General features: G+C 41.0%; 1 long non-coding RNA gene across 1 annotated transcript; it reads right to left on the bottom strand.

Annotated features, from left to right (window-relative positions):
* Nucleotides 1-41,661: 41,661 nt before the first annotated feature.
* LOC136855156 (uncharacterized) lies at nt 41,662-95,855 on the bottom strand. Its single transcript, XR_010857929.1, has 2 exons — nt 95,709-95,855; nt 41,662-43,268 (listed from the first exon to the last, which is right to left on the bottom strand). It is a non-coding gene; the product is annotated as an uncharacterized lncRNA (long non-coding RNA).
* Nucleotides 95,856-104,352: the final 8,497 nt, after the last annotated feature.

Genomic DNA, 104,352 nt, shown 5'->3' with positions numbered 1-104,352 from the left:
ATGTTTTGACTAGTAACTATATTTCTCTTAAGTCAGCCCTGAACGATGGAATTCTCAATTAACGCTTGAGTTCACTTGGAGCTTTGGATAAAATTGTGCTTTCATTATAATGACTTACCAAAACACTGTAAAAGCTTTTATCACTTTAAAATCGACACGTCCGAGATATAAATTTTCAAACTTTGTTGGGCAGCTGATATAATTGGCGAGGAGACCCCCTTCGGATGCCGGTGGGGATGAATTATGTTGGGCGACATACCCATGAACCCAGGTCAGTTTCATTCTCGGGCATATTGGGGCATGCATCTACGGCGAGTCGGAAGTGCTTGCCTCAAACTATTTGGTTTCCTTGTCTCCTTGCGGCAGATTGTGGCATCTCTCCTTGGTAGAGTATAATTTCCTGTTTGTGTCTAGCTAGCTCTGTGAATTAGTAGCTATGTACGAGTTTCAGTTTCTCAGGATCCAGGGTTTGCGCAGAATTTTTTGTGCTCCGCCAAACTAGTTAAGGAAAGCAAATCGACCGCCATTCTTTGTGTACAGCATGTAGGGTCAAGAGTGTTCCCAGGAGAACTTGTGTGCAGTGAATGTATGGGATGGAGTCAGGAGTTTTGGCAAATGTACAGTTCCCATCAACAGACCCAAAGCTGGATAGGGATAGGAAAGCCTTTAAGCGTAAAGGAAGCTAGGCTATCTTCTTCTTGGTGGTGCTCGGCGTCATCTCCTCTACCGGCTGTTCCGCTCTCCCCTCTCCTCCCCCTCCTCTACACGCTGCTCTTTCCCGCTCTCATATTCCCCCCTCTTCTTCCACCAGCTTCCCAGTATATTTTCCCCTGAAGCCCCAAAAGCGGCCTACAGGCTGATAAATCAGAAATTCGTTCTTTTCAGAAATCAAATGGGCACTTAAATGAGCGGTTTTCTGGTCGTCTTAAGTTTGAGTGTAGCTGCGCACGTAGTCGGCGTTAGTGGTGATGGCGTCAGTGTTGGTGTTGGCCAACAGTGTGGTTGTTCGCGATCGTGTTTCGTGAGTCTGCTCGTTTTCTGAATCTTTTGTGAGCAAAGGCAACTGTCAGGCGACGCTACTTCTACGAGGCTAGAAGACAGTCGAGCGGCGCTGAAAGGTCAAGAAATTGTGCCCGCGAGCAGGCTCGTCACTCTGAAACACCAGGAAAGCCTTGGTCACAGTGTGAAAGTAATGAAGCTTGTTTCGCCTTGAAGCGTCCGAAAGCTTCAGAGATGTAGAAGTGATTCGCAAGGCGGAGTTGGTAGCGTAGCTCGCGTGATGTTTCCTCCCGCATCGGCCGGCGCGTCGTCTTCCTGCGCCATCGCCGACATCGCAGGATCGTTGACCTCCAGAAGCACTTCGTCAAAGCGTTATGATGCAGAGAAGCGGCACTACCTGAGTTAAAAGTTCTTCAGGTGAGAGTGAAGCAGTTCATCTTCAGTCTCTCTTCATATTCCAGCTCTTGGATCCCCCTCCTCGTCATCACTTAAATTGGGATCAGACCTCTACCGACCACTTAAAGAGGCAATCTTGGATGATTCACACCACTAAGCGTTACTAAACTCTTCAAGAAAAGGACAGCCAGCCCTATACCTGGTTGCTCGCGTGGGGATCCGATCAGAAGATACATTTTTTCAGTAGCTTCCTCCCAGTCACCTAGAGGCGAGTCAGAGGCTGGCTTTCTCAGGAAGTTCATGCAGGGTGCCCAGGTATCTCTTGCTCCTCTCTCACACGAAGTGTCTATCACCTTTATTCCACAAATACTCCCTTCTCAGGTCTATTCTGTTGGAAGAAGAAGCTAGAAAAGGTAGTCATAAAGTCCTTGTATTCCTGGGGATAAAGTCTGTTTCTCCCACTCCAACTCCTGAATGGATCTGGGCACGGAACGGATTCTTTCTGGTGAGGAGAGAGCCCAGGTGGTCCTGGGCCTTCCTTTCCCCATTTCAAGCTTCTCTACTCAACTCTGCTGCAGTCGTGCCTTCAACATTTCCAGCAGACAGCCCCTCTTCTCTGACTTCGTTGCGTCTGGGAAAGCAATGTCCTGCACCACTTCCTTCCCAGTTGGTACTCTCCCACCACCTCCAGAAAGCATTAAAGGTAGCGGTAGTTTAAGGCTTCCCAGGGTCTCGGGTAGTCGTTTGTTTGCATTGCCTCGCTTCAAAGCTGTTGAAAAGAGGCAAAATTGTGCAACACAGTGGCTTCTCATACCGCTTGGGATCTGCAATTTCAGCCTGGGGACTGGCTCCCTTGTGGCTCCTTTGGCTCCTCAAGACGCTTTTCATTCAGAGGCAGCCAAGACATGCTTTCTGCCTAGATGTAGAACATTTTTCAAGAACCTCTTCAAACTCCTGAGAGATTTGTCAGCTTTATCGATTGGTCATTGGGAGCTATTTTTAAACAGGTGGAGCAGGCTACAAATATGCATGAAGGCGTCTTGAAGAATCACGCAGGGTTCCTTTCCTGCACCGGTATTGCTTTATCCATGATGCGGCAGGCGAAATTTCCTCCTCTTCACCATGGCCACTCTGAAGAAACTTGGTGCTGCGCCTTTCTTATCTAAGGCTGTGACTTCTTATGAAGAGCGGCGTTGATGTTGCAAATTTGACAAGGAGAGCCTTTTCCCAAACAGTAGTGAAAAGATGTCCTGTCAATCATGGATAAGAGGGCGTCGTCACACATCCTGTCTATGTCTTCACCAAACCGAGGCCTGCTCCCACTCGACCAAGATGGTATCTCCTCTTAACAGGCATCCGTTCCCGTAACTCCAGGTCCAAACCTTACTCGAGTCCCGCTCTCCAACTCAGGGGCTGGAAGTTCTCCTCACGAAGCCACAAGGTCGTCATGCCAGTAAGTAGGAGCACCATCCTCCATGCGCCGGTGGGGCAGACTCAGCCTCTTTTTGGAATCGAGGGAACAGAGGTGCAGATCAGTGGGTGCAAGTGCTCAGCTGAGCTACGCCTTCCGATTAAGCCCAACCTCCTCCTGCCCATCAATTCTCCCATTTCCTTGACAGCATGCTCAGGAAGCTCAGCCAAGTTTTCGGCCCTAGAACCAGAAGTCCAGTCTCTCTTGGGAAAAGCGGTCATCGAAGAAGTACAGGGCGTGTCTTGAGTTTCTACAACCGCCTGTTTGTAGTCCCCAAGTCATCAGGGTTGGAGGCCAGTTCTCAAACGTAAGTCGCTCTCAATCTGTGGTAGAAACCAAGTTTTCCATGAAACAGGCAGCTCCAGTTCTTCAGGCACTAACTCGAAGGGAGTTGGATGGTGACCCTTGACATGGAAGATGCCTATTTCCATTCCATGCATCAGGACTCCAGGAGGTATCTTGGCTTTGTTTCCAGGGACAGAGTTTGCAAGTTTCAGGGCCCTCTGCTTCGGCCTGTCCGACAGCCCTTGAAGTGTTCACCAGGATTCTCACCCGATAGGTCGGTGGCTCCACCTGGAGAATTTCGGATCTCCTTGTACCACCGGCGACTGGCTACTCTGTTCATCATCAAGGGACTGGCCGCTGCATGGAGGACCTTCACAGAACCCTAAGGTTGGCTCGAGACTTAGAGATTCACAGTAAACCTGAAGAGTCAGGAGCTTAGTTCCTTCACAGAGGATTCTTTATTTGGGGATGACTCTGGACAGTCTGGCTTTTCAGGCTTTTCTGTCTCCCAAAGATTCCTACCTTCAGACAGTCAGAGAAGTTTCTCCTCCTGGACAGTTGCTCCGCCCGTCGGTACGGATGGCTCTCTGGGAACTCTGCTTCGTCAGCGGGCAATTTGTAAAGATGAGCCGTCTGCACAGAGACCCTTACAGTTTCCTCAGGGGCTCTTGGACAGAGAAGGACCCAAGCGGACTCCGGTCTTCAACATTCCCCCCAACGTCAAGGGGCATCTTCTCTGGTGGAAATCGCCGGAAAGGCAACCATCTCTGCAGATGTTCTCAGACGCGTCCAATGTTGGGTGGGGAGCACATCTAGCCAACCTCAGGACGTCAGGAGTTTGGTCGGACGAACAGAAGAAGCTCCACATCAACGTCAAGGAACTGTTGGCCATTCACCTCGCTCTCCAGGACTTTCGACCCGTCTCAGGCAAGCAGTCGGCTGTTCACGCCGACAACTCGGCGGCTCTGGCTAGATCCGAAACAGGGGAGGTACCCATTTCATTCTCCTGTTCAAAGCTGCTGAGGACCTTCTTCTGTGTTGGACAGCAACAGGGTAGCCCTGTTCCCTTGGTTTGTGCAGAGAAGCCCCCTGAGCGTCCTGGCGGACCAGCTCAGCCGTCAGACCAGACTCTCCTACAAGTGGACCCTGCACCCGCAGGGTGTGCCTAGATCTATGGAATCTGTGGGGCACTCCCATAATAGATCTCTTACGCTACCTCAGAACATCGTCTCCCAGTGTTCTGCTCACCAGTTCAGACCCACTGACTCACTTGTTGGACGCCATGCTCCTGGACACAGACGAACCTGTTTACACCTATGCCTTCCCTCCTTTCGGGCTCATCAGGCAAGTGATAAACAAAGTGAAATTCCATCAGAATGTCGAACTGATCCTCGTTGCCCCGTTCTGGCCAAGGAAGGAGTGGTTCCCGGACCTGCTAGATCTCCTGATAGACTTCCCAAGGCTTCTCCCTCAAAGGAAGTCGCTTCTCAGACAACCCCACCTAATGAAGTTCCACCAGGGATTGTCCTCTCGGCTCTGACAGGCACAGACTTGTCGGAGCTCATCAGGCGCGAGGTTTTCAAGCAAGGCTACGGAGGCTAATGCAGTGCAGAAGGATTCCTCTAGCAAATTATACCAATCCAAGTGGACAGTCTTCAAAACTGGTGTAGAAAAATAAGTATCTCCTGCCTCTTCTTCAAACTCTATAACTCAACTTGCCGATTTTTTCATTTACTTGAGGGATTCAAGAAAATTGATGCCATCAACCATCAAGGGTTACAGAGCTATGCTGTCCTCCGTCTTCTACCATAGGGGGTAGACCTATCAAATAACCGAGACTTGTCAGACCTCCTCAAGTCCTTAGACACAGCTAAGACTAAAACCTGCCCTTGCCTGGAATTTAGATGTAGTTTTGAGGTGGTTGATGTCTCCAAAGGTACAGGCAACTGAAGATCTTTCTCTTAGAGACCTCACTAAGAAATCCCTTTTTCAGTTACTTTAGCAGCGGCAAGAGAGATTAGTGAAATACAGGCCATTGACAGGAAGTGGGTTTCACAGGAAGTATTGCTGTTTTACTCGTTCATGAATTTTCTGGCCAGTTTCGTCTCCTTCCAACCCGTGGCCTCGGTCCTTAACCATTCAGAACCTCTCCGAAGTGGCTGACCCTCTCCAGAATTGGGCTTCTTTTTTGTGCCTATTGAAATTATCAACACTTATAGCCAGAACGGCCAGCATCGGAGAGGATGTTCCTCTAACCTGTGGTGTTCAGTGAAGATCAGCAAACCTTTGTGAAGAATGCCTGGCTTTCTTGCGTCAGGGAACTCATTTTAGAGGCGCGCAGGCACATCAACGAGAGGGCATGCGCTAGATCCCGAGTCTCCCGCATTCACGAAATTAAGCTCAATAACAGCTTCAGTGGCTTTCCGTCATAATAAGTCACTTTGCAGATCACAGAGCACCTTCTGGAGGTCGAAGTCAGTGTTTGCGTCTCACTTACCTTAGGGAGGTCGATTGCGTATCCAGGACCTGTTTCGATTAGATCCGTATCGATAGCTGGCTTGGTTTTTAGAACACACTATGGGGTGGAGTTCTTTATCTTAACTTCCCCTGTGGTTTTTATGGTTGCTGAGTTAATGGGAAGCTGAGGTGCTCAGTTCACCTGGTGCCCTCCTTTCTAGTTGAGCTGCTGAGGGTATGGGAAGGGGATGTATTTAACTATTTTTAGGTTAGGTGTTGAGGCCCGTTTTTTCAGTCTAGTTTGTACCAATTCCTCAGGTAGAGCAAGGAAAGTCACCCCTTGTCTTGAGTCAGCGGTGTACTTCCCTGACTGCGGGTTGATATGGAGCAGAGTAGCTAGCAGTGCTTATGCCCAATGCCTCTGCAGGTAATGGAGCTTCAACCAGCAGCAGTACCTCCCTGCAAAAGCCCATCTACCAGGTAAGGTGACTCCTGCCCTTTTGTTGGTAGGGATCCTTAAGATACTCATGGTTAGAGTTTGATCCTTTTCTTTTTTTTTTTATGTGTGTCTTTCAATAACCCCAGTACCTCATCCCTGCCCTTCCACCTTAAATGTGGAATCAGCTTTACACAGTGTTTTACAGTAGAAGTCATTATAATGAAATGACATTTTATGATAAATGATGTTTTCATTATGCTACCAAACACTGTAACATGAGAGCCTCCTCCTCCCGCGGGAGGGCGTTATCTCAGGTTTCACTAATTGTGTACAGAGAATGAAGCAGCCTGGGTTCATGGGTATCGACCGCCTACCACCACCCCACCGGCATCCGGTGGGGTTGAGTCTCCACCAATTAGATCAGCGTTCCAAACAAAGTTTGAATTTATATCTCGGACGTGTCGATTTTAAAGAGATAAAAGCTTTTACAGTGTTCTGGTAAGTATAATGAAACATCATTTTATCATAAAAATGTCATATTTGTGTAATCATCACGAACAACCATTTAGTTCTTTTGAAAGATTTCTTCTTACTGAATTTAAATGAAAATTTTCCCTCCATAATCAGCTGATCACAGGTATTCTGTAGCATACAGTTCTATGCAGATGAAAGGAAAGAGTTGTTTCTTGGAAAACTAATTTTAGTACTAGTGTTACAGTCTACTTTTGGTCTTGTTGGCGGCACTTTGCATCACCTGTCTATCATATTTGTTTAGTCACCTTTCTATCACATTTTAACACATTCCAAGATTGACTATAGACTTTACTGTCAAGGAAACTAGTGGTTATATTCCAGTGACTTCTTGTTTATACATATATAGTTTTATAGTCAAATCTCACTTGATGTTTATATATAGGTTATAGACCAGAAGTTCACTCAATATTTTTATAAAAGGTTATAGGCCAATTTCACTAGAATCCTACAGTTTATCTTGCCATAACTAACAAATTGGGACAGCCAAACTTTATCCAGATTATTCTTGCCCAAACACCCCTACCTGACTATTTTTCTCCTTTCTAATTAGTCAACTTCCATGAGGTCCTACTATCCAGTCCTAGCTTGGTTCAGGGAAGAAAGGATTCACCATGCACCCTGGATCCCTCATTACATCCCAGGGTCCTTTCACATAGCAAAGTATATCTAAGCTAGATAAGGTATTATTATTAAATAGTTTAACAGACACTTGACTAATCAGCTCTCATAAGACTGGCCCGAAGGATTAGGATGAAATAATATCAGGTCTAGGCCAGGCACAGAACTGGGACAAATGGTCATTCATGATGAATAAATGAAAATGAAGTTTAAAAGAAACAACTGTATAACGAACATGCTTTACTGAAACATGTGTACACAATAAATACATTTGCTCGTTTCCATGCATGAAAAAAAAAAATTAAAGATTAAAAATAAAATAAAATTCCATAAAAATTAAAAATCAAAATTCAAATTACATAATTTTTCCATTAACCCTTAAACGCCGAGCCTCTACAAAAAGTGTCTGCCGCGTGCTGGCAGGGTTTGGGAGTTAGAACTGAAGCGGAAAGAAAGTTTTTTAAAAAAATCACAGCACTCTTAGTTTTTAAGATTAAGAGTTAATTTTTGGCTCCTTTTTTTCTCATTGCCTGAAGTTTAGTATGCAACCATCAGAAATGAAAAAAATATCATTATCATATATAAATATTGGAATATATGACAGCACTTAAAAAAAAATTTAATATATATTTGTATACAAATTGCACTTCAAACAAAACAGTTTAAACTAATGGGCTATTTTTTTCGTTGCATTGTACACTAAATTACGATGATTTTGGTATATAACAAATTGTAAAACGATCAAAGCGACACAGAGAAAATATTATCACAAAATGATGCATGAATTCGTAACGTGCGGACGTAAATTTTCAAAAATTCACCATAAATCTAAATATTGTGCTAGAGACTTCCCGTTTGTTGCCAAATGAAGGTAAATGATTGCATATTACTAGAATGTAAGAGTTTTAGCTTACAATTGCATTTTTCGACCATTTCGGTCGAGTCAAAATGATAAAAGTTTGAAATTTAGCACTTATCGTGATTTCTTATGAGAATATTTTCGGCTTGATAAAGCTACAACCATGAATTATTTTTTTTGTATTCTACATGAAATTGAGCACATTTTAATATATAAAACTTTATGTAACGGCTAATATAAAAAGGTGCAAAAATTACAACAAAGTGACTAAAGAAATTCTGAGATTTTCAGCAGAGTTAGCCCACGCGGAGGTAAGGAAAAAGTTTTTTTTAAAAATTCACCATAAATCGAAATATTGTGCTAGAGACTTCTCGTTTGTTGCAGAATGAAGGTAAATGATTGAATAATGCTACAGTGTAAGGTTTAGCTTTACAATTACATTTTCGACCATTTCGGTCGAAAGTCAAAAGGATTGACGAAGGTTGAAATTTTAGACACCATGATTTATATGAAAATATTTCAAGAACGATAAAGCTACAACCATGAGTTATTTTTTATTTGTATTCTAAATGAAATTGCGCACATTTTCATATATAAAAACGTTATGTAACGGCTAATATAAAACAGTGCAAAAATTATGACAAAGTGACTAAAGAATTTCTGAGATTTTCAACGAGTTAGCGCGCCCGGACGTAAGTAAAAAGTTTTTTTAATCGAAGTATTGTGCTAGAGACTTCTCGTTTGTTGTAAATGAAGGTAAATGATTGAATATTACTAGAATGTAAGAGTTTTAGCTTCACAATTTGCATTTTTTCACGACCATTTCATTGGTCAAAGTTGACAGAAGGTTGAAATTTTGGCATATTATGATTTATGAAAATATGTCAAAATTGGTAAAAGCTACAACCATGAGTTATTTTTTATTTATGTTTTATATGAAATTGCACACATTTTCATATATAAAACTTTATGTAACGGCAATAGAAAACGATTTTAAAATTACGACAGAGTGATTGGGGAATTTCTGAGATTGTTAGAGCCTGACGCCGTCTTTAAACACGTGTGTGTTCGTGTGTTCGTCGTCCATCGGGTGTGAGACGTTTGTGTCTTCACAAACAGAAACATACACACAGTTTGATACAGAGATTTGGAATTTGGAACATTATAGTACATGATTAGAGACTTGCATGGCAGTGCAAGTAGTAGTGATTGTACATACATCAAGACAACAATTATTATTATTATTGTTATTAAAATAGTTTAACCAGACCACTGAGCTGACTATCAGCTCTCATAGGGCTGGCCCGAAGGATTAGGATGGAATGACAAGTCTAGGCTAGAAGCCTAGCACTGGGACCTAATAGGTCACTTGTCAATGATGAATGAACGAAAATGAAAAGGAAATTAAAAGCTGTAAAAAGGCATACGCTTTCATACTGGAACACACTCACACAATAAATACATTTAAACTCATGCTTACATATATAATCACTAAAAAGGTATATTAAAATTCAAAATAAATTAAGTAAAATCATAAAATTTACTTGTTTTAAAATTCATTATACTGATTGATTTTTTATAGTTTACCAATTAACTCGCAGCTTCTCATGAACATTAAAATGGGTACTATCGAGAATGTTGAAGATTCTGGCAAAATTTCTTCTATCAGTCCATTTCCAAAATTTGATAATCGCTGCAGGTTGTTTTGGACATTCACACAGTGTTATAGCACTTAGCAGTACCAGCACATTACCAATTTAGGCATTTGGGAAGAGAGGGGCCACATGGACTGTTCATTAAGTGTGTCCATGTGTCAGACAGTATGGCCCTGTCGAGACAGTAATCAGAATTACTTACGGCCGTGTCTCTCTCTGATATGACGAACTCCATTTTCCAACACTGGATTTTATCTCTTTTAATTTATTATTTCCAGGTTCTTCGTTCCATATATTTTACCATTTTTTACAAGGACTGTTTTTATGTCATCTTGTATAGTCACTGATAGGATGTCTACATTTGTTCTTGTCCTTTGTGGACCCTTCTTTAGCTGCTTTGTCAGCCTCTTCATTTCCCTTAATCCCTACATGGGCAGGGATCAACATATTTCAATATTTTTTCCCTTATTATACAATTTATGGGTGAGAACTTTATATGTTGTACTGTAAGGTATCAAAGAAACGAGCAGGTAAAGTTACTGCTACTTTGTGCAGATCCAGGCAGTTTATATAAGCGGCCGACTGGCCTTGACCGCGAGGAACCAGTAGATTGACTGTGACCTGAGAATTTAGAAACAATAAACAATAATATGCAGTGAACAGTATAAATTACAACACAAACATCTGGAGACACAATATGGACTACAGTCTTGATGCCTGTGAATGAAGAAACATATGATACACAATGTGTGACATTTGTATAAATACTCATAAAGTAAAAATGGTTAAAAATCGTGACCTGGCACATTTTTAGAGTGTGACAGTGAGTTTGAAAATGGAGAGTCACCGAAAACATGTCAGCGGAGACAATTAATGGCGCCGCGAAACACTCACGCTTGACGCCAATGTGGTGACTTTACAATCTCCCAAGATGAGGGCCAGCGTCTGACTAATCCCTGTATCTGCTGGGACGCTGAAGGGTGCGACTTCTTGAGATAACGGAGGGGCTTCCGCCTGGCAGGGCTGCTGATTTGGGCGGTCCCTTCCTGAGGCGGCCACGCTTTTGGGGGTGGCGTGCTGGTGTGCGGTTGGGCGGAAGGGTGCTGCGTCGCTGTCGGGACTCTCCGACAAACGAAGAGGCCACAGGCCTTGGCGATCTGTGAAACCAGTCGTCCTTGCCGGGGAGTGCCAGCTGGAGCGCCTTGCTGTTTCGTTCAACGCGCGGAGCGGTCCCCTGGGGCTTGGTTAGTGGTGGGCCGGACGGCATCGACTCTGGTGCGAGCGTGGGTGGCGGATGACAGCTGTGGCGGCATGAGGTGGTTGCTTTGTCGTAGCAGGCGCCTGAGCGAACTTGACTGCGTCGCGGAGCCTCTGCAGTGATGAGAGTGGCGTTCGCATCAATCCGCGGGTTCTCCGGCACCCGAGGGGTTCACCACGCCAAATTTGTTCGCTGCAGATGGGTGCCGTCGGCTCTGGGGCAGTTCTCAACCCGAGAGGGGACCCACGGCAGCTGATGTTTCCAGTCACTACGGCGGTACGCGGGCCATGAGGGATGACTTTAGGGACCTGTGGAACCGTTGAGCCAGGCCCGTTGGCACGCTGGGTTACTCGCTGTGGTGGTGTGAGTGCGCGTGGTTCCAGCAGTTGAAACCAGGGGCAGACCACAACTTGGAAGGAAGAAGCGGGACCCTAGCCGGTTGTGATGGTCGGGGCGTGACGGCTAACGGTGGAAACGGGCCGGCGCGCGCTGGCGGTGGCTTCTTGCATGGGTGTGGCTTTGGGCCACCTTGTGAGCGATTACCACCACCGTCGGTATCTGGATCGCCTGATGGGAAGGGGCGCCCGACGGCGTCGTGTGGATGTGGCCAAGCGGCGCCTGGCTGTGGGAACATAGCCTACCCCGACTTCGTGTGACGACCCACCTTACTGGTCTGCGCAAGGCACTGCTTTGCCCGTGTCTGCCCACACCCGTGCCAGACAGACTTTTTAGAAAGCAGTTTGGCGTGGTCCTGCGGAGGTGTGAGGCCGTGAATTATGCTTAGGAATACCTGGCGGTGAGGCTGGAACCAGAGGCGGGGCGTGTGCTGATGTCGCCAGGCAGGCTGGGGCCGCCCGGGGCGGAGGTCGCGTCCGCCACTTGAGGGGCAGTGGCGGTGCGGTATGCTGGGGTTTCTGGGTCAGCTGACCTGTTCTCTGGCAAGGTCTGGTAATCTACACCAAGCTGCACTGCGTTCAGCTCGACTCTGGAGAGGGTGTCTGCTACGGTATTTTTCTTGCCAGGGAGGTACCTGACGGAACAGGTAAATTCGGCTATGGCTGAGAGGTGGCGCTGCTGTCTGGAAGACCATGCGTCCCCCTGCTTCGTGAAGGCGTGAACCAGTGGCTGATGGTCTGTGAAGATTGTGAAGGGCGTCCCCTCCAGGAGGAACTTGAAGTGCCGAACTGCGGTATCGCGGGATTCCCCTGTTGAAGGTGCTGTGGCGGATGCGGGATTGAACTTCTTGCTGAAAGGCGATGGGCTGGGCGCGTTGATGATTCCGCTCCCAGAACAGCACACATGGCGGCGTTACTGGCGTCTGTCGTCACCTGGAGGGCCTTGGGATCCTAGTGTGCCAAAAGCGATTTGCCTTGGCGAGGCGGCCGTCAGGAAAAGGCCTGCTGGCTGGGTCCCTAAGACCAGGGACTTGGGATTTTTGGCCTTTCCGGGACTTCCGTCAGGAGGCGTGGTGTGCAGCGATCGGGGGATGAACGCCTGTAGAAGTTTACCATCCCAAGGAACTCCTGGGCGGCCTTGATTTAGGTGGGTGACGGGAACCTGGCTACAGCTGCTACTTTCGATGTAAGAGGGTGGGCGCCTGTCGAGAGCCTGACCAGGAATTCTGCTTTCTGGACGCCCGAAGGTACGCACTTAAAGCGGACGGCACGTTCTCTTGGAGGCGCTGGAGGACTGCTGATGTGTGCTCACGGTGTTCGCTGTGAGACCTGGAAAATATGAGAATGTAGTCGGCGTAGCAGGCCTTGGGAACTAGGTCCCCCAGGATGCTGTCCACGCCAGAGCAGCTGGAAGGTGGCCCAGTTCCTCAGCCGAAGGTGGAGAAGGCGAACACATGGGACCGAAGGCCGTGATGATGGCTGTCTTGTGGTATGTCTCTGGCGCAACAGGTACCTGGAAATAAGATTTAAGAGGTCAATTTGAGTGAACTCTTTTGGCCCGTGAAAGGAGGGGCTGTGAGGTCCTGCATGTTGGGTAGAGGAGGTAGTGGTCGGGCTCTGTTGCGATGTTGAGGCCGCCTGTAGTCGCATAGGGTCTCAGAGCCGTCGGTTTCTGCACCATGTGGAGGGAGGCCCATGGACTGGAGGCTTTCCTGCAGATGCCCATCCGCTCCATCTGTGAATGCTTTTCGCCTCCTGAAGGCGCTGAGGAAGCCTCAGGAACTTACGCATGTGTCGAGGCCTTTGATCGTTATATGGTAATTTCATATGCCGTGCTTGGCTTTTTGAGGCCCGGGGACTTAGCGGCTGGGCTTAAATACCTCAGGAATTCCGACAGTAGGTGTGCATACTGGTGGGGCGGCAGCGCTGATGGTGGGAGTCTGGGTCCTTGATAGGAGAACCGGCGAAGTCGGTATCGGAGCGCTTTAGCCTCACGTCACTAGCAGGCAGTGCGCCAGAAAATCGGCCCCAGGAGTGGGGTTCCTGCGATCGCGACGATGAAGTCCAGGAGTAACTCTGGCCAGGATGGAGATCGACAGGAGGCCTGGTGCGTCAGGGAGAGGATGGGGGTTCACGTTGGCGGCCGTCAGGGCGGCGGGTCTGGTGTCTGAGGAGTGCGGTCCTCTGGATGCTGGGAAGACCGATTTAAAGCCTGGCCATGACCAGCATCATCCTGCCGGAGCTTGATTATCATGAGGGCGTAAAAACCTACTGTTTTTGAAGGCCCTGGGTTCTTCGGCTGCCATGGCCTTCTGTCCTGCTGGCCGCCACCCCGTTTTGAAGCGAGGCGAACGAGCAGAGGCGGCAGGCAGTGCAGGCGTCCTTTCCAAACCCTTGTGTGCGACGAAGCCAGGGGACTTCCATCTGCTGTGGTTGGTGGGCGTCTGTTGGTGATGGCGTTGACGGGCTGCTCTAAAAAATCCTCTTCAGCTGGGCCGAACTGACGGCTGTATGCATTTTCCAACCGCTGTGAAGCCAGTCTGTGAGATGTTAACGTAGCCATCTCCTATGAAGAGGTCCCTCGATAGGCATGGTGTAGGGGTGAGTGATCTGGTTGCGCGTGCCTCCGGGGAGTTGGCGAAAGTAGATTTCCCGTCACGAAGCTTATCTCCTGCCCCTTCTGGCCTCACTCCAAGTCTGGTAGTGACAGGAGATCCACGACCATGCTCAGCGTCTCTTGAATTGAGGTTGTGGCGTGGAGTTTATAGCAGTCGATAGCCTGGAGTGGCCCGCTCAGCGATGGAGCAGGGAGCAAGCAGAGGGAGGAACACAGCTGAGAAGGTGCTTTGTAATGCGGTGTGTGTTTGGTGTGAGAGACCCGAGTTTCTATACACGTCCTCGGAAGGGCGATTGGCTTGCTGTGTCGGCCTGTAGGATTTCGTCCGTCAGGACCGCGATTCTGAAGTGGCTTTCCACCCTGCGCAGCCACATCGATGGGTTCCCCTGCATAAACGGCGGCAGTTTTACGGTGAGGGCGGCCCGTGATTGTGTTGCCCGACGCCCGTCGTGTGTTCGAGCGCTGGTGTGGAGTTGCGGGCGCCGATGCCGGGGCGGTCTTGGTGTGATGGGAGGTAGGTAAACCTCCGAGTCACTTTGAAGGTCGCGTTTAACTGCATGAAGGAGGGATATCGGCGTCCATGCTCGCTCAGCGGCCCCTTACTGGAGTGGGGTACTCGCGTCCTTCAATCACGCGCTACCGTGTGCCGTGTGGTTCCGCTAGTGGCGCTGGTAAGTGCGCGGCGAGGAAGTCATGCGCTCAAGCGCTAATTTACTGGCGCGTGTTTAGGCAGCTAAGGCGTTTAAAATCCCTGGAACCGAGCTAGGTCGCCGTGTCGGTCGTTAATGGCTCGGGATACTCCAGGTCACGCTGTAGGTGTCAAAGCGAGCAGGTAAAGACCTGCTACTTTATTACAGTCAGGCGGTTTATATGGCAGCCGACGACGCCGGCCGCGAGAGACAATGGGGTGGCTGGGCCACCGGGGTCGAAGCAATAAACAATAATATACAGTGAACGAGTATAAATTACAACACAAAAACATGCCAGAACTACAATATGGACATTACAGTGCTGATGCACCTGTGAATGAAGAAACATGTGATACACAATGTGTGACATTTTGTATAAATACGCATAAAGTAAAAATAGTTAAATGCGTACGACCTGGCACGTTTTAAGGCGTGACTAATTGAGTTTGAAGAAAATGGGAAGTCACCAAAAGAAAGCATGCTCAGCGAAGGAGACTTAATTAATGGCGCAGCCAGAGGAACACTACGCCGGCGCCAATGTGGTGACTTTACGAAGTACAATATTGTTTTTATTATAGCTTTGAATATTCCTGCTGCACGCTTCTGAGTCACTATAAATTACAAAGAACCATTATATGAGACTACTCTAATTATTTTTATGGCTGAATACTATTGCACATAATTCAGCTGCTTAAATATTGAGCATTTTCTGGTAGAGAGAGCAGTACATTTTGTCTTGGGATACTGCAGCATATCCACTCCATATTATTGACTTGATCCGTCAGTATATTGCATAATGTGGACCTTTTCAGATTATGTGTTCTACTGCATGTTGTCTATGGTATTCTGGAGTACATGAATGACTTTTTGATAAATATTTCAAGTGTGTGCAAATTCTCATTTTATTCACTGCCCAAGGAGGAGGTAATTTTAATATTAAAGGAAATTGTATATTTATATTTAGCGACTCGAACAATCTCCTAGCTCTAATTGGGAAAAGTGGAGGATGATTATTTATAAGCATGTCTCTTAATCCAAATAAATTTTTGGTTGGAGAATCGTTTGTCTGAATTCTCAGAGCACTCTTCATTGTTATTAGCTGTCCATGGAGAGACAGAGAAGATGTTGGTGATGATCGAAAAGCTCCTGAACATATTCTAAGACCTTCATTATGAACTGGGTCTACCGTTTTCAGCATTGCGTCTGATGCCAGACTTGCATGTTTCACTTCCACTTGTCCCAACGATGAACGGCACTTTGTTGCTTTATACAATAAAGTGAGGTATGTCTATCGGCTCTAAGTAGTGTTCGATAGTTTTTAATTAGGTTTTTAATGCTCTTTTACATTTTGTTCGTATGTTATGTCGGGAAACTTCAGTTTAAGAGAGTGAGTATCAAATACCAAACCCAAAATTTTTACTGTTTGGGCAATTGGTATGGAATGATTTCTGATTTTTCCCAAATCTATTTCTTCACCTTTTTCCTTTTATTTTATAAAACATTACTACTTGAGTCTTTATAGAAATTTTGAAGCCTACAGATGGAAGGCTATTTCATCTAATTTTACTATAGTTTATTAATCGCTCTGCATGTTTTTATGCGAATGCTGAATAATGCTCCATGGCAAAATCATCCCCTATGTACAAAGATTACTTTTAATTCAATAGGTAGATTATTACTAATATCATTTATTGCTAAAGCCCAAACAGTGTGCCATTAAGGAGGACCTTCAGCAACGGAACACCACTTTCAAGTGAAATGTGCTTGACAATACATCATCAATTCTCACTTGAAAAGTGCGATTTATCAAGGATTTTGGATAAACCTAGGTAAATATCCACAGATGTTATTTCATGAAAAGTTTGGATAAACCTACAGGTAAATGTCCACTGGATATTTATTTTTATGTAATGTTTTTAATGCTGCATACCTCCATGTAGTATCATATGCGCACTGGTGTCAAAAAACACGGCTATAGTAATTTGTTTTCGTTCAAATCCTCTTCGTATGTGGTCTTCCAAGTTGAATAGAGAATCCAGTGTCGATCTGTTCATTGTATTAGGTGGTGGGAGTCAAAATTTTGTTTTCTCGGAATCAGTGTCGATCTGTTACATTGGCATTAAATTGAGTGGGAGTCAAAATTTTGTTTTCTCAGAATCAGTGTCAGAGTCTGTTACATTGTGACCCAAATTGGTGGGAGTCAAAATTTTGTTTTCTCAGAATCAGTGTCGATCTGTTACATTGCTGACCCAAATTAATTAGAAGTCAAAATTTTGTTTTCTCGAATCAGTGTCGATCTGTTGTTGTGACCCCAAATTGAGTGGAGTCAAAATTTTGTTTTTCTCGTATGTGCCATATTGGTGACATTTACCATTTTTTCTAGTAATCTGCATAGACAACTAGTTAAAGAAATTGGTCTGTAATTGTTTGATACTGGGATCTTTTCAGGTTTGAGTTGGATTATTATTATTAAAGAGAGAAAGTAGGTTTAACCAGACCACCAGGCGACTTTCTACCGGCTCTCATAAAGACTTCTTGAGATTTGATTAAAATGGAGTCAAGGTCTGAAGTCAAGCGCTAGGACCCAATAGATCATCCGATACAAAGATGAATGGTCAAAATTAAATTAAAACTGCACATAGGTACATCCTCTCATAATGTCACATTTACTCGAGCTTCCTTACATATACAAAACAGTATATTAAATTCAGAATATAAATTAAACAATATTTAAAAATTTTCTCTTTTTATGAAATTCAAATGTTAAAAGGGTTTTCCTTAACTTTTTATTGTACTTATTTTTATATTTTGTTAATTAAATTACAGTTCTTAAAGAACATCAAAATTGTAATGATTGAAAATGTGAAAGATTAATAAAGAATTTCTTTCACTGATCTATTTCAAAAGTAGACATTTGTTGTCCAGATCATACTTTGGACATTCACATAACACAGCCCATCTGACAGGTGTATTACTCTGCATTCTGAGCACTCAGGAGCAGGCCATGTGGGCTTAACTCATTAGGAGTACCCATGTGTCAGACAGTATGGCCTATTCTGGGAGCATGTTAAAATTACTTGTGCGTGTCTCTTTGATATGATGAACTCCATTTTTAACATTAGGTTTTATTTCTTTCAGTTTATTACTTTCAGGTTCTTCATCCCATATATATTGCCATTTATTTATGATACCCATTTTTAAGTGCGTTGCATAATCAGTAACAGGGATATTCACATTTGATCTTGTCATGTGAGTTGCTGCTTTAGCTGCTTTGTCTGCATCTTCATTTCCTCTGATCCCTACATGCGCAGGGATCAACATATTCTACATTTTTTCATTATTATTTATAATTTATGAGAGATATAATTTAATTTGTTGTACTATATTATTATTTGATTTGTAACTTTGAATAACTTCTATGGCCTTTGTGAATCACTGAAAATCACAAAATTATTGAATGATTCTTTAATTATTTTTATAGCTGATGCAATTCCATACAATTCTGCTGTAAATACGAAGCATTATTAGGAAGAGAGAACTGATAAGTTTTGTCTTGGGACACTGCAGCATATCCCACTCCGTGTTCGGTTAGATCCAATTGTATATATTGCGTAATGTGGACCTTTTCCGGTTTATATGTCTCTATTAGCCATGCTGTCATGGTGTTCTGTTGTATATGAGTTACTTTTGGCAATGCTTGAGGTGTGTGCAAATTCTCGTTTTTATTCATTGTCAGGAGGTGATTTTACTATTACAGGCACTTGTATTTATATTCAGCAGCTCAAACAATCTTCTAGCTCTAATTGGGAAGGTGGTGGATGGTTGTTTATAAATTGCATCTCTTAATTCAAATAATTTTTTGGTTGGAGAATACTAGTTTGAATTCTTAAAGCACTTTCATTGTTACTAGCTCTCTATGGAGAGCAAAGGCAGTTCTACATTCACTTGTAACGATGATTTTGGTGATGATCTAAAGAAGCTCTAGGCATATTCTAAGGCCTTCTTGTGAACGAGTTAACATTTTCAGAGCTGCGTCAGATGCCGAGAGCCATATCTTCCTTCCATAATCAATGATAGACAGAACTGTTGCCTTATACAGCACAGTAAGGGTATGTCTATCAGCTCCCCAGGTAGTGTTCGATAGTTTTCTAATTAGATTTAATGCTCTTTTACTTTTAGATTTCCTTGTATTGTGGGCTCTCATTTCAGAAGTGGGTATCAAGTAATCCCAAAAATTTTGCTGTTTGTGAATTGGTATACTATGGTTTGATTTTAAATCTATTTCTTCACCTTTTTCCACTTTTTATTTTATAAAACATAGTTGCTTGAGTTTTATCTATGGAAAATTTAAAGCCTACAGATAGGAGCCCATTCATCTATTTTTACTATGCTTTTATTAATGATTCGTTCTGCATGTTTTATTCGGGATTTCAGATAATATGGCAAGGCATCATCCATGTACAGGTTACTTTTAATGACGGTAAGGTAAAGACTTTTACTGATATCGTGGTGCTAAAGTAAACAGTGTTCATAAGGACCTTCCATATTGGAACATCATTTTTTCAAGTGAAATGTTCTAGACAGATCATCATCAATTCTCACCTGAAAAATTGCAGTTTGTCAAAGTTCTGTATAAACCCAGGTAAATGTCCACGGATATTTGTTGTTTGTAAAGTTTTAATGTAGCATACCTCATGTGGTATCGTATGCCTTTTCAATGTCAAAGGCAGCTACAGTAATTTGTTTTTCGTTCAGAACTATACCATTATATGGTCTTCTAAGTTACAGAAGAGAATCCATTGTGGATCTGTTACACTGTGGCCAAACTGAGTGGGAGTTTAAATTTTTATTTTTCTCAGATGTGCCATGTTAGTCGAGCATTTACCATTTTCTCTAAAATTTGCATAAGCAGCTTGTTTTAGAAGTACTCTGTAATTATTTACATTGGGATCCTTTCAGGGATTTAGGGGATAAGGTATTATAGCTTTACGCCATTCATTTTGGAAATACATTTTCAAGCCATAAATGATTATAAAACTCTAATAAAAGTATGACTTTGCCAAAGGTGCTAAGTGGCTGATGCATCCTCAGGAAAACAAATATTGTCACACTCCAGGGCATATTTATTGCTGTTCAGAGCATATTCCATCTCTGACACTTTTAAATTTTCTATTATAATATCATATCGTCAATTGTTTCAAATTTGTTATTAATTCTATTTTATTTTTTTGTGCGGAAGTGTTCATCTAAATTCTTATCTACTTATATTTATAAATTTTCTCCTGATTATATTACTTATTTCTTTTGGATCAAGTGTTCTTTTCCATCTTTTAATATGTGTAGCTTTTTTCTCTGGTATATTTAGCAATATTTATGCTTAGAAATTCGTGTTAGTATGGAATTTCACCAGGTGATTACAGGGCCGAGCTCAGAAACATACACAGAGTTTGATACAGAAGATTTGTTGGAACATTATGAGTACATGATTAGAAAGCTTGCATGGCAATGCAAGTAGTGGTGATTGTACATACATCAAGACAACAATTATTATTATTATTAAAATAGTTTAACCAGACCACTGAGCTGACTATCAGCTCTCATAGGGCTGGCCCGAAGGATTAGGATGGAATGACAAGTCTAGGCTAGAAGCCTAGCACTGGGACCTAATAGGTCACTTGTCAATGATGAATGAACGAAAATGAAAAGGAAATTAAAAGCTGTAAAAAGGCATACGCTTTCATACTGGAACACACTCACACAATAAATACATTTAAACTCATGCTTACATATATAATCACTAAAAAGGTATATTAAAATTCAAAATAAATTAAGTAAAATCATAAAATTTACTTGTTTTAAAATTCATTATACTGATTGATTTTTTATAGTTTACCAATTAACTCGCAGCTTCTCATGAACATTAAAATGGGTACTATCGAGAATGTTGAAGATTCTGACAAAATTTCTTCTATCAGTCCATTTCCAAAATTTGATAATCGCTGCAGGTTGTTTTGGACATTCACACAGTATATGCTTAACTGTTACCAGCACATTGCAATGTGGGCATTTGGGAAGAGGGCCACATGGACTCTTCATTAAGCGTCCATGTGTCAGACGAGTATGGCCTATTCGAAGACGTGTCAGAATTACTTGTGCGTGTCTCTCTCTCTGATATGACGAACTCCATTTTCCAACACTGGATTTTATCTCTTTTAATTTATTATTTTCAGGTTCTTCGTTCCATATATTTTGCCATTTTTTTTACAAGGACTGTTTTTATATATTTTGTATAGTCACTGATAGGGATGTCTACATTTGTTCTTGTCATGTGGACCGCTTCTTTAGCTGCTTTATCAGCCTCTTCATTTCCCTTAATCCCTACATGGGCAGGGATCCAACATATTTCAATATTTTTTTCCCTTATTATACAATTTATGGAGTGAGAACTTTATATGTTGTACAATATTTTTTTGATTATAGCTTTGAATAGCTTCTATAGCACTTCTGGAGTCGCTATAAATTACAAAATTATTATATGAGACTTCTCTAATTATTTTTATGGCTGATACTGTTGCACATAATTCAGCTGTAAATATTGAGGCGTTTTCTGGTAGAGAGAACTGATACGTTTTGTCTTGGGATACTGCAGCATATCCCACTCCGTATTGTGACTTAGATCCGTCAGTGTATATTGCATAATGTGGACCTTTTCGGATTATGTGTTCTACTGCATGTTGTCTATGGTAGGCTATTCTGGAGTACATGAATGACTTTTTGATAAATATTTCAAGTGTGTGCAAATTCTCATTTTATTCACTGCCCAAGGAGGAGGCAATTTTAATATTAAAGGAAATTGTATATTTATATTTAGCGACTCAAACAATCTCCTAGCTCTAATTGGGAAAAGTGGAGGATGATTATTTATAAGCACGTCTCTTAATCCAAATAAATTTTTGGTTGGAGAATCGTTTGTCTGAATTCTCAGAGCACTCTTCATTGTTATTAGCTGTCCATGGAGAGACAGAGAAGATGTTGGTGATGATCGAAAAGCTCCTGAACATATTCTAAGACCTTCATTATGAACTGGGTCTACCGTTTTCAGCATTGCGTCTGATGCCAAGCCACATATTTCACTTCCATAATCAACGATAGACAGCACTGTTGCTTTATACAATAAAGTAAGCGGGTATGTCTATCGGCTCCCAAATAGTGTTCGATAGTTTTTAATTAGGTTTAATACTCTTTTACATTTTGATTTCATGTATGTTATGTGAGCTTTCCAGTTTTAGAGTATCAAATACCAAACTTCAAAAATTTTACTGTTTGGCCAATATGGAATGATTTCTGATTTTAAATCTATTTCTTCACCCTTTTTTCCACTTTTATTTTTATAAAACATTACTGTTTGAGTCTTTTGCATAGAAATTTTGAAGCCTACCGAGCCCATTCATCTAATTTACTATAGTTTTATTAATGATACACTCTGCATGTTTTATGCGAGATAATAATATATGGCAAAATCATCCATGTACAAGTTACTTTTTAATTCCAATAGGTAGATTATTACTAATATCATTTATTGCTAAAGTAAACAGTGTGCCATTAAGGACGCTTCCTTGTGGAACACCACTTTCAAGTGGAAATGTACTTGACAATACATCATCAATTCTCACTTGAAAAGTGCGATTTGTCAAAGTTTTGGATAAACCTAGGTAAATGTCCACGGATGTTATTTTCATGAAAAGTTTTGGATAAACCTAGGTAAATGTCCACAGATGTTATTTTTATGTAATGTTTTTAATACTGCATACCTCCATGTAGTATCATATGCCTTTTCAGTGTCAAAAAACACGGCTATAATAATTTGTTTTCGTTCAAATCCTCTTCGTATGGGGTCTTCCAAGTTAGATAGAGAATCCAGTGTCGATCTGTTACATTGTGACCCAAATTGAGTGGGAGTCAAAATTTTGTTTTCTCGGAATCCAGTGTCGATCTGTTACATTGTGACCCAAATTGAGTGGGAGTCAAAATTTTGTTTTCTCGGAATCCAGTGTCGATCTGTTACATTGTGACCCAAATTGAGTGGGAGTCAAATTTTGTTTTCTTATATCTGTTACATTGACCAAATTTAGTGGGAGTCAAAATTTTGTTTTCAGAATACAGTGTCTAGTGGGAGTCAAAATTTTTGTTTTTCAGAATCAGTGATCTTACTGCATTGTGACCCAAATTGAGGGAGTCAAAATTTGTTTTCTCGGAATCAGTGTCGATCTGTTACATCTAGTCAAAATTTTGTTTTCTCAGAATCAGTGTCTCTGTTATGACCCCAAATTGAGTGGGAGTCAACATTTGTTTCTCGTATGTGCCATGTTAGTCGAGCATTTACCATTTTTTTCTAGTAATGCATAGACAACTAGTTAAAGAAATTGGTCTGTAAAAATTACTGGGATCTTTTCCAGGTTTAGGGATTGGATTATTATTAAAAGTTTAATCCAGACCACTGAGCTTTGACTTTCAGCTCTCATGGGGCTGGCCGAAGGATTTGATTAAAATACTAGGTCAAGGTCTGAAGTCAAAGGACCCAATAGATCATCCAATACAAAGATGAATTAATTAAAATGAGATTAAAAACTGCACATAGGTACATCCTCTCATACAATAAATACATTTACTCAGACTTCTCTTACATACATACTAAAACGGTATATTAAAATTCAGAATATAAATTAAACAAAATTTTAAAAAATGTTCTCTTTTGTAAAATTCAAATGTTAAAAGGTTTTTCATATTTTTATTATTTACTTATTTTTATATTTTGTTAATTAAATTACAGTTTTTCAAGAACATGAAAATTGGAATGATTGAAAATGTGAAAGATTGACAAAATTTCTTTCACTGATCTATTTCAAAAGTAGACATTTGTTGTCGGTCATACTTTGGACATTCACATAACACATGTCTGACTGTTATTATTACCCTGCATTCTGAGCACTCGGGAGCCGGGCCATGTGGGCTGCTCATTAAAGTGCCCATGTGTGTCAGACAGTATGGCCTGGCCTATTCTGAGGCGTGTTAAAATTACTTGTGCATGTCTCTCTCTCTGATATGATGAACTCCATTTTTTTAACATTAGGTTTTATTTTTTCAGTTTATTACTTTCAGGTTCTTCATCCCATATATATTGCCATTTATTTATGATACCCATTTTTATGTGAGTTACATAATTGTAACAGGGATATTCACATTTGATCTTGTCATGTGAGTTGCTGCTTTAGCTGCTTTGTCTGCATCTTCATTTCCTTTGATCCCTACATGCAGGGATCCAACATATTTCTACATTTTTTCCATTATTATATAATTTATGGAGATATAATTTAATTTGTTGTACTATATTATTTTTTGATTTGTAACTTTGAATAGCTTCTATAGCTTCTTGAATCACTAAAAATCACAAAAATTATTGAATGATGATTCTTTAATTATTTTTATAGCTGATGCAATTCCATACAATTCTGCTGTAAATACAGAAGCATTATTAGGAAGAGAGAACTGATAAGTTTTTGTCTTGGGACACTGCAGCATATCCTCCCGTGTTCTGATTTAGATCCATCTGTATATATTGCGTAATGTGGACCTTTTCGGTTTATATGCTCTATTGTATGCTGTCTATGGTGTTCTGTTGTATATGAGTTACTTTTGATAAATACTTGAGGTGTGTGCAAATTCTCATTTTATTCATTGTCCAGGAGGAGGTGATTTACTATTACAGGCACTTGTATATTTATATTCAGCGACTCAAACAATCTTCTAGCTCTAATTGGGAAAGGTGGTGGATGGTTTGTTTTATAAATACATCTCTTAATTCAAATAATTTTTGGTTGAGAATCACTAGTTTGAATTCTTAAAGCACTTTTCATTGTTACTAGCTCTCTATGGAGAGACAAAGGCAGTTCACCACATTCAACTTGTAACGATGATTTTGGTGATGATCTAAAGGCTCCTGAGCATATTCTAAGGCCTTCATTGTGAACAGGGTCTAACATTTTCAGAACTGCGTCAGATGCCGAGCCATATACTTCCTTCCATAATCAATGATGGACAGAACTGTTTGCCTTATACAGCACAGTAAAGGGTATGTCTATCGGCTCCCCAAGTAGTGTTCGATAGTTTTCTAATTAGATTTAATGCTCTTTTACTTTAGATTTTACATATGTAATGTGGGCTCTCCAGTTCAAGTGGGTATCAAATACTAATCCCAAAAAATTTTGCTGTTTGGCCAATTGGTATACTATGGTTTCTGATTTTTAAATCTATTTCTTCACCTTTTTTCCATTTTTTATTTTTATAAAACATGATTGCTTGAGTTTTATCTATGGAAAATTTAAAGCCTACAGATGAGCCCATTCATCTTTTTACTTGCTTTTATTAATGATTCGTTCTGCATGTTTTATTCGGGATGCTGAATAATATATGGCAAAATCATCCATGTACAGGTTACTTTTAATGCCAGTAGGTAGACTTTTACTGATATCATTAATTGCTAAAGTAAACAGTGTTCCACTAAGGACGCTTCCCTGTGGAACATCATTTTCAAGTGGAAATGTTCTAGACAGATCATCATCAATTCTCACCTGAAAATTGCGGTTTGTCAAAAAGTTCTGTATAAACCTAGGTAAATGTCCATGGATGTTGTTGTTTTGTAAAGTTTTTAATATAGCATACCTCCATGTGGTATCGTATGCCTTTTCAATGTCAAAAAGACAGCTACAGTAATTTTGTTTTTGTTCAAACCTCACGTATATGGTCTTCTAAGTTACAGAGAATCCAATGTGGATCTGTTACACTGTTGACCCAAACTGAGTGGGAGTTAAAATTTATTTTCTCGAATGTGCCATGTTAGTCGAGCATTTGTTTCTCTAAAAATTTTTAAGCAGCTTGTTTAAGAAATTGCTCTGTACTATTTACATTTGCTGGGATCCTTTCAGGTTTCTTATGCTTTTCGCCATTCATTTGGAAATAAATTTCAACCATAAATGATTATAAAATTGTATGACTTTCAAAAGGTGCTAAGGGTTGATCATCTTATGTTCCAGGACATATTTATTTGTTGGCATATTCCATCTCTGTCATACTAAATTTTCTATTAAAGGAGAATGAAAATCTATTTCTGGGAGGGGATGGTGAAATAATCCATTTTATAGGTAATTCCGTTTTACCAGAGAAAAGCTAAATGCAAAGCTGGGGTTACTACCCCAGAGCACTCAGAAATGGAGTCACCTGAGGGTGATTGTCACAATTTATAAAGAATCCCAATGTCAAAAAATGATTATACAAGCCCATGCACTTCTCGCGGACTGTACGCAGAGCAACACCCGCATTCCATGTTGCACCCACCCCACTAGAATGATGTTTACCATGGGAGGGAGAGTGAAAACGGGTGGGTCAGACATGGGCCTCTCAGAAAATTTTTCCTTTGTCAAAATCCTTTTTCTGGTCAGCCAGGAAATAATAACAGAGAAATAAATATCACTCTTATGCTATTAAAGACTTAAAATAGAGCGTTGAAAAGGGGAAATTCACCTGAACATTCAGTCGAATTCAAGATGAATTCATAATGAAAATAATGTATATTAAGAGCATGAGCTTTGGAATTGAACCTGAATGAGGTTTGTATTAAATAAATTTGCTGAATGGTTATTTACGGCTTATCCAGAAATAATATATATCGTCAATTGTTTCAAAATTTATTGTTATTAATTCTATTTTATTTTTTTGTGCGGAAGTGTTCATCTAAATTCTTATCACTACTTATATTTGCTAAATTTTCTCCCATTATATTACTTATTTCTTTTGGATCAAGTGTTCTTTTCCCATCTTTTAATTGGCATGTCTAGGTGGTTTGACATGGCCACTATTTATTTTCCTAGAATTTTCCCATATTTTTTGTATGGTAGTATTATTAGAGAGATCTGATGTATTTCCTCCATGAAATGATTCTCCTTGAATTACTTCTTTTAAATTTTGCAGATATTTTGTTGTATACAGGCTTTAATGTATCAATTTCTAGTAATAATACAGTCATTTTTTGTAAAAGTTCTTTCTAACATCAGTAATTTTTGTTAATTTTATTGAACTTTCTATTTAAATTATCTAATCGTCTCCTATTGAGTGTTTCATATTAATTAATTCTGTTAACTCATCAGACCACCAGGAACTTTTTGTTTTGTTGGATGGGGTTTTGACTTTGTATTGCTTTATCAGCAATTTTAATAAATCAAAAAGAAATTTATTAGTTTCATTATGGTCTTTTAAATTATTCAAATTATGGGATATTTTTAATGCATTCAATGATCGCTCAATCTGCTGTATAAATGTTATAGTAGGGACATGTTTTGCAGGATTATTTGAAAAAAAAATTAATAGTTGGGAAATAATAAGTGTTCAAGTCATCAACTGTATTCCAAGCCAATCTGTCAACTATGCTTGTTGTACATAAAGATAAGTCTACAGAAAAATGTTCCATGTGTTTTGAAAAAATAATGGAACTAATATCTTATCATTTATACAGCACATGTTGTTGGAATCCATGAACTCTTCTATTTTACTACCTATTCTATTTGAGTTTGTACAATGACAGTCCCATATTGGGTTGAAGATCGTTAAAATCACCGATAATCTTGGTTCCAGTAAATCTTTAAGTTTATCAATATCTAATTTTATTAGGTTGGTTATATAAGTTATAAATTATGTAATTATCATTTTTATTCGTATTTTAATACTTGACATTTTTAAGTCATTAAAAACTTCATTTACTCTAGAAGAAGAATACTTAGTTTTTCAACATCAATTCGCTAGCAGCCATCTAAATAATATATTCTTCTCTAGATAATAAATCTGGGTAATTTTTTGTTGATAACTGTTTTGTTGACATGTTGTCTATCATTGGCTCATATTCTTTAGTAATCGTTGTATTTCTCCCAAATGTAATCTGGTCTGTAGACCATTTACGTTCCATTGTATAACTCAATTGAAAGTATTACGTTAGTGTGTTCATGTGTTATTTTCTTTTTTGGATCATCAATTTGCATTTTTCTAAAATCCTATTTACAATTTATTTGTTTTTCTTTTATAAGACATTTTGTCCAATATTATTATTATTATTTTCTGAGTATTAAGCTAGTAGATTCTTTATTCATCTGTAACTTATAAATTTGTATGTGTTTCCAAACTGAATCTTTTGTTATGCTTTCATTTTGTTACAGTTCAATGTGATTCACAAAATCCATAAATGTTAAATCAATGTATCGTTTTTCATTTACTCTTGTAATACAATTATTTGGTGATTAAATTAATCTCTTCTCCCATCACATAATCATTTTTGTCAATGGTTTGATAAATACTATTTCTTTGATGTTAAAGTCTTTTTTCCATTGGTTTTTTATTATTTAAGGAACAAAGGTACATCTTCTTATTTTTTGGTTTATGTTCTTTCTTGGGGGTCTCCAGCCTTTTTATTTTAATGGATGTATCTCTAATAATAGTTGGTTTTGTTGGTCTTGGGTGGAGTTCTCTCTAAAGGTCTCTTTTTTTCTTTAGTTTCTAATTCATCATAGCTATCTTTTAATATTTTAAGTGTAATATTGTCTTCTAGTGATTCTATTTCTAATAAAATCTCTCAAATGAATTTGAGCAAAGATTTGTATACATTTCTTGGTCCTTTGCTATATTAGTTTCTTAAGGAGCAAAGTGGTCATTTTCTCTGAGACAGTACCTATCAGGGTTTTGTTACTCTTATCTATTTCCATCTTTGTTTCACTGTTTGACCTAGTTACAGTATAATAAAAAACAGTCGTTTCTGACATAGCAGGATCATGCATTCCTCTAACTTTCAGTTCTAATTTGGCTTCTTTTATAGGCATTCCTGTCCTTTCCTGAATTAATTCTAATTCTATATTGTACATATAATACACACACTCCTTAGATCTTGCATGGTGATTTTGTCCACAGGTAACACATTTCGGTTCACCACACTTCCACTGTGTGGTATGTTTGTCAGATCTACAATATGCACATGCAGATTTATTACAACAATTTTCCTTGTATGTCCATACGTTACTACAGTATTGGCACTGTTGTGGTTTTTGGAACATATGGTCTCAGTTCTCACTTTGGTTTGAGATTTTAATTTTCAAAAGGTAATTCATGGCCTTCAAATTTTATCTTTGCTATTCTTAGTGTTTTCCATTTACTCCATCTACTGGCTATGTTATATATTTCACAATCTTGTACAATGTTATACCGTTTTTAAGGGAATGCAACAATATTTCTTTTTCTGTTGGTTTTCATCATTATCAAAGTACTATGGTACCCTGTTTACACTATTCATATTGTCATGTTTTTATATGTGGTTTTTATATTGTCAATATTTTTATAGTTAAGTAATTTTCTGATTGATTTCTTGTTGTGGTTTCTATCAACCACATCTGATCTTTTACTTGTCTGAATGACATTTCAGTAGTTGAATGTCGATTCAACAGGAAGTTTTTTAATTTCAATGCCGATATTTTCTTCTCTGTTTCTAAGGTAAGGAATCATGACCAACTTCCACTTCCAAAGAGGGAGTCGAAGTGAGCCAAGGTTGGGTTAAGATATCTGCTTTTTTTGGTTTGCTTTTTATTGGAGCATAGGGCTACAATGTAATTACATTATTTTTTTCTGATTTCTCCAGAGAGGTTGTCAGAGGAGGTTCCAGCAGTCATCAACTGTGCCGAGTCGCTACCATCAAAGGGTCCAGGGGTACTTAAATCTTTAACACTACTAAGCATAAAGACTGAAAAAAAAAAAAATAAATAAACCTGAAAACCTTAAAAATATATCATCAGCCTTTCATGGAGTTTATTCTTCTACCAATGGTACAAGTGAGAACTGACTACCAAATGTCCGCTCCCTACCCTACCCAACAGGGGATGGCACAACATGAATAGAGTGGCCCAAGTGTAAGCCAAACCCGCTTGCTAGGACTGAGAGTATTTCAAGAGTACAATCGTCCCCATCCTAACCATAGCATGGGTAAACCGGATAGAATCCCTAGAGTCCTATCCCTAGAACCAGACCCCCCTGGAATCCGTGGTCTAGCCCTAAAGAATAGTTCCGCCTTTGGGCTATCAATCTGATAACTCTCAGGTCTGAACATTATCGGGCAGCTGATGGTCCTACCACAGTTCTCATTGTTTAGCTTCGGACATAAACCCAATTCCAGCTATGATATCTTTTCCTATTTATCAGGTCCTATAAATTTTAGCAAAAGTGGAAAGTTCCACAAAAATTAATCCAAACAAATATATAATGGCATTTGGGACTCTTAGACTCAAACCTGGGGAACAGATTCCTGGGGTTATATATATATATATATATATATATATATATATATATATATATATATATATATATATATATATATATATATATATATATATATATATATATATATATATATATATATATGTATGACTATATGTATGTGTATGTATGTATACACACACATCTCGTCATAAATTATGCATCTACAAGAATCAAATTGAATGAGTATTCGAGGTGACTTTTCAAGCATAACACAGGATTGAAGCTAGCTTACTTGTTCCTTTAGAATGAACGAGATTCAGTATGTAATTTCCCAGATTGCTTTCATTCAATTTCTTGGAAAGTTAACAATTAAGTAGAACTGTGTTACACGCTTTCTCGGATAGAATTTTGGGATGAGTTTGCTTGCCATAAGTTCATCACCTCCCTACAAACAACTAACTATGGATGACTTTAATAGTCATTACCAAAATGACATAGTCAGAACTTGCTGCCATCTAATCAGTCATTACCAGCTTATGTCCAATATTCAGTATCCAATTTATCATTTTTAATCATTACATAAGAGTGCAAAAAACTTAACACTTTTGTCAAGACACAAAATGAAGAAACTGCTTTTTGTATTTATTATCCCAAAGTAAACTTGACTGACTGATTATTTTCTAAACTATACAATAGATGGTACAGAGCCAGACACTCCATGATCATTTTGATGATCCTCGTGGAATCCTCCAAATCTGCTCAACTGATGTATTTGATATCCAAAATAGTACCACGGCAAGCTGTTCAGAGCCAGGCACTCCTGCATGATGTCACTGATTTCTCTAATAAATGCCTCCTGACTACTTGACTTAATAGTTAAAATAGCGCGACAAAGCTGTACAGAGCCAGGCACCCCATGGTGGCACTGGTATTTCTACTAAACAGAGCAGAGCAGAGCAGAGCAGAGTAGAGCAGAGCAGCACAGAACAGAAATGAGGTCACGTCAGATGTTATACAGACAGAAGGAAGGCCAGACGAAGGAAGGGTTTTGAAGGGAAGTTTCCCGGAGGAGAAATGCTTTCCCACAACAACACTCAGCCCAGGTGTTGCCGGAACAGTTGATGATAATGTCAATGTGTTAGTTTATCTGTTGCTGTCTATTCAATTCCTTTTCATGAGGGTAAACAACGAGGTGTTAATGATATACTTATCCTCAGGAGCTTCCTCAACAAGAATGTCATCTCCCCACTTCCTGTCGCTCGCAAACAGGCTCAACTACTTTCTCTGGATTTTATGGGTTTGTAATAGGTGTGCCAGATAAAAATACTCGCTTGTTAAATGGTAGTTATCACAGCATGCTTACTTATTTGGATGTAATCAGTCGGTAGTTAAGGGGGAGGGGAAAGGTTCAAGAGTACGCCATAGAGCCTCACTGCAAAGATCTTAAGGGAACCCTCATCATAATTTATGTTCGGGTTCAAGGTTTTTTATTTACCATATTTGTAAAAAGAGTCAAGTTCGTACTTCAAATCAAGTACGGATGTGCGCACACAATATTTTGTTTTAATTTTAGAGATTACCTTGGACGAAAAACAATTGTTTGAAAATTCCTAAAAGAAAAGTAACTTCGAAAACCATTCAAGAGTAAGAGTAGTAACTCTGAAAACCATTCAAGAATAAGAGTATTCATATATATATATATATATATATATATATATATATATATATATATATATATATATATATATATATATATATATATATATATATATATTTATATACATATACATATATATAATCTGAAAAATTTTAGTTAGCAGCAGTGAAGTACTCTACAATGAGCCTACTGTCTTGCTACAACACGGTATAAGCCAAATCCAGCTCTAAGTCCCTCAGAACTAAGGGTGAATGTTGGGATTCACGGCCGAAATTTCCTCCCTATAAGGTCTGAGTCTGGCAGCAGAAACACCGCATGGGACAGTCCTAGCCGGCCAATCATGTGCTGCCTCTCACCTGCCATTGTTTACACTTGCTGCGCCAGCCAATCAGGCGTCCCAGCTTAAACTCGGTGTGGCTAGCACGTGTACCCAGTTAAAGATTCCATCATAACACTTGAGAGACGCGCATGTTTTGATTAAGCTCCTTATTTTTGGTGCTTTATTGGTAAATTAGAGCTAATAATGGATTTATCTAGCTCTGACAGTGAAAGTGCCAGGTTCATCCAGCCCCGGAAGAGGTCATGTAAGCCAGAGACATGGAAGCGAAACATTAATAAGCGTAAAAGAGACTCTGGTGACGGATACGTTAGCAGTAGCAAAACTCAGAAACAAGTTGCAGCACGAAAGGTGGGCCCACCGTGTAACTAAGAAAAAGTGTTTTTCAAAGTGTTGGCGCTGATTACGTGAATAGCTTATTTTCTGAGTATCATAAGCTCGATTATAATGGGCAATCTCATTACATCCATTCTCATGCTTCGAATGTTCCTGTGAAAAGGGTGCGAGTGAAAGATAGGGAGAGTAGGCGAAGGTTAAGTTATGAACACAGTGTTACAGTACACAGTGAAAAAGTGCAAGTATGTAAGCAGGTTATTTTAAGCATTCATGGGATTAATGAAGGCAGGGTTCATTAGGTTATGGGAAAAAGTAGCAAGCCATGGCTCCGGAATTCTGGTGGATGACATGAGGGGGACAAAAGAACCCCATAACAAAACTTCTGTGGAGGCCAAGGCGTCTGTTGGTAACTTTATTGATGCCCTACCGACATGCACATCGCTTTATTCGAGGGCCGTGAGTCTTTTCCGACGCTACATGCCACCTGGGATGACGAAAGTCAGTATTTACAGAGCTTATGTAGACCGAATGAAAGAGAAGGGTATGCAACACCTCCTAGTATCTGAGAAAGTTTTTTTTGGTATTCTTAATGTATACAACATCGGTATAGAACCACTTCGTACTGATACCTGCAATATGTGCGACGCCTTCAAAATTAAACTTCAAAAGTTAGTACTAGGCACAGACGGTGATGAAATCACTCACATTACCTTAGAGAAAGTTCCTCATGATACTAATGCGAAGGCTGCACATACTTTTGTTAAGGCATTCAGTAAGGATGAAAATTGTAGTCATTACCATGGACCTACAGCAGACCCTCCCCACCCCCCAGCTGTCCTCTAGTGCTCAATATTGCAAGCATAAAATGTGGACGTATAATTTTTGGTATTCATGACTGTAAAAGCAAGCAAGGCTACTTTTATGTGTGGAATGAGACTGTGGCCAAGCGAGGATCGAATGAAGTATGCAGTTGCATTGACCATTATGTCAATACGTACATCACATGTGAAAAGACTTGTGATTTTCTCCAATAACTGTGCCGGTCAAAACAAAAATATTAATGTTGTTTTGACCTATCTTAGGTTTGTGCAGACTGGCAGGTTTTCGAAAGTTGAACATTATTTTATGGAAAGTGGCCATTCGTATCTGGATAATGACAGGGACTTTGGGAATCTGGAAGTATTCCTGAAAGGGAAGGAAGTCTACACGACGGATCCCTACATCTCCCTTCTGAGAAAGTGCAGACCCAACAAACCCTTCACTGTCACTGAGATGACGTCTCAGGACTTCTTTAAGTATGAGGAGTTGCAGAAGTACTGCACCAAAGCTGGGCAGAAGGGAATTGGTTTTAAGAATGCCAAAAGGTTTGTAGTTCGTGAAGAGGACAAGACAGGTATTAGTGTATGTGCAAGGTTTGATGATAGTGAAATTCCACCAGTACTGATGAAAGTCCAAAAGAGTAGTTCTAAGCAGTATGATGGTGAGGCATTCAACCTTGGAGCAGTACAGCTTCCACTAATTTACCCAAATGGAATTGCCCCAGATAATGATAAGCTCCAAGATCTTAAAGATCTCACGGTCTTCATTCCTGCATCTTACGAAGACTACTACAGTGGTATATTTACGTCCCAGGAAGGGGGGAAAATCATCCGGGGGAGGAGGACGACCCTGATGATGATTTCCTCGAGTACTAAACCCCCCTTCCCCCCACCCTCTTTTCATCCTGATTATTTCTTTATATCATTAATATCAATAATGACATTTATATTATTAGTATTATTCTCTCTTAGTATTAATGCAAGAGAAATAATTTTTTTTTCTTTTCAGTAAGGTTTAAGGTTACTGTTCATTCTTTTCACTATGTTTTTTATTCGTTTCTTAATAGTCATCATATTAATTATTATTATTATTATTATTATAGATTGTTCTGCATTAAGTAGCATTATAATTTTGATGAGTTGTTTGATTTTGCACAATATTGTGGTAGCTACCTTTGTTCGTTATTATTATTATTACTACTACTAACGGTGTGGTGTAGCCTGTCATTATTATTATAATGATGATAATAACACTAGAAATTATTATTATCGATATTTTCTTATTATCATGCAACATAATTTGGATGAATAATGTGTATTTTACACATTACATAAAATTAGCAATTCAGTTGTTGTATATCGATGGTGAAACGGATGCGATTGTCTGTACATTTGCGTGTCTGTACACTTTATTTTTTATCATATCCTTTTTTTTTTTTACAAATAAATAGCCAAGGAGTTAAGGATTTGTTTGGTATACAAATATGTACGATAATCAATATATTTGTGTGGGAGCAATCATTCGCTAACTTGTTTACTCAAAACTTATCGTGGCTCTTACTTTTTTATTATCATATGCATACATACAGATATACATACATAAATATACATATATAAATACATTATATATATATACATACACACATACATATATATAAATACAATATATATTGTAAAGTTGCCAAAATACGCTATGAAACTGTTCTCCTTTTCCTGCTTTGGGTTGGTTTGAACCAGTGAAAGTCCAGGGTACAAGGGCTCAGATATAATAGTTTGGGGACAGTAATCTGGATTTTTCTTTGGTACAGGAAGAAAACCGCGTCGGCGACCTGGGTCAGGACATCGCCCCCCTACCCCTGTCCAGAAGCTGTAGCTCACTTCGCTAGTTTTTTTATCATGCCCTCCGTTTTTTTTTTAGCCCAAATGCCCCGTGTTCCATTATAGAAGTGCAAGGGGATTGCAAGTCTGTTTGGTATTTCATCAATATCCGCCCCAATCTATAATAGAAGAAATATTTGAGAAGGAGGCCCTGTTGTCCACGCAACGTGGTTCGGCAGAAGACGTCGTCATCCCTACGCCCCTACAAATGTGGTTACCCAAAAGTTGCTAGTTACGATTATAGCCCTTTTGCATTTATTAATTTCTGGGCCTATAACTTTGTGTTCCCTGATATTCCTTGGTTCAAGCCAGGCCCACGTGTTCACAGCTCCTTTCCTCTGAGTCACAAGTAACGCCTTTTCAGTAGTAATTCAATCCCCAAATTCCAGCATTAGATGTAACGTGGGTCCAAATATCGTTTCAGAAAGACGCCTGTAGCAGAATTATGGTCCGTGTTCCTGGCATACATACTTCTACGGCAGTAATTTACCGTGTTTTAGTTAATTTCCCTTTGATGTGCTATCAAATATAACTATTTTTGTAAATACATAGTATATCCGTGTACTTCTTTTTGTTTGTGTTTTATACTGGGTATCTTACAAGGCCCTTATAAATAATAATTATAGTCATAAGATCCATATACTAGGAAACATATATATATATATATATATATATATATATATATATATATATATATATATATATATATATATATATATAATACTCTCGAATGGTTTTCGAAGTTACCTTTCTGTTAGGATGTTTTAAACAACTGTTTTTTCCGTCAAAGGCAGTTTCTAATATCCCAATAAAATATTTCTTTTTACTGAATGTAATACTCCCCTGGTACCCAAAAATGACTTTTATGACAGTAACCATACTCTCACAACACCCATTTTAAGGCAAAATTTACATTATTCAAAAACATGTAAGTGCTTTGAACGTTAAACCTGTTCCTGTTAACCCGCCGACCGATCGGCTCTGTTTTCATCAAATGTACAAATGAAAGATGAGCTTTGTGCTGGGGTAGGTAACCTCCGGAGTGGTTTATAAGTAAGTAATTGGTGCCCAAGTGTAACTCGGAGCTGAATGTCAGATACAGACACACTGGGAGACTTCTACAAGTACGGATAGATTCTCACAAGGGAGTAAGTTTTCGCAATGGGGAGAAAATCTCCAGCCCCGAACACTAATATTAGAAAATCACAAAAATTTTGTAAAACTTTTCTATTGGAAACAAACAATGATGCATTACTGGAAGAACTTGAGCCAACTCGAACTACCTACAGCCGAGTCATTATTGACAAAACAACTTGTTTCGAGATGGAACACACAGACTTGGGCTGCTCCTTAGAACCTGTCATCATCATCATGTTTTTTTTCGAAGTCCTCATTTTCTCTATTTTTTCATACTGACTGGTTGTCTCCATACCCTTAACTATTTGTTTATCGTGATCCTAACCTTTAATTGTATAAAATTTGTTTTTATGCATTTTGTTTTAATTGATTTCCGAGTGTTCTGCCTGTTCCTCTGTGTTCAGTGTGTGAAATTTCCCTTTATGGTTGAATGTCATTTTTTCCTGAGAATTTTAGTTTCGATTTTTTTTATTAATTTTTGAACCACTGATAATGTAAAATCTTGGACTGCGATATGCTGGGAATAGATATATATGTGATCGCAAACCATTCAAGAGTATTCTTGTCCGCCTTACTGTTTGTCTGTCTGATGTCTGATGTCTGTTCAGGCATAACTGGTCCTTGCTCACTGGTGTGTGTGTGTGTGTGATTATATATATAAATGTATGTATAAGCCCTTCTCGGCCATTGTAAGAATGCCCCTGACTCCTGATGAAGTCACAGGACGCCATGAGAGGACCCGGGCAACGGTCATCTTCTCGCAGACATAGAAGAAATCTTCCTCCCCCAAGAAACCCGCCACAAGTTCGTTCGGTTATAGTATCACCTTTCCTGGCACCGATTGGCTGATAGGCCTAAGGACAAGTGCCAGAGCCAATCATGTCCAGGAGAGAAGAAATCAAGGGTTGTGAGGTACTAGAGGGCTGGAGGAACCCTTGAAAAAGTCTGGAAGGTTTCGTGTAAGTTAGGGGAAAGATGCACATCCCCTTCCTACCTCCGTCGGTTTCCCCCTCAGCCTCTAACTCGCCTTTACTGGAGATTTTAGTTACTTAGATACTCGGGCCCTTGTGTAAGTTCTAGATAATACAGATCTTCTTTTTTTTAACGTGCTTTTTTCCCATTTTCATATGGGGTAAGCACGATGCCTTCTTTTGAAGGACTTTGATTTGGCGGTGGGGTAGGCCGTAGCCTCGATCGGCTGCCCTGCCTGACATCGCTTAGACCCCGGTAACGAATGTGTACATGTATTGTACCAAATCACCAGCTCCCTTTCTCCCAGCAGCGAGGAGAACTGGGCGGTTAGGTTGACAGTTCGAGACGTGTGAGGTGGCTGTTATGTTTTTAGAAGATGTTGGAGTGGCTTTGTTTATGTGTGTATTAGTCTGTGACACCCATTTGCTTTCAGCAAACCTATCCGCTGATTACATACGTAATCCCGGGGTGTCTACACGGATAGCAAAGTGTCCGCCTTCTCTGACCGGTCAGCTGCGGGGACTGAACCCTTGCCACAGACCTCTATGAAGTCTGAGGTTGCTGCTCTACCGACCGAGCCATCGAGGCTCCTTCTAGATAATACAGATCAATATTGTTGAATTTACCCCAAGTCTTATTTAAGCATGACCCTCAGTACTGCAGCCGGACCAGTGTAAGTAGACCCCATATGAGAGTCATTTATATATATATATATATATATATATATATATATATATATATATATATATATATATATATATATATATATATATATATATATTATATATTATATTATATATTATATATATATATATATATATATATATATATATATATATATATATATATATATATATATATATATATATATATATATATATATATATATATATATAACCATCCTATAAAGGTAATATTTGTTCTGTGTTTTTGATGTAACCTCTGTGATTTTTCTTTCAGCTGTTTCATATGTTATGAGGTGATTTAATAATATTCTTTTGTGTTTATAACATTAGTAATGTTTTGTGGGAGATGTTGTGAGAGTTAAGCTGTGGAGAGAGAGAGAGAGAGAGACAGAGATTCTGGAAACCTTATCAGATAGACATTTCCTGTGTACACAGGTGCATCTGACCATAGGTCAGTCGTGTTCGACTTTGCCTATCTTGGTCTTGGTCTGAGTTCTTATTACATATTTATTCTGTGTGCCTGTTCTGCAATTATTATTTTTCTCTATGCCTTATTGTGTTCCATATTCTGAGTAGAAGAAATGCAGGAGAGAGCACTTACATTATCTGATGAAGGGATGGCAGTTTTGACTGTGCCTAGAGAGGCCTGCAGTCTGTCCACCCAGAACAGGAACTGAGATGTCAATCATTTAGATACAGAGCAAGCCTACATCGCTTCTGAACCATAGAATACTGATGTATTCAGTATTCTGTTTGTTAAAGAAGGTGTTCTATGAATTCCAGGGAGTATTCTAAGAATGTAGATGAAGGAGCTCAGTTTATTCTAAGATTTGAAGTGGCCAATTGGCAACTAAGGTTTGGTATAAAAGATGATGTTTCATGAGAATTAGTTAGTTGGAGCAAGGGCTCAGTTAGGGAAAGAAATCTGGCAGTGGGTAGAATTTACCCCATCCCCCCTCTCTGTCAGTTACCATTGATATATATATAAGGATGTTGTACTGGTTGCTCTCCTATATGTATAAGTTTTGTAAAACTCTCCCATGAAGTGTAATATTTTTTGAGATTGCGGAATGGTATAAAATATTTGTGTTCTGCAGAGAGGAAAATTGTGTGTTATAAATATTACAAGAGAAGTAAGGTAATGTGCTTATTCACTTGTGCTATACCATGTTTAAAACTGAATGTTGTCTTGCTAAAAGAGAGTTGTGATTTTAGAGGTGAGTTTAGCCTTTTTAAAAGTGAAGGTGATCTTTTGAAAGACTGATATAATCTTTAAACATATTTTTGTCTTAGTGAAATTGCTGCTGGTATATTTCCATTTTTGTATATTTCATTTTTATATGTCTGTGTTATCATATTACTCTAATTTTACAATTACACAGTGTTTTCCAAAGTTTGTGTTGGTGATTACTTAACATTTTGTTGGTGTTGATTTACATACTTATTGAGATTTTAGTGCATACTTAATATTGATATTTCAGTGCATACCTGTGTTGGTTCCAGATATTAGTATATTTGTGAACACTTGGTTCACCTGCAGTTGTGCAGATTTATATCTAAAACTTGAGTGAGTTAATGGTTTGAATTTTACTTAATTAAAATGCTTTTTTGATAAATAAAAGTTTTGTGAATTAATCTTGGTTAATAAATACTTAGTTCTTACACTGTTGTCAGTTAACAGTATATCGTTTTGAGATTGTGAACTCTGCTTATAACTTTTGAACTTAGAATTAAATTTGTCTGTTTAAAGTTTTAAAAGCACAGTGTTTCATTTTGACCAGCAATGATTAGAGAAACTGGTGTGTGTGTTAAAGGTATGTGGTATATCTGTCTAGTTCTCCTTTATCAAAGTGAAATAGAACCAGGGAAACAGCTAGTGTTTGATGAAGTAATGCCCATTTTCCACTAGTCTGTTTATAGCTTATTAGTTGTTTACCTCAACCATAACTTGATAAAGTTAGATTAATTTTTTTCAAGTGTTAAGCAAGTATTAAGGGATCACTGTACCTTTAGAGTATTCAGTCTTAATATTTTTGTTATGAGTTTCAAGTATCTGGCCAAAGTGAGGTAAACTTTTTGGTCTTATTGTGTAATAACCAGGTACTTGATCACTTTGTAACAATATATATATATATATATATATATATATATATATATATATATATATATATATATATATATATATATATATATATATATATATATATATATAATATATATATATATGTATATATATATGTATATATATATATATATATATATATTGTGTATATACACATGTATATGATATATATAATATAATATTCATTGTTCGGGAACACGCTAAAAAAGTTAAGATCGATATAAATTATAAACAAATTATTATATTTAAACTTAAAAAAAAATGGGGCTGGACCTGAAACGTCGTAATAATTCTGGAACACTTATTTTGTGACCCTTTGAATTATAATATATCATATACAATATATACTATATTATAATATATATATATTACTAAACTACCATCTGACGTCTTCATTGTGATCCTTTGAATTATATAACATACAATATATACTGTAATATATATATATATATATATATATATATATATATATATATATATATATATATATATATATATATATATATTTTGTTAAACTACCATCTGATATTTATTACATATGACCTATCTGATTTTAATAATTTATATATATACAGTAAATATATATATATTTATATGCTTATATACAAATATATATATATATATATATATATATATATTATATATATATATATATATTGAATCTATATTTTGTTAGGCTATGCATGTAATATTTATTACATATTGCCTATGTATTTGTAACAAGCACAAAGCCTTCCCGAAATCTTCACACTTTTTGGATATGCTTGTCACCACAAAGTCTTAAATCCATACGCAAGACTATGAAGTAATTCTGATGTCTTTATCAGGATTCGAATCTACATCCAGTGTCAGAACAAAGTCACTTTTGCCGACTGCTCGTGGTCAAGTCGGCAACGTCACCTCGTTCTGATACTCGGATGTTGGTTCGAATATATATATATATACACCAGAATCATTTTTAAGTATCCAAAGTCTGAAGAAACCAATTAGTTAATAGGCCATATGTCATATATTATTACATATTATATGATGAAATTATATATATATATGTATATATATATATATATGTATATATATATATATATATATATATATATATATATATATATATATATATATATATATATATATATATATATATATATATATATATATATATATATATATATATATATATATATATATATATATATATATATATATATATATATATATATATATATTACACTAAATATATGTAAAATATCCATACATATACATATACCTCGTTTTAACGGACGGAAAGGGGGAACATCAGTTAGATATTGAGAATTGTCCGTAGCTACCAAAATGGGGTCTGTGGTGGTTAATATCAGTAGGCGCAATGCCAAATTTCGAACGTAATTAATCTACAAAAAAAAAAAAAAAAAAAGTTTTAGAAAATGTCGGGACAACAAAAGCGGGTGTCATGAAGTCACAGAAAAAAAAATTCGAGTAAGCTATGAAGAAGCTGTAGTTGAAAAGATAAAGGGAATGTCACAAAAAAAGTTCACTCTCTGAAAAAAATGGGTCGCGAAGCATTCTAATGTAACACCCACCACAGATAACGGTGCAAAGCAAGCCACAGCCACATTCGACCTTACCTCCACCATAGTCAGCCTACACTCCCTCAACAATACAAAAGAGAGCCAACGCAATGAGAATGATTAGGCGACTACCTACTGGCCAATTACTACAGGACCTCAAGCCACCAAGTCCTAGAATGACATATTGCTCATATCTAATGTATAACGGAATACGAACCCCTAGAAGTAATTTTTTTTTTTTTGCACGACACCGATAGCCTTAGGAAAAGAACTCTGCGTTTGGACCTGCCGTCTTGCTAGGGGATGGGTACCTATATCTTCGCAAATGAGTACAGCCGAGAATAAATCCCACTTTTCTTAGTCACCTGGGCAAGATAAAGTCGCCACCTTCCCTACTGCATCACCCTACAAGGAAGAGCCAACATTTCAATGCAAAATGTGTTCATAAACTACTTCTGACTGAAAATGTAGTAAGCACCTCAAAACTCAATTCGAAAATGTGTTCCAAATAATAATATTTGACAACTAAAACCTGGAAGAAACGTTAAGTTATTAGTGAATTGGAAAACAATCGAAATTTCCATACCTTTGGGGCCCTTAGCGATGAGACCGTAGATTATAAGGCTATCCAGAATGACCACTTACATTTGGTATAAAAATAACAATTCAAAAGACAATCATTCGAAAGTTTTACTTACTAAACTTATGAATAAAAACCATTTTATCAATGTCGTTCCAGGACCTTGTTCAAAATTTTGGGAATATTAAATGCCGTTAGACAAGGTAATGTATTTTGCATAGCAATCCTAGAAAGATTTATGAATTACAAGAAAACGATTACAAATTTAAAAGATCTTGGAAACTGGCGAATTTCCATACTAACCTGCAAGGTCAATTTAATACTTAAAACACTTGAAATATCATTCTGGATAGCCTAAATATCATACCATAAGTGCTATTGGAAACAAAAAGCCGTTTTGAATATGTAATAAAGAATAAAAGGAAATTGCAAGCATGGGTACAGTGTACAAGCACAGAAACGTAAACAATGAACTACAGAACGATACAAAATGTAAATAAAATCAAGGGCATAAATAATGGCGAAGCAGCATATATATCACATGCAAGGTATATTTTGTACAAAAAACAATAAATTTCAATGAAATGGCATATAAATATTAGACCCACGTGTGTTCGTAAAGCATCACAAGATAAAAACTCGGAGTTATACAGTGCATCACCAAGTACAAGCAAATTTTTTTCACCAACAAACGCTTGGAAAATACCGAGTCCTTTGGAACTGAGGAATGACCAAAGTCTAACGAATCACTGAGAATCCCTTCAAAAAGATTAACTAACTTTCCGCGCCAATAATGATTTATAGCAGTTACATGTATCACCACATATTATACCTTAACATTAAGGAACTATCTGGGCTTAATTCAAATATTACTTAAAGGAGATTATCTGAAATTTGATTAAAACGATAAAGGCCTATGAGAAGCTATCCCAAGCTTTCTAATTCTAACCTACAAATCAATTACGAAATATGATCGTAATCTATAAACAGTGACTCAGTCTTAATCTTTACATCAGTTACAAAATCTAATCGTGCTCATCTAAACAGTAATTAAGAATTCGAATATCATGACGTCTCTTACAGGTTTTAAGGCTCAGGTTTTTTGAATTTACCATTTATAGGATTCCAACAGCACTATGGTATAATATCCCTTACCTTTGGAGATACATCTGAAAAAAAAAAAGACAAAGCCATAAAGTTAAAATTCAAAAGTTATAATATGCAGTGCAACATCACCACAGATTTGATTACACACAATATATGTATATTATATATTATATTATATTATATTATATATATATATATATATATATATATATATATATATATATATATATATATATATATATATTTAATATATATATATATATATATATATATGTATATATATATATTATATATATATATATATATATATATATATATATATATATATATATATATATGTATTTATATATATATACATATACACAAGAAAGTACTTTCATGTTTAATGCATCTCTCCTAAGGGTCACGTGGTAAAAATTAAACTCATAACTTCAATATACAGTATATATATATACAATATATATATATATATAATATATATATATATATATATATATATATATATATATATATATATATATATATATATATATATATATATATATATATATATATATATATATATATATATATATATATATATTTATATATATATATATATATATATATATATATATATAGTATATGTATATATATATATATACACAAGAAAGTACTTTCATGTTTAATGCATCTCTCCTAAGGGTCACGTGGTAAAAATTAAACTCATAACAACTTCAATATATATACAGTATTATATATATATATATATATATATACATACACATATATATATATATATATATATATATATATATATATATAATACAGTAATTAATTATTTCCAACAACAGGAGACAGTTCGAGTGACCTTTTTTTTTTTTTTTTTTTAAGTAAGCAAGCGTTGTGGTGGCTGGCACAAGCTTTTGCTCTCAGAGCAATCTATCAAGTCTCCAACCAACCACTAAGATAGTTAGTTTCATGTACTTCATCCTACCAATAATAGATCCGACAGGAAAAATCTGTTTATGAGTTTTGTCGAAACCAATGAAGTAAGATACAGATGGGCATGTAGTAGTAAATTTAGATCTGAACCCCTTACGGTTTGCCAGTATATTTTGGTTAATTTTGTCAAATACTGCATTGTCCCTTTCTAAAGGGTTGGGACGTAGTTTTTGTATTTCCTGATTTTCGAGTGTTGCTTCACACAACTTTAAATTGACCAGCTTGGAAATCAAATGATTTGCTTGAGCTAGCTGAGGAATAGCTATATTAAACATACTTTCACTGTGGTCGCTACTTCGACGACCAAATTTATAAAATTCTGAGTTAAAGGATATGAGTTCACTAAAAAAAAAAAAAAATTTTTAGCAAAAAAATTCGGTAAGGAAATTCACAATCCTTTATCTCCTCTATTATGCCATGTTTATTACGAACTTTTTTTTTTTAAGAATACCTGGCAAGGATACTATCTACTAGTATTATGTGCATGACCAACAAATAACAATGAAAAATTTTATTTACAACTCTAAACACATTGGTACCTGCTATAAAGTTCTCACTGAAAAGAGTGAGAATTAAGCTGCATTTTTTATGCACTAGTTTTAAGGAATGAGGGAAATTTAAATACTAACAGGAAACCTCGTACATTCTACTTTCATTCCAATCCTCACCCTTCACTCAGTTACATACACATATATGGATGTATTCATGATATTCATTTCAATCACTGAAGTTACAAATATACTGGAAACCCAGCAATGAACTTCCACAATATATCACATGCACAGAGTACAAAAAACCTAAATCCTCAAGCATCTAACGTAATCTACTTTACACTAAGAACAGATTAGTATCGAATTGATCTATTGTTTGAGATTACCTACCATTTCACCTTTCTTACTGTTTAGGACTAAGAGTGGCTTTGATAAACAAGAGGGTCAGACGGCCACATTTAGGACAGGCTACATGAGTCATCTTCGTTTTCATTCTTGTTGCTCTCATTCTTACGAGATGACGTCGATGACCATGGCCACTGCGGTTCCAGATTATGAACATTAAACAACAACACCATGAATGAGAGAAATGTATACTGTCAGCGGGAATGCTGACTGGACAAGCTTTTTCAAAACAGCATTATTCGCGCAGATTGCTCTACATCGTCATTTTTAATATTAAAATTTGAAAGTGGAAACCGATTTAATTAGACCTCTCCCGTTACAGGCAGTTACTGTACCACAACTTTGTACAACTTTTATTGCAAAATGCAATTAACGTACTATTAACCGACCAACGCCTTGTTGAAAGACAAGTGAGTTTCGATAAAATTATACACAGTGCAAATACCTTGTGTAGAAGCTTCTGAACAGTCGGGTTGACAACAAAGAGGCATTTATGCTGTTGGTTATGTGCAACCTTAAAGCAAGAATTTTACATAAAGACATTTAGAGGAAAATCTTTAAAGTCGACTCATCACCAGCTGTGGTCTTTTCTTATCCGACTCCTTGAATTTCACATAAAATTTTATTAGCTGATTCATTTTTGTTCTTTGCCTCTTACGGTGACGGTTTCGGTGTCAGATCATAATGTGTCACAGCAATTACAATTTCAAAATTGATAAAGTCAGCATCCTCCTCAAAAAATATCCTAGTACTGTATTTACTGGTATATGCAAGAGAAACTAAAACCATAACCAGGTTACACTCTAAAACTTAACAACAAAAAAGTGATTCCTGTGCTGAAAATAAATACAACATCTACGTGAATGATATACACCTCAACCAAATGTATTGGCAGAAATACATTTACCACATGCCGAAAAATCTTCCGAGACCTCTGGCGTAGTAACAAGCAAAAGTTGCAAAATATTCCTGCAGAGGCATCAGGACTGTTTCACTAAAGTCGGTTATCTAGCTCTTTCATGGTCAAAGAGCAGGGCTACGAAAAGGCATGGGGTTGAACCCCAAACAGAGCGAGGTGAAACAGGCACCAGAATTCCTAAGCTATTTTACAGAAAGAATGGAACAGTCATTGCTGATGATGTTTTTGAGTATGTAGCAACATTCTCTCCTAAGAAGGCTGAGGAGTTACCATTGTAAAATGCACTCGGTATTATATGTAAATTATATGAAATTTCAAAGGATTAGGAAATGCCACTGCATAATTGATTCTGTGATAGAAAACTAAATATCACTCCAAAGAAGAATAGTGAACTGTCATTGTGAAATGAAACTACATGGCATTTCAAGAAGGGATTAGAACTTCTTACTATATAATGGATTTATTGATTAGAAACCAAAAAAGTATAGGAACTGTCCATGTGTAGTCAGAAAGTGAATGACACTGTTTGGGATTACGATTAGCCTTTATATAAAGCAATCAGTGATATGAAACTTCACTAAGCTTGAAAGGAAGCTTTGCAAGGTATCACCGAGCAACGAATTCAAGCTAAATGATAATCTATTACACTAATGTCCTTGGCTGCCTTTCTGAGTGTGTCCCCCTCTTCCCATCCCTTCCTCCCCCTTCTTCCTCCTTCCCCTTCCCCCTCCTTTCCCATTCCTCCAATGTCCCCCTTCCCTCTTCCATAATTTATGATGAAATGTGTTGCAACTGAATACTATTAACAATGTTCATAGGTTTGTAAGGACAATTTTTTTCATATAAAATTAATGTACAGGTTTTCCAAATTAAAATATAACTTGCTTGACCTTCAAAATTTATGAAGTGTTTAATTAACCTCATGTGGTAACTATGAACCACCTCCATTATGAGGATCACAGTAAATACTACTGTTACACAACTGGTCTTCAAAGGGCCCCGCAGACGATACGTTTACCAGACCAGGTTCTCCTCCCACCAAAAGTGGGCGGAGTCCGTCGGCCTCTCCGACCAGCTAGTAACCTGTCGTTGCCAGGTTCATGGCCTCTGTTTCAGTCCAGGTGGCCTGAAACCTCCACGTCTATGGCATCATCTCAAGATTTACTTCAGTTTCAACTAGAGGCTGAAAGGGAAGCATGGCAGCTACGTCGGCAGATGAGTTCTGTGTGGAGTTTAATGAACGTCGTAAAAAAGCAAATTGAGGCTTATGATAAATTAGTTGGAAAATCACAGAAGAATGCAAAACAAACAAACAAACATACATATATATACATAAATATATATATATATATATATATATATATATATATATATATATATATATATATATATATATATATATATATATATATATATAACTGTGTATTGTGCATTAGTATATTTGTGTATTAGCACTGTTGTATAAGTTACATAGTTATTTTCCGTACAAAAAATAAAAGCTTGTGATATTTTCAATAATATTTCAATTTTCCTCGTATAAATTAAAAACTGTGTACAAAAGAGTTGAAAAATGTACTCTTACTTGGCTACTAAACGTAGGTTTAAGGGCCTATTCTTCTTTAATGGATCATAAGACCTACTGTATACTAGATTATATGCCACTAGACTATGCAAGATGCTGGATATGCAGCACAGTTACTTTTTACCTTTGTAAACTCGTGTTGCATAACTTGAATAATTGCTTTACGTGTCTCTGGGATTATATGCCCCAAAGGAACAACTTATGGCACGAAAGCGAAGTGTGTCCAGCAATCTCTCGTGCAGTGATATTGGTTGTCTCAAGCAAGTGTGTTTTTTTTCTATAAGAAGGGAGACCATACATATTAATTCCATTTCGGTCTGCTCGTCCATTCTCAGGTAATTAAACCAGTCACCAGGGTAAAAGTTTCAATTCATTACATAAACACTAATGAGACAATTCATTTCTCCTCTTCAACCATAGTTTATTCCAAGTAATCTTTTTTGTTGGGGTTTTCCGATTTCTGCTGCAAGAGTGCAGCCTATAGCTTGATCATTGAGAGGTGCAGACATTTCTTCACTCTACCACATTTCAGCAAAATGAAGTGAATCCGAACATCTATGGGCAATGTGGTATTTGAGTTATATTTCGACTTAAAAACACTTCATATAACGAAAAATAACCTTGTCCCATATAAATAAAGTATTTAAGAGTTGTGAAAGAAACGAGCTGGATAAGGTTACTGCTACTTTATTCATGATCCAGGCAGTTTATATAGCGGCAGACTGGCGTCACGCTGCGGAATACAATGGAAACCTCAGTGACCTGAGGTTGATAATAAATAGCAATAAATACAGCGAACCAATGTAAGAACAGACAGAAATGGAATTAGATACAATCTTGATGCATGTGAAAGAAGAAACATGTGATACATTTTGACAGTAGGTAAACAAAATATATACATAGTTTAAATGATCGAACTTTGCGTGGCCTGATTCGTCAGGCGTGACTAATTGTAGGCACAGAAAATGGGACGTCACCACAGAAAACTTGCCCAGCAGAGACTTTACAATTAACACTTTCAGCAGAGACTTCACGAATGACTTTACAAATACTCCACGCCCCCCCGCCCAAGACGTGGGTAACGTCTGATTAGTCGGCATATCTGCTGGGGCGCTGCAGGGGGGACCGGCTGCGTGAGGACATCGGGGGAACGCCCACTGTGTGGGTTTCCCTGATTGCAGGTGTGGGCTGACTTTTTCGGGGGCAGCCGCGTCTCTGCCCCTTATGAGGGCCCGGCTGTGGAGAAGGCTGAGCAGGCGGAGGGTGCAGTGCGGTGACATCTGTGTCCTCCTCCAGGAGGGCGGGCTTGACCTGGTCAATTGACACCCAGTCGTTCCTCCTGTGAAGTGCGAGCAGGAACGCCTTGGTGTTCCACTCCAGCACGAGGAAGGGTCCCCTGTAGGGCCTGGTCAGTGGCGGGCGGACAGCGTCATCCCTGATGAAGTGGGTGGTGGAGGCCAGCCCGGGCAGCATGAAGGCAGCCGATCTGTCGGTATATGTCCGTTTGCAGGGGGCAAACTTGCCAACTATGTCGCGAAGCCTCTGGACCGATGGGTTGTGGCGATCCTCTGTCACGAGCTCACCTGGGACCATGAGGGACTCGCCGTAGGTTTTTTCAGCCATGGACGGGGCGCTGTCGGCCCTGGGGGCGGTTCTCAACCCAAGGAGGACCCACGGCAGCTGGTACTTCCAGTCCTCGGTGGTGCAGCAGGCCATAAGGGACGCCTTCAGGGACCTATGAAACCTCTTGTCCAAGCCGTTGGCCGCTGGGTTGTAGGCCGTGGTGGTGTGATGAGTTGTTCCCAGCAGCCGAGCCAGGGAGGACCACAATTCGGACAGGAAAGTGTGACCCCTGTTGGTTGTGATGTGGTCTGGGACTTCGAAGCAGCTGATCCACCTGGAGAGCAGGGCCTCGGCACATGCGCCGGTGGTGCTTCTTGCATTGGTGTGGCTTTGGGCCACCGCGTTGAGCGGTCTACTGCCATCAGGAGGTATCTGGACCCGCCTGATGGGGGAAGGGGCCCGACGATGTCGATGTGGATGTGGACGAAGCAACGCTCTGGCTGTGGGAACTTGCCTACCCTGGAGTGACGCCCCACCTTACTGGTTTGGCACTGCAGGCACTGCTTTGCCCAGGACCTCGCGTCCTTCTGCATTCCATGCCAGACGAACTTCCCTGACAGTAGCTTGGCCATCGTCCTGCCGGAGGGGTGTGAGAGGCCGTGGATGACGTCGAATACCTGGCGGCGGTGGGAGGCTGGCACCAGGGGGCAGGGCTGGCCGGTACTGACGTCGCAGAGGAGACTTAGGTCCCCGGAGCGAGGGGCACGTCCCGCCACTTCAGGGACATGATGGCGGTGCGGCAGGCTGGGGTCTCTGGGTCGGCGGCCTGTTCCCTGGCAAGGTCTTCGTAGTTGATCCTGAGCTGCACCGCGTTCAACTCGACCCTGGAGAGGGCGTCCGCCACGGGGTTCTTCCTGCCGGGGAGGTACTTGATGGAGCAGGAGAACTCGGTGATGGACAAGAGATGCCGCTGCTGCCTGGAAGACCATGCGTCCCCTTGCTTTGTGAAGGCGTGTACCAGCGGCTGGTGGTCCGTGTAGATTGTGAAGGGTGTGCCCTTCAGGAGGAACTTGAAATGCCGGACTGCATGGTACAGTGCGCAGGGTTCCCGGTCGAAGGTGCTGTAACGGGCCTCTGCAGGGTTGAATTTCTTGCTGAAGGTGGCGATGGGCTGGGGAGCGCCGTCGATGACCTGCTCCAAGACAGCACCGCAGGTGACGTTGCTGGCGTCCGTCATCAGCTGGAGGGGGCGTTGGGATCCTGGTGGGCCAAGGCGGTTGCCTCAGCGAGGGCAGCCTTCGTCAGGGAGAAGGCCTGCTGCTGGCTGGGTCCCCACAACAAGGGCTTTGGATGGCCTTTGAGTGTTTCCGTCAGGGGGGCCGTGGTGTGAGCGATCCTGGGGATGAATCTCCTGTAGTAGTTCACCATCCTGAGAAACTCCTGGACGGCCTTGACAGAGGTGGGGACGGGGAACCTGGTGACAGCTGTGACTTTGGATGTGAGCGGTCAGACACCATTCGGGGATATCTCGTGGCCCAGGAAATCGGATTTCTGGACGCCGAAGGTGCACTTGTTGTGAAACGTACAACGAGGCCGTTCTCCTGCAGGCGCTGCAGGACTGCCCGGATGTGTTTCTGGTGCTCCCTGTGGGACCTGGAAAATATAAGGATATCATCTATGTAGCAGACGCAAAACTTCAGGTCCCCCAGGATGCTATCCATAAGCCGCTGGAAAGTCGCCCCAGCGTTCCTCAGGCCGAAGGTGGAGAAGGCGAACACATAGGACCCGAAAGGCATGATGATGGCGGTCTTTGGTATGTTCTCTGGCGTGACTGGTACCTGAAAATAGGATTTCAAGAGATCCAACTTAGTAAAAATTTTGGCCCCGTGGAAGGAAGCCGTCGGGTCCTGCATGTTTGGCAGGGGGTAATGGTCGGGTTCCGTTGTGAGGTTAAGCTGCCTGTAGTTGCCATAGGGTCTCCAGGAGCCGTCTGGTTTCTGCACCATGTGGAGGGGACGCCCACAGGTTGGAGGCCTTCTTGCAGATTCCCATCCGCTCCATTTCAGCGAATGTGTTCTTGGCCTCCTGTAGGCGCCACGGGGAAGCCTCTGGAACCTCACATGTGCAGGGGGCCCTTTGTCTTTATGTGATGGTAGATGCCATGTTTGGCTGGGGCCCCAGGGACTTGGGCGGCTCGGGCCTGAAAACTTCCGGGAACTCCATCAGCAGCTGTGCGTACTGGTGGGAGCGGTGGAACAGATGGTGGGCGCCTTGGGTCCCGTTGCCAACGGGGACTGGGGACTGGCAGGAGTTGGTGTTGACTGCCAGCCCGAAGTGGGCAAGGAAATCCGCACCCAGGAGCGGGGTCCTCACGTCCGCGATGACAAAGTCCCAGGAATATCTCCGGCCAAGAATGGTGATCGACAGGGGCCTGGTGCCGTAGGAGAGGATGGGGGACCTGTTGGCAGCCATCAGGAGGACAGCCGGGTCCGATTCTCGCTTAAGGTCCTCTCTGGATGCCAGGAAGATTGATCTAACGGCCCCTGTGTCGACCAGCAGCATCCTGCCGGAGACGGTGTCGCGGACATAGAAGCCTACTGATTCTGGGCCCCTGGGTTCTTCTGCTGCCATGGCGGCCTGTCCTGCTGGCCGCCGCCACCCCCGTTTTTTGAATGGGGGAATGGACAGGGCGGCAGGCAGTTCTGGGCGTCCCTGCCGAACCGCCCGTGGTAGTGGCACAGCCCCGGGGAATTCCACCTGTTGTGAGGCGCTGGGCGCCTCCTGGGGACGGCGTTGACTTCCTGCTCTGCGCCCTCCTCCTGCTGGATGGTGCTGATTGGTAGTGCGGGTGCTGGTACCCTCTTCCTTGTCCTCACGGAGTCTGTCAGCTTCTGCGCCGTGTGGCTCAGGTCGTCGAGGGGGACGGAGTAGGGCTCAGGGATTTGTGTCCGGACCTCCGGGAGGAGCTGATGAAGGAGGAGCTCCTGCGACAGGCTTATTTCGTTTTGTTTTCCGGTGCTGTCGGTGTCTGGGAGGGTGAGGAGGTCCTTTATCATGCCCCATGACTCCCTGACGCTCTGCTCCTGCCGCGGGCTGATGGCGAGGTCGAGGGCGCAGGCGGCCTGCTCGGCGACCGGCAGGGAGCATGCCTTGAGGAGGGACATCTTCAGGAGGTGGTAGGTGGGGGTGTGCGTCGGACACCCACAGGACGAGTTTTGTAGACTTCCTCCAGCAGGGCGTTAAACGGTATCCGCCTGCAGCACCCATCGGTGAGTTCCGCCATGCGGAACTGGCTCGACCCTGTACAGCCATGACGATGGGTTCCCCTGCATGAACGGGAGGCAGTTTTAAGGTCAGGGCAACCCGTGATTGTCCTGCGGGCAGGGCCCCGGGCAGGGGAGAGTGCGGGGCCAGGCAGGGGTGTGGAGGAGCGTGAGAGCCTCGGTGCGGGGGCAGGCGCGGGTGATTTGGGGGGAGGTAGACATCCAAATCTGCAAGGTTAGCAGTTAACTGGACAAGGGAAGGGATGTCCGCATCCATACTCGCTCTTTGCCCTCTTAACTGGAGTGGGGTACTCGCGTCAAAACGCACTTGGAAGCACGCCGTGTGAGTCCACTAATGACACTGGTGATTTTGCCGACGAGAGTCAGCACGCCCAAACGCTCGTTCAGCGCCATGATTAATCCGCTAAGGGCGTGAGTAAGTTCCTGAAGCCAAGACTGAGTCGCCGTATGGGTCCGCTAATGGCTTCGGGAACCACTCCGGGGTCACCACTTTAAGAGGTGCGAAAGAAACGAGCAGGATAAGGTTACTGCTACTTTATTCATGATCCAGGCAGTTTATATAGCGGCAGACTGGCATCATGCCGCGGAATACAATGGAAACCTCAGTGACCTGAGGTTGATATAAATAACAAAAATACAGCGAACCAGTACACTTTACAATGTAAGAACAGACAGAAATGGAATTGGATACAATCTTGATGCCTGTGAAAGAAGAAACATGTGATACATTTTGACAGCAGGTAAACAATATATATACAGAGTTTAAATGATTGAACTTTTGACGTGACGTGACTAATGTAGGCAAAGAAAATGGGACATCACCACAGAAAACTTGCCTGGCAGCAGGTCACTTTTAGCAGGCGAATGGACAATTTCATTTACGCTAACTGCAAGAAACACCACTGAGATTATGTATGTAATCAACCAGATAGGTTTGATCACAATTTATAATACAAAAGCAATATAAGCAAAATGGGTGTTACATTTTAAAAGATCCATGGAAAAGATGCACACACAAACAAAGGAACTAGAGTACCAACATCCTCTAAAAACATAACACACGCCTTTATATTACTTATCATAAGTCACTCTTGAACTGTCTGGCTAATTACTATACACTACACATCTCTTTTATAGTGCTGCTAGGAGAAAGGTTTTTTCCAACAAAGATGTGGTTTTTTGGAACCTAACCCCATCGTGATGCATAATACACGTATGCATTTTTACTGTGTTTGGTCAAAATAAGCAGTTCTCAGGCAGGGCTAAGCCAGGTTTTGGCTACGAGGGTGTGGGCATCCCCCCTTTTTGTGGGGTTTACTGTATATATATATATATATAATGCCAAATCAAAGTCCTTCAAAGAAGGCACTATGCTTACCCCATATGAAAATGGGAAAAGCACGTTAATATAAGAAGACTGTATATGTATGTGTGTATATATATATATACAAACACACTACACACTACATATATATATATATATATATATATATATATATATATATATATATTTATATATATATATCTATATATATATATATATATATATATATATATATATATATATATATATATATATATATATATATATATATATATATATATATATATATATATATATATATATATGTGCCAATAACTATAAGCGCTTTGTGGTGGCTGTGTGCAAGACGAGCAATTACGCACCTGGAAAGCGACTAACACAGCTTGAAAGTGTTAGGCAGCTCCTTACTTATAATAGATACAATAGCGATCTAATAGAAGGTTGCATAACAAAACAATTGGATGTGTATGCCAGCACACCCATGACGATGTCTACCTCACCAAGAAACAACATACTGTATTACAAAGCTGCATATCACAGCCAGTTCAAGGATGAAGTCAAGGCCATTAAGAGAACTGATGGTGGTACAACACCTACAAATCCTGACGAAAGGATTTCCTTATTACCCGTCTACTGCCACCCGAACCAAGTAAGCACACTCGTAATGCGAAATAGCACAGACCCCTGTAGATAGGTGTTAGAGTTGACCAGCGAAGTATACAATTTATATGTGCAGAAGGGACATAAGCCCTCAGCAATTATTACATACTGTATGTTGCACCACCACCACTCTAGGTAAGCGATTGCAAGCTCACCGCAACCATGGGGCAATATTTAAACACTATGTAGACAACCATGAGTGGAAGCTGACACTAAAAGAATTATTAGAAAGCACAGAGATCATACATAAAGAAGCACAGTTCCACAGATTTCAAGTAACAGAAGCTTTGAATATACAGAGAAACATGGAATTCATCCTTCCTTCTTCAAGGAAACCATAGGAAATCTGTGAGAATTCAAAGGGAGACAAGTGACAAAACACCCTTGGACATGACTACCGATAACGCAGCAAATCAAGACTGTCTGCTAGAGATGGGAATTGTGCCCATTGCCTGCGCCCTTGGGGTGCGTCCTAAGTAGTATGACCCACCAACCAATAACAATTCAGCACCCCAATGAAGTCAGGGATGAAATTCAAACATCTGCATGCACCAATAAAGTTAGTTAGTTATAAATGATTTGTTTAACCAGACCTCTGAACTCTTTTAGGGTTCTTCTCGGGCTGGGATGCATGCACCAATAAAACCTGCGTATGCTGATTTGTAGTCCAGTCCAGATGGAGCCAATGACGAAACAGTCCATCGACTAGTAAAAAAAAAAAGTAAATGGAAAGAATCCCGAATGAACTTTCCTTATTCCTAAGAAGCTTGCCAGAAGAGAAAAAGAAGTACAGACTGATTTAGAGTCTAGACAAGAAGGCAGTATTTGCATACAATGCCACTGATTTCAATAGGTATTACATATTTGTTTCATTTTACTATAAATCAAGTTCCAATGTTTTCAGAGTTACGAAGCAATATTGATACGACAATATTGAAAATATTTAAAATTTTGCGCAAAGGGCACAGGGAGCAATGTACGGTGGCATTGTGAACTTCTTGGGGTTTTATGTTTATGATACAGTAATTCATATTTCATGTTTATGATAGAGTAATTTATATTTCATTAGAGAGAGAGAGAGAGAGAGAGAGAGAGAGAGAGAGAGAGAGAGAGTTGACATTGGTAAACAAACGAATCAGCTGGAAACGGCTGTTTTGTTATTGAGGGATTTTACTGAATTTACTTTTAACATGATGTTAGTTTAACTCTGTATACCCATTTTACATTTATGTTCAAAAACAATAATAATAATTCCATTAATAAATTTGTTTCTTTTGGCAACTAAAAAAATTATTTCCCTAACTCTTTCAGTAGTGGGCTAGCTACCGTATATGTATAGATTGTACTGTATACCCTAGTGTAGGCTAGGCTAATTTCAAGCTATTTATTTTTTAAAGAAATGATGGGGTTTTTGTAACATGACCCCATCATAACTGTGGAGAATGCCGAGTGCTTGTAAGCACTCTGTGGTAGCTGCGTATGTGAGGCATGCAATTATGCACTGTTCTATCTGGAAAGCAACTCACGCAGAGCTCAAATGTGTTAGGCAGCTCCTGTAGTGTAGCTAGGGAATTTAGATAGAAAAGAGAGAGAGAGAAATAAAGAAAATAGCAAAAGTAAAGAGAGAGAGAGAGAGAGAGAGAGAGAGAGAGAGAGAGAGAGAGAGAGAGAGAGAGAGAAACGTAAAGAATAAAAAGGGAGGCAGAGAGAACAATGATAACGCCTAAAAGCTGTTGTTATTACCATGGGCTCAAAATACGCTGACCGGAGTGCATGAACTCAAAACAGTGAGCGAGTATATTGCGCCTAAAGCCATAAAACTGATCGTAAAGGTTGGGAACAGTGGCCTCGAGTGGCCTCGAGATTAGCGTAACCAAGTCATGAGTCAGCACAGCCAAAAAGCTAACATCAGCCAGCTCTATAACCCCACCTTCAATAGGAGGCGTTTTCATGGAATTCCAGGAAACTGGGGGCTGGACAAAGTGATGTACTTCAATACCCTCCAATCAAACATGCTAGGGAGGGGTCTTTCACACACCCTCCAAAGATTATCTCCAATCAAGTCCTCTAAGGAGAGATTTGAATCACACCCACTACAGTCCTTCCCAATCAACTATTTGAAGGAGAGGCCTTGCAGATAAATCCTTCCAATAGGACTAGGAGGGGTGGAGATTGCAGACAACAAGAAATCCAGGGGTTCAACAGACTGGAGAGCGACAGAAGAGAAGGAGATTCGAGCAGTGTCCACCAGGGAGAGTACGTCCCCCCGGGAGAGTACGTCCCCCCTTGCTTTCGTGTTCCCCTATAGACTGAGTCAAATTAATAACTCAAAGAGTGATTTCGTTTATACCACTGTAACATGTTAATTTTGTACTGATCTTGTTAATCTTTACAAGTTAAATTCCATTATCAAAGTGAAGAAATTACAGAACTCGTCTCTATACGCCTTCCTGGGAGATATCAATACTTTAGGATAATTTATCTTCAATAACAGACATTAAGAAGAAAGAGAGGCGCTGTGGACACACATAGAAAAATAACAAGGTAAGAAAGTGGAAGGCTAAAACAACACGTAAAAGAACGCACAATGCTCCTTACTAATAAAAAATACAACAGCGATATACTGTAATAGAAGGTTGCATACCAAAACAGTTGGATGCATATGCCAGCACACCCATGACGGCACCTACTTCACCAAGAAACATCATATTGTATTACAAAGCCACATATCACAGCCAGTTCAAGGATGAGGTCAAGGCCATGAAGAGATTAACTGACAGTGGCACGACACCTACGAATCCTGACTAAAGGATTTCCTTACCTGTCTACTGCCGCCCGAACCTAGTAAGCAAACTCGTAATGTGAAATAGCACGGACCCCTGTAGAAAGGTGTGGGAGTCAACCAACGTAGTATACGAATTTAAATGTACAGAAGGGACATGACAAGCCCTCAGCAATTACTAAATAGGTTGCATCACCACCATTGTATGTAAGCAATTTAAACAAAGGGGCAATATTTCATCACTACGTACATGACAAAGACAAGAAGCTGACATCAAAAGAATTTTTAGAAAGTAGAGTTCTTGCATAAAGAAGCCCAGTTCCACAGATTGCAAACAGAAGCAGCTGTGAGAATAAATCAACAATGGCCTGCTTTGAATAAAAATTTACAAACACGGGCTTCACCCTCCCTTCAAGGAAACCTCAGGACATCTATGATAATCCAAAACACCCCTGGACACGACTATCCACAACGTAGCAATCAAGACTATCTGCCAGAGATGGGAATCATCCCCTTGTCTAAGCTCCTGGAGCGTGTCCTAAGAAGAATGATGTTGGCCACACGGCCAGCAAGAGAGAGACCCGCTGACCAATAGAAATTCAGCACCCCAACAAAGTCATGTATGAAATTCAAACGTCCACATGCAGCAGTAAAAACTGTATGTTGAGCTGTAATCTAGTCCTGTTGAAGGCACCCTTGAGTGGTGACAAAATGGTCTGTTGACTAGTAAAAAGAAAAAGTAAATGAAGAGAAATCTCAAATGAATTTTCCTTAATCCTAAGAAGCTTGCCAGAAGAGGAAAAGTAGTAGTATAGACTGATTCAAAGTCTTGATAAGAAGAAAGCATCTGCAAATAATGCCGAGGATTTCTATCTATCTATCTATATACAGTAAACACCCCATATTCACGGGGGATGCATACCACAACACCCCCACCAGTACTGCTAAAATCCGCCAATAATTAAAACCCCTCTAAAAATGCTTAGTACCGCCTATTTTGATACTTCAAAAACAAAAACAAAAAATAACTAAAAATGCTTATACCCAAGTTACATCACAAAAAGTGCATTTAGTCACGAACATGATATGAAAATACAGTAATTAGTCAATATTGTCAGTGCAAAATACCGCAAATGGGCGAATTTTCCGCGAATAATGTGTATATGTTCCATAGAGAAATCTGCGAATAGACGAGTCTGCGAATCATGAGAACACAAATACGGGGGGTTTACTGTACAGTATTTATATAGGTTCAAACCTCGAGACATTAAGATGCCATTGTGGCTATTACAATTACAAATGTATTTAGTAAAAACTGAACAGTGTTTTCGAGAGGGATATACATATATATATATATATATATATATATATATATATATATATATATATATATAAACATACATACATATGTATAAATATATACTGTAGATATACTTAGATGTATGTATATGTATACATATACAATTACAAATGTATTTAGTAAAAACTGAACAGTGTTTTTGAGAGGGATATATATATATATATATATATATATATATATATATATATATATATATACACATGTATACATATATACTGTAGATACTTATGTATGTATATATGTATACTTATAAATCTATATATATATGTATACATAAATCTATATATATATATATATATATATATATATGTATACTTATAATATATATATATATGTATACATATAAATATATATACATATATGAGTATATATATACATATATATAAATATAAAAAATATATATATATAAATATAAATATATATATATATATATATATATATATATATATATATATATATATATATATATATATATGTATATACAGTATAGCAGATACATGTACTATATATGTAAGTTTGTACAATCACTTTTATGTTCACAAATATTTACTGATTCATAACCAAAGGGGTTCGAACTACTCCCTGGTTTAGAAGGAATGATGTACCATAACACTGTTTTAATCTGCTACTCACCAAGTCTCTCAGGTGAAAAGAAAGGGAGCCTTCAGTCTCATGAAGGGGAGCCTGAAAACAAATGGAAAATTTTAGACAAAACATTAACAACCATCAAAATTGTTACAAGTATTGTAAATTAAAGAGTAAAATATATGTTAACTGATGTATTAGTTACATATCCCAAATCCCAACAATAAAAGTTTATTGGAAAAACTTTGTTGGCTTAATTCCTTAAAAAAAAAAAAAAAAATCCAAGAAAATATCAGATATAATTATGATGCAATTTCAAACGGCAAATATTGCAAAGAAGGTCCTGACTGACATGCAGGCTTGTTGTTTTTAGTTTATTATTGCCTGATGTACAGAATCTGCACAGAGGTTATCGGCTGGTGAGAGCCGCAAAGTAGTTACTGCTCTCTGACAAATCGAAACAGGGATTAAGTTTAGGCGTCTGTGTTTGTTCACAGACAGAAACATGCATACAATTTGATACAGAGGATTTAGTTGAACATTAGGAGTACATAATCGGAGCGCTTGCATAGCAATACATATAGGGGTGATCATAAATGAAATGTGACAGTAATGGTTACAGAGAAATACGTATAAAAGTCATATGGGAGAAGTTGTGTTTCTTCAACCGTGTACTCTTCTCGTCAGATGACTCACGGAAGGGAAAGTTCATCTTGGTTGTTAGTCTCCTGGTGGGCCACACACGTGGTCTTTACAACATTAACACGCTACTTAGGGATTCACAGCTGAAGAAACAGTTTTTCAGCAAGAACTTTTTATCAAAGCATCGGATAAAGGTGAAAGTTGGCAAGTGTATGTTTTATAGCCCTACCTAATTTTTGCAAGTATTATTTAGTACCTAAGTTCAATAGTTCTGGTACACACCAGAGTAAAGGTGGTTTTCCTACGCCAGAGCCATCAAAATCACAGGCGAGGGTTTTGAACACAATAGTGACATTACCCTATGACGTCAAGAGGCTTCACCCACAGTGAAGAGAAGTTTACATGTGGGGAAAATCTCTCTCCACTGTGGCTCTGCTCACTTCCCGGTGACATATTTACTAACTGATATCAGTACCCATCCTAGGCTTCAGCAATATCAATGATGACAAGCAGGATTTGTCTTCGTCCCCTTGATTGCATTATCATTCTCATTAATTTTATTATTATATTATTTTGTGGAGGTGTCATTGCAACTTCCATAGCAGTTGTTGGGACTAAGTTGTTAGCTTGGAATTCTTCCATTTTCTTGATATTCGTATTGTTTCTACTTAACAAATAATTCAATGTATGTAACACTCATCAACATGATGAACAAGTCTATAGGTCCTTTGTCATCTATTCAGAGCGGGCATACAACAAGACAATCCGTTATGTTTTACCTCAGGTTTCAACACTACAGCCTTCTACTTGCTGCAGCAAGAGATGAGTGTTGCCAGGTGACTACTGTATTACTCCCTGTAGAAATAATTACCTATTCAAGCTATAGTAAATCTTGCCAAGGGTCTTCTCGTCATAGCACAAATGCAGTCTTGCAACCACGGGGACAATTCCATATCCTGCTGGGCATTATTGAATTCACCTGTTAGTGACTTACTGCCTACCTGTTGGATGGGCGAAGCCTCGTGACGTCATTGTTTACATCACGAATGGTTTTAGGATCCTTGTTTGCGATTTTCTTGGTTTTGGCATCAGCGCCTTCATTTTACTCTATAAATATCAAAAGCATCGAACTTAGGTACTAAATAACACTTGCAAAAGTTAGGTAAGGTTATAAAATATACACTTGCCAACTTTCACCTTCATCCGATGCTTTGTTAAAAAGGTGTTGCCAAAAAACAAAGTTTCATCAGCTCTGAATCCCTTAGTAGACGTTATTTAATTAAGTCCATTGGCTCACTTCTTATAGCGAAACCTAATTTCCGCTTGTAATGAACAAGCAATAAGAGTAACAGGCTATAAATGCCCCACATTTCGGAAAAATATGAAAGCATATTCACTTTTCATACTGTTAACCAAGCATACATCAGGCAATAATAAACAGTCAAGTATTTGACTCCCGTGGCTCTCAGGTTTCCTTCATTTCATTTCTGCTTACACCAAAAGCACCACTGCTCTCAGGCTTCTTTCACTTCATTTCTGCTTACACCAAATGCTTGAAGTCTGTAGCAAAGTACAGTGATCACTTCTTGGCATGGACGTTACGTCACTACTTAACTCTTCTCTTTTACAGTCATCACACCGTCTTGTGTGCGAGGTGGGGAAAGGGGGAGATCCAGGAGATGAGGTCTTCATTTTACAAGTTTTTTCCCTTACAGTTTATATAGTGGCAAGCATTCCTGCACCCAACCCACCCTTATTTGTTCCCCCATTGACTGCATACAATAAGAATAAGCTCCCATACCTTCATTTTCACTCTTTTGACTCCATAGATCTCTTTGTAACTCATTCAGTTCACTGCCATTCATATTTTGGCTGAGCTTGCTAGCCCTATACCCTCGACTCCACAGATGGTAACGGGAGCTTGTGATAGATCATTCGGTCACTAGTCCAGGAACTGGCCAGGCCCAATGTTGCCTATACACATAAAACCAATGCCTACTACCACTCAACAGCGTGTTCTAATTAAACGCAGCTTGGTCCTGTCCTATCTCATCCTTGCCTAACATAGGCCTGTAGGGTCCCACATGTACCTTCAAACCATCCACCTTACCTGGCAGGCTGATCTCCTCGCAACAACCATCTCCTGACATACACGCCAAGCACATGCATACAAGAAACAGCGGTTGTCACGCACCCTTTGCACATAATATTATATTATTCATATTAATATGTTAGATGTATCATTCTTAGTACAAGCATTACAATGTCAGCTTTTCCGCTATATGTATCAAAACTTCCTCCATGTCTTGTACTTTGATTTGTACATCTTTCCATCCTCCAACAAACACATTTGATTGTACTCTGACCTCTGTTTTGTTCGCTTCGTGTCAGGTACTACATTTCCGCTCACATGAGCTATTGACTTCTCTGTTTGTTGTTGAACAAATAAGTACATTTTGAACACTGTCTCTTATGGCCCATTTACACTAGGCTTCACAGCACGCTTCATAAGTCACTTCTGCCAGCATGTGCCCGCCCACCTTGGTGACACATTGTGCTGCATAGCGCGTTTTGCCTCTACACTACGTGTGTGGTGTGACCGGCAGTCCAGCAGCAGTATCTTTCTGACAGCCACGATGAGTAGTGACAAGGAAGAATTTGCCTGTGCTGCTGTTGTTGTAGCACAAATGTATGATCAAATGTGCAATTGTGATAAGAAAAGGAGGAAGTGCACAGACATTTGGCTTCTACACGAAGGAACAAAGGAAGTTATGGAAGTATCTCCAACGAGCTTTCAGAACAGGTTATTTTAAAAAAATACCTGAGAATATCTCTGCCAACATTTGAATTGCTTCTGGAGAAGGGAAGTCTTTAATCATGAAAGAGGACACTCATCTTCATGCCCACATTCCAGCAGGAGCCAGACTGGAAGCTACACTTTTATTCCTAATTTCAGGATTATCTTACGCTCGGCTGCAGTTCGAAACAAGCATTTCAGTCTCTAGTTTGAGTTCAATAACTCCCCAAACCTGCCTTGAAAGCGATTTCATGATAATTATTTAAGTGCTTAATGGTTTAGTGTGATTTCCTAGGAAAATAATGATATCACAGACACGCAATTGATATAACTATTTGGTTGATCTTTGTTAAATAAATATACTAAAAAGTGTGTAAAGTCACCACATCGGCGCCAGGATAGTGTTTCGGCGGCGCCATTAATTAAGTCTCCGCTGAGCTTGTTTTCTTTGGTGACTTCCCATTTTCTTCAAGCTCAATTAGTCACGCCTAAAACGTGCCAGGTCACGCATTTTAATCATTTTTACTTTATGGTATTTATACGAATGTCACACATTGTGTATCACATGTTTCTTCATTCACAGGCATCAAGACTGTATCCATATTGTAGCTCTGTATGTTTTGTATTGTAATTTGTACTCGTTCACTGCATATTATTGTTTATTGTTTCGACCTCAGGTCACAGTCAATTCCATTGTCTCTCGCGACCCGGCGTCAGTCGGGCCGCAATATAAGCTGCCTGGATCTGTAACAAAAGTAGCAGTAACTTTTTACCTGCTCGTTTCTTTGACACCTTACAGTGGTGACCCCGGAGTATCCTGGAGCCATTAGCGGACTCACACGGCGACTCAGTCTTGGCTCCAGGATTTCTCCAAAACGCTCTTAGCGGCCTAAACACGGCGCTGTAACCAGCGTTTGAGCGTGCTGACTCGCCGGCAGCGTCCCACCAGCGTCACTAGCGGAACCACACGGCGCACGAAAGTGCGTACTGACGCGTAGTACCCCACTCCAGTAAGGGGGTCAAAGGAGCGAGCATGGACGCCGGATATCCTCCTTCATGCAGTTAAACGCGACCGCGGACTCGGGAGGTTTACCTACCTCCCATCACAGCCGCCCGCCCCGCATCGAGGCCCTCCCGCAACTCCACACCAGCGCCCCGAACACACCACGGCCGGGCAACACAATCGCTGGCCGCCCTCACCGTAAAGCTGCCGCCGTTTCGCAGGGGAACCCATCGACGTGGCTGCGCAGGGTGGAGAGCCACTTCAGAATCGCGGACCTCACGGACGAAATCCTACAGGCCGACACAGTGCTCAACGCCCTTCCGAGGACGTACAGAAAACTCATCTCGCGAAAGTACCCAAACACACACCCTCACATACAGCACCACAAAAAGTTCCTCCTCGAAGCTTGCTCCCTGCCCATCGCCGGCCGGGGCCGCCCGGTTATCGACCTTGCCATAAATCCACGCCACGACCTCAATTCAAGAGACGCTTGGGCATGGTCGTAGATCTCCTGTCAATACCAGACTTGGGTGGTACAAACAAGCAGGAGATAAGTCACACGGAAATCTCGTTCGCCAACTCCTCCCGGAGGTACGCAACCAGATCGCTCACCCCTACACCATGCCTGTCGAGGACCTCATAGAGACGGGCGCAACACCTCACAGACTCCGTCAAGGCTTCCAGCGGCTAAAACCGCCACACAGCCGTCAGCTCCATCCAGCCTGAAGAGGATGTAGAGCAGCCCGTCAACGCCATCGCCAACAGGCGTCCACGAACCACAGCAGATGGAGGTCCCGGGCTTCTGTCACTACCACAAGTGGTTCGGAAAGGACGCCCGGAAACTGCCTGCCGCCCTGCTCGTTCAACCGTTCAAAAACGAGAAGTGGCGGTATGGCCAGCAGAACAGGCCGCCATGGCAGCCGAAGAACCCAGGGCCTCAAAACAGTAGGTTTTTACGTCCGCGACACCGTCTCCGGCAGGATGATGCTGGTCGACACAGGAGCCTTTAAATTGGTCTTCCCAGCATCCAGAGAGGACCGCAACCAGACACCAGACCCGGCCGCTTTCCTGACGGCCGCCAACGGAACCCCATCCTCTCCTACGGCACCAGGCTCCTGTCGATCTCCATCTGGCCAGAGTTACTCTGGGACTTCATCGTCGCGGACGTAGAACCCCACTCCCGGGGCGATTTTCAGCGACTTGGCCTGCTAGTCGACGTATCGGGGCTTAGCGCCTCCGACACCGACTCCTGCGGTCTCTCCCGTTAACGGCGGGACCCAGACCCACCATCAGCGCCGTCGCCCCCACCAGTATGCACACCTACTGTCGGAGTTCCCTGAGGTATTTAAGCCCGAGCTTCGCCAAGTCCCGGGGCCCCAGCCAAGCACGGCATATACCACCATATAGTGACTAAAGGGCCCCGACACATGAAGTTCCGTAGGCTTTCCCTCAGCGCCTTCAGGAGGCGAAAAAGCATTCGGAGATGGAACAGATGGGCATCTGCAGGAAAGCCTCCAGTCCATGGGCCTCCCCTCCACATGGTGCAGAAACCGGACAGCTCCTGGAGACCCCGCGGCGACTACAGGCGGCTCAACATTGCAACAGAGCCCGACCACTACCCTCTACCCAACATGCAAGACCTCACGGCCTCCTTTCACGGGGCCAAAATATTCACTAAATTGGACCTTCTTAAATCTTATTTCCAGGTACCTGTTGCGCCAGAGGACATACCAAAGACAGCCATCATCACGCCCGCCGGGTCCTATGTGTTCGCCTTCTCCACCTTCGGGCTGAGGAACGCAGGGGCCACCTTCCAGCGGCTCATGGACAGCATCCTGGGGACTTAAAATTCTGCGTCTGCTATGTCGACGACATTCTCATATTTTCCAGGTCTCACAGCGAACACCAGAGACACATCAAAGCAGTCCTCCAGCGCCTCCAAGAGAACAGCCTCGTCGTCCGTTTCGACAAGTGTACCTTCGGCGTCCAGAAAGCAGAATTCCTGGGTCACGAGGTGTCTCTGACAGGCGTCGCCCTCTTACATCGAAAGTGGCAGCCGTAGCCAAGTTCCCGACACCCACCTCCATCAAGGCCGTCCAGGAGTTCCTTGGGATGGTAAACTTCTACAGGCGGTTCATCCCGGGATCGCAAGACACCACGCCCCCCTGACGGAAGTCCTAAAAGGTCAACCGAAGTCCCTGTCTTGGGGACCCAGCCAGCAGCAGGCCTTTTCCTGACGAAGGCCGCCCTCACCAAGGCAACCGCCTTGGCACACCAGATCCCAAAGGCTCCCCTCCAGCTGACGACAGACGCCAGTAACGTCGCCTGCGGTGCTGTTCTGGAGCAAATCATCAACGGCGCCCCAGCCCATCGCCTTCTTCAGCAAAGTTCAGTCCGCAGAGACCGCACAGCACCTTCGACAGGGAACTCTGCGCGATGTACCACGCAGTTCGGCACTTCAAGTTCCTCCTGGAGGGACGCCCTTCACAATCTTCACAGACCACCAGCCACTGGTTCACGCCTTCACAAGCAGGGGGACGATGGTCTTCCAGACAGCAGCGCCACCTCTCAGCCATAGCCGAATTTACCTGTTCCGTCCAGGTACCTCCCGGCAAGAAAAATCCCGTAGCAGACGCCCTCCAGAGTCGAGTTGAGCACGCAGTGCAGCAGTGTAGATTACCAGGACCTTGCCAGAGAACAGGCCGCTGACCCAGAAACCCCAGCATACCGCGCACCGCCATCACATCCCTCAAGTGGCGGACGTGACCCGCCGCCCGGAGGCCCCAGCCTGCTCTGTGACATCAGCACAGGCCAGCCCCGCCCTTTGGTTCCAGCCTCACGCCGCGCCAGGTATTCGACATAATTCACGGCCTCACACCCCTCCGGCAGGACCACGCCAAACTGCTTTCAAAAAGTTCGTCTGGCACGGGGTGCAAAAGGACGCCACAGCCTGGGCAAAACAGTGCCTGCAGTGCCAGACCAGTAAAGTGGGTCATCACACGCAGTCAGGGTAGGCGAAGTTCCACAGCCAGGGCGCCGCCGGCCACATCCACATCGGACGTCGCCGGCCCCTTCCCCATCAGGCGGATCCAGATACCTCCTGACGGTGGTAGACCGTTCGACGAGGTGGCCCGAAGCCACACCCATGCAAGAAGCCACCGCCAGCGGCGTGCGCTGAGGCCCTGCTCTCCAGTTGGGTTAGCCGCTTGGCGTCCCCGACCACATCACAACCGACAGGCCCCGCTTTCCTCTCCGAGTTGTGGTCTGCCCTGGCTCAAATGCTGGGAACCACGCACCACACCACCCAGTACAACCCAGCGGCCAACGGCCTGGTCGAACGATTCCACAGGTCCCTAAAGTCATCCCTCATGGCCCGCTGCACCGCCGAGGACTGGAAACATCAGCTGCCGTGGGTCCTCCTCGGGTTGAGGATCGCCCCCAGAGCCGACGGCACCCCATCCGCAGCTGAACAAACCCTGGGGAACCCTCGTGGTGCCGGAGAGCTCGTGACGGATGAACGCCACTCCCCATCACTGCAGAGGCTCCGCGACGTATGGCGGCAAGGCAAGCCGCCTTGCAGGCGCTCATACATCGACAAAGCAACCACCTTCATGCCGCCACAGCTGTCATCCGCCACCCACGTCTTCGCCAGAGTCGATGCCGTCCGTCTACCACTAACTAAGCCCTACAGGGGACCCTTCCGCGTGCTGGAGCGGAACAGCAAGGCGTTCCAGCTGGCACTCCCAGGCAAGAACGACTGGGTTTCCATAGACCGGCTAAAGCCCGCCTTCCTGTCGGAGAGTCCCGGCAGCGACGCAGCACCCCTTCCGCCCAACCGCACTCCAGCACGCACTCACCCCGCAGGCGCGGTCAGCCCAGGAAGGGACCGCCCAACCAGCAGCCTCACAGGCGGGAGGCCCCTCCGTTATCTTCAAGGAGCCGCGGCACCTTCAGCCCCCAGCAGATACAGGGGGATTAGTCAGACGCGTCCCTGCGTCTTTGGGAGTATTTGTAAAGTCACCACATCGGCGCCAGGATAGTGTTTTTCGCGGCGCCATTAATTAAGTCTCCGCTGAGCTTGTTTTCTTTGGTGATTCCCATTTTCTTCAAGCTCAATTAGTCACGCCTAAAACATGCCAGGTCACGCATTTTAATCATTTTTTTACTTTATGGTATTTATACGAATGTCACACATTGTGTATCACATGTTTTTCTTCATTCACAGGCATCAAGACTGTATCCATATTGTAGCTCTGTATGTTTTGTATTGTAATTTGTACTGTTCACTGCATATTATTGTTTATTGTTTCGACCTCAGGTCACAGTCAATTCCATTGTCTCTCGCGGCCGAAGGCGTCAGTCGCTCGCAATATAAGCTGCCTGGATCTGTAATAAAGTAGCAGTAACTTTTACCTGCTCGTTTCTTTGACACCTTACAAGTGTAAATAAAAATGTGCTTTATGACCAGTCCCTTCGTTTAATAATTATACTAAAAAGTGTAAATAAAAAATTGATTTATGACCAGTCCCTTTGTTTAATAATTAATCACAAAATTATTACAAAACATTAAATATAACATATTTCTATGAATACTCAAACTTAAACACTGTTGAACTAAGATAATTCTATTTAGCTTATTACATATAAAATTACAAAAGTAGCATAGAAAATACAAAAAAAAAAAAACAAATACAGTACTCTATTGAATTTTATAACTATCATAATCATAATTACCAATCATCCTTTTTTCACATAGACAAATCCTTTCCACAGAAACTTGCATTAACCACTTTACAGTCTACACCTAAAGTATTTGTAGAAGCCATAAATATCACTTCGCCAATTAAGTTTTTTGCTATTTTAGCTTGTAAAGGATTTTCTTGGTTTATTGATCTTAAATCAAGACCTCACTCCTACCATATGCCTTGAACTGATCATCATCTTCTCTTGGCACACTTAAGCGGGTGATAGCATCATCAAAATGATATTTTCATAATAAAATAAATTTTTGAACATACTTCAAAACTCGTGGCAATCGCCGATGGGTAGTCAGGAAAACCACCAATGCGCCCTCTACCCAGGTACCTTGAACCATGCCAACTGTTCCTCAGATCTTCCATGCCCCTAGTCTCTAGAGGGGAGGAGGGTGGGAATTTAATCATATATAACTACCAGGTAAGTATGTTCAAAAATTTATTTTATTATGAAAATATCATTTTTAAACATCTGACTTACCAGGTAGTTATAAATATAGCTGATTGACACCTTTGGTGGAGGGTCAGAGACAGCCAACATCGTTGGAATTTTGCTTAAGGGTTAATAAACCAACTTAAGGTTCTTACCTGGTTTAAGGAAGCTGACTTCAATGAACTCCCCCTCATTATGTCTGCTTTCCTTAAGAGGTCCAGCGATCCATTCAGGGGGCTGAAGACCTCTAGGAGCTGCCAACCGGTGTACCAACCTCTATGTGACAGACAACCTATAATACCCTTGTTCCGGGCGCCACCAAGGAACAAACTGATTACCTGACTAAAATCAATGATTGCGGAAGACTGCATCCAATCTCCACAAACAACCATAACATTACAACTATTCCAAGGCAAGAATCAAGGGTATTGTTTTATGGGATTGCAGGGGTAGTCCCTTCTCCCACTACTGAGTTAGCTGCTATAAAAGGTCCCAGTGTATAGCAGTCGTCATAAAGCGTTTGTACTTGCTTCAAGTAGTGTGAGGCAAACACTGACTTGCTTCTCCAGAAGGTAGAGGCCATGATACTTTGTAGGGACCTATTCTGTCTGAAGGCTACAGAGGTTGCAACCACCCTGACCTCATGGGTTTTAACCTTTAGAAGCTTAAGGTCCGCCTCACTACATTCTGAATGCGCTTCCCTTATCAAATGTCTTATGAAAAAGGATAACGCATTCTTTGACATTGGTAGAGAGGGCTTCTTAACTGAACACCAAAGAGCCTCTGACTTGCCTCGTAAACTCTTCGTCCTTTGCAGGTACGCTCTCAGAGCTCTTATTGGACACAGGACTCTCTCTAACTCCTCACCTGCGATCTCTGTCAGATTCGTAATCTCGAAAGCCTTGGGCCAGGGTTGTGAAGGACGTTCATTCTTAGCTAAAAACCCCAGTTGTAGAGAGCAGATACCTTTGCCCTTCCTAAAACCGACGGTTTTATTGAAGGCATGTACTTCACTAACTCTTTTAGCTGTGGCCAAGCAAACCAAAAATAGAGTCTTCATTGTGAGATCTTTAAATGAAATCTCTTGCAAAGGTTCGAACCTATCGGACATGAGAAACTTTAGGACCACGTCTAGGTTCCACGCTGGTGAGTTCTGACTTTTCTCCTTAGTAGTCTCAAATGATCTGAGAAGATCTTGGAGATCCTTATTGGCAGACAAATCCAAGTTTCTGTGTCTGAAGACAGCTGCCAACATGCTCCTGTATCCCTTAATAGTCGAGGCTGAAAAGTTACGTCTCCTCTTAAGGTAAAGAAGAAAATCCGCTATCTGGGTCACAGAGGTACTGGAAGAGGAAACAGAGTTGTCCTTACACCAACCTCTAAAAATATCCCACTTGGATTGGTACACCTTGATGGTAGAAACCTCCTTGCTCTTGCGATCGCTCTAGCTGCCTCCTTGAAAAGCCTCTAGCTCTTGCGAGAGTTTTTCGATAGTCTGAAGGCAGTCAGCTGTAGACCTTGGAGGTTTGGTGATACCTTTCCAAGTGGGGTTGTTTGAGTAGATCTGGTCTTAGAGGCAGACTTCTCGGTGTGTCCACCATCCATTCCCGCACCTCTGTGAACCATTCTCTTGTCGGCCAAAGGGGACCACTAGAGTCATCCTGGTGCTCTCGTGGGACACGAACTTCTGAATGACTTTGTTTATGATCTTGAATGGGGGAAAAGCGTAAACGTCTAGGTTGGACCAATTTAAAAGGAACGCATCTATGTACGTTGCCTCGGGATCTGGTACGGGAGAGCAGTACGTCTCCATCCTCTTCGTTTGAGCCGTGGCGAAGAGGTCTATGCATGGACGTCCCCAAATCCGCTACAAATCTCTGCAGACGTCTTGATGAAGAGTCCATTCTGTTGCCAGGACTTGACCTTTCCTGCTCAGACTGTCTGCTCTCACATTCCTTTCCCCTTGAATGAAACGTGTCAATAAAGTCATATTCTTCTCTTTGGCCCAGAGAAGGAGTTGCCTCGACGTTTCGTACAATGACCTGGAGTGGGTTCCGCCTTGCTTGTTGATGTAGGCCAACGCCGTCGTGTTGTCGGAGTTGACCTGCACGACTTTGTCTTGCACTGAGTGCTGTAACTCTTTGAGGGCTAAAAATATTGCAGTCAGCTCCTTTTGATTTATGTGGAGCTTCTCTTGCTCTCTGGTCCAGGATCCCGATACTTCCAACTTTCCCAATGTTGCTCCCCACCCCGAGTCCGACGCGTCGGAGAACAACACTAGGTCTGGGTTCCTCTGTTTTAATGAAAGGCCCTCCTGAAGCTTGACTGGGTCGTTCCACCACTGAATGCATTGTTTCATCGCCTCTGAAATGGGGATACACTCTATCTCTAACCCCTTTTCTCTGCTCCAATACCGATTGAGGTGGAACTGGAGTGGGCGAAGGTTTAGTCTTCCTAAGGAAACAAACTGTTCTAGTGAGGAAAGGGTCCCTAGCAGGCTCATCCATTCCCTCGCTGAGCACGTCTGTTTCCCCAGACAGTCCTTTAGTTTTACCAAGGCCTGTTCCATCCTTGATGGTAACGGAAAAGCCCGAAAATCCCGAGACTGAATCTTCATCCCAAGATACAGGATCTCTTGGGATGGGGTTAGATGCGACTTCTGTCTGTTTACCAGAAGTCCTAGTTCCTCTGATAAACAGATTGTCATTTGAAGATCCTCCAGACAGCGATTGAAGGAAGGAGCTCTGAGGAGCCAGTCGTCCAGATACAGAGAGGCCCTGATGCCTTTCGTGTGCAGCATTCCCGCTACATTTGACATCAGTCTCGTGAATATTTGGGGCGCAGTGCTTAGGCCGAAGCAAAGAGCCCAAAACTGGAATACCTCTTCCTTGAAGACGAATCTCAGGTATTTCTTGGAACCCGGGTGGATAGGAATGTGGAGATATGCATCCTGAAGATCCAAGGAAACCATCCAGTCGTGTTGTCTGACTGCTGCTAACACTGATTTTGTTGTTTCCATGGTGAACTTCGACTTTTGTACAAAGACGTTGAGGGCACTCACATCCAGTACAGGTCTCCACCCCCGCGAGCTCTTGGGAACCAGGAAAAGGCGGTTGTAAAATCCTGGTGAATCCAGATTTCGTATTTTCTCTATTGCATTCTTCTGCAATAATAAGGATACTTGCTGTTGAATTGCCTGTGCCTTGGATTCGTCTCTGTATCTGGGCGACAGATCTATTGGTTTGTCTGCCAACGGGGGCTTTCTTAGGAAAGGGATTTTGTATCCATCCTTGAGTAGTTGAATGGACCAAAGACCCGCTCCTCTTTTCTTCCACACCTGCCAGAAGTTGAACAGCCTGGCACCTACCGCTGCCTGAAGGGGAAGATAGTCAGGTCCTGCTTCTTCCCTGTCTAGAGCCACTTCTTGTTGTAGTTCTTCTACACGCCCTCGAGGAACGTCTACCTGAGGGCCGACCACGAAAGGGCTGAGATCCCTGAAACACGGCAGTCTCAGCCTTACTCTTTTTAGTGATGAAAGTTGTTGGTAGGACTTTCCTTGCTGTTTTTGATATCAGATCTTGTGTGGTTTTCTGAGACAAGGATGTAGAGACCTCTTTTACCAAGTCTTGAGGGAAGAGGTGAGAGGAAAAAGGGGCGTAAATTAGTTCCGATTTTTGACTGGACGTGACCTCATTAGCTAGGAAAGAGCAAAGATGGGTCCTTTTCTTCAGGATTCCTGCTGAGAAAAGCGCCACTAATTCGCTGGCACCGTCTCTGATTCCTTTATCCATACACGACATCAGATGTACGAGTTCTTCGGTGTCGGTCGTGTTGAATAATTCCATCTTTCTTCCTAACGCTCCCAGGGTCCAGTCCAGAAAATTAAAGACCTCAAAGGCCCTAAAAATTCCTTTGAGGAGGTGGTCCAACTCTGATGTTGACCAACAAAACTTCGTTCTCCCCATGGCCACTCGACGAGAAGAGTCAACAAGATTCGAGAAGTCTCCCTGGGAAGAGGCAGGTATTCCAAGGCCGAACGATTCTCCAGTTTGATACCAAACGCTAGATCTTGAAGCTAGTTTGGCTGGAGGAAAAGCAAAGGCCGTCTTTCCTTGTTCCTTCTTTGAAAGCATCCATTCATTCATCATTTTAAGCGCTCTCTTGGACGAGCGGGACAAAACCATCTTCATAAAAGCTGACCCCTTAGACGCCTTCCCAAGAGTAAATTCTGAAGGTGGGGAATGAGGAGCAGTCGGGATAAAGCTTTCAGGAAAACTTCGAAAAAAAAGTTTCATAAGCCTTTTCAAGTCTGATGAAAGTTGATGGCCTTTACTATCGTCTTCTTCTGAAATCTCTTCAATATGATCCACAGGAGACTGAGGGATATCATCAATCTCTTCTTCTGATTGACTGAAGACCAAAGTAGCGACGTCTTTCAAAATATCATCTTGACGCTCGGCGTCCTGGTGTCCAGTCTCTTGACGCCTGGCGTCTTGGCGTCCATCTTCTTGCAGTAATAATGTATGGCGTCCAGCCTCATGACGCTTGACTTCCTGGCGTCCAACTTCTTGACGCCTGGCGTCTTGGCGTCCAGATTCTTGACGCCTGGCGTCCAATCTCTTGACGCCTGGCGTCCTGGCATCCATCCTCTTGAGCAACTCGGGCGTCCTGGCGTCCAGACTTCTGACGATCGTTGTCCCGCCAAACCTTAAGGTCGCTTGAGAACTGGCCGCCTGTGCGACATCTGTCAAAAGCTTCCTCAGGCTGACGTACAATGATTGAGACCTCTTGAATAGGTGAAACATTCTTCCCACGTTCGCTGTCCCGCCGCACCCTGAAGTCACTTGAGAACTGGCCGCCTGTGTGACATCGGTCAAAAGTTTCCTCAGGGCGACGTACAGCCATCGGTGGACAAAAGTCTGCATCTGTCTTTTCTGCAGGCTGCAAGACTTGCATCAGGGAAGAGTTTCCATTGCATGTCCTGAATTAGACTGGTTTGCGGAGCTACCTGCTGTTGAGGATCGACAGGGGGAGCCGCAATATCAGCTACTAATTCTTTTTCTTCGTTGAGACATTGGAAATGACATTCCGGGGACGCTTCCGATCTCATTTCGTCTTCAGCGGAAGCAGACAGCCACCCGTGCGACAACATACGTCTGCTTTTCACCGGAGAGCAATCGTCCGAGCTAAGAGGGGAACGCTCTGGACTGCTCCAATGACTACATCCCGGAGTAGGAAGCGTCAACTCCCGACGCCGCTCCACAGAAGAAAGTTTCCTTTTGAGGGGTCTCAACACGGACGTATGACACCAGGCCCGTCTAGCAACTGCGTCTTCTGGCGAGGACGAAAACACTTTAACCTCGCCTTTCCTATGGCGAAGGCGAGCGTCCTGGGAAGCGTCAACAGGTACGCTCGAGGGGACGACTGCTCGGTAGCTAAAGCCTCTCGCCTCCCTTCGTCTGTCGACATTCCTTCTCACAGGGGTTGGTGAGCTTGGAAGAGGTCTAGGACTAGGAGCACTACAGGACCGAGCAATTGCACCCTCCACAGCACTTGCACTTTTATTTTTCTCATTAATACTTGAATGTTTCAGATCTCTCACATTCGACCATAAATCCTCTCTGTCTCTTGCAAGGGATTCTACCCTTTGTCCAAGGGTTTGAATGGCCGTCATCATGTCCTTCAAGGTTGGCTCCTTATCAGTATCAGTGGGGGGTTCTGGGACTACCACTACTGGGGAAGGAATAATAGGATTGTTAATAAGAGGAGAATCTTCAACTCCCTGACTATCTCTAGAAGAGCGAGATTTACTACTCCCGGCTCTTCTGATCCTATCCCTTTCAAGCTTCGAAACATAGCGATAGTAAACCACCCACTCTTTCTCTGATAAACCCAAACATTCATCACATCTGTCCTTTAACTCACAATTCTTACCTCTGCAATTTACACAAATCGAGTGGGGATCCAACGCGGCTTTAGCAAGCCGGGTTTTACACCCCTTCACACACATTCTCACACTCGAAGCAGAGTCAGACATCTTGGAAAGAGAAAAATCGTAAGAAAGATCAAAACGAGCAAAGGTCAAAACCAACAATATCTAAAAGAGTCCAGAAAATCCAAAGCAAATCCAAAAAACAAGCGAAAGCCAAAGCCAAAGTGTACTTCACCAAAAAAAACTCTGTGAAAAAACACGGGCCAAACGAGTGAAATTCCTAACGATGCAACCGGTATGGCGGCAGGGAAGATCTGAAGAACAGTTGGAATGGTTCAAGGTACCTGGGTAGAGGGCGCACTGGTGGTACACCTGCCTACCCATCGGCGATTGCCGTGAGTTTTGAAATTCTGCCGCGCGTCAGGGACTTAAGGTATATATATAACTACCAGGTAAGTCAGATGTTTAAAAATTTGTTTTTTCCATCTTTTGCATCTTCCGTCTTTCTTTTCTGGTTCCTGTGTGCGATGGGAGATGGAGAGTTTAAATTGAAGCAAGTGCATGCTACTGGTGTAGGTGTACCTGTGCAAGAGTGAAGTAGAGCTGAACCTGAGAGTTTGGATGATGATGATATGATGATGTCATGGGAGTAGCGCAAGGGGTGCCTCTGTTGCAGCAGCTTTTCTGCTTCAGATCTCTTGAAAAGTTTGGTCCAATGGCTGAAAGTTGAAACATATAGGCCTACATACAATACTACAAGATCTAACTAATTTTATTAAAATTTAATTTAGGAATGTATAGGTAGATTGATTAAATACATTTTCAACATATGCCAGCAAGTGCACGACAGTGGGAATGCGCTACTGAATCCCTTCACAGAAGATGGAACTTCCCTAATTGCCTAGGTGCTATTGGCGGTAAGCATGTGGAGATTCAACCACCACCAAACAGTTGATCATACTATTTTAACTACAAAGGTACACACAGTATAGTATTAATGGGGGTAGTTAATGCTAACTCTGAGTTTATTTACGTAGATGTTGGAGCAAATGGGAGAATTTCAGATGGAGGTGTTTGGGGGAATTCAACACTTGGCAATCTTTTGGAAACAAATGATGCCAAAATCGCAGAACCACGTACATTGCCGAATTCAAACAAGAAACTGCCTTTGGTTTTGTCGGTGATAATGCATTTCCCCTTAAACCATAATTAATGAAACCATTTCCACATAGAAATCAAACAGACCAACAAAGAATATTTTCACATAGGGATTATCAAGAGCTCGACACATCGTTCAGAATGTATTTGGTATAATGTCAAGTAGATTCAGAGTTTTGAAAACTACCATTTGTCTTTCACCTACAAAAACAGAAAAAATAGTTCCGGCACGTACAGCACTCCACAATTTATTACGCCGTGAAACTCCAAATGACTACAATCAACCAGAGGCAATTATAGAAAATGAAAACGAGGAATCTTTCACCACCAGACAAGAATCATGGTGTGGAGAACCAACAATGGTCCCTCTATAACCAACAAGAACCAGGAACCTGTCAACAGAAAGTAGACACATAGGCTATGTGAACAGTTCTGTGAATATTTCAATAATGAAGGTGAAGTACCATTGCAACGACGAATGGTAGGATTGGAAAACTACGTGATAACTTTTCATTAAAAGGAAATAAATATCATACAACTGAATGTATTTTCAATTTTTAACATTAAAATATTTCTTATAAACAATTTTTATCTCAATATATCATGCTCTCATTAAAATATTAAATAATGACAAATACACAAAATAGAAATACTCCATAATTATACTGATGAATCATTACACTAAACGACAACTCTAAAATATACTTACCTCCATCATTTCCAGCGATGAAGTTGACTCTGGAATATTGTCGTCTTGTAAGAAATGAAGTAAATCATAGCACCAGAGCTTAGGAACATATAAATCATCTGTTCCAGCTCCTGATTTTTTTTATTACCATTCGGTTTTTTGTTCACACTTGTACTGGCCACGTAGCGTATGGATTTTTTTATATCTTCTGTTATTTTGTTGTTAATCTGAATCATCTCTTCCCATAGTTTCTTCATTGTGGTGTCACCTACATCTCTATTTTTATATGCTTTTAATTTAACATTCCATAAACATTGATAATGCTGATAAAGACTACCAGAAAACAAATTTCTTCTTGTCTCCATTCTAGGGCGATACAGTAAAATACAGTACTACATGATAACAGCTGAAAAGTGAGCAGTCGTCGGCTTGTTCTTTCCATGTGTGTGTGTGGCCCACCAGGAGACCAACAACCAAGATAAACTTTCTCTTCCATGAGTCATCTGATGAGAAGAGCACACTGTCGAAGAAACACAACTTCTCCCATGTGACTTTTATACGTATTTCTCTGTAACCATTACTGTCACATTTCATTTATGATCACCACTATATGTATTGCCAAGCAATTGCTCAGATCATGTACTCGTAATGTTCAACTGAATCTTCTGTATCAAACTGTATGTATGTTTCTGTCTGTGAACAAACACAGACGCCTAAACTTAATCCCGGTTTCGATTTGTCAGAGAGTAGTAACTACGTTGCAGCTCTCACCAGCCGATAACCTCTGTGAAGATTCTGTACATCAGGCAGTAATGAACTAGACAACAACCAGCCAGCATGTCAGTCAGTACCTTCCTTACATTGGTGACCCCGGAGTGACACGAAAAGGCTGACGAGAGATGTCCAACGCATGGAGATGACCCACCCTGCGAATGAAGCCCTCGCCGCTGCCTCCACATGCCTACCACCGTTCATGTCCTATGACCCAGAGGCATGGTTCTTCAGGGCGGAAACGACCTGCCCGGACGCCGTCCTCGAGTTATCCTTCAGCCTGCTGCCGTCCTCTACTTCCTGCTGGACGACATTCAGCTGGCTGGATCAACTGACGTCACCCTTCATCCTCGAGTTCCTGCTGGACGGAACTCAAGCTGGCTATCAAAGGATCAACCGACGTCATCCTTCAGCCTGCTGCCGTCCTTGAGTTCCTGCTGGACGGCATCCTCGAGCTGGCTACCGAAGGATCAGCCGATGTCATCCTTCAGCCTGCTGCCCGCCCTGAGAGCCAAGAAATTCCTCAACCAGGTGGGGCTCCTGGAGGAGACGAGTGACCGCCGCACATTTACAGGCAGCTCTGGTGGTTCATCATGCCGCCCGCTGCGGGCAGCCAACCCAAGTCATCCTTGGACATTGTGAGGAAGGTACTGTCACACAAAAGCCATGCAGACGTACCAGCAACGAAGGCAACAAGGACGACCTGTTGCACCCATTACTCACTGCCAATACCAAGGTGGGAGGAAGTACAAACGACTCAGCCTTGACGTTGTCAGCAAGACAATTTTCAGCTGTTGGGCCTTTCTTGGGGGGGGGGGAGTATTTGTTAAGAACACATGTGTGGCCCACCAGGAGACCAACAACCAAGATGAACTTTCTCTTCTGAGAGTCATCTGACGAGAAGAGCACACGGTTGAAGAAATACAACTTCTCCCATACGACTTTTATACGTACTTCTCTTTAACCATTATTGTCACATTTCATTTATGACCACCACTATATGCACTGCTATGCAAGCACTCCAATCATGTACTCGTGATGTTCAACTTAATCTTCTGTTTCAAATTGTATGTTTCTGTCTGTGAACAAACACAGATGCCTGAACTTAATCCCAGTTTCAATTTGTTAGAGAGCAGTAACTACATTGCGGCTCTCACCAGCTGATAACCTCTGTGAAGATTCTGTACATCAGGCAGTAATAAACTAGAAAATAACCAGCCAGCATGCCAGTCACTACCTTCCTTACGGGCAGAATGAGTCATGATGCAGCCATCATGCCAAACTTGATAGGTTGGGTGGTGCTCCATGTCCTGAAGATCTGAATAGTAGCTAACTAGAATTTGGGAGGAATTGGGCAAGTTTTACATATGGGCCAAGCCTAGAATGAGGCTTTGACAGCCTCTGCCCTGGAGATGACCACACACCAGCCACCAGCCACCTCCACGACACCTGCTGCCTTCAGACCCCTAACCCAGAAGCTTGGTTCATTATTTAATGTGGGCGGAAACAATAGGTCCCTTGCTAAGTAATCAATTGGTTCTAGCCAGGTAAAATAACCTCCTCAGCCAGCCCTAGGAGAGCTGTTAATCAGCTCATAAAATGCCATTCTTCAGTAGAAGAAAATTTCTACCAGATGATGTCTTACCAAACAGGTAGCAGAATGGCTTACAGAACTCCAGACCCATCACCTACGAAGCCCTGAAGGACCAGATAAAGTCATCCTTCAGGATGCCACCTGCCATAAAAAGCCAAGAAATTCCTGGGCAACGTGGGGGCAGCCATAGGTGACGAGAGGCCGTCACACATCTACAAGAAGTTAAACGGGCTGGTAACACTACCCACCATTCTCAACGTCTCAACCATGCCAATACAAGAATTCTGACTTTGGTTGACAAAGTACACATGGCCCACAAAGCAGTGGAGCCCACACACCCACCCATAGCAGCAGCAGCAGCACAACGGTCACAGCAAGCAACAGACACAGAATTCGACAGCGACCCAGACAGACTAGCCGCCCCATCCGCAAACGGCACTTTCCCAAGCAGATGAACAACAGAAAGACAAGACAGAAGAAAACTGAACTACCAGAGGGAATGTGCTGCTTCCTTTGGAAATTTGGAATAAAAGCCAAAAGTGTGAAAAAGGCTGCCCATTCTCAAAACCATGCAGGAAGGTCACATCAGTGACCCATACAACTAACTGTCAACAGTGAGCAGACCAATTGCCTTGTAAGAGAAGCCACGCCTACTTCCTGCTGTCTTTCTTCCAGATATGAATGCAAGGGCTCTACATATTTCTTCATCAGGGACAAAAGGCCAAACATGGAATTCCTCATCAGGCATGCAAATCATTTGTGCCAGCCAGCCCACATGGATGACCCAACCCCACCCCACCCACCAACCTTCACGTATCCACGGCCAGTGGAGCACCACTCGAGATGTATGGGAAGAGGAATATGAACGTGTCATTCAGTGGGAAGGACTACAGTTGGACCTTCATCCAGCAGACGTGACGTTAGCACTTTTAGGAGCAGGCTTCCTAATGCACACAACCTGCTAGAAGGAAATAGCATCAAAACAACTGATCCTGGTGATGGGGACTCCTCAAAGTTCCAGTCAAGGAAGATATAGAAAAGACCACGATCATCACCCCATTGGCACAGACAATTCAACTACAGAATGCAAAGGCAACCTCTCAAAGACTTACAGACAAGCTGCTGGGCGCCTTCAGGACTTTGTGTGGTCTACACTAACGACATCCTCATATCTAGCCCCACCTTCTAGCAACATCTTAAGGACATCAAAAGGGTGCTGCAAATATTAAAAGAAAACGGACTCGACAGTAAGGGAAGACAAGTACAAATGGGCAAAGAAATTGGTGGAATTCCAGGGCATCAAATAAGCCCAGATGGCATTAAACCCCTCCAAGAGAAAGTATAAGCAATTACTGACTTCCAAAAACCAACAACAATTAAAGCAGTACAAGAATTTTCAGGACTAATTATCATAGATTTATTCCAAATAAATAAAATCATGAGTCAATCTACAGTAAACAGACCCGAATTTACGGGGATGAATAACACGCCCCCAACAGGACAATAGCTAAAACCGTGAATACTTAAACCCTTCCAAAAAACTTAGAACTTGCCTATTTTGACAAAAAAAAAACTAAAAATGCTTATACAGGTATTATCCTAAAAAAAAAAAAACTAAAAATACTTATACAAGTATTATCCTACTTTACGATGGGGATAGGTTGCAAAAAAAACCATCGTTTGTTAAAAAAATATCTCGAATGAAGACCTAGCGAAACAAAGAGGTATTCAGTACCATGTAGACATATGGTAGCCTAGCCTACACTATAAAGTATACGCTATACATACACGGTATAGTAATTATTAATATCAGCTAATTCAAGGTTTTACAGATTGACTAATGACATTCAATACAAAGGGAAATTGAATAACAAACAAGAATTATCTTAGCAAACCTACACTATGGTATATCATATACATACCCATATGGTAGTCAACAGCCTACATTATACCATACTCTATATTTAAATAATATCGAAAATTATACAAACATCAACACAACATATGCATCTTTTCACAGGATCTTTTAAATGTTATGCTTTACTTCACTGTATCCAATAATATTGTATATATTCTTATATTGCTTTTGTATTATAAATTGCGATCATAGCGATCAATGTTTTGGTTTGGAAATCAATTATGTAAATTTATTTCGCCGTATTCACCAAGTTCAGTGCTGAGTGCTTTTCTTGCTTCTAGTTAGAGTAAACAAATCTCTAGATATGATATTTTAATGATAAAATAAAGTTTGTTCATACTAACCTGGCAGATATATATATTGCTGTATTCTACAAAGTCCGACAGAATTCCAAAAAATTAGCACACTACAGTTGGGCCAGGTGGTTAGTGTACCCCCCCGCCTGGGGGAGGCGGTATCAGAACCATTCCCATTTTCTATTCAGATTTTCTAGTGCCACTGTCAAAAAGGGGAGAGGGTGGGCACTATGATTATTTGATCTGCCAGGTAAAAAGTATGAACTGTTTATTTTATCATTAAAATATCATTTTGTTCATGGTTTTACCTGTCAGATACATATATAGATGAATCCCACCATTGAAAAGGTGGGAAGAGACAGAATATTTTTAGGAAACAAAATATGTAGGCGAATTGACGCCTTGGTTCCTTACTTGTTAGCATAGCTGAGATATGATTACTGTCACCCAAGCCTGCTTCTGCTTTACTAGAGTCTCCAGCAAGGTCGTGACCTATATAGCCGGTGAGTTCTAGATGATCTGTCCACGGGAGCGTGACCACAATGGGACTAGATCATAAGACCATACTGTGAGAGCAAAAGGAGCAACGACCAACCACCTGCAAAGAGCATCAAGGATAACCGAAGGGACGCCTTTTCATTGGAAGCTTTAAATGTAACCAACTTACAGCTTCAACATGCCCTCTCCCTGGTCCTTGGAGTCCAACAGAGGTCCATTATAAATGTTAGTCAGTTTTCACGACGTGCACTTTGATTAACCCGGCGTTACTATTGCTTCTTCTTTATTATAGTTTGTAAACGCTCAATCTATGCACCTCCGCAATAGTTATTATTTTGTTAGCCATCTTCCAGATGCAAAAAGGAGCACTTTAGTCGAGAATGAAATCCAGAACTAATAAATTAGCAGGGTGGGAGGCAAAGTTAATTTGATCATTTATCATTACAAGTTAACCTGCCCCTACACCTCATGCATATATTGTGAGGATCTAAGATTGCTTTCAGTAGCCTCACCTTAAACTCATTCACACAACATACTCTGAAGCTAGCATAACTAGATCCAGACATCATCCAAAGAGCAATCAAAAGCAAATTCCACAAAAGCGTATGCCAATCCACAATCCAAAGACAAAAACCAAAAGTCAAATAGAATACTTAAGTGGAAAATAACCAGTTTACGTTTTCTTTCCAAAGACGGAGGTATTTCAAAAACAGATGTTGACAGTACCGGCGACAGAGAAAATCTGAATAGAAAATGGGAATGGTTACTGATATTGCCCTCCCAGCGGCGGGAATGGGTACTAAATGTTCCATAAATGCTGTATGCTGTGAGATTTTTGGAATTCTGTCGGACTTCGGAGAATACAGCTATATATATATCTGACAGGTAAGTCACATGAACAAAACTTTATTTATATGGGGCAAGGTTATTTTTCGTTATACGAAGATTTGTTTTAGTCGAGATATAACTTAAATACGTCTCCTCATAAGGTAATTTGGCTTTTTTTTCGTTAACAGATGACATTGGCCGTTCGGGGGCATGTTCATTTTATGTAAAAACAAAATAAAAAAAATTCTCTTCATTATTTTCACTTGATTTCATAATACAAGCATTACGTATTTATCTTTTATCGGCATGAAAACAACAGTAATGTGTGTTCTTTCATGCCCAGTAGTTTTGATTAAAATACTTTCTCTCCAATTTTATTTACGGTCAAGTTTCATCCGATGCAAGATAATTTAGTCATTAACAGCTTGAACATTCTTTTCTCAGCTTAAATTAAGCAGTATATTTCCTTGCCGATCTTATATCCATAGCGAATATGGGTATAATGTAAAAATATATGTCCTATTCTACTAAATGTTATTTGCAACATAACTAAAGTAATTGTTTACTGCCATATGATGGTTGAAATGCAAGCAAAACAGCTGTTGTTATCAGATTTGGTTATAAGCCAAACAACAGTTTCTCGTTCGTTTATGGCTGTAAGCATTTATGCAAGAGTATAACATTAAACATCTCTAACGATACTTTTATCATTCTCTTACTTTTTTAACTAGAAGATGGGATAGAGAGACGGAGGTCTGAAGTTGGTCTATTGTAATTTGGTCTCTCTCACTGCCTGATTGTGCGCTGCTGCCTGCACCCACACAAAATTTAAAAATACTTTATATTGTTGTATTGGTATTAATTCCCATTGCAAAATCAAATTATCGTAACTCGAGCACTACCTGGGTACCTGAGTATTTGAATAGTTTTATCACAAATGGTGCATTTGGTCATGAAAATACAGTAATTAGTGAATATTCCTCACTGAAAAATACTGCGAATGGGCAAATTTTCTGCGAATAATGTGTATATATGTTCCATAGAAAAATCTGTGAATAGGTAAGTCCACAAATACAGGGGGTTTACTGTATCAATGTTTACAAGGAAAACCCAAAAATTTAAGTTTATCGGAAGCTCATGATAATGCATTTCTTTTAGCAAAAGAAGCAAAAATAACCTCTGCAGCCACATTAATCTTTAATCTACCCCATAGGTCCCTCACTTTGATGACTGACGTGAGTAACATGGCAATGGGTGCAGTACTAGAGCAGGACACAGACTATTGTCATCGGCATTCTTCAGGAAGAAGTTAATGTCAGCAGAACAAACATACTCCACATTTGACAGGGAGCTCCTAACAGTACAGAAAGCCATTCGTCACTTCTACCACATTCCTGAGGGACGGCAGTTCATCATACAAACGGACCATCAACCATTCACAAGAAAGCAGATGCATGGTCAGCAAAACAGCAGCGTCACCTATCACCCATAGTTGAACATTCCTGCACCATCGAGTATTTGAAGGATTCAGGAAACATCATGGTGGATGCACTTTCAAGAAATTGTGTCAACACCATCCAGCTCGGGATAGCCTTCCCAAAATAGCAGAGGCATAAAATGACAACGTGGACCTACAGCAACTGCAGCCAGACAACCCTGCCCTTACGTGGAGCAACCTGTCAATCAACAATGAAACGATGACCATTGCCTGCAATATGAGTACTGGATGCCCTCGGCCTTACTTGTCATAATGCCTCACAAGAAAGGCTTTCAATCTCATCCACAACCTGTCCAACCCTTCAGGCCGGGCAACTGCCTGAATTTTAGCAAAGTGGTATATCTGGTGGGGAATGAAAAAGGACAAACTGGAAGAGAGAACGCCTTCCATGTCAGACATCAAAAATAACAAGGCATGAAGAGAGTGGAATGGGAGAGTTCCACACAACACACAGCCGACTTGCCTACACCCATGTCAACATAGTGGGACCTCTAACGCCCTCTGAGGGGTACATATACCTGTTCACCATCATCGACAGAAATACCAGGTGACCAGAAGCAATACAGATACGGCAACAGACGACAGCGGAGAGTTGTGTGAAAGCTCTCATCGGATGGGTCAGCAGACACGAGAAGTCCCGCAGATCATCACAGGCGAAGGGGGCCACCTCCATGTCTGCCTTATGGAATGTCCTCGCAGACAGTTTGGGGACAGATAATACACACGACAGCCTACAACCCAAAAGCTAATGGCATCATCAAAAGGCTACACCGATCGTTGAAAGCATCACTTGCCGCCAGATGGCAAGGCGAGAGTTGGAGAAAAGAGTTACCTTGGGTCTTACAGGTGTACCAGTCTGCATTTCCCCCCGTCTGAGATTCCCCCAGGGGAAAATCTGGCCCAGGATAAATCTCCCCCAGAGGGAATTTTGGCCCAGGATAGTATTCCCCTCTCCTGGCCAATATTCCCCAGCCCCCATACCAGGTGTGAAAGCCCCCTGTCTCCCCACTTGCCACTTGCCATGTCATGAAGATACAATGCCACCATGGTGTGAAAGCGGCCTAATATAACGAGGCAAACTGGCAAATTACTGAAGCCTAACAATACAGTGATTCGATCATCACGAGACAGGGACTTCAGCATTAAAAATAAAAGAAAAAAAAAGAAACAAAGCCAACAACAGGCGATAGGGAGCAACTGAGTGCCAGATTACTCCGAGCAGTAGTAAGGGTAGCAGCAGGTGTATCTGAACATGGAGGATTTATACATCTTTCCATCCCCACATACTTTCAATACCTGGATAGTAGAAAGTTGGCCCTGATGGACTAAAAAAAGAAGAAAAACGTGATATTTGAAAGAAGTGTGAGCCATTTTGTGTTCAAGAGGGATATTTGATGCATAAACAACGCAGGAAGGGTGAAGTTCAGCTTATCATATAAAAATAAGTGTTAATGAAAGTGGAAGTGAGCAGAGTCATCAAAGCTTGCCATGAAGGGTTTGGGGGAGCACATATGGGGGAGAGATAAAACAGTTGGAAGATAACTGCTAAATATTTTTTTAAAGGCATTAAAGAAATTGTCATTGATTATATTTCAAAATATGACAAATGCCAGAAAGCAGCCAATAAGCCCTCAATGCAAGCTCCTGAGTTGCATCCAGTGCCTGTTCCAGAAAAAGTGTGGTCTCAGGTGGGAATGGACTTGATTGGACAGATTTACCTCGAAACAGAAAGAGGACACTGTTACATTGTGGCAATGACCGATTACTTCTCAAAATTCCCAGTTGCTGCACCTCTAAAGCATAAAACTGCAGCAGAGGTAGCCCAGTTCTTTTTAGATGCCATGTGTGACTTTGGTTGTGTAGAAACACTTATTACTGACCAATGCCGCGAATTTGTAAATCAACTGAATGACATCCTCTGTGAAAATCTGCAAATTAATCACAAAATTGCTTCGCCCTATCACCCTCAAACTAATGGACTGCAGGAAAGATTCAATCAGACACTTGAAAGAGCTCTTATGAAATGTGTCAATGAAAAGCAAAACGATTGGGATATGCACATAAAAAGAATCCTGTTCGGATATCGCACATCTGTTCACGCCAGCACTGGTGTTGCCCCTTTCACTGCGATGTTTAGGAGAGATCCAGTACTCCCCATCTACTTAGACACTGGATCACAGGTGAAAGATGGAGCAACGACAGAAACAGAGAGAGTAGTGTCAGAAAAGAAGGCAGCCGAGGAAAAAATGGCGATGAACTTTGCAAAATCTCAAAGAAGACAGAAGAAGAACTATGATAAGAGACATACAAGCAAATCAAGTGAAATAGTTGAGGGCTCATTAGTACTGTTGAAAAACAACAAAAATAATCACCAAATGGGAGGAAAATTAGAAACAAAGTACATAGTAAAATTATGAAGTTGTTTCTCTGCAAGGAAAAGGACGTGCAAAACTGAAAAATCTCTCAACAGGCAAAGAACTGAGGAATACATATCACGTGGTAAATTTGAAGCTGTACAGACTTGATGGTGCAAGCAGCAGAGATGGACAAGATCAGGACAACTACCAGGATCAAGAATACACCACGAACAGGAAAAAGCAGGGACAATCTCGGCAAACACTGAATCGAAGTATTTCAGCAAGAGAAAGGACAATTTTACTCATGTTTGTAGATGAGGAAGTTGTTACAAGAGTGGAAATAGATGGAGAGACTATAACAGAAGAAGAAATAGAGACAAGACCAGACAAGCTTCCTGGTATTCTTGTCACTAATAAGGAAAACCTTCAAGCAATTTACAAGTACATGGATGATGATGATGCAGTTACGATGCTTCACGCTACTATCAAAGCTAAAGAGGACGACATTCCTGGAGCATGGGTTTGTCCAGAATGTGCGGAAATCACAGCAGATGGACGTGAAGTGGTGGAGTGTGAATCTTGCTACGAATGGTACCACACTGCTTGCCTTGGATCTGCAGAAAATTACAAGGCATCGTGGAGCTGCTGCAAATGTAACCCTACCCAGTATGAAGTTCCCTTTAAAGATTTTTAACTTTATAATAGGAAATAAATTTCAACATTGGTTCTATTTACAGATTTTTAAGTCTCCGTTGGGAGACAGCCTTTCAACCTTCAATTTTAATAATGCTATATGGTAATATGTTTCAACTTCCATTTGTAATCTTGAAATAATAAATCTTAAAAAAAACATATGGGCTTCCTTTTACTTTTCAGTAACCACTGTATTCGTTACATTACGCAGTTTTGTGTGCTGTGGAATTGACTGACGTACAAAACGTCTCCTTCCCTACCTTTATACTTGTCTCCCCCTTCCCTTGTCCATAGTGCCATGACATTTTCCCGTCACATTTACATACTTCATAAGCATTACAATACATGATACGACTTGTCCTTGGTGACTTGAGAACGGTGGTATGATTTTTTGTGTGAGGGGGTGAAATGGCCAAGAGGGAGGAAATATATCCTGTGTCTGTAATTCAGAGCCTCTTAAGGAAAAACTGCCCAGACCAATTTTTCTGGGGAGGGGGAATTTAATAAGGCTACTGTTCCCAGGGGGAACTACAGTCGGGGGAAATTTTTCCTGCTACACCGGGCCTGACAACGTCACCATACACTGCATTCAACACATCTCCAGCACGAGCCCTGTAAAATTTACAGGTACTCTGTCATAAACTTTGATATGTACATATATGTACCTAAATTTCCTTCTTCTTCTCTAGATGTACATACTAAGGTATATTTACCTAATGTTGATGTTGTTTTGTTGACATGTTGTAAACACAGTATCATTGGCTTATATTCTCTTAGGAACAATTGTATAACCATAAAATCTATTGGCGATGTAACAAATATAAAATTCTGTCTTTTTCAGAATTTGTTTCACGTACTCTTACACCAGAATGTTTATTCCTTAATATACATGTTACATTTGGTAATAATGTAGGCCTGTTATTTATCATGTAGCCTACTGTATGCAAATTTCTCACCTAGACTAAATTGAAGCCAACGCATCCAGATGCATCCATCAGATTATTATTTTTTTCTTATCAGATATGTCCAGACATACGGACATATAATATTGGAGTGAAAAAGTTCAACAGTCATAATGGGAATTCTATGCATTTATTTACAGATAGTGTAATGACATAATAATGCCGTAAATATTGCCGAAACTGCAAACTTCTCATATCACTAATTGGCAACTGTCACCGGCACCTCAACGCTCTCTCTGTTTGCAGACCACCCTCTCTTGGCACTACTGCCAAACTGATTCAAGAACGGAAGCTACATGATGAGACATATTCTTCACTTTCTCTTCACATTTCACACAAATCTAAAATCTGAAACCACCAGCGTACTCAGGGTGAATTTGTTGTATGAAAACACAAGTTTCATATTATCTTGATCGCATGAATGATGCAAAATTCGATAAGTAAAAACCGGTATAAAGAATTAAATGTTTCTCTCTTCACTTTTACTCCTTGTAATTCCTTTGTGTTTTATCTTATTGATATCAGGAAATCATGATTTAGTTGTCTAAGTAATACCAGATCATATGGTATGACCAAAACTTTCCCTGTCTTGTGCAAAACATGAGATGAATGAAGAACTATAAACATATTGCTAGTTTTCCGAGTTACAGACGTAGAAATGAGGCCGCCAAACAAACGTGATGTAGGCCCAAGAATCTACCTTAAGTGAACCACCTATAGATTTAGGAATCGTCTGACTAGCTCATTTCTTGCCGGCTTTAGCAGCTGCCTTCCTCTTCTCTTGCGATCTCTCGAATTTATTTAAATGAGAAGCCAAGGTCTTCCATTAAGCTCGTCCCAATCCCTGCATTCGTCGCACGTCGAATTAATGGTACAAATTTGCCCTCTGCCATTTGTGCACAGGGTATGCGAGTCATAAGTTATTTTCGTTGACCGGGTATTGCAGCCTTTGCTGCAATACCGGAAACTAAAAAAGCTAGTGTCTGACATACTATTACTAACTAGCTCAAAGTCAAAACCAGTAACAAAGTCGAAATCTGGAAAAAAAGCAACACCGAAAGGCTCCCATACAAAGAATACGGTCAATGTCCAGAACAACTCCGCGGTGAGATATAAGAAAATAGGTCACACTATAATTTTCACAATATAAAATAATAAAACTTTGTCTCTGAACACTTTTTGAGGAGATTCACCATATCCGAGATATTAATGATTATCTAATCGGCATCCTCGAAAATTTTCTAAGTCGTTTGTTTACATCCAGTAGCCCTTCGGGTATTATTACAGTTTCGGTCAAATTCGGATATCTAATATTTTTTTACTTGCTATCATATATTTTGTCATGATTCATACGAAATACTTACTCGCATCTCCCGCAAATTAAGAGTTACGGAGATATTTGCCGATGAATATTGTGCCTTGTTGTTGCAAGGATGCGTTTATGCTGCCATGTCAGTTTTTCTGCTGATGCGTTTTTGTTTTTGTCAATGTATTGTGGGTAAAAATGCCTAATCGTCTTTTGTTTTTCGTTATGAATTATAAGTACGGTACAAATGCTGAAACCTGATTGGCTGCTTTGTTTCAAGAATATCCAATTAACTGCGATTTTGGAATAAGCCGGCTTTCTACAAAAGTGCGCAATCAGTTGACTGCCATGGATTCCGTCGTGCACGTCTGCAGTGGGTGTTCTCTGTCTTACTTTGAGGCTAGTGGTCGTTTCCATGGACATTACAATGGAACTCCACAGGTTGTGAATACCTTTCTTCGTGAACATTTAGTACTACCATCTATTTAAGGTAAAGTAAGTGGTTAACGAAAAGAGTAACATTGCAGTTTCGGCCCGTGAATTTCACCGAAACTGTAACTAGACGTTAGGGGTAAAATTTCGTTCCTGTATAGCGGAAAACAAATATTAATATTGCCAGAACATACAAGCTTGCAACAATCATTTAAAATGTGCATAAGGGTGAATGCACCAGAAACTGAGAGCGGTACCCATGGCGGCCATGTATCTCTAAATCTAATCATTTGCGGTAGAAATAAAGGTCAGATTTTGAAATACACTATTTAAGCTGTTGAAAATGTAATTTTATAAGAAATGTGAATTTGACCGAAACTGTAAATTTTATTTCGTGTAATTGATCTTACTGGAGTTAGTTCGAAAAAGGTTTTTACTGTAATGTTTCTCAGAAAGAGTGTAATGTTTCTCTCTCAAAAACTAGTTCCCCATCGAATGATTTTCGATTTTTGACTTATAAGGTTAGACAATACCTGTCCCCCAACCCCCTCCATAGCTAATATGGCAAAATTGTGGGTGTTTCCTCATCATAAGAAGTGGTCTAAAACGCTTTAAATATGAAAAATATTACATTTTACTTTTAATTTTGGTACTTTATGCATGCGGAGTTCTTCTGGACATTCACCAAGAATACTTCACTGGATGGCAAGAAACAACAAATGTCAAAACCAAGCTTTGGTGTGTGGGCGATACAAGCACCAGAAACAACACTGATCTATTGGCTTAGTTGTTCCTCTATCTTAACCCAAAAGTGGGCGGGGTCTCGTCACCTACTGTACACAAAACATAATACATATAGATCAATCAGTACATATACATATATAGATTATACATATAATTCATATGTAAAACCATAATTATGTACAGTATATACACATGTTAAATATAAATATCTATTTACAAACAATATATATATTTTATGTATGTACGTATATATGTACATAATAAGTATATGTAATTATATATATGTATATTTTACCTATGTATGTGATATATATATTATATATATATATATATATATATATATATATATATATATATATATATATATATATATATATATTATATATATACACACCTATACATGCAAAAATATATGTCGTGTGCATATATTATAATCCCTTCAACATTTTATTCATTTACCACACATCAGGTGAAAAAGTGAGACTAGGTGTACAGTAGGTCCTGAAAGTTTTAGCTTTATTTCAAAGCCATTGGACGAAGGACTGATACACAGTTACAGAAATCACATTATGTGTACTTCAGAGACAGCGCAGGCAAAAATACTCTACCGTTTCAGATGCGCCCTACTCTCTCTGTCTTCTCGCATTCAAGAACAAGGCAATGAAATGTTTTCGTCATATATATACATATATAAGAACAAAATAATATATTATATATATATGTGTGTGTGTGTGTAACCAACACAATCACATGTGGAACAGAAATAAGTTTCTGAAACATCGGGATCAAACCCATGTCTTTCAACTGAAAGGTAAGGGTGCTACCAACCAGACCACACAAGTCAAAGATGTCAGAACCTCAGTACCACTGTACATAATGCTTTTACCTGGGCCGGCCTGCTGCCTCGCATACCAGTGTGTTCTACCCACACATTGATTGATTTGTGGCTATTAAAACTGGCATAAAAAATCCAGGTTATCGATACCGTAATAAAATTAAATAGGAAATTATAGATAAGTTTAAAAGGAGTCTCATATGTATATGTATATGTATATGTATATGTATATGTATATATATAAAATTATATACAGTATATATATATAATTATAATATATATATATATATATATATATATATATATATATATATATATATATATATATATATATAATCCATCCGTATCTGTAAAACATAATACACAATTGTGTAACTTACATTTGGACCCTAAACCTTATCCAAGACTGAGCAACCAATCCCAAAACACGCATTCCCCCCTTCCTTTTCTGCTTTTTCAAATCGTGTTCCGCAACGATTAATTGTAAGTTATCTAGCTTCAAAAATACTCTGGTCTCGAAGTATAATGATTAAATGGTTACCCAAATTGTCGCGAAGTATAATGATTAAATGGTTACCCAAATCTATGTTAAGTGTATGGGATTTCGCTCTTAAGCCAGGAATATTTGAAACGAGTAAGTACTCAAGCCTCCCACCCAACACCCTCTTAAAAATGACCTCTTCATATCAACGAAATCTAATCACTGATTTCGAGTGACGAATACCACTTTTGGCAAAGCGTTCTAAAAAAAAAAAAAAAAATCCACACCTAAGTTTTAAAGTAATCCTGAATACAAACAAACCGAACCCAAACGATCCACATTTCGGAGACAATTCATATTACCACCTTTGTATTCGTATTTTGTATCTTCATCGCCCTGAGCTGAAAAATATTAAGAAACACGATAGATATCTAAGGTTATAACAAGTACAACTCTGAACGTTTTTAATTAACGCTTACTGGTAGGCCAATAAAAAATTTAAGCATTAACTTCAACCTCTACTACTTTAATTTACTTTTAAAAAAATATGAAATATATGTCTATTTAAAAAATATTATGAAATATGTCTATACTATAGCTTAAAGTTACTGCAAAATTGTATACGTCTACAATTCGCACAGAAATGAAAGCAAGCTGACGGTACTGGGTCAAACGCGAACCCAGTGCAAAAAATGAGTTTTAATATAGGGAGGAACGAGACAGCAGCATGTCCCGTCACAGGGAACAAACAAAGAAACATTCTTCATACAGCAGCTAATGTTCAACCAGGCTAAGCCCGACCTAAAAAAAAAAAAAAAAAAATCGCGCGATCACAATGTTTATTCACCGAAGGCAAATTTGCAAATCGGTGCATTTGAATTCTGAGGGAATGGCTATCATCATGAGATAGTACTGTCAATATGTTCACCATTAGCAATGAAAGACACTCTCAAGAGCTCCGGAGCTTATTTCTTGTTGTTTTCAGATAATGTTGACCAATTTAATATATTCATACAATCAAATCCATTGAAAATATTCACACAACAGTAAAGCGTGTGAACAAGTCAATTGAGTATATTTTTGTTCTTAATTCGTAATCTCGGGGTGTACTGGGATTGTAATTTGACAGTTCACAAATTAACAGTTTAATAAAAGTTGCAGGATACAATCTCAAGAACAAAGCGTTTGTGAGGAAATATCTTAATGAGACTTCTGTTTAGAATCTTTTCATCAACTGTCATAAACCGTCTGCATTATTATAACTCTGTGTACTAAAAGTTGCCCAATGTACGGCTCAAGAAACTGCAGAAAATCATGAACAGAGGTGCTAGACTAATAAAAGGTGTTGCTTCGCGGGACAGGATTACCCTTCTTAATTTGCACTGGCTTCCGGTGAAGGCCAGAACATTATATATATATATATATATATATATATATATATATATATATATATATATATATATATATATATATATATATATATATATATATATATATATATATATATATATATATATATATATGTGTATGTGTCTGTGTTTTGACTATCAAGATGTTAAGACCTGCTCTCGATATTTGAGGGACCGATTGCAGATTATGCGACCAATAAATCGACCTGATACGAGACTATTTATAGTTACAGATGGTTTCAAGTATGTACAGCGGCGCTTTTCCTGTCTATGGCTCCAGGGCCTTTTAATACGCAGCTCCTAGATTATATAACAAGCTTCCTCTTGAACTGAAGCAGACTGAGGATGTTAAGTCTTTCAAATATGAAAGTGTATGTGGAGAATGTACTGTAGTGTGAACAAATACATCTAATGAATAAACTATAAATTTGATGACGGAGGTCGTGCGAGCGCTTTCGAAGTGGTGCGGGACCTGGATAAGCCGTCAACAAGGAACAAGTATTTGTCAGGAATAAAAACTTAATGACCATTACATTATTGTTCCATTAACCACTTGAAACTAGGATTTATTTACTAGTGATTCAAAACCATTCGCAAGTGTCACCTAAGTGTTAAACTGCCAATACCAATTTGCAGAACCAAATGAATATCAGCAAACACTCAACATATCTGGGGGAAAAAAATAACAGACATAGAAACTGATGTGTAAGGCTACGGGGCATGATCTTGCTCCATATTAACTCTGGACGTACATTTATATTTGATGTTCTAACCCTAATAATTCGAGATCCCCACAGCATAAACCATAACTCTAAAGAAAATCTGTTAACGTTAAAGTAATATAATATAAATCATTCACGGGAGTCGATTGTTAGCTGGTAATAATGTAGACGGTTGACTTTCCCTTATGTAACGTCAGTCGCTTGACTGACGTCGCCTTTCCAAGTTAACCAATCACAGGCAATCACGCGGGGATCCCGTGCGCAATGGGCGGTCCCCCCGGCCCTCCTCTCTCTAGCTCAAGCCTCACTGACGAGCTCTAACCCTAAGCAGCGTTGCTAATTAGCATACAATCATTAATTTTTATTATTGCATAAATAACGTTATCAATTGAGCTATTTGATAAGTTTTTTCTTAATTCTTATAAAATACGGACATTCATTACATTATTGAACAAAGAGCCATTGAAATTGCCCGAGTTTTGGTTTCCGGGCCAAAATTTGACACAATCGTCTGGTCGTAGTTGAGGAAGAGGGTGGGGGATGGAGGGAAAGTTGAGGAATTGAGGAAGAGGGAGGAGGAAGGCGGGAAACTGGAATGGAAATACATCAACTTTGGATTTGAGATATATATACAGTATATATACATATATAAAGCAGGTTATGATCTTAAAAGTTCAGGGAAAACTACGAGACGGTAGACGCCGACTTCTCCCCTCGTTAGGATGAGCTTTGCATTAACATTTTGGGGAGGTGGGGGGGGGAAGTTCCATAGGGGAATAGTGCCGCCAGAGAACCTCTAGCGGTGCACTATGGGCATACTAAAATTTGTAGCGTTCCCTTGGCCCCAGCTGCAACCACTATTATGGTTTTAACTACACCGTTCATATTCTCTTCCCATCTTACTTCCCATGACCCATCCCTTAATGGCACCAACTTTTGCTAAGTATAAATCTATAGTTTATTTGTGAATCCTGAAATTTTTAATATATTCTTTTTTTCATATCTGCTGGGATGGGCAGCAAATTTAAAGGAGTATTTGATACACAACTTTTGACACGGATTAGGCTATGTGCATTATTACATAAGACGGTTAATAATCACTTTCTATGCCACACATATTCAGTATATACCAATTGTATTAGGGTGACCAACAGTTTTTGGGGCAATTTTTGTTCAGACACAGGGTAAAGTAACCATGCATACGCGGAGGCCCTGTTATGGTGAAGGGGTTTGCACATAGGACTGTTTCCTCCGTGACTCCGTACCCCAAGGACGATGCTTACAATAGCAGAACGGGCGCCCTTCTTAAGTACTAGGCTAGCCCCTTGGAGATGAATGTCAAAACATACACACAAGATGGTAAATATTATACACACATTACAACATAGGAGGCAATAAATATTCCGGCCGGCGTGTTACCGGCCACCGTTGTAACCTACCTAAGTCGGAAAAACCAGACCTGCTTCGATGAGAACTATGATAAGGCAGGCCGGTCATTAGTGGTTTAATTAATATACAGCACCCATATACAGTAAGTGGCGGGACTTTACTCAGGACCTGGAGTCACGATGTGTTGGAAGCGACAAATATGACTCGGTAAAAGTGTGTTGTCAGTGCCGTGATAATGAAAACCTTCTCATTTGATATAATGGCAACGATTGCAAAGTGGGAGCCGCAAGGCTACCAAGCCGCAGCCTCGTGCCGCCTACAGACGCTTCAGCCACTGCATTGACAATGCACCTTATCACTTAGTCTTAGGCCTATGTAAATCGAAACCAATGAAGTAACGACGGCGTCATAGATAAAGCTTACCAAAGCATAACGACGCCCACCACGAAGGTTTCCCATCAGCAGCAGTCACGACGCACTCGATAAATCACAAATATAATCATTCGCTAAACACATTAAGCCAATTCACTCAGACACGCACGTTCATTCCGCTTTCTTCGACGGCTTTGATTTGAAGGCGCTCTGATAACAGCAGAATTGTCCCAACTACCGGGCGAACTCCCCGCCCCCCAAACCCCAGATGTCACGCCTACTAGAAACTAGTGCAGACTTATTGGTGATTATATGATCAACAACAAGCGAGTGGTTGTTCTGATCGATCTTTAAGGGTAGTTACGAAGACATCTCCGCAATCTTATCTTTCTCCTTTAAAACGAAATGAAATTCACGCATGTTATGAATGTGGGACAAGCCAAGAGTGTATCCAAAATGGATACGAAAGTATCATTTGGATACTTTCTGACAAAAAGTATCCAAATGATACGTTTTTACGACGCTGACCAAAATTATACGGAATGGTAGAAATTGGCAAAAATTGGATACTATTACCGCGATTTTTCCTGAAATTGGATGCATTTTCTATGCTTTTTCTTTTTCATATTTCATTTAACCTTCAAATGCTTTTTTATCGTACTGGCTATGATGATTTTAACCCACTACTCATAATTGTTTAAAATGCTGCATTTTCTTGATATGAATAATACCCAAGTTTGCTTACCGAATGTAAAATCGGAACAGAGGATCATAATTATATAGACATTATTTTCTCAAGCAAAGCGGTGATGTTGGCTTATAAATTCCTTCGACTGGCGACCAGCGAAGGTTTAAACCTTGTTTGGTACGTGCATGATTCACGCACGAGATGGGTAATCGCTTGATGCATATATGTTATTGTTTATGGGTTATTCATTATGGAAGTTTTGTGGTGACATTAGTCAGTAAATGTAATAAAGTTTATTGAGAATTATTGTCGCTACTGAACTGGCTAGAAAAAGGTCAAGTTACAAACATGTGGATGATTACTTTTTTTTGTCTTATTTTACTTATTATACCTATATTTTTTGAAACGCGGATATTGTTGATACATCGGTGCATTACACTGCATTACAATAAATCAATTTGGGGTTGTTGACGTTTATTGATTTTTTTTTGTTTCAAGAGTTGTACTGTAGAAGGCAAAAGGAATAAATACTTGACCTTTATTGAAAGACCCTAGTTACTGCCGAAAGTCTAGTTTTCTCTTTGCATTAATTATTACAGATTTGATTATGATCAGAGTACTGATGCATGGGGAACACTCATTTTTTAGATAAAATAAGCCATAACTCCACTGAATTTTGGTGTTGTTCAGTCAAGAAAATAAAATGCAGTGATGGTACACTGCCTATGCTCCTAAACGCTCCTAGTTTATGTCGGATTTGTTGTTGGATTTTTTGTAATCTCTCTCTCTCTCTCTCTCTCTCTCTCTCTCTCTCTGCTGTAGTGGACAGGTTCCGTTATCAAATTGATAAAAACTCTGTTAAGAAAAAACTAACACAGTAACTAAATGGACTTTAATTATTAGCCTTAGCCAAAGGAAATGGAGGGATTGATTATTCACTGGTATGAATGGAAAATTCATAATTTCGCTGATTGACTGGTAAAGCTGAGTCCACAGATTATTATTTCACCATACGTCCCTACTTGCTCACTAGGTAACACAGAAACTTGGTTCTTAGTAACAGTTTAAATGACTGCATAATACAAATATATTTGCATTTTGCCATTTTAAGTTGCATTTTTTGTGATGAGTTCCATTTATGATTATGTATTGGAAATGTTTAAATACTCATTTGAACTATCACGTTGTTTTTTATTATAATCAGTAATATTTATTAAGACCGCTATGTATTTCAAAATCATATTTTGATAAAGGTAAAACTTTTCAATCAGCAGTGTTTAGTAGACTATTTTTCACTGTTATTTTTGTGTTTGTTCATTATTATACTTTTTGATAAATTATCAAAACGCTTTTCACCACTGAGTAAGGAATTTAGATAAAACGTTGCACAAAAAAAAATATTTCCAAGTGCGCAACAGAAATTTTGAGTGGGCATTTTTGTTCTCCATTGTTAGGCGAATGATTGATAATTATGTTTCAAGATATGTATAAGTTTACAACTATATTATTAGTGGCAGAAATGTCAAGATTTTGTTGAATTAAAATAGTGAATACATTTTGGATATTTTTTAAAAATCACATTTTGAAAAATTTCTGGTTTCAAGATACTTTTTTTTTTTCACTGATAACACTTAAAACATACTAGCTGGGAAAATTGAGGAATGCAATGTCAAGATTTTGATGAGATTAAAATACTGAAATAAACTTTTGGTAAAAATTTTTTGAGGGAATGGAGTACATTTTTTAAACTTCTGGTATATATTTTGGATATATTTTTATATTTTCCAAAACTAGCTGGGAAATTGAGGAATGCAAAGTCAAGAGTAGTTTGATGAGAATAAATATATTTAGTATATAGAAAATATAAATATATAAAAGGGTAAAAACTGAAGTCTAAAGGAATATATATATATATACATACATATATATACATATATATATGTGTGTGTGTGCGCGCGCGCAACAGAAGACTTCCGTGGAAAGTGGAGTCGAATCAGGAATAGGTGGACCAGTACTTGAATAAACATCCTTTACTGCAACTATATAGTTTCAAGGCTGCAACATACCGCATCATCAGACATCTAAAATAGATAAATAAATGCAATTAAAAAAATCACTCGCTAAAACAGAAATAAAATCAATTGAAACACTTCAGTACTAACTATGGAGAATTAAAATTGAACGGTACCGTTTAATCTATAAAAGCAACTCTCCAGAGAGGAATAAAATGCAAATAAAAAGATAGTTACACAAGATAGACAGGGAATTGAAAAGAAAAAAAAATTCCACTGACTCTTCATTGTTGCAGAATGTGGCTTTTCTCTGATGGTACTATATGCCGTCTCAGCTGTGGGTCATATCACTAGACACATGCATCATTCATCACACTGATCATATTTAGAATGCTTAATAAGCTCGGAAGGAGAAATTTAGGAGAAGAACTACAGTAGAGAAAAACTAGACTTTCTAGCATTCAATAACAATCAGATATTCATTCCTTTCAGCCTTCTACGGTGCACAACTCTTCAAACAGCAAAATCTAGACAACGATCACAACCCAAAATTGATTTTAGATGCCTCATGATGAGGTGTGTTGCAGTCTCGAAACTAGTCGCAATAAAAAATGTTTATTTACTCAAATATTGGTCTACCTATTCCTTATATATATATATATATATATATATATATATATATATATATATATATATATATATATATATACATATATATATATATATATATATATATATATATATATATATACACTTTTGCTATTATAGGTGTAGTAGTAGGTTTCCGTTCCTCCGCTAATATTTCGGAAGCGATTAGATAAACTGAGTAACGTTGAACGAGTGCAATTTTTGGAAGGGTGGAGACGCCAGATGCCTTCAACACCTAAAAGCTGATTGGGCATTCCTGAGGCTGGTTGTGGGGCCTTCAAACTTGCTGGAAACTCAAAGGTAACACTGGCACCACCCAATTCTAGAGGGGAAAGAGTTTTAGATTTATTATACAAGACTCTAGCTTGCAGCTAATACCATTTGCTAGTATCTTGTACACATGTAAAATTTAGTATCACCAGCATTCGTTCAACACATATTGATTATTAAAGGCTATTATGCGTGCCTTGTACATACAGTATGTATTTATGTAGAAGGCTCCATATACATCGTTTCTAGTAACACATAAAAATGATCACTCATTTCCCTTTACCTTTCAGTACATCTCCGGTGAAATCTCATCAAGCTTCACGTCTGATACCTTATTCATATTTTTTTTTTTACTTTTATTGAGATGATGATTTCCAAAGCCTTATTTATGCCTATGAAAAAATAGTGAGATTCGTGGTGCTACTTTGGCTTGTTATCTACGCGTCACCTTCTGCGGGGTGCTAGTACTAAACAGCGGAAGCTCCTTGGGACGCCGTGTTTAGCACTAGCCCTTCGGGGATCAAAGTATATACACCCATTTTTATATTATTATATTAATGAACGACATCTTCGTGCGGCCGTCTACTTTACATTCACCAAACGGTGTTTAGTACTACTGTATATAGCACCTGGGAGTGCAGACAAATTAGCACCCGATTTGTTTTGTTTCGTTCATCTGACTGACTACGTACAGTCATGTACTGTAGGTGCATCAGCGCCTGGAAACAGGCTAAGCCCGGCCCAAGGAAAAAAAGAAACGCGCGATCGATCGCAATGTTTATTCAACGGAGGCAAACTTGCAAATCGGGGCATTTGAATCATGAGGGAATGCCAATCATCATGAGATGATAATATCTAGTAGCTATGTTCACCATTCGTAATAAAGACTCTCTCAAGAGCTCCTGATAGAGGCTCTTCTATTATAAACGAAATGTAAGCCATTGTGATTGTAAATGAAATGTAAGCCATTGTGATTGTAAGTGAAATGTAAGCCATTGTGATTGTAAGTGAAATGTAAGCCATTGTGATTGTAAGTGAAATGTAAGCCATTGTGATTGTCAATGAAATGTAAGCCATTGTGATTGTAAACGAAATGTAAGCCATTGTGATTGTAAATGAAATGTAAGCCATTGTGAGCATCGTCCTTTGGGTGCGGAGTCACGGAGGAAACAGTCCTGTGTGCGCAATCCCCTTCACCACAACAGGGCCTCTACGGATGCAAGATTACTTTACCCTGCGTCTGAACAAAAATTGCCCCAAAAACTGTTGGTCACCCTAATAACAGTGATATATATATGTGTGTGGCAAAAAAAGTGATTATTAACCATCTCTTGTAATAATAGGCAGAGCCTAATCCGTGTCAAAAGAAATGTAGCAAAGACTCCTTTTAATTTGCTGCCCATCCCAGCATATATGAAAAAGAGTATATTAAAAATTTCTTTCAGGATTCACAATAAATAAACTATATATTTATACTTAGCAAAAGTTGGTGCCATTTAAGGATGGTCATGGGAAATAAGATGGGAAGAGAATATGAACGAAGGTGCAGTTAAAACTATAATACTGGTTGCAGCTGGGGCCAAGGGAACGCTACAAATTCTAGTATGCCTATAATGCACCGCTAGAGCTTCTCTGGCGGCACTATTCCTCAATGGAGCTCCCCCCCTTTCCCCAAATGTTAACGCAATGCACATCCTAACAGGAGGGGATAAGTCGGCGTCTGCCGTCTCGTAGTTTTCCTGAACTTTTTAGTAGTGAACATAACCTGCTTTCCTGCTTTATATATATATATATATATATATATATATATATATATATATATATATATATATATATATATATATATATATATATATATATATATATATATATATATATATATATATATATATATAATCCAAAGTTGATGTATTTCCATTCCAGCTTCCCGCCTTCCTCCACCCTCTTCCTCAACTTCCCCGCCTTCCTCCACCCTCTTCCTCAACTTCCCCGCCTTCCTCCACCCTCTTCCTCAACTTCCCGCCTTCCTCCACCCTCTTCCTCAACTTCCCCGCCTTCCTCCACCCTCTTCCTCAACTTCCCCGCCTTCCTCCACCCTCTTCCTCAACTTCCCGCCTTCCTCCACCCTCTTCCTCAACTTCCCCGCCTTCCTCCACCCTCTTCCTCAACTTCCCGCCTTCCTCCAACCTCTTCCTCAACTTCCCCCCTTCCTCCACCCCTTCTCACCCGCCTTCCTCAACTTCCAACTTTCCTGCCCTTCCTCCACCCTCTTCCTCAACTTCCCCGCCTTCCTCCACCCTCTTCCTCAACTCTTCCTCCACCCCTTCCTCAACTTCCCCTCCTCCACCCTTCCTCCCTCTCAACTTCCCCTTCCTCCACCCTCTTCCTCAACTTCCCCGCCTTCCCCCACCCTCTTCTTCCTCAACTTCCCACCCCTTCCTGCCTTCCCCACCCTTCCTCTCAACTTCCCCGCCTTCCTCCACCCTCTTCCTCCCTTCCACCCTCTTCCTCAACTTCCCCCCGCCTTCCCCACCCTCTTCCTCAACTTCCCCGCCTTCCTCCCACCCTCTTCCTCCTCAACTTCCCCCTGCCTTCCTCCCCCCCCTCCTTTCCCTCCACCTCTTCCTCAACTTCCCTTCCTCCACCCCTTCCTCCACCCTCTTCCTCAACTTCCTCCTCTCCACCCTCCTCCACCCTCCTCCTCCTTCTCGCCTTTCCTCCACCTCTTCCTCAACTTCCCGCCTTCCTCCACCCTCTTCCTCAACTTCCCTTCCTGCCTTCCCCACCCCTTCCTCCTTCCCTGCCTTCCTCCCACCCTCTTCCTCAACTTCCTGCCTTCCTCCACCTCCCTCTCCTCCACCCCTCCTCAACTTCCCCACCCTCTTCCTCAACTTTCCCCGCCTTCCACCCTCTTCCTCAACTTCCTCCCTTCTTCCTCCCCTTCCCTCTTCCTCAACCTCAACTTCCTCCTTCCCCGCCTTCTCACCCTCCCCCTTCTCCCCTCTTCCTCAACTTCCCCGCCTTCCTCCACCCCTCTTCCCACCCTCTTCCTCAACTCTTCTCAACTTCCCACCTTCCTCCACCCTCTTCCTCAACTTCCCCGCCTTCCTCCACCCTCTTCCTCAACTTCCCTTCCTCCTCCACCCTCTTCCTCAACTCCTCCACCTCCTCAACTTCCTGCCTTCCTCCACCTCTTCCTCACTTCCCCCTTCCTCCACCCTCTTCCTCAACTTCCCCGCCTTCCTCCACCCTCTTCCTCAACTTCCCCGCCTTCCTCCACCCTCTTCCTCAACTTCCCCGCCTTCCTCCACCCTCTTCCCTCCACCCTCTTCCTTCCTCAACTTCCCCGCCTTCCTCCACCCTCTTCCTCAACTTCCCCCTTCCTCCACCCTCTCTTCCTCAACTTCCCGCCTTCCTCCTCCACCCTCCTCCACCCCCTCTTCCTCCTCCAACTTCTTCCCCCGCCTTCCTCCTCCACCCTCTTCCTCAACTTCCACCCTTCCTCTCCACCCTCTTCCTCAACTTCCTCAACTTCCCCTTCCTCCACCCTCTTCCTCCTCAACTTCCTCCCCCCTCCACCCTCTTCCTCACCCTCTTCCTTCCCCCTTCCTCCACCCTCTTCCTCACCTCTTCCGCCTTCCTCCACCCTCTTCCTCAACTTCCCCCCTCCTTCCCTCCCCTCCTCCACCCTCTTCCTCAACTTCCCTCCTTCCTCCACCTCTTCCTCAACTTCCCTCCTCCTCCTCCACCTCTTCCTCAACTTCCCCCGCCTTCCTCCACCCTCTTCCTCAACTTCCCGCCTTCCTCCACCCTCTTCCTCAACTCCCCTTCCTCCTTCCCCCTCTTCCTCACTTCCCGCCTTCCCCTCTTCCTCAACTCCCCCGCCTTCCTCCACCTTCCTTCCTCAACTCCACCCCGCCTTCCTCCACCCTCTTCCTCAACTTCCCCCGCCTTCCTCCTCCACCCTCTTCCTCAACTTCCCCCTTCCTCCTCTTCCTCAACTTCCCTGCCTTCCTCCTCTCTCCTCAACTTCCCTTCCTCCCCTTCCTCCTTCCCGCCTTCCTCCACCCTCTTCCTCAACTTCCCCGCCTTCCTCCACCTCCTCAACCTCCCCGCCTCCACCTCTTCCTCAACTTCCCCGCCTCCTCCACCCCTCCACCCTCTTCCTCAACTTCCCCCGCCTTCCTCCACCCTCTTCCTCATCTTCCCGCCTTCCTCCACCCTCTTCCTCAACTTCCCCGCCTTTCCTCCACCCTCTTCCTCAACTTCTCAACCCTTCCTCCACCTCTTCCTCCACCCTCTTCCTCAACTTCCTCCCTCCCGCCTCCCCCCACCCCTCCACCCTCTTCCTCAACTTCCTCCCTTCCTCAACTTCCTCCACCCTCTTCCTCAACTTCCCGCCTCTTCCTCCCCCTCTTTCCTCCCCCCCTCTTCCTCCACCCCTTCCTCAACTTCCCGCCTTCCTCCACCCTCTTCCTCAACTTCCTCCCGCCTCCTCCTCCACCCTCTTCCTCAACTTCCCCTTCCCGCCTTTCCTCCCCTCTTCCTCAACTTCCTCCCGCCTTCCTCCCACCTCTTCTTCCTCAACTTCCCTTCCCGCCTTCCTCCACCCTCTTCCTCAACTTCCCTCCTTCCTCCACCCTCTTCCTCAACTTCGCCCCCGCCTTCCTCAACTTCCCTTCCTCCACCCTCTTCCTCAACTTCCCCGCCTTCCTCCACCCTCTTCCCTCTTCCTCAACTTCCCCCTTCCTCCACCTCTTCCTCAACTTCCTCCACCCTCTTCCTCAACTTCCCGCTCCCACCTCTTCCTCAACTTCCCCGCCTTCCTCCACCCTCTTCCTCAACTACGTCCAGACGATTGTGTCAAATTTCGGTGCGGAATCCAAAACTTGGGTAATTTCGATGGCTCTTTTTTCAATAATGTAATAAATATCCGCATTTTATGAGAATTAAGAAAAAAATACTTATCAAATAGATTAATTGATAACGTTATTTATACAATATTAAAAGTTATTAATGATTGTATGCTGAGGATGAATGACATCATTCATCCTCAGCCCAATAGCAGCCAAACTAC

The sequence above is a fragment of the Macrobrachium rosenbergii genome, chromosome 30 (assembly GCF_040412425.1).
Source record: "Macrobrachium rosenbergii isolate ZJJX-2024 chromosome 30, ASM4041242v1, whole genome shotgun sequence".
Taxonomy (NCBI): domain Eukaryota; kingdom Metazoa; phylum Arthropoda; class Malacostraca; order Decapoda; family Palaemonidae; genus Macrobrachium; species Macrobrachium rosenbergii.
Note: the sequence above shows the minus strand (reverse complement) of the source record. Positions and strands in the feature narration are given on the sequence as shown.